Source organism: Sceloporus occidentalis, unplaced genomic scaffold (genome assembly GCF_023333645.1).
Source record: "Sceloporus occidentalis isolate IW3139 unplaced genomic scaffold, rSceOcc1.0.p SCAF_8, whole genome shotgun sequence".
NCBI classification, from domain to species: Eukaryota; Metazoa; Chordata; class Lepidosauria; order Squamata; family Phrynosomatidae; genus Sceloporus; species Sceloporus occidentalis.
The window spans coordinates 17807121-17931376 of NW_028316988.1; the positions used below are offsets into that span (position 1 = coordinate 17807121).

At 43.9% G+C, this 124256-nt stretch overlaps 4 protein-coding genes and 1 long non-coding RNA gene across 8 annotated transcripts; 3 read left to right on the forward strand and 2 right to left on the reverse strand.

Moving 5' to 3' along the window:
• Positions 1–8951: 8951 nt before the first annotated feature.
• Positions 8952–17318, forward strand: TOR4A (torsin family 4 member A). 2 transcript variants are annotated; one of them, XM_089535038.1, is made up of 2 exons: positions 8952–9124; positions 14219–17318. In XM_089535038.1, exon 2 carries the CDS (start codon positions 14257–14259, stop codon positions 15496–15498), a length of 1242 nt encoding a protein of 413 aa, XP_089391164.1. In that variant the 5' UTR covers positions 8952–9124; positions 14219–14256; the 3' UTR covers positions 15499–17318. The 2 variants fall into 2 exon arrangements, with proteins under 2 accessions (XP_089391164.1, XP_089391165.1); XM_089535039.1 differs by lacking the exon at positions 8952–9124 and adding an exon at positions 9388–9409.
• Positions 17319–33139: 15821 nt separating this feature from the next.
• On the forward strand, positions 33140–54265 carry LOC149308076 (discoidin domain-containing receptor 2-like). Its single transcript, XM_089535040.1, has 17 exons — positions 33140–33250; positions 37967–38118; positions 38754–38856; positions 39208–39436; positions 39643–39790; positions 40003–40108; positions 41241–41427; positions 42323–42569; positions 42884–42985; positions 45257–45417; positions 46571–46766; positions 47009–47253; positions 47423–47544; positions 48178–48375; positions 49113–49347; positions 49561–49710; positions 50417–54265. Exons 2-17 carry the CDS (start codon positions 38052–38054, stop codon positions 50555–50557), a joined length of 2637 nt encoding a protein of 878 aa, XP_089391166.1. The 5' UTR covers positions 33140–33250; positions 37967–38051; the 3' UTR covers positions 50558–54265.
• Positions 54266–54701: 436 nt separating this feature from the next.
• On the forward strand, positions 54702–86504 carry LOC149308077 (uncharacterized). 2 transcript variants are annotated; one of them, XR_016282119.1, is made up of 3 exons: positions 54702–54803; positions 55853–55923; positions 86369–86504. It is a non-coding gene; the product is annotated as an uncharacterized LOC149308077 (long non-coding RNA). The 2 variants fall into 2 exon arrangements; XR_016282120.1 differs by lacking the exon at positions 86369–86504 and adding an exon at positions 65130–65186 and having other exon boundaries at positions 54729–54803.
• Positions 54791–74323, reverse strand: LOC149308078 (ectonucleoside triphosphate diphosphohydrolase 8-like). The gene is made up of 10 exons (XM_089535044.1): positions 74269–74323; positions 64730–64857; positions 64266–64383; positions 63291–63441; positions 62523–62682; positions 61450–61680; positions 58989–59255; positions 57921–58031; positions 57651–57788; positions 54791–57093 (listed from the first exon to the last, which is right to left on the reverse strand). The coding sequence occupies exons 2-10, from the start codon at positions 64853–64855 to the stop codon at positions 56911–56913; spliced, it is 1485 nt and encodes a 494-aa protein (XP_089391170.1). The 5' UTR covers positions 64856–64857; positions 74269–74323; the 3' UTR covers positions 54791–56910.
• Positions 79379–117873, reverse strand: LOC149308079 (NMDA receptor synaptonuclear signaling and neuronal migration factor-like). 2 transcript variants are annotated; one of them, XM_089535042.1, is made up of 16 exons: positions 117688–117873; positions 104829–104890; positions 103588–104139; positions 102364–102439; positions 101626–101631; positions 100008–100076; positions 92297–92349; positions 91541–91630; positions 90863–90984; positions 89960–90043; positions 89585–89618; positions 89300–89370; positions 88190–88269; positions 87272–87374; positions 86655–86730; positions 79379–85519 (listed from the first exon to the last, which is right to left on the reverse strand). In XM_089535042.1, exons 1-16 carry the CDS (start codon positions 117756–117758, stop codon positions 85422–85424), a joined length of 1647 nt encoding a protein of 548 aa, XP_089391168.1. In that variant the 5' UTR covers positions 117759–117873; the 3' UTR covers positions 79379–85421. The 2 variants fall into 2 exon arrangements, with proteins under 2 accessions (XP_089391168.1, XP_089391167.1); XM_089535041.1 differs by lacking the exons at positions 100008–100076; positions 101626–101631.
• Between the last annotated feature and the right edge of the window lie 6383 nt (positions 117874–124256).

Consider the following 124256-nt stretch of genomic DNA (forward strand, 5'->3'; position numbering starts at 1 on the left):
TTTGGTGGTGCATTACCTTATGTATCTGGCAGAGACATCCTTGGGGTTTTGGAGGACAGTCAACCTCTGATACAAGTCCTATACATGATGTAGGTTGTCCTGACAGAGGGAGGTGTGTGCACTTTGTCTCAAGGAAGTTTTGGTAGGTATGCAACATACAGTCATAAGGGACCATGCATTTGGAAACCAGAGGAAGATCAGAGAACTCATGGGTGCAATCATTTTTTTTTACACAATTGTGTTACAGAAACATCCATAGTTGAGTACACATCACATTTGTGTTGATCGGGAATTTAAGCTTTACTACCTCCTCTCTATGGCTACGAAGAAACAACTGTTCCATCTCTTGTCCAGGTCATTTGCCTGCACCAGATTTCTCCTTTTCTGTACTTAGGTGGCTAGCTATTCACAAGCATGGACATATTTTTGTAGCAACAACTATTGGATGCTATTTATTCGCTGCACATGATGTTTTTATAAAGTAAAAGAGGACACATTTATTTATTTTATTCAGAAGAGCTTACAAGCTAAGATTCAGTAATGGGGAGACACTATGAATAGTGTTAAAGCACTGAGGTGTTTTTGTGCTGGAATATCAAAGTTGATGCCACCTCTTACACTTTTTTGAGAATCTCTAAAATGACAAATGCTTTGGGCATACTCGGGGTGAGCCAGTATGGTGTTATGGTTTGAGAATTGAACTACACCTATGGAGAGCAGGATTTTATTCCCCTCAGCCATAGAAATCCACTGGGTGACCTTAGGTAAGTCACCCTCTCTTAGCTCCAGAAAAGCCTCATGATAGCTTCTTAGGGCCAACCCAAGTTGAACACAAAGGCGCACAACAACTTGTCGGAGCAAGTAACCAGGTTTTTATATTTTAAGGTGGTGTTGAACCTATAACAGTCCAGGTGCTCTTGGATTTTAGCTGCCATCAGCTTCAGACAGCATGTCTAATGGTCATTGATGGTGAGTCTTGTAGTTCTGGAACATGTGGAGGGTCAAAGGTGCCCTACTCTTGTCTTAGATGCATTCTTCAAGGAGAAATATTCTTCTCTGTGGCTTCTCTATGGCTATGCCAAGCAGAGGGCTTTAGGAAGAAGGGATGCCCCTTTGCCAAATGAAGCTGTCATTTAGTGAGTCAGAGCATTATGTCTGTAGCTCAGTGCTGCCATGTTCTGGTTGGTGGTACCTTGGGGATCTTTCTTGGTTCCCATGCTACTCTTTTGACTGGAAGCTTGCATAGTAGCCTTAGCTGACATCAGAGTGCAGCTCTGTACAGCCAAACAGGTCTATGGTAATAAAAATGTTTTAAAACCCTTTCCCCCCCTGAAATATCTTGCTGTTTGTGTATTTCTGGTTTTGCTGGAAGTAGGTAGAAGATACATTTCTGTAGAGCCTGAGTCTCAACAATCAGAAATTTTTCTCGGTTACGTCTCTGCCATCTGGGTTTTCGGCAGGCATTATAATTGTGTGTTTTTTCAGCTGTAAAGGCTAGAATTTTGCCTGCCTAAAAGTCTCAGTCCTTATGTGTTATAATTTGCCATCACTGCCATGTTCTGCATGCCCATGTAAACTCTCCAGAAAAGCACTGCCATTGTTTCAGTTTTAGTAAGAGTTAATACCAAAGAGGACTGTGTGCTAGATAGATTGCACAGAGACGCGTGGGGGGCACAAGCTCATGCTTGCATATGTACACACACACACTCCTCTTCATCGCAACAACCACAGCTTCTTCCTGCTCCACCCTGAGCAAACATCTATAGTGCATCAAGTTTCCAGCTGCACACCATACTGTAGCTGTCAGCTGGGTAAGTTGGAGGGCTGTGCATGGGATCTAAATGGGGTGGAAGCATAGCAGAGTGTGAGCACAAATGAGAGAGGCTTTGAAAACTGAGCAAGGCTGGTTTTGTAGTAAGTGAAGTGGAGCCACAAAAATGCGGACAAAGCAAATCCTGAAAGGGCCATTTTGCCGCAACAGCTCTTTCGGCAGCCTCCTGGCTATCATATAACTTGCCAGAGGTGGAAACAACACGTTCTGCCTAGGAAGTGCTCCCTCTTTCCAGATTCTGTGACCTAGCACCACAGAAGGGAAGAGATGCTCCTGTATATGCTGAGAGGCACTTCTTTGGTACAGCTGGGTTCTGGCATTTTGTTAAAATGCTGGCACTAAGCCCAGTTAAGACTTGACCCTTTCCAACAGAATTGAAGCAGAAACAAGCTGGAACTCGCTGCAAGCATTCTCCCTCTTTTCCACCTTCCCATCCCCAGATGGCAGTCCCCTTTCTTCCTACAGACGTTAGCAGAAATGCATACTCATCTTTCCAGCTTCGCTTGAGGAAAGCTGACCCTCAAGATGTTAACTTCCAAGCCTGCATAATAATAATAATAATCAGGAATAATGATAGTTATAGTCCAGAAGGATGTGAAGGGCTACAAGTCCCCTAGTCTTGCTCTGGATGGTGTCTGCTTCTGCCTCTTCCACAGTGGCATCTTCTCTCTCTGCCTTTTCACAAACACCACACGCAGCAGGCAAAGTTTTTCCAGGCACAAACATTTAAGAAGCGGTAGAATAGGAGGGGGAGTGCTGACAACGTTTCATTTTTATATTTCAGCCTTTCCTGAAGGGGATGTCTATCTTCTTCTTTTCTAAGAGATGTTCCTTGTCTTCCAGCCTGTGTGCAGCAAGTTTCATCTTCTGAACTGAAAGTGGTTTGCCAGTTCCTTCTTCCTGCTTCCTCTTAGGGATGCTGTCCGGACTTGATATTCAAAATATAGTTCCTTCTTTACTGATTGCTTCACTAGAAGGCTGCTTGTGTTGGGATGAAGTCAGCATCAAACAGAGCCCTTTTCGCTGTTTCCCAGTCTTCCAGTAGCTGAAGCAACCCGGCTCTGCAATGCTAGTGTCAGGGCAGGGCTTTGGGGGAGATTTTCAAGATCTTACCCACCTTTGAGACTAACTGAAAGAAAGAAGTTGGCAGCATGAGCTTCTGTAGACTTGATGCCTACTTCATGCATCTGAAGAAGTAAGCTGAAGTCTACAAAAGCTCATGCGACTGAATATTTGTGCTGTTGTGGCTGCAAGAATAAGGGACATTTGCCTTTTTACTGCACCTTCAGCCAACTCCGGCCTAACATTGTGTGTGTTCCAGGGACTGGCTTTTCATCTACAGGAGAGAGTCGGATGAAATGAGAATCAGGCCGAGCTTTGCTTCCAAAGAAAAGAAGGGCAAGAAAGTGATATGGGCAACAACTTGCTAGATAAGGAACCATCTGATCTCTGGAGCCAGGAGGTCGAAGTGTATAATGTTTCTGGACTTGCTTCAGGTCAGATCTTTTCCCACCAGACTGAAATTCCAGGAATGCCGCAAACAGATAATCTTGACATCCGGTGGAAGGGAGGCACCGATCTCCAGTTTCCCTGAAGATAAACTTATCTGCAGAAACTCTCCTGAGTTCAGCTGAAATGAACAGACACCCAAAAAAAGCTCTTCAAAACCATCAGAGAAGAACCCTATACAGTGAGATTAGTCTCACTGTTGAAAAGAGCTGGTTCCCCATGAAGTCTGTTTAGGATTTCAGCCAAATATCATCCAAAAAATCTTACCTATGTGTTTGGAATCCATAATGTTGGCTTTATGTTTCCTTTGTTTGCTTATTTTATTCCACTAATTATATTTGGCTGTTAATATTTGACATTACGCAGTAGCTGACAAGCAGTGCTGTTTAATCTGTGTAACATGTAATAGTGAATATGTTAATATTTAGCGTTTAATATTGAAATATTAAGTTATATATTTATATTCTTTTTAAAAATGGATTCTGTATAAACATTGTTCATATTTACAATGGTATCTACCACGTTGGCATATAGTTAAGGTGCCACATTGTGGTATTTGTAGTTGCGATTGCTTTTAATATTTGTTACCTGACCTGGTAATTTCATTTCACATGCTCATATTGTTAGATTTGTATTAAAGACTTGCTGAAACGTGTTGAATTGCTCTTCTTTTTTTGTGGTGCAGGAACTTCTCCCTATTCTCTCCTTGTTATTTTTGCTTCTGGTACCAAATTTTCTGTGAAAGAAGACATGCCCAGAACATATTTTATTCTTTAAGCGAAGGTACTGGGCTAGAAAAGAAATACATTCTGGCACACTATTCCTTATGGGGCAAGAGTGGGCAACTGTGTTCTTCAAGACATTGGTCTGCATTTCTTATCAGTGTTAGTCAACCTCACAAATGTTGGAGGATTATGGGAGGTGCAGTCCAATAATACCAGAAGAAAAACAACTACAGACATCTCCATTAGGACTAGATTAGCTTTGCTGCTACAAATGTTTTCAGCTACAGCTCCCATAATTCTTTACCACTGGTTGGAGCTTTTGAAAGTTATAGTGTAAAAACATCTGGAAGAGCAAACGTTCCTTATACCTGGCTTAAATGGCTATCTCCAGTTTTGTTCCAATATCTTAGGGTATATCTACACTGTAGATACAGTATATCCAAATTAGTAATGTACTAACAGCTACTTTGCCTGTATTCCCAGTAACCTTTGCATGCCTTGCCTCTGGTAGGGTCAGAGAACTATGAAGTGCTAAACTAGACAAGCAAGTACCAAAGCCTGATCTTGGCCCAGGTTGCTGAACTGGATCTGGACTTGATATACAACAGCATACCACAGATGGGTTTACACTACCAATCCTATCATCCTCGGCCCACTGGTGTATATTAGGAGGTATACTCCCTGGCGGTTGAGGGAGATTGAGAGTGCATCTGCATTATAGAAGTCTTTAGCCTTCTCTTCTGAAGAATGCTGATGCCACATAAACCTATGGATCCCAGGATTCTATAGGATGGAACTAATGCAGTTGAAGTAGTGTCTGCATTCCTTCTACAATGCAGATGCACTCTCAGTCTCCCTCAACCGTCAGGGCTCTCACTGGAGTATACCTCCTAATATACACCAGCGAGCCGGGGATGATAGGAATGGTAGTCTAAACCCATCTGTGGTATGCTGCTGTATATCAAGTCCAGATCCAGTTCAGCAACCTGGGCCAAGATCAGGCTTTGGTACTTGCTTGTCTAGTTTAGCACTTCATAATTCTCTGACCCTACCAGAGGCAAGGCATGCAAAGGTTACAGGTAATACAGGCAAAGTAACTGTTAGTACATTACTAACTCTGGGAAAGCACCTGCTTCCCTGTTACCTGAACCAGAAACTTTCCTCCTACTTTCTCCAGATAATCTCTGTATTTATCCCTACATAGGGGTTGCATGGCTCAGAATAGGCTGGTGGTGGCCTGTTAAATGGATTCAATGGAGAACGGTGCACTCTTTATCCCTTTATAAACTTTTGCAGAAGAGGGGATTTCAGCATCTCCGGCTTTTCCCTTCATTCCAGCAGGACAAACTGCATCTTTCCAGATTCTCACTTTCGTCAATTCTTGAAGACACCAGAACCTTAGCCAGAAGAGAAGATCCATATTGAGTTATTCTCAAGAGAGTAGGTTGCCAATGTTGTTTTCTGGTAAGAGTCCTGCACTTTTCAGTTTATGTGCTCTGAGATGAAATTAGAGTGTGCACACAGTTTTCCAAGAGTTGGCCATGCCATGTCCATCACGTTCACAGAATCCACAGCTGTGGATTTCATTCTTCTTCTTCTATTATATTGCAATGTCTATATCCTTTTAAAAAAATTAGCACTGTTCTGCAACAATATATTTCCCCCTGGCTTCGATGACAGGCATGCAAAGGAAAGAATACGCCTGTTATTGTTTCCAAGGGATTTGCATGCCCCTGGCGCTAGGGTTCACTTCACTACAAGGTGGGAAAGGGGAAACAGGACTGGGTCTCTCTCTACATTACGAAGCTCAGCGACGGCAACAAGAGGCTTGATGCCATGGGGCTGCGTTCACAAAATACAAAGGACCTTGGTGGTGGTGAGTAGAGGACTTTGATTTCCGTGGGGAAAGAGGGGCTGCAAACCCCACGGCAGAAGGGATCCATTCAAAAATTGGTACTTGATTTCCCTATTTGGGCTTTGACTGGGCCATTCTTTCCGCAGACAGAAGCTGGCCTTCAAAGAGTCTGAGTTTTAAGATCATGAACTTAAAGACAGAAACATTTGATGAGGACATGGGAGAGAGCCTTCTCAGTGGCTGCTCCCAACGTATGGAAATCTCCCATGGCCGGCTTGGTTGGCTCCATCTCTACTCTCTTTCCACTGGCAGGAAAAGACCTTTTTATTTAGGTAGACCTTTGGCGTTTGGGGGGATTGAACGTTGGGCTATAATTCTGGAGACCCAGAGTTCAAATCCCCGCTTGGTCAGGGAAAGCCACTGGATGGCCTGAGGAAAGTCACAGCCTCAACGAAAGGCAATGGCGAACCTCCCTCTAAACAAATCTTGCTAAGAAAACCCCATGGTAGCTTTGCCTTAGAGTTGGCATAAGTTGGAAAGGACTTAAAGGCACACAACAACAAACTTTGGTGTCTGTCCCACTACATTATATAACTCATTGGGTGATCTTAGGGGTTGTCACACCTTCTCAACCTAGCATACATCATCTGATTCTTGGGAGGTTTTAAAATGGTACTATCCTAAACAGTTTTGGAGGAGGGTCTCAGACTGATCATTGACCCAGGTCAAGTGGCTTTCCGGTCCTTAAAGCTGAAATTAAAAGAGTGGACATGTTTGAGAGACCACAGTAATTGTATAAGAACTGATAAGAAAAACTCGCTAAGAAACAATTTCATTTATTTTGCTCCTGTCATGGGTTTCCTTTATCATGTCTCCTCTATGGTCACATTTCCTTCCTGGAAATAACTGCCACTTTTTATAGAATCCAAGAGTCGGATGAGACCCCAAAAGTCACCTAGTCCAAGCTGTTGTCATGCAGGAATACACAGTCAAAGCACTCCCAACAGATGGCCATCCAGCCTCTGTTTAAAAACCTCCAAAAAAGGAGGCTCCACCACACTCTGAGGCAGCGTCTTCCACTGTTGAACAGCTTCTGATGTCAAGTTCTTCCTAATGTTGAGGCGGAATCTCTTTGCTTACATGTTGACAACAGGGGTAAAATGAATGACAGATTTGCATGAGCAACAACCCACCAAACAGTGATACCTTTATTGGCCATCCAAAATGCATGATATACTTGTTGCAAGCTTTTGAAGCTCCACTGGCTTCTTCGTCAGGCAAGATGTTACAAACCAAACAGAAAGGGGGAAATGGAGATGTTAGTAAGATGCCTATGTTTTGTTGTTTTTGTCCTTAGTTAAGATGGTATGAGGATGGTAGATTTTGCAGGCTGGCTCTTCCTCCTTCTGGCCATGCGAGAATTGGGAGTTGAACAAAGTCCAGGAAATTTAAAGGCTATTTGCATATATCAACAGGACTCTTCTCTTGCAATCCAATCTCTCCATTCCTGTGAGGCCACAGGCCTCTTGTAGGCAGAGGACAATGGATTTTTCAGGAAGCCTCCATGTTTTTGCATGAAGTTTGCCTGTGTTAATTTCTATATATAGAAGCATTTGGAAAGAATGACTATCATTTAAACAGAAATACAATACAACCTGTTGAGTGGGGAAGAGTGTGGTCAGGCAAGCTTGCATCTGCTCCTCCGTCTGTTATCTAGGTGCAGATTGCCTCTTTTAATACTCAATGGTTCTGTGTTTTGGAAAGTGTTCAGGAAGAATCTCACTCTTCCTAGTATAGTCAGGTAAAAGCAAACTGCTGCAGCATCGCCTAGCTTGTCTGTTCTTCTTCCTCGTGAACACTTTTTGCAGTCCTAACTTCCTGACCACACTCTGATGTTCCTTGGCCACATATGTCCCTGTTTCCACTTGAGAAATGTTGGAGAATATGTACTAGCTAGGAATTGAAATCCAAAACATCTTCTTGTTAACTGTCCTTGAGTTGACCTCAACTCACATCTCCAAAAACCCCTGTCCTCCATTGCTCTGCTCAGGTCCTGTAAATTCATACTGGTGACCTTCCTAATTGAGTCTATCCACTTAGCACAGGGTCTTTTTCAATTTCTCCTTCCCTCCAACTTTTCCTAGCATTGTTGTCTTTTCTAGTGATCCCTGTCTTATTATGATGTGGCCAAAGTAAGACAGTCTCAGTTTGATCATCTTGGCTTCCAGGGAGATTTCTGGCTTGATCTGTTCATTGTTTTGGCTTTTCCATGGTATCCTCAGCACTCTTCTCCAGCACCACATCTCTAATGAATTGATTTTCTCCTTGTCCACTTTTTTCACCGTCCAGCTCTTGCATCCGTACACAGTGATGGGAAATACAAGGGATTAGACAGTTCTAATTTTAGTGCCCAGTTGTATATCTTTACTCTTTAGGGGGTTTTTTCTACCATTTTCATGGCTTTCCTTACCTTTCCTAGTCTTCTTCTGACTTCTTGACTGCAGTCACCATTCTTTTACTATTTTGTCTAGAGGACATCTAGGGGATGAAAATGTGAAAACCACTAGCCTACCCGCAATGAAACTACACATTGGGATGTTCCTGTGTTCATATAAGGCCCTTATCCTGTATGCTACCACTTGCCTCTTACTCTCCCCTTCCTTCGCCTCTCTGTGACCTGGGACTCCTCCTCATAGTGGAATGGTTGGTGACAGTGGCCTGATTCGGGGCATAACTGGAATCAGGTTTCCTGTATTTCGTTCCTAGCCAATGAAAGTGCAAACCACTGTGTGTGTGTGTATGTGTGTATGTGTGTGTGTGTGTGTATGAGCTGTGCGCCTGAAGTGCTCTTGCAACAGAAGCGGTTATGCGCAAGCCTACAAGCCAACAGCCAAACACAGCTGCAGCAGACTGCGATAGAGATAAGGCCTCATGTGGGTGTGTGAGGAGGAAGCTCCAGAGGGAGGGGACCCCACTCCCATCCTTGCCATTTTCTCTCTCTCTCTCTCTCTCTCTCTCATTCTCTCTTCCATGCGTAGAGGCAGGCCACAGCACCTTTGTACAAGTGGCTCCACTCTCAGGCCTCCCTACAACACTCAGCCCATCTAAATCCCAGCTCTTTGGCCTCCAGATGGGACTGGACCTATTCATTCAGAAGTGGGAAGACAGTTCCCTGTTGGTGAAGTTCCCAAGACCTGACGCTTGGTAAATTGTCTCTGTTTGTCTGTGATGGGGTCGGTCTGGAGTGGGTGGGTGGGTGGGTGGATGGATGGATGGGTGGAGAGTCCGGCCTGTTTACTGGACAGAGGGGTGCAGGAAGGTTGTGAATTTCGCCAGCTGACCAGAAGTGAAAGCTAGGAAGAGAAGCATAAGAGAGAGGGAGAGAGAGAGAGACTACTAGCTTGCTCTGCTGTGCCACACGGGATCAGAGTCTGATGAAAAGGTTGGCAACTCTGTGTACTGATTCCAATCCACTCTGGAACCCAGCAGGTATTTTTGGATACCTTTAGCACAGTGGTTCCCAACCTTTCTAATGCCGCAACCCTTTAATACAGTTCCTCATGTTGTGGCGACCCCCAACCATACAATTACTTTCATTGCTACATGCAAATATGTGTTTTCCAATGGTCTTAGGCGACCCCTGTGAAAGGGTTGTTCGACCCCCAAAGGGGTCCTGACCCACACAGGTTGGGAACCACTACTTTAGCAGCTGCTTGATGTGGTTGTGTGCCTTCAACTGGTTTCTGACTTATAGCAACCCTAGGGTGAACCTATCATGGGTTTCCTTAGCAGGTTTCTTCAGAGGGGGTTTGCCATTGCCATCCCCTGAGGCTGAGACAGTATGACTTGTCCAATGTCACCCAGTGGGTTTCCATGGCAGAGCAGGGATTTGAACCCTGTTCTCCAGAGTCATAGTCCAGTGCTCAGACCACTACATCTATGACTTCAAGTCAATTCCACTTTAAGGCAAATCTTGAAATTCTGAAAATAATGTCCATCTTAAGAGATGAGACAGGACACACTGTGTGTAAAATGATGGCTTCTAAATGTAAAATACACACTCCTTCCACAGAATGCATGTGTTGAAATAGATTCCTTGGCAATGCATGCTGATAGTCCATACTGGCAATGAACCGATTGACAGCTACAAGAGAGTAGCTTCCTCACTTGGTATTCTATGAACTCACTTTTCACTATGGTTGAGCAACTTGTACCCTCCAGATATTGTTGGTCTACAACAACGGTCCCCAGGCTTTCGTCTTTTCAGATGTTTCGGACTTCAGCTCTCAGAATTCCTGACTATTGGCCAAGCTGGCTGGGGCTTCTGGGAACTGAAGTCCAAAATATCTGGAGGACCCAAGTTTAGGTACCACTGGTCTACAATTTCCATCAGCCCTGGCCTTCATAGTCAACAGCAAGTGATGATGGAAGCTGCAATCCAACAGCATCCAGAAAGCAACAGGTTCTCTGCTCCTAACTTTGAGAGCTTCTAGATAGGGTTTCCAACTTTCTAAATATCCCTTTAATACAAGACAGAGAGCAGCTAAAGGTTTTCCTCTCACTTCAGGTTCTACTGCCATAAGGCTGCTATTAAAGGTGCCAAAGCAGGGTTACTGAAAGTAACTTGGCAACCCCAAATATAGAGTTTTTGTATAAGTAAAGAGAGGTGACATCCACAAGGCAGATAGAGACAGATGATCCCTGCAAACCCTGATAGCAGATTGGGAAACTAGTGGCTAAAGCCATTGGGAAATTATTTTATGATAGCATCCTTCAAGCTGGTTGTAAAGATCATTTCCTGACAAATGCTTGTGAAGAACCAGCCTTCCTTCAAGGGTGAATGGTGTGTTAAGGATGGGTCCACATTTCAGGTTTCCACAAACTGCATAATTTATGGACAGGCGATTTATTGTACAGGTCAAGTGCCCCTTATCCGAAACACTTGCAACCAAAAGTGTTTCGGATTTTGGAATTTTGGGATTATGGAATACCTTTATTTGCATATATGGATATAATGAGATATCCAGAGGATGGGACCCAAGTCTAAATACAAAATTCTTTTATGTTTCATAGACGCCTTATACACATAGCACAGAGGTAATTTTTATACCATGTTTTTTAAAATAATGTTGTGCATGAAATAAAGGTTGTGTAGTACACTGGACCATCAGAAAGCAAAGGTGTCACTATCCTAGCCACTAATGAATAAAGTTTTGGTTTTTGGAGTATTTCAGATTTCAGAATTCCATATAAGGGAAACGTACAACCTGTAATCCATAGGTGACAAAAAGTTGTGAGGAATGGCAAATACTGGAGGACAGGCAAGAGAAGATAACATTTCTGAACTGAAGGGTTCCCAAACTTTGGTCCACCAGGTGCTTTGGACATCAGCTCCCAGAATTTCTGACGGTTAACTAAGCTTCATGGGGCTTCTGGGAGTTGAAGTCCAAAAGACCTGCAGGACCAAAGTTTGGTGACCATTGGGTTAGGGCAATGCCAAGCAAATGGAATTCAGGCAAGACAGGTTTCCACGAAGAAGCCTTTTTCTTCATGTACCTTAGGCTCAGGGAGCAGACCATGCTATAGGTTTTGCTGGCCTCTTCCCTTGGGGTGGGAACTGTTTTTGGTTAGAAATGAAGCCTGACCAGTTTTGCTTGAGGCTCCCTGGCCCCCAGGATCCCAACGTTAATAAGTAGCTGAAAGTGAGCATTCCAAGCAGCTACTCATGGCCTGCAATTCCTCCTATGAGACCTGATGGTGACTAATGCTGTGTGGCTCTGTTTGCACAAACTCAGCCAATTTCCTGAATTCCTTATATAATTTAGAACTTCTTACCTTCCATCCCAAATGCACAGGGTGGCCAGAAAAGGTTATATCGTGCCTGATTTGCAAGGATTAAATCTACTCTCGAGTCCATGCGGCATAGTGGTCTCCAGACTGGCACTCTGGAGACCAGGGTTCGATTCCTTGCTCAGCCATGAAACCCACTGGGTAACCCTGGACAAGTCACAGGCTCTCAGACTCCGGAGAAGGCAATGGCAAACCTCCCCTGAACAAATCTTGCCAAGAAAACTAGTTTGCTTTAGGGATTGCCATAAATCAGAAATGACTTGAAGGCACACAACAACACAATCTGCCTTCAACCAGTCAGTTTTAGAGGACAGCCTATGGTTCTAGTAATTTGAGGGGGGGGGGGGGAAATACATATTATTATCTGAAGTCGAAGGCTTTCGTGGACGGCATCTGTAGTTTTTTGTGGGGTTTTGGGGCTATGTGGCCATGCTCTAGAAGAGTTTATTCCTGACATTTCGTCAGCGTCTGTGGCTGGCATCTTCAGAGAATGCTGGCACGGAAAAGAGTGAGGTGTGTGTGTGTGTGTGTGTGTGTACATATATATATACTGTGTGACCCTGTATATACCCCACTCTCTTCCATGCCAGCATTCTCTGAAGATGCCAGCCACAGCTGCTGGCGAAATGACAGGAATAAACTCTTCTAGAACATGGCCACATAGTCTGAAAAAACCACAAAAAACTATAAACCATATTCCTCTCTGCTCACGCCCTCAATATATGGTATTTGCCACCTCTGTGGCCTCACTATCATGGGCCAAGCAGAGATTTCTTCATTGATGTTTTGTGGTATCTGATTCATGGTTTGGCTTCATGTGGGGAGAACAAAGCCTCCTCATGGCTTCTTCAAAAGAAAAGAAGAACAGTAGGGAAAACACCCACCAAACCTTGCTATCTACAACGTATTGCAGGAAGTGCAAGGAGGAATAAATGTTAATTCCAAAGAGTCCAAACACAACGTTTGCAACCAAAGGAAGGGCTTTGCAAGATTAGATCGAAAGGCCAGTTTTTGGCAAGCATCCTGTTTCCATCAGTGGCTAACATGATAACAACCAAGTTACCCTGTTTGGAAGTATACAAGCAGAGCATGAGTGTGGGGCAAACTGTAGAGTTCCAGACTTTAGAGAGTGACCCTAATCCACGTCCCCATTAAGAGCCACAGAAATCATTGGTTAACCCTGGATCGGTCACTCTTTCTCAGCTTCACTTACTTCATACGGTTGTGGTGAACATAAATTAGGGTTGGGAAAAGCTATGAAAATAGCTCAGCCTCTTCTGAGAAAAGACAGACTAGCTCATTTTGGATAGGAATTTGCAAAGACAGACATGAGAGAGGAATATTGTTACTAACATACAGTTGCAAGACTCAGTTGTGTTTTTCTAGTAGAACTTTAACCAAAGGAACAATGGGCCTTTCTGGCATTTAATAAATCAGCAGGAGTGGTAAGTAAGGCAGTAGTCTGTTCATGCCTGATAACTGGTTTGTGTATCTCCTCTTTCCCATTTTTACTGGCAGAGTTTCCTTCTCTATTGTTTTTGTCTATAGATGTTTGAGTTTTGTCCTGCTTCTACATGCAAAAATCTCAGGATGTTTGTATTAACAGCTTTACGAATGGCCAATTTGCCACAGCACAATGGTCATTGCCAGTAATTTCTGCATTCCATTTCCTTGTATATTTTGCTTTTACTGTCTATGCCAACCATGTATACTTTATATAATATAAAACTGTATTGCAGCATAACATTCAATGCACCTGATGCATCATGCTCACTTTCAAGAGACCCCAGGAGGCTTTCTTGTTTGTGGCTGAAAACAGCATTGGTAAAATCGCACAATTAAAACTTTCCACTTTAAAAAGACATTAAAATTAATAGCCTTTAGGTGGCACTGCTGTCTAAGATGTTGTATGAAACATATCCAGGGGTAGCCTTGTTGTCCATGCAGCCAAATACTGGTTGGGTCTCCTTAATCCTGGAATACTAAAATCTAAAATATTCCAAAAATCAAACCTTTTTAATGTGTGCCTGACACAGTGGCACCTTTGCTTGCTGATGGTTTAAGGTAAGCAAACTTTGTTTCATGCACAAAATTATTAAAATGTTGTATTATACAATTACCTTCAGGCTATGCGCATGAATTAATTTTGTGTTTCAACTTGGGTCTCATCTACAAGATGTTATATGATTCTAAAATCTAATCATCATCATCTGAAATTCAAAACAATTCTGGTCCCAAGCATTTTGGATTAGGGAGACTCAGCCTGTACAACAAAATAGAAAACCCAGAAAACTGGACCCTTTATTGGGTAAACCAAAAAGCACAAAGTATACTGTGTGCAAGCTACCTGGTTGCAATCTATAGAGGGTGATAAAAGCACCCAAAGACTCTAAGCAATGTGCCGCACTGCCTTTCCTGTTTTTCTCATGCTTCTTTTCACTGTCACAGAGACAACAGCCTTGCAAGGCCTGCAAGACGAGGTTGAGATGGATGGCAGAAAGTCTGCTCTGAAAAGCCCCCAGAAGCTTTCTCTGCTCTCTTCCCCAGTGCGGGCCGTCATTCGCCTCCGGAGGACAGCCCAAATCCTTAAAAAAGGCCTCTTGCCTGGAGATCCTCAAGCGAAGCTCCTCCAGCGTCAGATCTCCCTAGGCAAAGCAAAAGTGGGCAGCGCTTCCACCTCTCTTTTGAGCCAAGCAAGCTTTGAGAGTTCACAGTATTTTACTTTCGACACCTCCGTGCAGCCGCCGTCGACAAAAGGCAGCAAAAGGAAGAAGAGGTCAAAGAACCCCAGAGTGCTGTATCCAGAAAACTCCAGAAAGTACCTCCCGACGGAGCACAAGAGCAAAGCCAAGAGATGCCTCCTCCTGTTGGTTGGCATCGTCTGCTTCCAGATCCTCAATGCCATTGAGAACTTGGATGATAATGTTCTGAAATATGACTTGGATGGGCTGGAGAAGACCATGCACCGGGAAGTCTTTGGGCAGACCTTAGCCGTGGAGAGCATTATGGGGCTGCTGAAAGACTACCTGGCGACTCACATACACAACAAGCCTTTGGTGATCTCCTTCAACGGCCCAAGTGGGGTTGGGAAGAGCCACGTGGGTTGGTTGCTTGCCAAGCACTTCCGGTCCCTCATGGGCCACAATAGTGTGCTCCACTATTTTGCTCTGCACCACTGCCCAGATGATGCTTCCGCAGCATCCTGCCAGCTAGAACTATCCAAGACGATCAGCGACATAGTAACCCAAGCGGAAATAGAAGAAAAGATCCCCTTGTTTATTCTGGATGAGGTGGAGTTCATGTCTCCAGCCTTGCTGGAGACCCTCAGTGGATTCTTCCAGACAAACCTAACCAACGAATTTCTCAATGCTGTCTATATTCTCATCAGCAACCTGGGGGGAGAGGAGATCACAAAAGTTATCCTCCAGAACGTCTCCAACAACCTGCTGAAGCCCCAGAGACAGTTGGACCAGCTGCGGACAGTTCTCCGTCCAGTTCTCAGCCAAAGGCACCCTCTTTGGACCTTGGTGGAGATTGTTCCATTCACATTATTGGAGAAGAGCCACATCCTGAGCTGTTTCTATGAGGAGATGATGAGCGAAGGCATTTATCCCGATCCGAACCGCATCGAGCGCTTAGCCAGTCAGCTCAACTATTACACCAAAGAGGAGCAGCAGTTTGCTGTCACTGGTTGCAAACAGGTTGTGGCCAAAGTTAATCTGCTTTAAGGAAAGATGGACACGCAGGATAAGGTCCCCCTTTGCTTTGTTTTGGGGGATGTGCAGGTTATATCTGCAGACTGGAAATCATGAGTTATATGTAAAAGTCGTGCCATGTAACACATTGCCTGTTTTGGGTAACAAGGACAAAGCAAAGTTACATTTCAGAAGTGATGTAACACGTGGGAACAAAATATTGGTGTAGACACTATTGATGTAACATGTAAAAGTTTCTAGCTACTTTTGCAAGTTGCATTTAGAGGGCATTTTCAGGCCACCATTGCAGGAATGTTTCAAGTTCATGCCAGTCTCTGAGCTACCGAAAAGCGTAACCATCAGTGTGCAACATGTTGCTTTTAGAAAACTGAAACAAGCAAGGGCAACAGACTCACTTTCAAATACTGTAACAAGGAAGAGGAGCAAAAATGACTTCCAAAAGATAGCTATCCAAGCTCTGGTTTTTACCAATGGTTAAATTTGTTTCCAAATAAACAGAGATAAGGGTGGTGCGGATTTAAAAAAAGATTGTTAGAACGTATATTTAGGAACAACGGAAGCTACTGGCAACTCCTCTGAGACCTCAGGTATTCACAGAAACCCTCTCTATAGGTTGCCTTCTCTCTAATTCTTTGTCCATATTGAACTATAGCAAGGCCTTCAAAATTGGGAAGGTCTGCCAGTTTCCCTTTCTCTGGGCTCATCCAGAAAGGAATGAAAAATCTCTGGAAGTACCAAGAACTTCCAATTCTTTTTTGCTTTGATTTTACCTGCCTAGTTCCAGGTTTGCATCCCAACAATATCTTGAAATATCCCAGTATTCTCACTCTCTCCTGAAATGTCATGCAACATTTCAGATTCTTACCCATTCTCACCGAACCTTCTTTATTCAGGAGTTAAAGGGTGCCTCTCCACTGTATAAATCATGCATTTTAACTGCCACAGTTTGGCAAGGTAGCAGTGCCCTTTGGCAGAGCAGGTTAAAGACCTTGTAAAACTACAAATCCCCGGATTCCATAGAATGGAACTACAACACTTAAAATGGTGCCATAACTGCATTATCTCTACAGTCTGGATACATCTCCATAGTGCTTTAGTGCTTTAGCAATATTACAGTAGTTAAACCTTAGGGTCATTTTGTTTTTCTGCAAACGTTCCTCTTTTCCTTGACTGAGCTTTACTGAATCTGGGACCTGGGAGTAACAGCTGAGTTTACTGGCAATGGCTGTCTTGGCTATTTCTGGGGTAATACAAACAAGACATCCAAGCAGAAATAGATTTCATTTTGGAAAATACTGGGTTAATTTAAACAGGAATGAAAAGTTCTCGGTAATGCTACGAGTTCTCAGGAAACACTTTGGGACGAAGGAAAGGTCATGTGGGTCTTTAAAATAAAACCAGTTTGTACAGGAATAAAACCTGGACCTTTTTTTGTTTCTCACCTAAAGGGGCTTGCTAGCAATTTTGCAATGCTCAAGTACTTTATTTTCTGAGCGTGAAAATATTTGCCAGTTTAGATAGTGCTTCAAAAACAAACGGAAGGTAATGCTTCCTCCATTTGCATTGGCCAAATTCAACAGCCACAGTGTGGAAAAGACCTTGTTGTTCCTGTCTACAATGCAAGATGAAAAGGTACTTATTAAAAACAATAACTATCAAGCCTAGTTCGCCATTACAAGGATAAATATACAGAGATTTTAGGCAGGACTTTCCAGAAATAAGCATTCAGCTGAAGACTGACCAGTCTATCCATTTCAGCCCTCTCCCACATTTATGTTTCCAATAAAAACCTCACTTGTTCCACCCTAAATAGCAAGCCGTATGTGAAGGTTGACACGTTCTTAAAATGCTCTGGAGCAAAAATACTAATATTGCCCACTGCTTATTGTCCCAGTAAGAAAAGATCGCTTTTGTATACAAAGGGAGTCAGAATTCTTTTATCTTCTCAAAGGGTGGGAATCAGTTTCAAACATGGGATTCAGTTTCAAAGATGTTGTGTGTGTGTATTTTGGGGAGAGGACATTCCAGCGGTTGGTAGGATGAGATGGTGGGACCATCCTTCTCCATCACAGTTTAGCAGAAATCTTTTACGGACGATAACTAAGCCTTAGGAAAGAGGCAGAAGCCCCATACAGACTGCCCAAATAGAGCTGCTTTGGGTCACTTTGGAGGTATGCTGTTTCAATGATGCATGTGTCCTAAGAGTCCGGAAGCTGCACCAAAGCTACACTCCAGTCATTAGCACTGAATCGTGACATTGGTGCGGCTTCCGGACTCTTAGGACGCATGCATCATTTAAACAGCATACCTCCAAAGTGACCCAAAGCAGCTTTATTTTGGCCTGTCTGTATGGGGCCAGAGTTATGCAAAAGCTTAGAAGTCGGCTAAAAATGGTCTGATGGGTAAGAGAGTGTGACTATCTGAGGAGCCACAAAGGCTAGATTTGTTCTCAAGGAGGTAACTTCTCCACTCCTAAATACTACAGCAATGTCTTTCTGCACCAAAGTGGGATCCCTTACCAGGGCTTGCAGTACTCATGAACTTTGTAACTGGGATCCCAGTAATACTATACTTTAGAAATATCAACTTGGTGAACTTTGAGGGTCAATCCTGTCCACCTGTCTCCATAACAAACGGAGTCTACAAAAGCTTATGCTACAACTTCTTTCACCCAATTTGTCTCAAAGGTGCTGCAAGATCCCTTTACATACTGATATTCCAGACTTACATAGCTATGTAAGTCTATCAGGTGTTACATAGCTGCTATCCAGAGTTGTAGCACATTACTACACCAGGATGTTCTAGTACTGTAGTAGCACAATTTCTTGAATGTGATTACAATGGTAGCAATAACACTGTGAAAACACTTATTCTGAGCACACTGACAGTCCTTTCTACTTCTCTCCCTGCACCGCAAAAACAGCGGACATATTCCCCGTTGCTTCGTCAGAAAGCAGCCTCAGACTTTGCCCTAGAGCGATGCAATTCAAAAATAGCCTTCCCTTACATTCACCTTCTTATGTAATAATCCTAGGACCGAGGCAGGTGGGTTGATAAAGCAGGTGTGGTGACTCATATCTTCATTTCATTTTTTGGTCGGTGTCTTGCGACCTTTTCTGCACAGCCAGCACTCATGTGTTAATAACCTCTCCCTAAAAATAGCAAGCCATAATCATCAGTATTTCTTCTTCTTTTTTTAAATGTGTGTGTCTTCTTTTTTAACCAAACACACAAGGTATTTGCCTGGTCAGGCATATCCTCCAGGAGGCTATCCGTCTTTCGAAATTAACAACAATAATTACCAAACAAATGAGTCACGGCTGCTAGGAGAGACAAGGGGAGCTGATTCACCAGTATGTTTTGCAAAGGAGTCGGGTTTTGAGGTTGTTATTTCTTGTGTTTATTTGAATGTGCCATTAGCTAGCCTTGCAAAGCGATGTTCTAGAAGAGACGTTCAGATGCAGGGAAAGAAATGATGTTGGGGACATCATAAGAACCAGCTATTTGGACAAAGGATTCAGAGGCCGCATTCCCACTTACAAATAAATCGCTTTGCGATCTGAATCGACAGATTGGTTTGACAGCAGAGCGTGGTTCACACTACATTTGCCCCGATCACATTTTCTTGCTGCAAAATAAAATAAAGTAACCCACTTATGGTTCACGTTGACAAATGAATCAATTCAAAATGGACCTGCTCCAGCCGGCCAAAGGGCAAATTTAAATCCGATCCGATCTGCATCTGGTTCACACTTGCATGGAATCGATTTATCCAAAAAGACGCTGAAAAAATCAGTGTCAAAAAGACATGGGTTAAATGGGTCTAGCACATCCCCCCCCTCCGAATCACTTTGGTTCAAGTGCGAACCATGGTCATTTAAACTGGTACAAACCAATCTGCGAACTGGTTTAAAAGGTAGTGGGAATGAGTCCAGAGAGAAAAGGAAGCTGGGCTGGAACAGCATCTTAAATTTTAAAATCGGACTTAAGCTTTTAAAAATAGGTCAGTGTCAATAGATTTACAGCACAGTAGACAGAAGGTAGGTCATTGCCATCCTCTGAGGCTGAGAGAATGTGACTTGCCCACTCAGTGGGTTTTTATGTTCGAGCAGGGAATCAAACCCTGGTCTCCAAAGTCGCAGTACAATGTTCAAACCACTCCACCACTTCTGCTCTAGTCCTCATCATGTTCCCAGAATTTGGCAACGGCTGAGCCAATGTGGTCAATAGTTAAAGATTTCCAACCTCCGTGGGCACCTGTGTTTGCCTCTTGCTGGCATTGCTAAGTATTCAAGGCTATCAGAGAAGATCTGTCCTACTCCTCCCAGTGAGTTGGTGCAAGAGGATGCGAAGAAGACACCTGTCGGTATCAATGGCAGAGAGGGAATCACCCAATATATCCCCCGCTTGTATTGAAAAGAGGAGCTGGCATCACAAGAAAGGGAAAGAAGAGAATCAAAGCAGGGTGGGGTAGACATGGCAGAGCCTAATGGCTTGAAGGTGTTCGGTTAAATTTAATTTCCCCAAGACCTCACTGCAGATTTACATGAGATGCTGGCGCTCCTCAAAATGCCTTGGGCTTCCACATGTCACACAGTTATACCATATATTCTCAACTATGAGTCGATTCATGTTTAAGTTGAGAGGAGCCAAAGTTATGGATAAGTCAAGAGTAAAACCCAACTCCTTGAACCTTTCCTCCAATATTTTGTTCTCTGTACCTCTTATTCTTGTTCTCTGAACCTGCTCTATACTTGCCTATAAGTCAACCTCATGTACAAGTAGAGGGCAGGTTTGGGGCCAAAAGTATGGGTTTTGATATGACTTGTGGATAAGTTGAGGGTAAAATGTTGAGACATGTAACCAAGGATCTAAAGCAAACTTTGGTCCTCCAGATGTTTTGGATGTCAGCTCCCAGAATTCCTGACTGTTGGCCAAGCTGTCTGGGGTTTCTGGGACTTGAAGTCCAAAACACCCAGAGGACCAAAGTTTGGGAATCACCGATCTAAAGAATAAAGGAAAGGGACACAGTGCCAAAGACCTTACAAAATCCCAGCAGTGGCACCAAATGTTGTTGACATACTCTGTGGTCAGCAGCCAGCAACATCTGGGCCCTCCGCATCTCTTCACCTGCGCTTTGCTCATGAGCCAAAAGAGAGTTATTTCACTTCTTTATTCCAAAACTGCAAGCCCATCCCCAGCCCAAAGGCTTATGCCAACACCTTGCCAAAAAAGCATGGCAAAACGTGCAAACAAAATACCCAGCAAAATTGAGTCCCCATTAAATATTCTAATGAATAGATCACTTCTAGCAGATAATGCCTACTGAAAAAAAATTACTAATAGAATATTATTTGAGAGCCAGCATGGTCTGAGCGTTGGGCAAGAACTAGGTTCAAATCCCTGCTCAGCCGTGAAAACTCACTGTGGGTGACCTTGGGCAAGTCACATTCTCTCAGTCTCAGAGGAAGCAAAAGGGACACTCCCCTTTGAACAAATCTTGCCAAGAAAACCCCGTGATAGATTCACCTTAGGGTCTCCATAATCAGCCGGAAATGACTTGAAGGCAACCACTCAACAACAACAGCAACAACAAAATGTTTTGGAAAATGGCAGAATAAGAACAGTCAAAGCAGCATGCCAAAGCCCAGGTGTGTTTTTGCAAAATATCCCAGAACTTCTGGGATGGGAGGAAAACAGATGTTCCTTGGAACAACTAGCGCATGGAGGTGCCAGATGTTACTTTAGCAAGGGCCCCCTCAGCCCTGGAGCTGTTTTTTAAATTTAAAAAGTAGTAAAGAAGGCAGCACCTTAGTCTCTGAGGAATATATTCTGCAGAATGAGTGCAACCATCCAAATGTCCTGCCTCTAGGTGGCATGAACCTCATGTCTGAAGGTAGCAATACTTGGGCCTTGATGGGCAGGCAGACTCATATTGGACCTTACCACACGGGGGCTTCTTGAGTGTCAATTCTTGAGCGTCAATGTCTGCCATGATGACAATGGCACTATGGAATTATTCCATAGAGGCACAGCATTGTTTGTTGTCTGCGCCTTCAAGCCATTTCTGACTTGTGACTCTGTCACAGGGTTTTCTGGGGCTAAGAGACTCTCCCGACGTCACTGGACATTCTCCATTTTGAAAATAGATATACCATCTCCCCATGGAAAAGACCCTCAGAACTGTGAAGTCAAAGGCTTTCCTGGCCGGCATCCATAGTTTTTGGTGGGTTTTGGGGGCTATGTGGCCATGTTCTAGAAGAGTTTATTCCTGACGTTTCACCAGCATCTGTGGCTGGCATCTTCTCTGAAGATTTCTGCATGCAAAGCAGGTGCTCTCCCAGAATCGCTGATCTACAGGTCAGTCCTGAAAAGCAAAGATGCTGCGTAGGCGGGTCAGATTCTGTAGTCATCAGAACAGCTTTGGGGGAGAAGTATTGCCCTGGGTTTTCCCTAACACCCCTCCCATCCTAAAGGCTTTAGAAAGAAAAGGGTTGCCCAGCCAACGGCATCACAAAGCGCACAAATATTGACACGTAGCATATAGGTGTTGATGGAAGAGTTTGATCCATTGTTCTTGGGGACATTCTTCGTAAGGCTGGGTTGTAAAGCCAAGTTTTCAGGACCACAGAAATGCTGCAGAGTGTAGGACTGGCTTCAGGAGACCTTCAACTTTCAGGTTTTGAAAAGAAAGATTCTAGACCTTTTAGCAACAAACGTATATCCAAAACCAACAGATAATAAATCTGCTCCATCTTCCACAACACCTTGGTGTTCAAGGCAATGAATCGTGGCCTTCCTTGCATCTAGCTGGACGTTAAGTGAGAGATTTGCTCAACTAAGCAGAACTTTGGGGAATTCAATTCAAACCATCCTGGTTCATGCCTAGCAATTTATCATTTCTACTCCAGATTTCAAACCAATCCAGAGGAGAAGGCAAAGATTTGCAAGCAAAACATCCCATTGAAGGACATATGTTCACACTATGGTTTGGGATAGCAATATCCAGAGACAGAAAAGGAATTGGTGGGATTCACATTTCTGTACAGTCATATCTATTTCACACCTGCAAAGTTTAAGGACAGAAAGGAGCACATTTTGCCATCAAAATAAATACATGCATAGTAGAGACCAGCCAGCCAGCCAACCAACTAACCAACCAAAACCCTTAGCAAATACGATGTTTAAAATGTGCATGACTAAAAATGCATATATTTGGAGAATATGCAGAAATACATATTAGCAGCCGAATATGGATGCACAGGAAGAAAAGAAATCCAAGACAGAACCAGTACAGAATGAAATACACAGTGACAAAACACAATGAAAGACACATGTGACCAAATGAGAAAAAGACCGGCGGATTTGCACATGTCTAGCAATATCCCTGTCCATACATGCATGATGTTAGTGGTATGGAAAGAGATCCTGTAGAAATGCATCTGAGGAAGCAGACTCAATGAAAGCTCATGCTACCATCTTCTTTCTTTCAGTTAGTCTCAAAGGTGCTACACAATTCTTTACATACTGATTTTACAGACTAACATGGCTGTATCTTTGAATGATGTTAGTGAGTAAGGCCACAACTAAGTGATTAGAGTACATGCAACGCTTCGCATATAGAAGGTTTGGGGTTCAATGTTTTGGATCCTTAGATAGGGATGCGGTAGCCAAGGATAGATAGACCAATGGTCTGTTTGGTATAGGTTAGCGTTCTATGTCCCTATGTACCATTTTGAGATACCTGCAGGGAGCCTAGACAATCTTTCACAGCTATGGGCCAGTACATGCCAACGTTTGGCAACTTTCTTGCGCGTTTTAGAGCCCTCATGCTGAGCTGGAGTGTTTCACACCAAGTTGAAAGTGGGAGCCTTCTGGCCTGACTAGCCGTTCCCAGTTGTGGGTGTGGACAGGTGAATGATTTGGGGTAGAGTCACCTGTGAGTCAGAGCTGCCCCTCCCTGGGCCAACTCCATTAGGCAAATAAAGTATTTATAGCCCAGGAAGGGTTAGAAAAAGAAGAATCAGATAAGGAAACTTCTGAGAGGCTAAAAAAAAATCACAGCAAGAACCAAGCTCCTCTTGGAGCCTCTACATCTGATGCCTCAGCAAGCCACAAGCAGAGTCTGCGGATAGAGATCCATCACTTTTAATATCCCTTTTTGAATCTGAGAGCTAGTGTTATCAAATTCATTCATCGGTTCTTGAAGGCATTCCAAGGTGGCCATCTCACCCAGTCAAGAGATGTCCATCGCTATTGGTACGCCTGTCTCTGGAGAATCTTTGCTGAACAGTAGTCTGGAGAGTAATCTGGGACTGCCTTTGGAAAGGCCTCCAGGCTATCCATCTCGGAGAGGCAGAAAGCCAAGCAGAATCCTATATCCGCCCCTGGGGAGAAAGCGTTACCCCCGTAAGGAGACTGACCCTGCCAAAAGATGGCTTTTCCTTTTCATCACCATTGTTCTTCTGCAAATCCTGATGGAGCAGCCAGAAGAAAAGCAAGAGGTCTTCCATGGATGCCAGGAGCATGGTGCTTCTTCAGGAACCTGGCACCACAGGGCTCTGTCCAATTTCTCAGACGACAAAACAGCAGCAGATATGATTCCAGACTTCGCTGCGGATCTTGAGAAAGAGCCCATCTTGCAAGACAGAGCAGTGATGCACCATCGAACGTGCCAAATGGTTCGTAACCTCCAAAGGGGAAGAGGACCCTAGACCATCCATGGTCCACAGAACTGTTTCTCCTCCTGGAAGGAATAGAGCGAGGTGCCAACATTCAAAGACATCTAAGTTAAGCTCTGCAGGAGAAGCCCAAGAAATACTTCTTCAAGCAAAGTCTGACAAAGCTGGGATGGATTTTGTTCGAAAATGAAACAAAACATCTCAGTGCAGAAGGAAGAATGCAGGGATAAACTGAAACTGCCTAGCCCTTGGATGGAAAAGGACAGAATATACATTTGCTCAGTAATGCAGTTAGGTAATTTTAACTCTGGGTTAATAGCTTTTAAAAAGTAATGTGTGTTACTTACTTCTCATTCTCCTGAACGGGACTTTGGATGTCTGCCTCAAAGCCATCCCCTGATGTTACCACTTATTTATTTCTGTGCATAAGTGCATTGGCATCATAAACTACCAAGTGTCTCTATTTTCAGGAACACCTGTGTAAGGATGTAAACCATTGTCTTTTTTGACTCATTGGAAGATTTGTTGTGAATTGCTAGCTTGTGTCATTCATTCTCCATAGTTTAGTTCCCTTGGTAGGGATGTTCAAGAAGGTAAATCTCTGACTTGAGGATGGATACATCTGTCTCCAGTGTACATATATGTATGCGCCTGAATGCTAATGTGCCAAATATACAATCCATGCTGCTGACATATGTTTTTTTGAACTGTAAGTATAATACAAGACAGATCCCTTTCCTATTCCAATTGAGCTTTAACAACAAATACCACTGGGTTTGGAATTTAAACAAGGAGGGCAGATATGATATAGCAAATTGTCTTATACAAAGACAGACCATAGGTCTAAATAACCCATTATTGTCTGTACAGGTTTTCAGCCACAGGGTTCTTCTTCAGCCCTGCTTGGAGATGTCAGAGGAATGAACCTCTTTTATATCGTATGCAGAGCATGTGTTTTACCACTGGACACAGTCTTTTCCTAAAGAAAAAAATATGAAGTTTCCAGAACATGTGTTTCTAAATAAAAGGATTAATTTAAATAGCAACATGTCTTATAAAAATTGAGGTCACTGGTCCTTCTAGGTCAGCAATAGCTACACTGAATATTGGCAGCTCTCTAAGCTTCAGACAGGAGTCTACATGGAAATGTTGGGTAAGATCCTAAACCTATAATCTTCTGCATGCAAAGCATGTGCTTTACCACTGTTTTCCTATGGCCGATAAAACATGTAGTACATGCCTTTAACATTTTGGATAATAAGATGGCAGGAGGCTCAGTCCTTGACAGAAGGATGAAAGTTACTACTGTTAAGTATGTCACAATTGTTGTTAGAAGTGCCTTTGCAGTCTGGATGAATTAATTTCCTACTTCTTGTCTCAGTGTATGTCTTGCTGTTGTTTTTTTATATTTTCTTGTAGATTTCTGTGTTTTTGGATTTTTGTTGTTGTTAAATTTTGCACTGATGTTCATTTTTAATTCTGATTTTGTAAGCTATCTCAGATTTTTTTTAAAATATGAAAACGCCAGAATAAAAGTATTCTAGTAAAAGAAAATGATCTTTGTTATTGTATCAGTGGTGGGTAGAGTTCACACTTGCAGGACCTATGCTGCTTTTCATTAGAACGCCTAGATCAAAGACAGGGGAAGGTGTGATGCTCCAGTTGTTGCTGGACTGCAATTCCCATTAGTCTTAGCCAGCGCAGTTAATGGTGACGTTGGGAAATGCAGTCCAATAACATCTGGAGAGCAACAGTTTTCTGATATCTGCTACATACTGACAAGCTGAAGCATGGTGTAAAAGAATAAGAGATGAGAAAATTAAGAGCATCAAAACAGGAACACGCTTGTGTCTACAAATGTGTGCTTTTACTCATGCTCCCATTTGAGAGACAGGATTGGTGTCACAGGCAAAACTAGGTTGGAGCTTGTGCGATGTGCGAAATGGCCTAAACAGGGTCAGCTCAGGTGAGACTTGCGCAGTTCAAAGTGTCTCCTTTTGATTGCCACCGTCTCATCTTTGCCAAAATAATAATCACCTGCTTGGCTTTTAGATCAGCAGAAGGTGTGCTAGTGACTGCCTGTAGGAGGAGGTGGCGACGACAAGACTACAACAAAACGCGTAACGTTAGACAGACACCTGAGCAATCATTCTTGGAAAGAGAATCAGGATGTCATAAGCATGCCCTCCCTTTTATCTGTGCGGCTTCGGAAAGGTGTGCCACAACTGCCCCTAAATGCCAGTCAATCACGGCTTGTGCAATGCCTCGTAAAGTCCTGTCGCGCCAGGGTGAGAGAGTTTGCCCGCGCGCATACGGATAAGAGCTCGTCGGCACGCACAGCCACCACCTCCAGGTGTTTCCTCTTTAGCAAGAGTTATTTCTGCCTTCCAATTAGGCTTGTAAGGATCCTAATTTGGGGCCTACAGACAATGTTTTCTCCCCTTTAATACCCCTAAAAGACCGCAGGCTTCCTGACTGAGGGATGTCACTTGTTTTTCTTGCCTACTCATCGCAGCACATGCTTGTGGAGGAACTGCATGGAAGGAAAGAAGATACCATTAGAGTTTCCTCCCCGACTCCCCCTTCACATCCCCTTTTCTTATACTTTCAGCTGCCTTTGGGCCTTTGAGATTTAACAAGTCCTGACCCAGGAGGGAGAAACCATACACGCATATAGCAGTCAACCTTGTCTCATAGTTTCACTGCCAACCTTGGAGCTTCAAAAGCTTGCAACATGTATAATGTGCATTACGGTTGGTCCCATAAAGGTATGACTGGTTTGTGGATTTTGGATGGCATTGTACATGGCTATTGTACTTTGACTTGTACTTTGCAATATGGCCAATGTGGCTATACCCCTGGATATTGTTTCATTTATTAACTGATGTTAAAGTGATAGAATTCAAAGATACAGCCATGTTAGTCTGTAGAATCAGTACATAGAGAGATCTTGTAGCACCTTTGAGACTAACTGAAAGAAAGAAATTGGCAGCATGAGCTTTTGTAGACAGTAATCCCATGCTCGAACTAGAGATGCATTTCGTACTAACACAAATGTGAATTGACTGTGAATTCGCAGCGGGAAAGGATTTATAAATTCAATATTTTTCCTAATTCAGATATTCTTGGGATGTCTCACAATTGCGTTTGGATTGCCTTCCGTTTGCGTGCGACATCGTTTGAAAAATCCTTTGAGAAATTACATGAAATGCCTTGGATGAACCAACCCGGATTAACCTTTGGTTAACCTTCCAATTTTTCTCATGTGATAAAGTCCTAAAACAGACTGCCGGTCAGAAATCTAAACTGTCTTTGGGTCCATTCACACTACAGAATCATAGCATTTTTGATTTCATTTCTACTGCCGTGGTTCCATCCTGGGATTTGCTATTTAAGGAGGAGCATTTAGACTTCCCAAAGTGCTACAGGATCTCACCAAACTACAAATCCCAGGATTCCAGAAAATGAAATAAAGGCAATTAAAGTGGAATGACAGTGCTATAACTGCAGAGTGAGAATAGGCTCTACTTGTTCCTAAGAGCTTTTGAAATTAGACCAAGAACTGCACAATTAAGCCACAGGTTGCTCAGCCCTGATTTAGAGATAAAGGATGATCTCTAGGTTGCAATTTGGCTATTTTAAGGATTTCTGTGCTGTCGCTGTTCTGTTTCAACATGCAAGCTGTTTGCTTGGTGGTGTATCCCATAAAAATCTCCTTTCTTGTATTCTCTTTTTCTGGCTGGCCTTGCTCCTGCGACGAATGCTGGCATGACTGTCTGAAACAGCAGATGTTAAGAAGGCAGAGAAGAGTAAAGAGCAGGAAACCCACTACCAGAAGCAAAATTCAGTCGCCAGTCTGGTCAGCATCTTGTCTTTTGCCACAGGTAGCAAAATGTACCAGGTCAGCCATTTGGTGGTGTTTCTAATGCTGCTGGACACCAACTCCAGTAAACTCTAATTGAGGGCCCAAACAGACAGGCCAAAATAAAGCTGCTTTGGGTCACTTTGGATGTATGCTGTTTAAATGATGCATGAGTCCTAAGAGGTTGGAAGCCATGCCAAAGCCATGCTCCAGTCCTAAGGACTGAAGCACAGCTTTGGTGCAACTTCTGGCCTCTTAAGAAGCATGTGTCATTTAAAGAGCATACCTCCAAAGAGACCTGAAGCAGTTTTATTTTGGCCTGTCTGTTGGGGCCCATAGTTAATGAATTCAATGACATAGCCCTGTTAGTCTGGATCCATGTGCAAAGGGATAGCGCAAGCACTTTTGAGACCAAAAGAAAAAGTGTGATATGTTCTAAATATAAAGGGCCTGATTCCAGTTTCTTAGTGTTATAATCTGCACCGAAAGCTCCTGCGTCAACACGTTCCACAACACAACTTTCCCCATGCTCCGTGATTCTGGGTTTCCTTTGGAGCCCAGGGGACTCAGTAGTTGAGGGGTGTGAGGTTTCATGCTGTGTACAGGCTGTTCCCAGCAAAGCTGAGGCTCTTTGGCGCTTTGTTAATCCCATTGCCTAGGGAAGACACCCCACCCTGCACCATTGCCTTCCCAGAACCTATCTCTGAAAAGCAAGGGGGGAAAGCTGAGATAGTGAGTCTCTTAGCGATCCGTCTCTCCCTACAAAAACTTCTCTTCTATCTGAGATTTTGCACCGTGATTAATCATATCCGCAGATAAAATGCACTGACTGTAAACTAATATTGTAATATTCTTCCTTCCTTCCTTTTCCCTCTCCCTTATTTTCCTTCCTTCCTAACTGCTTACCTTCCCGCTTTCCGTCCCGCTGCTGCCATTTTAGCAATATATTGCTTTTTCAATTATTTCTATTGCAACAACAACAACAAAAAAGAATTGATTCTGATCTGGCGTTCCCACTTATTAGGCACGCTTCAGAATCGATTCTTCTCCCCCCAAAAAACCCCACTTCCAAAGCAGTGTCAGGAAATCCCAGGTTATTTGTGGTTTTGCCCTGCTTCTTTCCTTCTGGAATTGATCCAATGAGGATTGGAAGTGGTTTCAAATGGGAACCAAGGTTGTGTGCCCCGAATCCCGCTTCGGAGCAAACTGTAGTGGGAATGTCCCTAAGGTGAACCTATCTGCATGGGGTTTTCTTGGTAAGATTTGTCCAGAGGAGGTTTGTGTTTGGCTTCTTCTGAAGCTGAGAGAGTGTGACTTGCCCAAAGTTTCCCAGAGGGTTTCCATGGCTGAGAGCACAGCCCTTTAGATATTTAAAGGGCACATCTCTCTTCACTAGGCTGAATGTGCGCAGCTTCCTCAACCTTTCCTCACATCGTTTGCTCTTCTTTCCTTGTTGTCTGCGTCCATGCGCGCATCTCAAGTTGGTCACCCTCCTCCTCGCTATCTTGCTTACATAAGAACTGGCTCATTAGGCCTCACCGCTGGCTGGCTTGTACATATTTTCTCCCCCAAAAGTTCAGTTGATGTAATCATGCTGTCTCCAAGGCTTTTTGGATATGTCTCATGTAGCCACACTCCCAAAGCAACACAGTCGGGCTTTGTATTGCTTGCTAGTCCATAGCTGATTGTGGTCTAATCTGCACAGCAGAATTCAATGCAGTTCAGCACCCTTTTAATTGCCACGGCTCAATCCTAGGAAATTCTGGGGCTGGTAGTTTTGTGAGATATGGAGCCTTCTCTGCCAGAGAACTCTGGTGCCACAACAAACAACAAATCCCAGGAGTCCATAGCATTGAGCCATGACAGTTTAATGCAGCGTCAATCTGCATTATTAATACAGTGCAGATTAAGCTCGTGCAAGGCTTGCTTTTCGTATTCAGTCTTTCAAACCTGTTACCAAAAGTAGCCCTTAAGATGTTGTCAGATTATTTTCTTTCCTGATCCAAACAAGGTGTCATGTTTTATAGGAGAACCATGCCACCTGGAGGCTTCTGGAAGTGCAATTTTTCATTTCATTGATGTCAGGAACAAACTCTTCTAGAACATGGCCACATAACCCGAAAACCCCACAAAAAACTATTGCTGTTGTTCTTGTTGTTGCTGCTGCTGCTGTTATTCCTTTATTCATTGATATCTCACCTTTCTCCTAACCATGGGACTCAAATACAGCAAACAACCTATTTAAAAAGCAATACAGGTTTTTAAAACCCTACGAAACTTCAATAAAAGTCCAAACATAAAAGCTGTTTTGAAAGCAATTAAACAATTTATAAAGTTAAAACCTGAAAAAAAAAAACTTAAAAATGAATTAAAAGACAGCACAAACCCACCTCTCCCCATAGACATAAAACATGAGAGCACAACTTCTCCCTATTCCAGTCTTACGCATAGGCGTTTATCAAATGGTTTTTTTCCAGCTCAGATCCAGGGTGACTGCGAATCGAGCGATGCGAATTCACGTTATAACGTTAATGTATTTTCACACCTGGTTCCTTTCAATGGGAGCTCCTTCGGTGGGGCTTCCGGACTGAATCCTTACTGGCTCCTCATTTTGGAGAGTTCGCTAAATAAGTTAGGTGACAGGATTCACACTGAGGCTCGCTTCGAATTCACTGCAAATTGGTCTGGTGTGAAATGACACTTTGCTTGTGCTCTGGAACACCACTGCAACCCCCCTGCCGGGTTGCAAATTTCCCATGATGCCGTGCTGTAATTTTGCCCCATTTGCTTCCGGTGCTCCCCCCTGAATGAATGCATTCACGTTTTAACGTGGACAGGAGAGGAGGGGGGAGATGGGGGGGAGAGAGGGAAAAGAGGGGGCAAAGAGAGAGAGTGGGGTTAGTAAAGTTTCTAAAGGACTCTTTGGGGGTGGGGGGCAGGACCTCCTCCAAAGTGGGGCCAAGGTGGAGGCAGGATTTACGTCCAAGTCGAACTGTAGTTTCTACACTGATTATTTTGCAGTGAAAGAAATTTATTATTATTAATAATAATAATAAATTATTTCACTGCAAAATAATAATAACAATAATAACAATAACAACAATAAGTTATTAGTTTGCTGAGGCACCAGAAGTCTCTGCCAGAGAAGGCTCAACGTCTCAGGACACTACAGTTCCCAGAATTCCATAGCACTGAGCCAGGTCAGTTAAAGTGAAGTCAAACCGGATTATTTCCTAGTGCAGATGCAGAGGCTAGCATTCACATGAAACTGGAAAGTGATGCAAGGTAGATTTCAATCCAGATGATAGATGTGCAGGGAAAGAAACAGCAGGCTGGAGGGAGAGATGGAACTCCCAGAATTCCATAGCCTCGAGCCAAGGACCCCACAACAAACTCCAGCTCCAACAACAACAACAACAACAATAATTTATTTTTCAAATAATAATAATAAGTTGTGAGAGCCAGCATGGCATAGTTGTTTTAGTTGGACTGCAACTCTGGAGACCAGGGTTCGTTTCCTTGTTTGGTATTTAGGTGCTCTTTTATACACCGGGGCCACAACCCAATTATCAGGTGAAGACATCTTTTGCGAGTCAAATCCTCCCAACTTCCGATGCAAGAGGCATGCAAATATGGGAAGGGTCCTGTTGGATCAGGCCAAAGCCCCTCTATAACCTTTCTAGCCCACCAGATGCCCCAATCAATAGACATGAACGCAACATTGTGGTCCTTCTTCTCTCCTTCTTCAGCTGCTCTGCTCTTAGGAGTTTATCACACGGGGGAAATCCCATGCAAAAATGGATTTTGATATTTTATATTAGGGACACCATTTTACTTTGCCATCGTATTTAATGGGACTTGAGCATCCACAGATTTTGGTATCCCCAAGGGGTCCAGGAACCAAGCTTCAGCATATACAAGGAGCCCACTGTATATATTTACCAAAGCTAGGAAAAGTTTACTATCCCATGCTGGCCAGGGGATTCTGGGAGGTGTAATCCACCAAATGCATCTGAGGAAGTAGACTAAAATCTACGAAGCTCATGCTGCCAATGTCTTTCTTTCAGTTAGTCTCAAAGGTGCTACAAGATCTGTCTACCTCCTGATTCTACAGACTAACACTGCTATATCTTTGAATTCCAAAAAGATCACTTTCCCAAGCTGAGCATTTTACCTGGGATCAAGTCCCATCGAACTCAGAAGCGGGGAAAACTTCTGAGTAAGCATGTTTCTGCGATTTCATCGTCTGTTTTCTAGCCGCCCTGGGGAAGGCGCTGACGCCTTTGCAACGACAACTCTGGCAACTCATGCAAACAAAATGTTAACAAAGAATGCATGAAAGCAAAAGATGGGGGGGTGATGGGAAAACGGGAATGGCTTTTCCAGGAACTGGTATCAGACAATTGGGATTAAATCAGGACAGTCGGGAATGTTTGTAAGCAATGCATTTCGTTTTCCATGCCTGGGCGCAAACCGCCAAGGAACATTATAACAGGGCCTCCCTGCTCTGAATGATTTAGAGACCCACTTTTTGTACAGATCAGCCCCTCCGAAAGCCACAACTTTGTGCAAAAGGGCAAAAGTTCGATCCGGATGAAACCTGGGAAGGGCTATCGTGCTTGGTGCCATGTCGCTTATGGCCCTGGCGTGCCGTTTTGAAACTTTGTAGGGAAGTGGGGGCTGATCTGAATAATTTTTTCCCTTTCTCCCCCACCCTCCCAGTTTTCTTTGTGTTGTGGTTTCCCTCTTTTGCATGCAATGCTTGGCCTGTTTCCAGGCCAAGTTTGGCTCAAGCCAGCGCCTGTGGAAGCAACTTCTGGACTGGAGTGAGGGCTGGAGCAAAAGAGGGAGGGAAAGAGGCCGAAGGAGACAGCAGCTTTTTGGACACACATGCACACTCTCTCTCGCACACATATGCACACACATCTGCTCTGTTTCATGGCCTCCTTCAAGGGGTTGCTATAGGAACTGTAGTGACAAAGGCAAGGCAGTCTCCAGGGCCTGGATGTGGAAGGACGGAGCAGGAATAGGAGGAGTTTTGCAACAGCAACAAGTTTGAGCGGATCTTCTGCTGCTGGAAAAGTTGCTTGTGAGGGGAAGGGATGTGAGGAAGTGGAGCACAGCTGGATCCATGGCGGTAGGAAGCCTGGGATCGCAATGGCGGCAGAAGTTGTGCTGGTGATGGCGATGGGAATGGGAATGGAAATGCAGGGCCAGGCAGGTAGGTAGGGGCCTTTCCTCCCTCCTTTGCTTCTTTCCTTCCTTCTTTCCAGATGTTTCTCAACTTCTTGGAACTTTTGTTCTTTTTTGCCGCTCTCTTCTGTGCCGTCCTTTTCTTTTGTTTTGCTCAAGATCCACAGTTGGCAACTTTCCTTCTTGCTCAGGCCTGACCTGCCTTGACCACTCAGCGCTTTGCTGATAGGCATCCATCCCCCAAAAAGGGGACTGACTCGGGTGCCCTGGTGGCATGGAGAGTTTGGATTCCAGAAGTGTCAAGGGATGCTTCTCCCTTCCCTTTTGACCTGGAAGAAGGAAAGGAAATGGATTCTTTCCCAGATCAGTGCGAGAAAGTATGTTATTTTTCTGGAAATAACTTGCAACTTGTGTTGCAAGTCGCTTTGTTGTGTTGCAAGTGGTTTGCAAGTGTTGTGCCTCCCTTGATCAGAGTGGGAGATGACCCATGTTCTCAATTGGGTGACTCTATGCATAAAGGCAATGCAAGCCCAGCTGTCAAAGAGCAGCCCTCTCTTTTAAGGGCTCTGCAGTTCCTAGTTAAATGTAATGATAAAGAACCATAAGAAAGGAGAGGGCCCTTGATGTTGCCTGTCCACACTTAGCAGCACATGGGCCACAGATGGAACGAAAGCACATGGCTCTCTCGGTCACAGTGCTCCCCATTATATGAAAGAAGTTGCATTTCTTAGCATGTGAACCTTTAATGCAAAATTGTATTCTTGCTTTGACTATGTGTTTCCTATTTTTTTTAGGGGGAGGTATTATTATTATTATTATTATCATCATCATTATTATTAATCCCCTTTTGGGGGACTCAAAGCAGCTTATAATTTAAAAGAACAGTACAATTAAAAACATACAAAAGTGACCATTAAGATAGAATTAAACCATTACTTAAAAGCACCGTATAATTCATAACATACAAAATTGATCATTAAAATAGAATTGAACTATTACTTATTGTTTTGGGGTAATGCTTAAGTTGGTATTGTTGTGTGCATTCAAGTCGTTTCTGACTTATGGAATCGCCATGGAATCATCAGGGAAACAGCCCTTTTCTTATTAACGGATTAATCTGTTAATAATAAGAAAAGGGCTTCTCCGCTGATGATTCCATGGCGATAACTCTTCTGGTTCACTTTGGAAGCGCTAGGCATGATCACACTGGTGATGCTTCTGCCCCATTTTGATGACGTTTGGGCGACGGAAGCACGACGTTTGGAGCTCTGTGTGATAAACCCCTATGACTCTGGAGATCGGTGTTTGATTTCTCACTCAGGCATAAAAACCCATTGGGGGACATACTCTCAGCCCCAAAAGATGGCGATGGCAACCTCCCTCTGAAGAAACTTGCCAAGAAAACTCTGTGATAGGTTCGCCTTAGGGTTGCCACATGTCAAAAATGACTTGGAGGCACACGGCAACAAAACACTTAAGTAGCACACTTATTTAAGCATGGGATTTTCCAGTGAATGAGTTTTTGCTGTTCATTGCCTGGTTATTGCCTGGTTGTTCACAGGATAATGGCTCTTGTGTTCATCCCATTTTAATCTAAATTGCGCAATTTTGATGAGTTAATCACCCAATTCCCCCCCTCCCAGTGTGATAAATTCCTTAGTCAAGGAATCCTCAGAGTTGGTTTTGCCAGTTCCTTCTTCTGAAATATAGCCTACAGCACCACTTTGGTGGTGTCCTATTAAAGTACCAACTAGGGCTGATCCTGCTTAGCCTCCAAAATCAGACTTCAAAGATATAGCCGTGTTAGTCTGTGGAATCAGTATGTAGAAAGATATTGTAGTACTTTTGAGACTAACTAAAGAAAGAAGTTGGCAGCATGAGCTATTGTAGGCTGAGTCCGAAGCCAAACTGGTCTTGCCACTTCATTTCTATACACAAATGCTAGTTCCCAATATCTTTGTTCATTAACTACCATAGTTAAAACTGGACTTGTTATTTCATTTCCATACACAAAGGATTTTGAATTTGAATTGACATTCACATATACCGATGGATATGTCTATCCCTAGTTTCCACTCCACCAAATGCATCTGAGGAAGTCAACTTAAGTGTACTGTACAAAAACTCATGCTGCCAACTTCTTTCTTTCAGTTAGTCTCAAAGGTGCTACAAGATCTCTCTTGTATAAAACCAGACTGTTAGCTTAATTTACTTCAAGATATGGTATGCTATAAACTTGGAAGCTAAGCAGGGTTAAGCCTGGGTTAGTACTTGGACTGTCAAGGAACACCAGGTGCTGGAGGAAGACAAGGGCAAGCTACCTCTGAGTATTCCTTGCCTAAGAAAACCCTATGAAATTCATGGGGTCACTATAAGTCAGCAGGTGTCTTGAGGACATGTACACACTCACATGTTAAAGCCAGTTGCCCTCCTTGTCATTTTGCTGTGTAGAGTTCTGGATTGTTGTTGTTGTGTGCCTTAAAGTCGTTTCTGACTTAAGGCGACCCTAAGGAGAACCTATCAGTGGGTTTTCTTGGCAAGATTCTACAGCGGGGGTTCGCCATTGCCATCCTCTGAGGCTGAGAGAGCGTGACTTGCCCAAGGTCACCCAGCGAGTTTAAGTAGTCAAAGTAGGATTTGAACCCATATAGCAGTGATGGTGAACCTTTTACAGACCGAGTGCCGAAACTGCAACCCAGACCCCACTTATTTATTGCAAAGTTCCACATCCCTCTGGCTTTCTAGTAAGAAACTCTGGCAAACTCTATGCCAGGGTGACAGCATGTGTGCCCACAGAGTGCCACCTCTGGCATGCGTGCCATAGGTTCGCCATCACTGCATTATAGAGTCAGCTTAGAGTTGCCATAAGTCAGAAATGACTTGTAGGCACACAACGACAACAATAAGATAGTCTAGTGTGAGCCACTCTGACATAGTGGTTTGAATGCTGGATTACAACTCTGGAGAACAGGTTTCAAATCTCTGCTTGGTGACCTAAGGCAAGTCACACTATCTCAGCCTCAGAGGAAGGCAGTGGCAAATCTCCTCTGAATAAATTCTGCCAAGAAAACCCCATGGTAGGTTTGCCTTAGGATTGCCATAAGGCAGAAACGACTTGAAGGCACACAATACCCACAAACATATTCCATTGCACCTGGAGGCAACATTTTAAGGGATGCAGGTCAGGCTACATGGCACTGAACGGCTTGAAGGTACGCAACACACACAGCTGCAGCCTCCCCTAGTTTGAGCGTTTTTCTTCATTAGTAATATTTCCTATCTTGATCACAGTCTGATAGTGCTTGGCCACATGTGTCCCGCTTTTCATCGGAGACTTGTTGGGGGATATGCGAAAGAGTCGTAACCATCTTTGAGGATTCGAATGGGGGCTGGTGTGGATCTAGTCAGCCAACAAAGAGATAGGAGCAGAAGGCGGACAGATGCTGGAAGGCCCCGGCCTGTTTCCTCTTGCCTTTTGAAACAACTCTCTACAGCGGGTTTGACTTGAAGGAGGGGGTGGAAAGCTGTTGAGAATGGCAGGACTTGGAAAAAATGATTTTTAGACTACAAGTCCTAGCATGGCAAGCTCTTGTGTGTCTGACCATGGTTTGACTGTGCAAAAGGGTGAATGTGGAGCATTGTGCATATAGTTGTAGCATGGCATTGGGAGAGCAATGGTGCATGCATATGTCTGAGAAACCAAAGTGGAGGAACACAAGGAGAGATGAAGAAAGGCAAGGGAAAAGTTGTACAGTCCGGCACTGGATGGGTGCTTTCTTTTTTCCAACCAAGGTTCAAGGCAGCTGTTCTGTCTCCCCTCCTTCCCAGTCCGCCCCCTTCTTTCAGCATGGATGGCTTGCAATGTTTCTGTTCCTCCAATGGCTGTAACACGGATTTTTAATGTACACTCTGCCAGCTGTTAGCAATTACAAAATGGATACGCCCCGGGCCCCCGGCCGGGAGAATCTTAACACTTTCATGCTTTTCCATCCAAATACTTGTAAGGGATTGGGATGCTTTTGGTTTCCAAGCACTTCAACCCAGTAAACTCTGGATGTATTATATTATGTGAATTCAGCTTACCAATAGCTGGCAGATGCAACAGTAAAATAGAACCTCCATATCCTTCAGCAGCTTAGCCCTGGAAGCTCAGTACTGCAAAGAGAGATTTCATGCAGGAAATTGTACCGACTAGTTACAAGTTGGAGTCTTCCCTTCTGTATCTTACAAAGGCAGTCATTCCGGCTAAAGTCTCAATATATGAGAGAGATATTTTAAACTCAAGGTCACCCAATGAGTCTCCATGGCCAAGCAGAGACTCGAACTCTGGCCTCCAGAGTCATAATCCAATGCTGAAACCATCATACTGGCTCAGAAACAGCCCAGTCTCGAAGGGAGGGAGTTTCATATCAAGAAGCTGGCAGCATGAAGGCCCTGTCTTACATTCCTATTTTCTATAAACACTTTGTTTCCACTATTGAATAGATATTTTTTTTAAAAGGCCAATTATAATAAGCAGCTCAATGACCAGCTGACCATCCCAAATGTTTCCCCCTAACAATTGGTGTTTTCTACATTTTGTCAAAGCAAAAGGCATGGAAACATAGTTAGGAAATCTATTGCCAAGCCAACGTCACCATCATCTTTGCTACTGAAAATGTCCAAGCGCTTCGGCCCAGTGAATTTTGAATATACTATACTATGTGATATATGTATGTAATATACTCTCTCTTCTTTTCTTCAGAAGTGTGAATGGCACTGACTGATCACCGGGAAACACCGCCCGGCTAACCCACGGGCTGTGGGACACTCCTCCTGCGTCACCAAGGATGCTCTGTTTGCCACTTCTCTTGCTGGCTGGCCTCTCCGGTTGTTCCAGCTCCGAAGTCAACCCTGGTAGGAAGCAACTAATGTTAAACTGCGAGCCATTTTCATCACCGCGTCTCAAAAATTCCCAGGGGTTTCTCTTGGTACTTACCTTTCCCAGCGGTCATCAGCACCCCAATTCTAAATGCCACATTTTCACACAAAATACCTAGCTTTGATATAGGTTGTAACAGTCCCGTTAAGTGATAAAATGATTTGTCTCAAGCTTAAGACTTTCATAAGGCAAATGTATAATCAATAAGACAAGACTCTGGCTGCTGACACACTGCAGAATTAATGCAGTTTGACACCACTTCAGTGGTCATGACTCCATCCTATGGAATCCTGGGATCTGTAGGTTGTTGTGCCACCAGAGCTCTCTGACAGAGAAGGCTAAATAGCTCACAAAATGACAAATCCCAGGATTCCCTAGCAATGAGCCACAGCAGTTAACGCCGTGTCAAACTGCATTAATTCTGCAGTGTGCATGGAGCCCTGGTCTCAAAGTTTACATCAGTGCATCTCTACATACAAATAGCCAAAGAGAACAAAGAACTATCTCTATACCTAGTTGCAAGGGCCTTTCACTGCGTTTCTTTAACCAAATCAGATGAACAGATCTTTTCTTGACACTGATGTGACTGCTGCACCTTCCCCTCCTTTAGCAATATGCCGATACCCTTTGGGAATGCATGAAGGGACAATCCGAGATGAAGATATCACAGCTTCCAGCCAGTGGTATGATTCGACTGGGCCTCAATATGCACGGTGAGCAACACTAACTTTTGGGTCTTAGAGTCAATATGAGGAATGGGATAGGTCATCAAATTTGGTTACATTCCGCTTGTCATTTATCTGCAGCAACAGGTAAGAAAATGCAACATCTTTCACCCTGCCTTTGTCCGTCAGCGTCTAGACTTAAAACTCAACTTGCCAGCTTGTCACCATACCTACACGTTTTACATTTCTATGGCTATATGGTCTGTTTATAAAAGTCCTTCCTGGGCATACTGTTATCAGTCTTATAAGCTTTGTAGAGTTCTTCTTTCATGGATTTTGCATGTCTCAAGAGTATTCCTTCAATCTGTCTCTCTCTTTCACTCTCATGGACATGTTCAGGTTACTGAGGGAGGAGGGTGACGGAGCCTGGTGTCCAGCTGGTCTCCTACAGCCTGAAGATGTGCAGTTTCTCCAGATAGACCTGCACAAACTTTATTTCATCACACTGGTGGGGACACAAGGGCGGCATGCCCGGGCCACTGGGAAGGAGTTTGCCCGCGCCTATCGGATAGACTACAGCCGCAATGGGGAGCGTTGGCTCTCTTGGAAGGATCGACAAAACAGGCAGGTGGGTGAGATGCAGTCTGAACATTTCTGAAGCAAAGATACCGAAACTTTTTACTTTGTATAAAGTAGCTTCTTTGTCGGAAGCTTGGTTAACAGGCTTCACCCTTTGATCTCCATATGGCACTGTTCTCCAAAAAGCATTATTTTCTAAAGTTCTGGTTTTTTGTATCTTGGCTGAAAAATTCTGCAACTTTTGTGCCCTTCCAGGTTATTCAGGGCAACATTGACACTTACGATGTTGTCTTGAAAGATCTTCGCCCACCTATCATTGCCCGCTATATCCGAGTGATCCCAGTGACAGAGCAGCCCATGACTGTCTGCATGCGAGTGGAACTATATGGCTGTATTTGGTCTGGTAAGCAGTTACGCTTCTGAAACCAATGGTAAAACTCAACCAGGAACAAGGATCTTTACTCTGTATACAGGTAGAGACTCCCTTATCCAGAATTAAATAAGGGATTTTAGGACATTTGGAGGTCTGGATTGAAATGGGAAAAAGAACTTACTCCTTTAGATGGGGAAGATGAAGAGATGGGGACCCTAATGCTGATATATCTCCTTTCCCAGATGGTTTGGAATCCTATAGCATGCCAGAAGGGGAGGTGATGGCAGCTCCTGGCAATCCCATTGTTTATCTGAATGATTCAACCTATGATGGTTTCCTCGAACGTAGGTAAGAAGAGATGTCCCATCTCCATTCCATTCCTCTTCTTATTCTAATACAAGGATGTCAGTATGCAAAGGGATCTGGTTGCACCTTTGCAACTAACTGTGCAAAAGACGTTGTAGCATAAGCATTTGGAAACTTGGTCTGTTTCCTCAGATATATGGATCATTGTTCTAGACGTTTATGTCTCCAAATTCTAAAACATGGATTATAATCTGCTCTGCTCTAAAAATATCCGTCCATTGTGCTTTATTTTTATTTATTTATTTTTGATGAGGCATCTAATAAAATAAATGTCTCTTAAGTGTTAAAGACTAAAATTTATAGCCAAGTAAAATGCAACCAAATCACAATAAAACATCTCATGTCACTTCATATATACACACTCACCCTTCATTCCACTCCTCCGACCAGGGAATACGTTGGATGATGAACGAGTGAAATGAATGGATTGCATAAATGGAGGGAGGCCAATGCATGGAATTCGATGCATGCTGAGCAGATGTTAATTAGCTATTGCAGTGATGTGTGGTCTGAACCGACAGGGGAGGAAAAGGCTTCCAGCAAAAAGCTATGAGCAAAAGAAGCTGAATACTATGTTGTGTAAATGTAATGCAAATTTAGAAATATTTGCATAGATTAGTTTGCAAATTTAGTCTCTTTTTGTTATTCATGGGGAGAGGAAATGAGTCATGCAGGGCACTGCTGTCCCACACCCAGCTGCTGGAAATCATGGGGTCAAACTGGACATGACTTTAATTGCATAAATGCAATTAACTTATATCCAGTTTTTTGGTTTATGTAAATAGCAACCAAGGCAAGAAGGTGGGGAAGCTGGGCACTGTAGGAGTGGGATCCAAAGGAGAGTTGAATTGGGGTGACAGAGGCTGCTGCCACGCTGCATAAATAAAGCAGTTTGACACCGCTTTACTATCCATGGAACAATATTATGGAATTCTGGGATTTGTAGTTTGGCAGAACACCAGAGTTCTCTGACAGGGAAGACTAAAACAGCACACCAAACTACAAATCCTAGAATTCCATAGCATTGAGTCGTGGCAGTTAAAGTGGTGTCGAGCTGCTTTATTTCTGCTTTGTAGATACACCTGGAGTGTAACCACAAATGCTCTCTTGTTAGGCTTCTACATGGCGGCTTGGGTCAGTTGACCGATGGGATCCTGGGCCTGGATGATTTCACCAAGAGCCACCAGTACCGAGTGTGGCCAGGCTACGACTATGTGGGCTGGAGGAATAACAGTTTGCGGAATGGCGCTGTTGGGCTGGAATTTCAATTTGACCGGCAGAGGAACTTCACCTTCATGAAGGTAGGGCTTTTTGGTGGCCATTCTGATGCTCAGCAACCATTTTGTATGCATTCTTTCCATCACTGCATATGGATGAATAGCAGTTTTTGGAATGGGGCAATGGAATGGAAGTGTAGGATACTACACTGGGCAATAAAAATGAAATACACAAATATAGGATGGGTGACTCCTGGCTTGACAGCACTACATGTAAAAAGGATCTAGGCGTCTTAGTGGACCACAGTCTGACCAAGAGTCAGCAATGTGATGTGGTAGCTAAGAAAGCCAATGCAATTCTAGTCTGCATCAATAGGAATATAATGTTTAGATCGAGGGAAGTAACAGTACCACTCCATTCTACCTTGGTCAAACCTCACCTGGAATAAGGTGCTCACTTCTGGGCACCACAATTTAAGAAGGATCTGGACAAGCTGGACTGTGTCCAGAGGTGAGTAACCAAAATGGTGAAAACTCTAGAAACTACCATGCCCTATGAGGAATGGTTTAGGGAGCTGGGGTTTTTTAGCCTGGGGAAGGTTAAGAGGAGATACGATAGCCCTGTTAAAATTTTTGAAGGGATGTCATATTGAGGATGGAGCAAGCTTGCGACTCAAGAGACTAAGGCATGAAGCAAGGGATTCTAGCATTGGGAAAAGAGATTCCATCTAAACATTAGGAAGAACTTCCTGACAATGAGAGCTGTTTGACCATGGAAGACATTGCCTTGCACTGTGATGGAGTCTCCTTCTTTGTAGATGTTTAAACAGAGGCTGTATGGCCATCTCTCACAGGGAGTGCTTTAATTCATGCATAGCAGATTGTGGTTGGACTGGATGACCCTTGGGGTCTCTTTCAACCTCTTGGATTCTGTGACCCCTGACATTTCCTTCTTTCAACCGCCCTCTCCAAACTCCAGGTCCACTGCAATAACATGTTTTCCAAAGGCGTAAAAATCTTTGAGAGGGTGGAATGCTTCTTCAAACCTCAGCTGTTTGCAGAATGGGAGCCTGAATCTGTAGGAGCGGATACTGTCCTGGATGACAAGAACCCCAGTGCGCGGTTTGTTACCGTCCCCCTCAACCATCGGGTTGGCAAAGCCATCCTGTGCCAATTCTACTTTGCTGACACCTGGATGTTGATCAGTGAAGTCTCCTTCCAGTCAGGTAAATGTCTCCCACATACTCCTCCTCTGCAGAAAAAATGTACAGAATTAGTATTATGCAGTATATTATTATTTTTATTCTTGATATTGTTGGTTCTTGGTTTCATAGCCTGCTGCGTTTTGCTGACTGGAGGTTTGGAACATCAGTGATTTGGAGGGTGCATCCACACTGTAGAAATAATGCAGTTTGGCACCACTTTAAGGGTTATAGTGCCATCCTATGGAGTGCTGGAATTTATAGTTTTGCAAGGTCTTTAGCCTTTTCAGCCCAGTACTACGCTGACACAGTTTTTTCTGGTCATGTCTTTTCTACAGTGGACATGGATGTCTTTGACCCCATTGTGGTCACTCTGGCCTCAAGCACAACCTCAGCGATCTTCCCATCAGAAGAAATGAATGTTACAAATGGGACCTGGGGTAAGACTGTGTGATGGTACAGCAGTTTTGGACCTGAGGCTAAAGGTCCAGGGCCCCAAAATAGAGAGGGGTCCCCCCATATCAGTGGCAAGTGATGGAGGCAGCAGCAAAGAAACTCAGCTTCAGCATATTGACTGAATTGCATTGCGTTGTATTGCATTGCACTGCATTGTGTTGAAGCCCATTAGGATTGACGTTTCTCATCATGGCAACCTTTGTTTATTTTAGTAAAAACTTTATACAGGCTGAGTCTGTCTTATCTGAAATGCTTGGGACCATAGGTGTTTTTATTCTGGGTTATTTATTTTCGAATACTTGTATTTGCATATATGTATATAATGAAATATCTTGGGGATGGGATCCAAGTCTAAAGAGAACATTCATTTTTGTTTCGTATCTACCTTATCCACATAGCCTGAAGGCAATTTTATAGAACGTTGCAAATAATGTTGTGCACGACACAATGTTTGTGTACACTGAACCATCAGAAAGCAAAAGGGCCACTGTCTCAGCCATCTATGAGGAAAAGATGGCACATACATGGTTGCAGATGATTATTTTGGTATGATAAAATGGTACTTACTCCCAAGTCAGTCCTTAGAAGCAAACTCCCTTTTATTCCTGTATTTGTGATGATGCTACAGTTCCCGTGAGTTTAAAACGCAAAAAAATAATTTAAAAAAATGCACATACTTGGGATATTTTGTATTCTATCAGGGTTGCCAAGTTGTTGTTTCCCCCCCGTTTGTTTAGTGTATCAGGAATGTGTACTATAAGCACTTGTAAATGAAAGGGAGTGGAATGGCAGGGAGAGAAGAGGAAAAAATAGCTGTATATTTCAGAACTAAATTAGGGTGCATCTGCACTGTAGAAATAATGCACTTTGGCACCACTTAACGTGCTGTAGATCCATTCTATGGGATTTAAATCCTGGGATTTACAAGGTCTTTAGCCTTCTCTGCCAAAGCATGTGGACAAAACTACAAACTCCAGGATTATGTATGATGGAGCTGTGGCAGTTAAAGTGGTCTGAAACTGCATTATTTCTACCGTGTAGATGCACCCATAGTTGTGCCATTTTCAGGGTAAGAGAATCAACTCCAGACGCTTTTCAGTGGGTTCAGCAACATCCAGAACTGGTATGTTGGCAAGAAGCTGGAGCATTTAGGAATTAAGTTTTGATAGCGATAAGAAGGGAAATGTTTTCTCTTCCGCTGCTGCTATCTCTGATTCTCTCCTCCCCTGTTCAAGTGGAGTAAAACAAAAGGAAAATGAAGACCCAAGAATGGGCCCCTGCAAGAGGCGGCCAGTAAGGTGGAGCAAGGCTGGGGAAACTCTCAGTGCAATTGCATCAGGTCCACACATTTTTGGGTCTCATGACTGGGAGTGCGGTGGGGTGGAGAGTGGAGATACAGGCTATGACTTTAGGCAGCAAGCATGCAATTTCTGTCTCATGCTATGCCTGGTCCAAATGCATCTAAGGAAGTAGACTTAAGTCTACGAAAGCTCATTCTTCCAACTTCTTTCTTGCAGTTAGTCTCAAAGGTGCTGCAAGATCTCTCTACATATTATGCCTGGTGTTCGTGCTGCTGCTGTTGCTCCTGCCTCAAGTAATAACAGATACTTACCCAGGGTGAATCTGCTCTCTAGAAATAATGCAATTTGACACCAATTTAAGCACAGTATCTCCCATCTGATGGAATCCAGGGACTGGTAGTTTTACAAAGATTCTTGTCTTCTCTGCTAAAGAGTGCTGGCACCTCATCCAGGGTGACCAGGTGTCCTAACCTCAAAGGTGGACAAGTCATCGCAAAATCTGGAACATTCGGGAAGAATGGAAGACATTCCAAAGCAAAAGCTAAACACACTCTTAGAAATGTGAATTCATGATTCTTGGTCATGCTCAAAGCGGAAGACATTTTGAAATTACTCCTGGACAGAAGGTTCAGATGTAGGGCATGTCCTGGGAAAGGAGGACATCTGGTCACCCTGGCTTCACCAAACTACCAGTCCCGGGATTCTGTAGGATGGAGCCATGGTAGTTAAAATGGTGTCAAATTGCATTATTTCTACTCTGTAGATGCAGGGCCTTCCACAGGCTGTTGGATTGCAGCTCTCATCATCCCTCACCTTGACTGTGTGGACTAGGGCTGAAGGGAACTGCAGTCTGGGACACCCAGTGGACTACATGTGCCACATCACTGCCTTAGAAGGACCACTGGTGGAGTCGGTAGACTCCATCACTGACTGACCACCTACCTCTCTTTGCAGAGACCACTACAAGATCTGACACAAGTCCCTGGATTAAAGCCAAATCAGAAGATCCCAGCACCTCCACTCTGGTGGGCTGCCTTGTGGCCATCATCCTAGTGCTCCTCATCATCATTGCCATCATCCTGTGGAGGCAGTATGCCCAGAAACGGCTGGAGACGGTATGGTGCGTCCTGCAGCAGGCTGGCTAGGAAAATTGGGGAATATTTCCTAGTGGTCCAAACTCCATCCTTGGTTCTCCACAAAGGAAAGGGTCCTCTCCTAGTCATGGGCAGCTTAGGTATTTCCCAGGCATGGCAGAGCTTGGAAAGGTTTTGGTTTTGATGAGAGGACTACCGTTCAGCTGTTAGCCATGCTGACAGTGGGACCCAGAGGTGTTGTTCAAATTTTATTTACAGTTGGCCCACCATATCCACGGATTCAACCAACCACAGGTTGAAAATATTCAAAAATATATTAATTCCAAAAAGCAAACTTTGATTTGGCATTTTATATAAGGGACACCATTCTTCTATCCTATTGCATTTAATGGGACTTGAGCATCCACAGATTTTGGTACCCACAGGTCGTTCTAGAACCAAACCCCAGAGGACCCATTGCATGGATGTATGGATGTATTTATTTATATATATGTGGCATTTTCATGCTGCCTTTCTACTCGATGTGGGACCCAAGGAGTGGACTTTGGTCTGATAGGGAAGGGGGATTGCTTTCAAAAACAAAAAGCAGGCCTCAGGCCCTAGAGTTGGACTTAATCTTCTTGGGGTCCTACTTTGGACACTTGAAGTTCTCCAGGTGGTCATTCCCCTCTTTCCCCTTAACGCTGCCATTTGGTTGTTTCCCAGGTTGTTTCCCCCATTCTGAATGATTGAAATACCTCTCCTAAGGATTAGTTACTGGGAGTAAAAGTTTTAAACTCAGATATGTTGGTTTTTAGACTCTACCTTTTACCTTTCTGCCCACTTTCCACTGGAAAGCAACATTTCTTCTATAGAGTGAGACCTAGGAAATGTATGGCCTTCCAGATGCTATTGGACTGCATCCTCCATCATCCTGCACCATTGGTGAGCGCTGATGGTGTTGCAGTCACACCGCCCTTCAAATCCTGAGATTTCATCAGGTGTTGGCTGTACAATTTTGCAGTCATAAGAGCGAAAGCCTTTTTCCTAATTGTTCCTTTTTAAAGGAAAGCTGGGATCCTCTGGTCGTTGAATCCCGATTGTCCCCTTGCTCTTTCCTCTTCCTGGGGTAGGCGATAGTGGTTTTGTCCTCTGTGTCGGGAACTGAACAACCTTTTCATCCCACTTCTTCAAGGCTCCTCGACGAATCCTGGAAGAGGACGCCACCGTCCGGCTCTCCTTCTACAGCTCCAGAATTGTCAGCGGTCAGACGCAGATCCACCAGACCAACCCCACCTATGAGAGGGTCTTTCCATTGGACCTGGAATATCACCAACCCATCACCCTCCTCCAGAAATTGCCAGAGCTCTCCCAAAGTGCTGAAGATTCAGGTACAATCACGTCCACAGTGCATTTTGGCCATATAGACAAGGCTGGTTTTTGTCGTGGATTCTTTCCCAGCCCTGCTGTTTAAGGGCATGTCTACACAGGCCATTTAAACCAATTTCTTCACACCCTCATGTTGCCCTGTTTTTCCAACACAGGACCAAAGCCCTGATTCAACTGCGCACTGTCTTCACGACCCCTATGCCACATTGGTAACCTTTCCTATTTCTTCTTTTTCTTCTTCCAGCTTGTAGTGGGGATTACGCTGAGCCAGACCTCACCAAGTGTACCCCTCACCAAGGATTCCAGAATAACGTTCCACATTACGCCGAGACGGATATTGTCAGCCTGCAGGGTGTGACAGGCAATAACACATATGCTGTACCAGCCATCACAGTCGACTCATTGACCAAGAAGGACATCTCTGTAGCCGAATTCCCAAGACAGCAACTGCGGCTCAAGGAGAAGCTGGGGGAAGGACAATTTGGGGAGGTAACTATACCCATTTCCCAGATATGCCCCACTGACACCCAATTTCTTGAATGAAAATGGGAGGGCGGTGTTTCTACATAAAAAAATATTAAGTGTGTCTATGAAGGAACTCTCCTTTGCTCCATGTTTGTTTGCTGCCTTTGTGGGTGTCTGGTCCTTTCTCCTGTAGGTCCACTTGTGTGAAGCAGATGGCCTCCTGGAATTCTTAGGTCGCGCTTCCCTGGAAGCATCCAGCCGGCCAGTTTTAGTCGCTGTAAAAATGCTGAGAGCCAATGTCACCAAGACAGCCAGGTGAGTCTAAGCCGTTATGTCTGCCATGAAAGAACCTGCTGGAAATTTCCCCTAGAATCCTAAATCGTATGAATCTGATACCTGACTAAGAGCATTCCTCATTTTCCCTGCACACATAGAATTGGAAGACTGATCATTTGCAAGCTGATGCCCTCCAGATGTTTTACATGCGTGCAACACAGGCTTCAAAATTGTCTAGCATGTACAGGTTGAGCATCCTTTCTCTAAAATGCTTCGGACCAGAAGTGTTCTGAATTTTGGATTTTTTGGTGGGGATTTTGGAAAAGCATATTATGATATTTCATAACGAGGCTGGAGAGAGACTGAGGTCGATCTAGAGGCTGCGGTTCCCTGACTATCCACAAGAAGCGCCATTGTATTAGGAATGTTCTTTATTATTAGCCACGTCTTGATAAAAGCGAAGTCTATGGGGATTCATGTGACTTCCCCATTGGTTGCCTATTCCCGAGGGGCGTGGCCTCCCTCTTTGCACATGGAGCATAATCATTTCAAAGGTGAATGGCTGATTATTATTCTAATTCAAGTGATCAACTGATCACTGAAATCACTCTGACTAATGTTCTTTTATCTAGTGACAGGCCACCTCTACTGACCTCTCTTTATCCTCCCAAGGAATGACTTTCTCAAGGAGATCAAGATCATGTCCCGCCTGAAGGATCCAAACATCATCCGACTGCTGGGAGTCTGCGTGCGGGATGATCCTCTGTGCATGATCACTGAGTACATGGAAAATGGGGATCTCCACCAGTTCCTGTTGCAACGGCAGAGCAGAAGCACCTTCACCCTCTCCAACAACATCCCTTGTGTCAGGTAATGGAGCAGAATGGTTGGGCATGGCCAAATGAGCTGTGGAAGCTGCTGGCTTATAGAAAAGCATGCAAGGAAAATAAGAAGAGATGTGAAGGACAGGACAAAAGGACCACTGTGGCCAGTATCCTTTTCCGCATAGTATTTTGTAAGTTCTTTGGCATAGTTTTCCTTTGCTTCATCCTTTACATCCTTCACTAATTGCCCCTAAGTTTTATCCTTGACTTATCCATGGGTCATATCAAAATCCATAACTTTTGTCCCAAAACCTGCACTCGGCTTATATATGAGGTCAACTTATAGTCGAGTATATACAGTAGCTATACTGGTTGTATTGAAAGGGTTTTGCTGTTCTGCTACTTATTCTGGATTTATGTGTTGCGTGAAGAAGTACTTCTTTTTGTCTGTCCTGAATCTCCACCATTTTGCTTCATTAATTATGATTTTAATGCTGGGTTTTAAGTTTGTTTTGTTTCTGTATTGGAAATGTATCTCATTTTGCATAGCAGTGGAGTGATGATATTTGATCCTTTTAGGCTGGTTGGTTTTGGTTGGTTGGTTTTGCTTTTTGTAAGTATCCATGGCATTACTTAATTTTGGTGCAAAGCAGGTACAGAGTTTGGGCACATAGTCAGAACACATCCCTCTGTTGCTCCAGACATAGTCTGCTGAAAATCTTTGGACCAAGGAGGACCCACCTTGATTTTCTTTCTGACTTTCCTCCTACTTATGTTTGCCAGCTGCCTCCACCTCCTGCTCATGGCTACTCAGATAGCCTCTGGCATGAAGTACTTAGCGTCCCTCAACTTCGTACACCGCGACTTGGCTACACGCAACTGTCTGGTTGGGAACAATTATACCATCAAGATTGCCGATTTTGGCATGAGTAGGAACCTGTACAGCGGAGATTACTACAGGATCCAGGGAAGGGCAGTGCTGCCGATTCGCTGGATGGCCTGGGAAAGCATCCTTCTGGTAAGAGAAAAGGACAGACAATACTATTCAACGCTTTGGGGAATGGGGAGGGATTTATATGTTTGATCCAAAGGTGGAAAATATCCGTATTCCAGGGCATTCATGCAAGTGGGCCTCTCCTCCTTCTGCCCATGTGGATACTGGGAGATTCAGTCCAGGAAATAAGCCTTAAATTCCATCCAGGAACTGTAGCCTCATCCTTTCTCACTGCAGGGCAAGTTCACTACAGCGAGTGACGTGTGGGCTTTTGGTGTTACGCTGTGGGAGATGTTCACACTGTGCAAGGAGCAACCCTACAGTTGGCTCTCGGATGAGCAAGTCATCGAGAACACGGGGGAGTTCTTCCGAGACCAAGGACGACAGGTATGGGAAACACATGCGCTGAGGGGCTGCTCCAGACCACCTTTACCATATTTCTCAATGGCTATTGCTGTTTAGGAAGTTTGATTCCCCTTTTCCCATCTGCATTCCTATGGATGATACTCATCCTGCCACTTCCTTTCTCTTATAAGTTATTCAGATGGTGAAAATGATCCAGGATTAATCTGGGTTGAATCTCTGCTGTTGACATGCATCTCGAATGCACCCAATTAAGGTTGCAAGGGGCTGCCAAAAATCCATTTTAACCTGGGATAATTGATACCATTTTTCCCTGAGTTTTTAAAAAAGATTCACACCATCAGCAATGTGAATAACCAATGCAAATAGACCCATTAAATACAATGGTATAGTGAAATGGTGTGCCTGATACTAAATGGCAAAATCAAACTTTGCTTTTTGGAATTTATAATTTTGGGGCGGAATATTTTCATGCCATCGATCATTAAATCCGTGGCTGAATCTGTGGATATGAAGGGCTGACTGTATTATAGTTCAATAGCCTTGAAAGAGCTGTATCCCTTAAATGCAATATGAAAAGGTTTTCCCTTGACACGAATCTCTAGTTGTAACTGACTTTTGTTGTCATCATTCTAATCTAATAATAATAATAATTGTGGTATTTCCATCCTCCATAAATTGATGGTCCAAAAGTCACTCTCTGACCTTGTTCTGCTTTCTCTTCTCCTAGGCTTATTTGTCTCAACCCCCCTTGTGTCCAAATCTCGTGTTCTCCTTGATGATGAAGTGCTGGAGCCGAGATATCAAGGATCGCCCAGCGTTTGAAGCAATTCACCTGTTTCTAGTAGAACAAATGGACGGGAGCATTTGACCCGCAAAGGAGCAGGAGGGATGCTACAGAAAGACCAGAACAACCGTGGAACAGCCTCTTGGTGCCTGTAGCTTTCACAAGTTTCTGTTTGGGGCTTCCTTGTTGCAATGGAAAATTAACCAAGTGGATTTGCACATGGAGCTGGAGTAAGACGTTGTTGCCTCTGGGAATTCCTTGGAAATGTGCCGTGATGATAACCTCTGTGACAAGCCATGGAGTTCATAGCCATCATGACAAACACAGATGATCAGACTTGGCTTTTCCATCTCTGTGCATTAGAACCAATCTTTCTGATCTCTGCTTCAAGGAGGTGTCCAAGGCTGCTGGTTCCCTTCTTCGTCTATGTTCAAAAGACCCACAAGAAATTGCCATCTCATGGATTAATTTTGCCTTCCTTCCTGGAAATACTAAGAGTCTGTGGTCCTTTTCCTTTTTCCTCTCCAACATGACACCCTCTCCTCACCCCTTTTTACAAAACCACAATGTTAGGGAAATATATAGTCTACTCAACAGGTATATCTCAGTTCTAAGGAAGGTTTGATTCTTTCCTGGAAGCCACTCTTTTGGTTCAAACCTGAAGAAAATCTCAAAAGAAACTCAGGAGGGACAGCCATTCGTGATTGGAGCTGCAAGAAACGGTGTCACCAAGCTGTGTCCTTTGGATTTGGGGCAAGCTATTGATGCTCCTATGTGTTTGCAAAAAGGGCGCATGTGTGAATTCTTCCACACTGGATTTTATGTTAATGGCTACAGGAAGATCACTAAAGACCCTCCATTTGTCTACAAAAGGGGTATATGGGTTAGGGTCCTTTGAGGGATAGTTAACACTGTTGCTATTGTCATGATGATATTCATGTCTTTGTGCTTGTGAAATTGTAGCCAAAATGGACTGATGTGCACATTACTCTGTACCCAAATCTATCCCTTTAATACGAAGCCAAATGAGAGGTAGAACTCAGGCTTGAATCCTAGCGTCACTACATTTTTACACAGTCTGCCTCCTCCTCTCCTTGTATAAGGAATACTTCCTCCATCCTTTTAATCTCTTCAATGACTGCTTCTTTTAAATTGTTTTATGTCTTATAAGTTGAAAGCTTTGAAAAACTAGAAGTTTCTCTGGACCAAATAGTGTCATGGAATTAGGTGAGGAGTGGTTCTGAATTCAGACGGAGGCAGTGCGATGTGGTAGTTTCAATGTTTGACTGGGGATGCATCTGCACTGCAGAAATAATCCAGTTTGATACCAATTTACCTGCCATGACTAAGCGCTCAATGTTTTGTAAGACATTTCACCTTCTGTGTCAGAGAGCTCTGGTGCCACAACAAACTACAATTCCCAGAATTTCAGAACAGTGAGCCATGGCTCTTAAAGTGGTGTCAAAACTGGATTATTTCCAGTGCGGATGGAGCCTAAGACTCCGGAGAACAGAGTTTGAAATCCTGTTCAGTTATAGAAACCCATTGGGTGGCCTTGGGCAAGTCACACTCTCTCAGCCTCAGAGGAAGGCAATAGCAAACTCCCCCTGAACAAATCTTTCCAAGGAAAGCATGTTATAGGGTCAAGTCACAAGCAATTTGAAGGCACACAACAACAACAGACTTCAGTACAACTTGGCTTTTATTATTAGCATTAAGAAAACACTCCCAAGTTTCTAGTCCATTAAAAGTCTAAAATGTTTTTTGAAAATCTTCGAAATGGTGGCGAGAAGGATGTCAAGTTTGTAGTCAAGAAATGAACCCTAACTGCTTCTCGTATCTCTTTTCCTCGTACCCTGGACCAGCAAGCACATAATAAGTGATCAATTATACCATATAGACATATTGTGTGAGATCCAGCATCGTACATTGGCCTGAAAGTTGGATTAAGACTTTGGAGACCAGGGATCGAATCCCTGCTTGCATGTTAAATTTCATCTCTATATTAGCCCTCATCTTCTTCCAAAACCTTTGTGGTGTTTTTCTCTTTATCTCCCTCCACTGTCTTAAGTTTTCCTACAACAAATGCTTTTTTTGGGCCACCCTAAAAGCTGTTTGTTTTCCCTCTCCATATCACCTTCTTGGCCATAGATCCTACATTAAGTCCTAACCCCAACCCAAAACCTTTGGCAACCTTGATTTTCAGCATCCTAGAACTTTCCCTTCCCTTTCTCATGTCTGAATGTTACCAGACATTCCAAGACGCAACTTCGGTGCTTTCAGAATAAACGATTCAGTGGGAAAATCCTGTGTTTAGGTGCAGAACAGAATGTGAGGCAAATGGGAGAGAACTTCTTTTACCTGTGTATAAAAATTCACTTTTACATGTATAGCCCATTGTGCTTCCCTCCATCGATTCACAACAGCCCTGTAAGATAGGCCTCTCTTCCGATTTTTTATGGAGTAGTGGTGTAGTAGTTTGAGTGCTGGAGTATGACTCTGGAGAGCAGGGTTCGAATCTTGCTCGGCCAAGGAAACCCAGTGACCCCAGGATTCGAATTCCAGCTCAGCCAAGGAAACCCACCTTGGGCAAGTCACACTCTCTCAGCCTCAGAGGATCACTTTAACTGCCATGGCTCCATTCTACAGAATCCTGCGATCTGTAGTTTGTTGTGGCACCAGAGAAGGCTGAATGTCTTACAAAACTACAACCCCCAGCATCCCCTAACATGGAGCCATAGCAGTTAAAGTTGTGTCAAACTGCCATATTTCTGCAATGAAGACCACACCATTCAAATACTCCTTGTTTGAACTGAATAGTCTGCAGTATGGCCACATACAATTTGAAGGAACTGTGCTGAAAAAGGATGCATGGCTTTTACTATGCAGCTAGCATCCATATTATCAAATGTGTGGCCACTGATCTGCTTTGCATGGATTCGCATGGCTGTGCATTTTTGGGTCAATAGGGCAACAGATGCAGGAAAGTGACAATTGTTGATGCGAATGTGTGAAAAGCCACAACAATTCACATTATAGTCCTATGTGTAGACTAGGGCCTAGTCGACGGACCACTCTAGAAGCCTGTTGCTAGGCAACGCACCTGAGGCCTACCCCTCAGGTGGGCCAGAGCCAGCCTTTCTGGAGTGTCACCCATTATAGCAACCATAATTAGAAAATTAAGCATTCCGTTCATTACACCCCTTGCGCCTTTATTTCTTTGAGAGATGCCCAGATTGGGACACTTTTATTTCCATGTTACTTGAAGTTCGAAACTGTGGATGCATTGCGCCATTGGGTCCCGGAGCACATATTTCGATTCCCTCTAAACAAAGTAGCAGTGGCTGCTTCTTCCACTTCGGGCTGCGTCCGGACTGTAGAAATAATCCGGGTTCATACCACATTAACCGCTATGGCTCCCTTCATGTGACATTTTAGCCTTCCCTGTCGGAGAGCTCTGGTGCCACAGCAAACTACAATCCCCAGGTTTCCATAGCAAGGAGCCATGGCTATTAGAAACGGTGCCAACCTGGGTTATTTCTGCAGTGCGGACGCAGCCTTGCTCCTTCTCTCTCGTTTCCAAACTGGCTCGGTTTTTATGTCACTCTTTCCAGCTGTTGCAGCTGTGTATATATTGTATTTAGAACAGCATCCAGATGTGTACATACTATAATATATGAATTTAACCAGCAGTCCCATCCAGAGTCTTTGCGGACGGGCGTTACGTCTTCTCGGTTTTGTTCAGTTTTGTATTTGTATTTTGTTTTGTTTTTTACACATTGGACAAATGACCAATAAATTCTGTTGGTTTTCCTTTTTTTCCTTGTCTTTCTCGTTCTGCAACTTCAACGAAACCAAATCCTCGCAATGCTCAAAATGGAGCGTTTAAAAGCAAAATACGCTGACTTTCGAGTAAGTCAGACTTTCACATTTTGTAGATATGATTAATATTTCCTCTTTGGAGATAAGAAACCAAAAAGAAGATAAAAAGGCAGTAGACCATAGCATAAATAGTATATACATACAGTATATAGTATAAATAATATAATAGTATAAATGGATGCCACTCCTTTCTCTCTTTCTCTATCTAGAGTGTGGTCAAGATGGCAAAGGTTATTAGTGGCGAAGAGCAGGGAAACTAGGAGAGGATGCAGCAGTTTGCTTTTGCCTCATCCTTTTAGGAAGGTTCACGGAGCACAAACTCCTTTTGTATTTCTTTTTACTCGGTTTATTACAACAGAAGTAAGCTGACAACAGAAGTTGGAAGTGGGAGGAGGAGAGAGGAACAGGGGCATTTTAAAAGCCACTGAAAAAGTGGGACAGCAGAGAAGTAAGTTGGACGGTCCCTGCTATTGCCAAACTGGAAGATATGATCCAGTGGTACAGGAACATATTTTAAAATACACACACACACACACACACACATATATATGATTCGCATGACTGGTAAACAGGAAACAGAGTTGGGAAATAAATACATAAATGCATATATAGTCAATGTTAAAAGATTTACAATAGATTTGCCAACAATCAATAGTCTATGTATAATACAAAGTCTGCAAGAGACATGGGGTCAAGGCACAGCATGTGGGGGGGGGGTTGGAGGAGGACACTTCCCATCATCCTCACAAGGCACATCATGTGGGGAGGGGGTTGGAGGAGGACACTTCCCATCATCCCCAGACCATGCAGAGGTTGGGGAAGGTCTCCCTGCAGCCTGTCTGCACCCTTGGCCCCCTCTAGCCCTTTCTGGAAATTCCCAGAATGCTTGAGCCCTCCTCCAGGGCCATGGGCATGTAGGTTAGTTGGGGGTGATGGGAATTGTAGTCCCAAACTCAGTCCCTGCACTCGTTAAGGGTGCCTCCCCTTTCCCTGTTGCTCTGGAGCGCCCTCTGGTGGTAGCAGAAAGGGCGGCTTCTCCCCTCCAGGATCCTGTTCTTCCCGCGCGCTCTCTCAGGCGCCCTCTTGTGGCTTCATAGCCAAAGAGCAGCCGGCTAAGATCTTAGCCGACTAAAGAGCCATCGCTGCAAGGCTCTCGGGCGCCCTCCTGTGGCTAGCATTGGGAAATGTGCTTGAATGCAGCCATCGGAGGGCGCCCGAGAGCCAGGAATGAGTTCCTTGGAGCCTCCAGACTCCTTTGCCATTCAGCCATGGCTCCAATAGTCTCCTCACACACACATACATAATATTGCACACACAGTTATGTATACACATATATAACATGCAGTTTCATATATATATATATATATATATATATATATACTCATCCCACACTCTTCCAGATTTCAAAAATTCAGATACTGACAACTTTTTATTAGTGGCAGATGTCTGCAAAATGAGCCACTGGTTTCCTGATGGGGCAACAATTTTGTTTTCCAGGATGGTGCATGGCAGTAATTAACACACAAAAAGAATCCTCTTCAATTGAAGGCCTGGTCAGTGATGCCGTGGTAAGTTTTGCACTGTAGGGTTTCATCATGACTGTGCTTATAGTTATGTTCATACATAGAGTCCAAAAATACAGATAATACACATTGGATCACTTTTGCCTGAGCTCTGAGAAACATTTGTGTTGCACAGGTTTGTGTTGCACGCTGCAACATAGCTAAGGATTCTTAAAGTTATACAGTGTAGATCATGATCACAATGTCACCATCCCTGTTGAGTCTTAGTGCTTTGACTTTGCAAACCCTTCACTCCACTGCGACTCTTGTTCTGTCATCTCTGGAGCACATAGTCACTCCTATAAGTTGCTTGCATGAACACCACTGACCAGCATGGCATTATCACAAGTGCACACCTACATAGGTAGATGCCTATAGCAACTAAGAAACAATGTGTAAATGATCATGTTCATGTGAGGAAAACACCCCTTTCCAGAAGGCCTCTACAGATGAGAATAATATTAATAACAACGTCTTATTACTTACATTAGCTTAATAAGAACATCTAGGGCTCAACGCGTTTCTATTCCTTACCTTCAATGCTCTTTATAACAACCCTCTAAGGTAGGTCAATAATGTTATAATCCCAATTTTTTAGATGGATAACTGAGATAAGAGAGAGACCACTTGTGGTGAAGGCAAGGTTTGAACTACGTCATCCTCCCTTTCCCCATTTTGCATCCTCCAAGGCAGAGAAAAGAGCTAGGAACAACAAATTTTCTTCTCTGTGAAGTGCAAAAGGATTGAGGACCATGGGGTAACTAACCAGTGATGCCCAACCTGTTGGGACCAAGTATTCAAAAACCCAGCCACGGTGTCTCCTGCACAAAGGAGTATCTCTGCTCTTCTTCCAGTGGCTGGTGAAATGAGAGAGGAACTGGCAAGGCTGGTGTCCATGCCCAAGAGTGGTCCTTGAGTCTTGCCATGCCCAAGAGTGGTCCTTGAGTCTTGCCATGCCCAAGAGTGGTCCTTGAGTCTTGCCATGCCTCTCTTTCACCGTAGGAAATATATCACAAGCAAGATGAGGGAAAGTGCCAAGGTGGCCACGATGAAGAAGATGCTTGCCACCCACGTCCCTTCCTCATGTCCTCTCAGCGACTGGGGAGCCTCCGATGGGATCATGTTGGTGAGGTTGAGCATGTAGCCCAGCGTCCAGCCAATGTCGGAGTTAGCAGCCTGCCAGAAAAGAAAGAACACAACGCCATGAAAGAGGGGTGGCATTTCAGTGGCACGTATCCCTCAATGACACTGGCCATGCCGCAAGCCAACTCAGGGCTGGCCCTACCATTAGGCAGAAGATTGTGGGAGTCATGAAATTGCAATTATACAATTATAGCCCTGTGATTTGACAGTGGCCTGTTACAGACAGGCCAAAATAAAGCTGCTTCGAGTCACTTTGGAGATATGGTATTTCAATGATGCATGCGTCCTAAGAGTCCAAAAGCCGCACCAAAGCTGCATTCCAGTCTTTAGAACTGGCGCATGGCTTTGGTGCGGCTTTTGGCCTCTTAGGATGCATGCATAATTGAAATACCATACCTCCAAAGTGACTCGAAGCAGCTTTATTTTGGCCTGTCTGTAACAGGCCAGTGATTCCTAGGGATTGTGAGACTCTCTCCACCAGCTCTGGTCCATAATCATTGGCAGATCCTGGACACTGTTGTCTCAAAACCTAAGATTTCCAAGGTTTTGCTTTGGCCTTAGCTAGGTATGTGCTTGAATGCTACTCTCACCTGCATCCGGAAGGCAATATTTTCCCAGGTCGTGTTGCTGAAGCCATAGCCATCCAAGAGGAGGGTGAGGATGTAGTTAGCACTGGCACAGTAATTTCTCAGGCGGTCTGTCCTTTGCTTGGGGTAACTGGCTTTCAACTGGAGGAAAGCATAGAACACAATGAAAGGGACATCAGGCCAAGCTCCAAACCTTTCAAAGCAAGGTAACAAATGGCCCAAGTGACACAAAGGGCACTGGCCTGTTGCAGATGTATGAGGCAGGGTACTTACTTCATCCCATTTTCTGGCACAGAAAGCCTGAATTGCAGCTTCTACAGTGGCTAGCGGGTGCGTCTCAGTCAAGTTCAAGAAGCTGAGGGTGTAATAATAGGCAGAAAAAGCCTGCAAAATTTAAAAGGAGGAGAGGAAAGCATTAGGAAATGAATGGGAGATGTGAGGCCAGCGTAGGCGTGGAGAGATCTTTTCAGTTTGGCTTTATAGTACATTACTTTCTGTTGAATTTGTAAGGAATGTTCAGGCCTAAGGTTTTTTAAAAACACAAGAGGAGAGTCACAGTCTTAACTTGGAGCGGCGGAAACTAAGCAGAAAAAGATAACATGTGAAACTGTCATTTGCCAAAAATATAGAACGTGGCACAACATAACATTTAATACCTAGTAACAGATGGAATACTGTACATATTGCTTTCAGCAAACATTTAGGGGGATGATTGGAAGGGATTCAAATATTGTTCTATGCATCCTGTGTTTCCGTGATACTAATTCCATATCCTCCTGGAAGTCACAGAAAGATGCTTTTGTGGCAAGTGATCTCTTACACTCCATCTTGATGTTTTATTAAGGCCGGTCAGGCAATTCCCTTCCTGCTGAGACTATTTTGTGTAACCAATTCACACAATTCAACAATGTTAAACTACAAATCCCAGGCAGCATCCATGGCAATTAAAGTGGCACCATGCTGCTACAGCTGTGTGGCATGAAAGGACCTTGTGTTTGGTGCTAATCCCTTTCTGTCATAGAGCAAATGATGGGGATCTGTCTCAACAAGATTGCATCCTAAACTAGGCCAATGAGAAATCAGAGATAGAGGTATCAGCCTTGTGGGGGAATACCATGTTTTTATGGCAGTATATATAATAATTAAATTAAATTAATTAAAAAATGAAACTCAAGGGGCTCTTTCCTCTGGCCAAAGAGTGTCTAATGCTGTCTGGGCATCCTTAGCAAATATAGAATGTTAAATTTAAGCCGGGAAATCAAATCAGAAAATGGAGAATATACATGGAGTATGGTGGAGTGGGCACCTGGCAATTTGGGATAAGTTGGCAATATACCATACCAGGAATTTCCCGTTGACCTTTGGCTGGTAGATACCGTTGAAACTGCAAGATTGGTTATGGCTGCAGTGTGAGAAGTTGAAGATCTTCTTGATGGTTTCCCGGCAAAGGGCGGCATTGCCCGTGCCCACCAAAGTCACATTCTTCCGGACCATGGGCACCCCCCATTGCTTGGCACATGGACTGTTAAAGAGGGGTGGGGTTGTGACTGAACCGTTGTAGCCTTTGGGGTAGCAGGGGTGGTTGACTTCAGCAGAGGTGCTTGAATTCTGGAGACAACATCAGAGAGTGAAACTACAGGCAGAGCTCAGAAAGCTTTGGACTAGAACTCCCAAAATCCTGCAACTAACATACCCACTGGTCATGTAAGCTGGGAAATCCTGCAAACGATAGACTCCAAAAGTGATAATACAGCAAGTATTCTGGTAGCAGCCAGAGTAGATAATAGTAGGTTAAATAGTATATATGTACAAACATTTACTTTATGGGCAGTATCTCCCATTGAAAGGGAATTAGTTTGATGAAAAAGATTACACTAGACACAAATCCAGGCTGCGGCAACAGCTGGGTGAAAGAGTGTATCCTCTGGATATAGCCAGGCAAGCGTGCAGATAATGTTCCAAGGATATACAGATTTAAAAGTTTTAGTTATTGATTGATAGAGTACATATTCTGATAGGTGTAATTAGAGATTCTTATTGCAGAAGGAAACAGAATTAATGAATTGTTACGTAGAGTTTGGCATGTTGCCTTAAGGGAAAAGTTAACATCTGTGGTTGAATCAATAAGATAAAGTAGGATGGAAAACAAAGGTTGTACAATGTGATATCTATTTATTCAGTATGTGAATGCAAACACAGCAATAACAGGACCATTAGGTCAAGTTACTCATCTTTGGTGATGAGCTGGATATATCTGTAATGAGACTGAGAACTAGAGAAGAAATAGAATTTGGAAAAAGGAGCCATGGTAACTATGATGGACTACTCTCTATAGACAAGGAATGTCATAATATGTTTGTTTTATTGTGGTTTCAATTTGTTTGGGTTGAAATGCGATGATGTTGGTCTTTTCATTCTTTGTTTGTTGGATTAGTGTAACACTAAGCAAAAAATGTTCAGAAAAATCAAAACATGAGATACCCACTTGACCTAGTACAGTGTCCCTTTGCTGGAGTTTGCTTCCAGGTCCCCCATGGATACCAAAATCCATGGATGCTCAGGTCCTATTAAATACAGTGAGGCAGTAAAATTGTGTCCTTTATATAAAATGGCAAAATATTGCACTCATGTTCCATTTATTGGGGCATCTGGTGGGTCAGAAAGGTAGACTAGAGGGGCCTTGGCCTGATCCAACAGGACCCTCTCCATATTTGTATGTCTGTTGCATTGGAAGTTGAAGAATTTGACTTGCAAAAGATGCCTTCACCTGATCATTGGGTTGTGTGTGTGCGTACAATGGACCCTTGGTATGTGCTGGGGTTTGATTCCAGGACCTCCATGGATACTAAAACCCATGGATGCTCAAGCCCCATTAAATACAGTGGTGTAGTAAAATGGTGACCCTTATATAAAAGGGCGAAAATCAAGGTTTGCTTTTTGGAATGTGGATAGTTTTACAATATTTTCAAGTTGTGGATGGTTGAATCTATGCGTAAAGACTTGGTAGATATGGCGGACTCACAGATAATTTTAATCAGGCTTATAGGTATATAGAGGTAGTTCCTTAAAGGGGATAATACAGAGGAGCACCTAAATGCAGGAAAGGCATGCACCTGCTGGATGAAGGGAAGTCAGCTGATCCTAGTTGATGATCTACAGGCCCTTGAGACTATTTTTAAACAGACATAAGTAACTTTCTTATCTGGGTGTGTTGCAAACAGTAAAGTCAAAGCAATAATTTTGCTTTGGTTTTGTAGACTGAGAGCTATTTAGAGAGTGTGCATAAATATTTGAGAGAGCAGCAGATTTGGGTTAGTTATATCAACGTAACTCGGTTGTTTTACTACTGATGCCAGAGTGGATGGCATCAGGGGGCAGCAATTTGTTGCCTGTGTCAAAATAACTTGTCTGGCTTCGAATTAGGGTTGCCAAATGAATTAAAAGGGAGGGCTCCTCTCTCTTTAATGGGTGTGTAGCAGAAGGAATTTCATCAGGTGAGGTTTGCATGCAAGAACACCTGTTAGAAGTCCCTCTTCTGCACAACCATTAAAGGGACAGGAGCCCTGTCTCTTATTTCATTTGGCACCCCTACTTTGAGTACTAGGCACCTTCTCATAAGTGAGCTTGGGGACACTTTCCTGTTCTGCTTCAGGCAACAAAAACTATTGGACTGGCTCTGACCTCCAGGGTTTCTTCCAACTCTGTAGTGCCCCATATAAAATTCCCTTCATATTTACAGAGTGAGAATACAGAGTGAGAATATGCCCCCTGCCCCTTGTGCCATTGCCCACCCATGACTTACAACAATAATCCGGATGACTTGAGTGAGGGCTTCGTTTTGACCATAGCACAGGTAGCTGTGGGTATAGATGGTGTAGTCAAACCCATACAGTCGGAACTGGATGGCTTCGGCTGGGTCAGTGATGTGGCCGGCAGGGGCAAAACTAATCTGGGTTGATGCTCCTCCAAGATCTAAAGCCCCCAAGATATTGGCTGATGTGGGATGAATCCAGTCTTGGTCCTTAGCAGAATACTGTGAAGATACAAACGGGAGATTACTAGACTGGAAAGAGACATTTTGGGATGGGGCTAGGGTTGCCAGGTTGAAAATTGGAGAGGGCTCCTGTACCTGTTACCTTCTTATAAAATCATAGAGTTGGAGGGGGCCTCAGAGGCCATCAATTTGATCTCCAAATCCATATATTTACTCCAGCTAGAGCATCCCCAGCAGGTTGTACAGCCTCTTTTTGAAGATGTCCAGAGAAGGAGATCCTACCACCTCTTTAGAAAATTGTTTCAGTTGCCAAACAGTTCCTTCCATCAAGATGTTCCTTCTAATGTTTGATCGAAATCTCCCCTCCTGTAACTTAAAACCATTAGACTTGGTCCTACTCTCTGCGGCAGCAGAAGATAAACCTGCCCTCTCCTCTCTATTTAGCAAATTCAAACAAAAATCTACCAAACAGTGATACCTTTATTGTCCGACCGAAATGCAACAAGTATATTGGGCATTTGGTTGGCCAATACAGGTATCACTGTTTGCTGGATTTTTGTTTCAGTGAGTATACAGTCGCCCCTCCTAATGCACAGATCTGAGATTCGCACCCTCGAATATACATGGAGGTGCAACCTCCATTAATTGCAATGGCGTGCGCACCTGGCACACGCACCCATGTTGCGCGCATGGCCCCCTCTGCTTCATTCAAGCCTATGGGGCTTGAATAAGCACAAACCTCTGTTTTCGAGGCGGTGGTGGTCCGGAACAGATCCCCCATGAATACGGAGGGTCAACTGTATACAGTATATTTAAATGCATTTGTATCCTGTCCATACATGACTCCAAAGCCTGCCACGGTCTGATAGAATAAACCTCACCTGGGTGAAAGAATTCAGCAGATAGTTGATGGTGATCCAGCCGTAAGCACCTTCGTCCTCTCCGGTGATGATCCGAGCCCCTTGAAAGCTCACAGGATATTGTTCGATGGCCTTGCCAACTTCTTCCAGTACCTGTTGTGATGCAGATGCATTCTGTATTCTGCAGGGCAATTTGCAAAAAAAGGCCAGTGAATTTGAAAGTGGGAGGGTTGTTGGCAATTTAGGATTCAGGGCTGTCAGCTACTCTTTTAAAATGGGTGGGCAAAGTGTGTCCCCCAAGTTCCAAGGTGTTCCCAAAGCCGCCGCCGTCACCATCCTAAATGGAGCTAAATAGACCCAAATTGTTGTTTTCCTTGGTTCTGCCTTCGCTCAACTCCCTCAAATGTCTGATCCAAAACAGGCTGAAAACAAGACTGGAAATGACATTACATCTCTTCTTGGTTTGACAGAAACAAAACTTTGATCAGCGTTCTAGGGTTGTTGTTGTTTTTCTTTAATTTTCGAATGATTGGTAGGATACTAAAAATTGCTACCTGTTCAAATATGTTATCAGCTCTGTATTCACTTTAGCCAAGATCCTGCATCACAGTCTGCATTTTGTAACTTTTCGAATCTGTGGCTACATTTGCAGAAATGCAACAGAACCCTGTGAGTGAATGTCCCAATTGCTCCAATGCGCTTTGGTACTTCTGATGCACATCTGGCACTTCTGGTTTCCACTCGTAAACCTTTTGAATATGAGAAGGGACACCCAACTTGTGTTTATACCTCAGTAGCCTCATGCCAGCGGTGGCTCCCAAATAAGCTGGGGTCTCCCGTTGCCTTTCTGGGGGTATCACAGCCATGGCTTCATTCAGGCATTCCCGAAGGGAGGCTCCTGCTTCTGGAGGGTTGCTGGCATAACTTGATATCCCCGACCCTGAAATGCAAAGCAAGTGAGGTCCAACTAGCAATAAGGGATGCTAGAATTTCATGATATCTTGCATTAACAATTAGGAAGTGTCATTATCAAGTCTGCGTTCTACCTAGGTGTGGCATTTTTCCATCCAAGTACTAACCAGAGTTGACCCTGCTTAGCATCCAGGATCAGATAAGATCTGGTGCCTCTAGGTCATTTAGGCCCTGTGTGTCTGTACCTCCAAGTCATCTGTCTACTTTTGGCAATCTCATACATTTCACAGGGTTTTCGTAGGCAAGGAATCCTCAGGGGTGGTTTTGCCAGTTCCTTCCTCTAGAATATAGCCTAGGGCACCTAGTATTTGTTGGCAGTCTTCCATTTAAGTACTAACCAGGGCTGGCACTGCTTAGCTTCCAAGACCAGACAGGATCTGGTGCCTTTGAAATAGTGTAACTGGGTAGCATGAGACAGACATGAAATAACTTTTCCAAACTATAGAAATTGCCAGGGTTCTTGGCTATGGGTAAACATGAACCACAAGTTACACCTGCTTGCAAGAACAGAGCTTGGGATCCAGGGGTTATGGGGTTCCTAACCATGACTAGCCATTCTCTCCCTTTCCAGATGCCTTTCTATTTGCCAGTAGCCAATACTCCAGACCTGTGGGGACCCATGTTTTGGAGACGGTTGGGATGGCAACTCCCAGACCTTTGCACCATCCATCATGTTGGCTGGTGCTTTTGGACACTGAAGTCCAAAAACATCTGAGTGCCCCAAGTTGGGTACCATTGCTGTAGGGCTTCCTATGTTTTAGTATTATCAGGATGAGCAAAAGAACAACTGACCATTGACATAGCAGGAGAAGGTTTGGCTGACCACTCCGGTGTTGTTCTCTTTGTCCGTTGGCCACTGGTAGACGAAGAGGGAGGTGTGGGATGAGCCGGCATCGAACACCAGTCCATACTGGTGGGGAAACATTCAGAACAAATGGGTCAGTTGCGGAGCAGCAGGTCTTATTAAAATACTGTATATACTCAACTTGATTTAAAATCCAAAATGGAAATGGAAATTAATTCGTGGTGTGTGTGTGTGTGGGGGGGGGGGGGATGGAAAGTATATCACTTTGTAATGTATTGTTGTGATTTTTGAAAACTGCTAACAAACATTAAAGGCGTTGTCTTGTCAAAACAAGCACATTTCCAAAAAGGTGATCCCTTGGGGGTCAAGTATGCTATTTACACTTTAAACACCAATAGCTTCTAACAAATGTATGGTATCCATTGCAATTGCTTTCAATACATGCTCTCACCTTGTTTCCGGGGGGTAGTGAGACATTGTGGATTCCCACCAGGCTGAGAATCAGGGCTATGAGCGAGAAGATGACCAGGACCAGCAAGGCTGCGCGGAGGAACCATTCATTCCATTTGAAGCCCATTTCTGCAAACACAAAAACGCAAGAATTCCTTGCTGTTCCCATACGAAATAGAGCTGGGGATTCTGAGAGTTGTAGCCCAAACAAGTGACTTTCCTAAATGTTCCTTGTATGACATTGCCCTATATTTAGTTTACTGTTAGAAGTCCTTCTCAGAGTGCCCCTGAGTTGAGAAACTAGCTGGCTGACAAAGGAGGGAAGGGGCCTTTTCAGTGATGGCATCTAACTGTGGAATAATCTGTCTAGCCCTTCATTATGCTTCTGTTCTATTTTGCAGATTACAGTCCACTGTTTGAAGGATTTCCCATCCAGCTCCAGCGTTTGCGTGACAGGGTTCATTGTACAATGGGAATCATGTTGCAGCAAGACCATGGCTCTGTGGCCATAGTTCTGGATCCACTTGTGCGACAGTCCCAATAGCATAGCTACAATTCTGTGATTCCTAAAAATACCAACATTTGCAATGGTTCCATTCAACATTGCATGCTCATAAATCCATTTACGATGATGAAGCTTCCCAAAAGGAAGCCAGCCCTAAGAAAGAGACGGCTGTCACGATAAAACCCTGGTTTTGTTGTGAATCCCAGTTGCTGAGTTCTGGTTCTGGTTTTCTGGATGCATGGTTTGCTGCTGGTTCTATTTCATAGCTCTTGTATATTCTTGGTTTATTGGTTGCATTCAAAAATGTTTTTACAGTAACACTATAATTTTTTTTAAAGAAAATATTTTATTGGCTTTCTGTTTTATGATCAGGAACTGCAGTATATATATATATATATTTATATCTGTGTGTATTTAATTGGAAAGGTCAGAATATAAATAAGCTAAAGACTGGAACCAGCCGCTTACACAACCTGTATTCTGTGTCCTCTTAGCATATGCTCAGCCAGACTCACACAAGATTCAGCTGTTAAAAATCCACAAATTTCTTCATAAATGCAATAGAAAGAACCTGATAAAAGGAAAAGTAGAGACGATAAAACTAACAGCGGGAATCCTGTACGGAAGTCACACGGTTCAAGTAGAAACAGCGCACTGTATGCGTGCACACTGTGCATTGTGCATGGACATGCATTGCACATTGGATTGTGTGTTCAGCTTGACATTTTGTGTTTTGGTTCAGTTCTGTAACATTTTCATTCAACACAAAAAGTCTGCATAACCCAACTGAGGTCTGACATGGCATGCAGAGACTACTTTAACGCATCCCTGATATATCCCTGGGTCTTAACTTTCCAAGCTCTGTTTTAAGCCGATGGTGGTTTTGGAGTTTGGGGGAGAGAGGAGATGCTATCAGAAAGTTTGCCTGTGCCTTTCTCCTAAGCACTCATGCAGCCTCTGGCAGCGATTCAACCCTTGCAGACACAGGGATTGCCTTTTTGGCTTGGAAAAAGGAGGATTAATGTGTTGCTCTTGGCAGCGGGGCCAAGTTTGCTGGTGTGGCTCGGCTGGACCCAAGCCTGAAGTCCGCTGTACATTGTGGCAAAATGAACGTGTGTGTTTCAAGCAGGGTGTGTCCCCTTCAAGGAAATGATTTAACTTGGGAGGCTTTTGTTTTCTGGGTTTGGTAAGGTCAAGGCGGCTGAGTCTGCTGGCTCTAGGCAAGACAGCAAGTTGGGTTAAAATGCCAGTCTGGGGATGGAGATGGAGGCCACTTGAGTCAAGTTTGCCAGCCAAACCTTTCTAAGAGTTAGCAACTGGATGCAGGGAGAAAAGTGTCCCAGTCTTCTCCATCCCATTGTATACTTTTTCCCCCAAATGGGATTCAAGGCAGCATGGGAGCCAAAGCAAGGAAGCTATCCAAGGTGCTGGAACCATTGACCCAGACTGACCCATCAAATCCTTGTGTATTGATTCATATTGGTATTGAATTTGAGTTGACAACTCCCCCCCCCCCCTAAGATGTTCCTTATCTTTTAAACACCTGTATGGCAAACCAGTAAACCAGTGGGGTATAGTGGTTTGAGGGGTTTGGGAGACCAGAGTTCAAATCCTTTTCAAAATCACTTTTGCTTTACAGGGAAAAGAAACATAATAGACCTCATGTATAAGTCGAAGCCAAGATTTGGGGCCATAGATTTTGCTATGATCCATGGGGGCATATAGCAAAGGATCTGAAGGATGAAGCAAAGCAATGTCAAAGAACTTACAGAATTCCAGCAGACATAACTCTTTGTGCTTATTCTTAAGGCTGGATGGATGAGAGAGTAGAGGGGGCCGGTGCTTCACATATTATACTCTTGCTTTTCACCATTCTTTTAAATGAGAGTTAAGATACAGTACTTTGACCCATGGATAAGTCAACTCATTTTTTTTTGGGTCAATTTTTTGGCCTGAATTTCTAGACTTAAATATGAGTATATACAGTAAGTTCAGCACAGTTTGCAAGGGAAGGTTGAAACAGCTGGCAAGTCTCCATCTCCAGTAATATGCAGTATCACTCTTAGTTTCATTTTGGGTTGTCTCATCCTAAGGCTTTCCTATACTTTGGCTCCGTCATTAATCAAAATGGAGACTGCAGCCAAGAAATCAGAAGGTGGCTAAGACCTGGAAGGGCAGCCAGGAAAGAACTAAACAAGATCTCAAAGGGTAAAGATTTATCATTGAATATCAAAGTCAGGATTGTCTGTATTGTCCTGTTACTGATTTCTGTGTATGGTTGTGAAAGTTGAACAGTGAAGAAAGCTGATAGGAAAAGAATCAAACCCTTTGTAATGTGATGATGGAGAGAAGTTCTACAGATACCCTGGACTTCTAAAAAGACAAATAAATGGGTCTGAGAGCAAAATCAAGCCTGAATTCTCATAGAGTCACCATAAATTGAAGCTGATTTGATAGGAGTTCACTGTTAGTAAATCAGGTCTCCTGACTTGAACAACAACAAAGTCTGTGTTAGTATCAAAATCCGTGTCTCTCCACCTCCATACTCGCCTGGCTCTTTATTTATGGAAGTTTTTTATCTGCGTGGGTGCATTTCATTTTATTTTTGCCCTCGCTTGGCTCCTGTAGCCGAATCCGTTAGTAAGTTTAGCATAAGGGTGCCTTAAGAAAAAAACGACGATTAAGAACATGTAATCTCCCAAGAGATCTGGTCAAACCAGAATGGCTGTTCCGGCACTCGAAACCGGATTCAGCGTTTAACTTTCTGGATGGGCAGTTCATTTGTGGAGGTGGGAAGGGAAGAGGCTGTCCTCATCCAGGACAAAAATCTAACTCAACTCCTTAACTTTGACTCTGTGGGGCATCTAGATGATTCTGAAAAGCCTATAGGCACAAAAGTGACATGCCTCCGCAGTGTGATGCCCCCAGCACTGGATGCTCGGGGATGGACTGCCTCTGAACATGGAGGTTCCATTCCTAATTTCCATTCCCCTTAGTATTCTGGATCTGTTAAAGTATTTAGCAGTGGTAAAGTTTTTACTTCTTTTCTGAGAGATAAGCAGTGCATGTGGAAGAGAAATGCTGGGATATGAGGAACACATTGGCATCATTGTTTTGGAAAATATACCCACCAGCATTTCAGAGACGAAAATCAGGACACATGTGGCCAAGCGTCATCAGAGTGTCCTCAAGAGGACGGAAGAACAGACAAGTTAAGAGATGCTGCAGCAGTTTGGAATGGAGCCTCCATGTGCAGAGGCAGTCTGTCCTCAATTGTTAGATATAAGGGGCATAAAATGGGGGAAATGTGACAATGTGATTAATTGGAACTGCCCTTGCCAAACTGGGACAGTTGGAAGCTATGAAATATGAAGCATGACCAGGTAACCCTGACTAAGCCTTAGAAATTTGGTCAACTTCCTTTTCCATCCCAGGTGACATATACTGAGCCTGAATCACCAGTCATAAGGCAAAATCTCATTGCTGCCACCAAAAGCGAAACAGCTGAAGGATAACCTTTTCCTCGCTGTTCCTGAACTGACCTCATTTGGTTTGTTTAAGAGCGCCAGGTAAAGCTATATATAGAGACTAAGATGTTTACCCACTCTCTGGGCTCTGCGTCGATGAATCAATTTATGATTGGAATGAAACCAAAGATTGATGATAGCGCTTCTTGGAAGACGGTTTCACACCCAATTCCAAGTGAAACAAACCAAAACCAATATGTGTAAGGTTTCCTTAGAATTGCATGAAAATGTTCAGGTTGCCAACCTACATGCAGCAATTAATGTTGGTCCAAAATTGTTTCATAAATGTACACGAAACAAAAGAAAACGGAGGTATCCAAAGGAATTGGTGGATCAGGCCAAAAATGTAACTGCAGACTTGGTTTGGGTTCCGTTAGATAACCCAGCAAGTCACACTCTCAGCCTTAGAGCAAAACGAGGGACAGCCTCCTCTGGGTAAAGCTTGCCAAGAAACCCCTAAGATAGTGTGACCCATAAGTTAGAATTGACTTACTAGGCTTGGTTTGTAGTTTCCCCCCTTCCTCCTTGGTTTACTTCAGCAAAATGAATTTTAATGAACGTAGGAGAGAAGAAAAGGGAGCAGGATCTTGCACTTCCCAGTTGGCTCAGGGAAAAGCAAACTGCTGCAGCCTCTCCTAGCTTGACTCTTCTTCTTCATTCATACCTTTTGCCATCTTGAGCACACACTGATGTTGAGACACATGTGTCTCATCTTCTATCCATGAAAAATGTGCCTGGGTTCAGAGGAATAGTTGGTCAAGTCCCCATTCACCCAACCACCCTCCGAGTATATGAAAATGGTTGTTTTACGTAGGCTACCCTACTTACAAGGTAGATTTTTTGGGGGAAAGTATTGGGACACAGTGTGGTTTAGTGGTGTGAGCATTGCATTATGACTTTGGAGAATGCCCCGCTCAGCCATGAAAACCCACTGGGTGACTTTGGGCAAGTCACAATCTCTCAGCTTCCGAGGAAGGCAATGGCAAACCCTCCCTGAAGAAACATGTCAAGATGACCCTGTAGTAGGTTCACTACTATGGCAAACACAGCATTGGGAGGAGTAGTTACAGAAATGTAGACAGGTGATCTCACAGCAAGATCTCACCTAAACAAACAAGCAAAAAGTGATCCAGGAATGAGCGGGTCTCCTCATCCTTCTTAAAATCTGAAGCACTGGCATGTCTAAGGTCAACAATACTTTTGCTTGAGCAAGTTTATAGCTGCTTGGCATGACAGCCTCCCCCGGAAACAAGGATTATTTTTTTACTTTTAAGCGCTGTAAATGCCTGAGGTGCTTGGTCACTTTTCTCAGCTGAGGCTCCATCGCCTTTTAATGAATCGTAAAATAATGATCAGGTTTGCTCCTGAAAAAGTTAGACTGTGAGTTGGCTCCTTGTCATTCAGCTGTGAGGAAAGGTATTCACGGGGAAAAATAATGTTTCCGGGGAGCTAAGTTAGCTTAGGGTCAGAGACAGAGACCTAGGAAATGTGTGACAGTCACAGAGCCCAGAAAAGTTACTTTTTTGGACTACCAGTTGGGTGATAAATTCGCAATAACATCAGTGAGTCTAAAGCCCAAAACCGAGGCTTTCAATTTTATCCTGTCCGCTTCTGATCTGATCTGCTAACCATTAGACTAGAGTCTGAGTGTCATGAAAAGAAGACATCATTAGTGAGTTAATTGGTTGTTACTTCTTTTTACTGCCAGAGAAGCGGAGAGGTGCTTGTGGGACTTTCAGCCTCGCGTGCCAAAATAACTTCTTTGCATACCCTGGCTTGAGTAAATGAGGAAGGATGCCATTTACTGTTCCACATCAGAAAGCAGCATATCGTGGCTGTTCCTGCCTGGGCACCATCAAGAAAGTAGAAAGGCGGCTGTACACCTTTGGCTGTACATGTCCAACTGTCCTGATTTTGCACATACAGTCCCAACAAGTCCCCTACCACCCCACATTTTTAGTTGCTTTTAAAAGGTCTCTGTCCTCCTCTCGCTTTCCCTCTTTGTCTTCAGCTGATTTCCATTGCTGCCAAGTAGTTTACATGCAAGTAACTCATTGGCAGGAAGAGGAACGGGAACCATGCCCTTCCCTGTAGTTTCAGGCAGAAGAAAATGGCTGCAGCCTCTCCTAGTTTGTCTGTTCTTCCTCATTTAAGAGCTTTCCCCATCTTGACCACACTGTAATGGTGTTTGCCAGATGCATCTTGGTTTCCATCTTTCAAAAGTTGGAGGGCATGAACTCATTAGAGCCAGTGTGGCATAATAGTTTGAGTGTTGGACTATGACTCTGGAGACCAGGGTTCGATTCCCAGCTCGGCCATGAAACCCACTGGGTGGCTTTAGGCAAGTCACACACTCTCAGCCTCAGGGGAAGGCAATGGTAACTCCCCTCTGAACAAATCTTGCCAACCAAAACCCATGGTTGGTTTGCTTGAGGGTCTCCTTAAGTCAGAAACGACTTGACGGCACACAAAAACAAATGAGCTCATTGGAGGAAAAGTGGGATATACACAAAAACCATGCAAGAGCTGCAGCCGGTGTCCCTGAAATCTCTTTAGCCTCCCCATCAGTGATGGAATGAGTCTGTACTGTGATTTTCTCAGATACAATTTGTAGTCACTAAGGTACATCGGATACATTCTGGCCCTTGGAAAGCATTTTTCTGATGGATATCTGAGCGAGGTACAACTTGCTGTATGGGATTCCATTAGAGAGTGGGTGGGTTGCATGTGGAGGGGAGAGGCTTTTGATCATGACCCTTTCAGAACATGGGATTGTGCTTGAGGATCTCCGTTTGAGAGCTTGGGTGCATCTACACTGTAGAAATGATGTGGTTTGACACTACTATAAGTGCTAGGGCACCTTCCTACCAAATCCTAGGATTTGTTGTTTTGTGAGCCACCATAGTACTCTGGCAGAGAAGGTGAAATGCCTTGTAAAACTAGAAATCTCAGGATCCCATTGGATGGTGCTCCAGCACTTACAAAGTGCACTATTTCTGCACTTGAGGCCAGTTCCCTGTTGCAAAAAGGCTTCTCCCAAAATTGACCATAAAGCACCAAAACCTGGCAGGATTGCTCCCTGTACCAACCTAGCAGGCATCTGGGGACACTGAAGGTGGGACTTGATATTTGGGAGGCATGCAGTTTGGATGGTGTAGCCTCATAATCCCTGGAAGTTGCCCACCTTTGGTTTAGGATTAGGATTGGACTTCAAATTAGGAGGGGCCTATAAATGTTTTTTTGGAAGTCACCCAATTTGTTAAAACAATGCACATTTTAAAGGCAATGCTTTATTGGAGCTCTTAAACCTGACGCAGTTTAGGATCTCAGTCTGCTTTGGTTCGGTTCCGGGGAGAGAGAAATCCCATATCCTTGAGTTCCCTGATTTAAGGATTAGATATCTGTGTAAATACAGTGACTCAACTTGGCAAGCTGACAGTACTGTAAACATTAAATGGAGGTTTACTTTTCTGTGCGTGGTAATTCAGCCGAACGTCATGTTGTGTTTAATGGGGCTTATCCTTTAAAAGTCTGATCAGAACTACAGTCTGAGGCATTTTTTTACAAAACCCAGCGTCTTCCTAAATGTCTCAATTTGATATCAGGACATTCTGATTTAAATTCTGATTCATTTGGGCTACAGGGAGGAAAGGGAAGGAGCAGGTAGAGCCTTGCCCTTTCCAGAAGGCTCAGGCAAAAGCAAACTGCTGCACTAAGCTGCACTTGTGTGTTCTTCATCTTGAAAAACTTTTGCCGTATTGAACACACTCTTGGTCATACATGTCCTGGCTTACATCTGTGAAATATGGGAGAGTATACTGTGGGTGTATTGTGTACTAACAGTAATAATAATTATACTAAGGACAATAATACTTAAGTATTATCTTGCAGTGGAACATTAAGAGCATTTCACATACTTTCTGTTCTTTCTAATTCTCACCTACCACATTCCTGTGAGGCAGGACTAAAGTATATGGGATTTGATGTCCTATGGCTACTTGAAAAGATGGTCATCACCACAAGGTGTTTTAAGTAGATAGGTTTGACAAAGGACCATAGCAGTCGCTGTTGTTGTGTGCCTTCAAGTCATTTGCTACTTATTGTGACCCTAAGGCCAACCTATTACTGGGTTTTCTTGACAACATTTGTACAGAGGAGGTTTTGCCGTTGCAAAGGGTGAAAGAGAATGAGAAGCCAAGATGAGGGCCATTACTTAGTGGGGATTCAAACCCTGATCTCCACACTCAAACCACTGCACCACACTGGCTCACCCCCATAGCAATAGTGGTATGCTATTTTTCCAGTTCAAATCTGTCTTATACATACACATACACAACACATTCACATACACGCCTGCATGCATGCCTCATTAAAGGTACCACTTATCTCACAGAGGAAAACATTCTGTTGCCATAAAGGTCAACTAGATAAGATCCTCAATGATATATCTTTATATACCACTAGATTCCAAGCCCCAAATCAACCATGCCATTGTATTTCCAATTTCTATATATGGATGTAAAAGCTGGATGGTAAAGCAAACTGAGAGGAAGAAAATCAGTGCATTTGCAATGTTGCGTTGGAAGAGAGTTCTGCAGTTACCACAGACTGCCCGAAATGCAAGTAAAGAGGTCTTGGAGCAACTCCCCCTAGAAGCCAAGATGACAAAAATGAGGCGGTCACACTTTGGACATATCATGGGGTGACGATTGGAAAAGATGACAATGCTCAGCAAAATGGAAAGGCACTTTGGAAAGGGAAAAGAGGAAGGTGGTATTATTACAGGTGAATTGATGCAGACAAGGAAGCCATGGCCCTGACTTTGGAAGACCTGAGTTGATGACTGAGGCTCTTGGAGGTGTCTCATTCATAGGGTCACCATAACTTGAGGTTTGAGTATTCCTTTCTAAGAAAACCCTATGAAATGTATAGGTTTACCATAGGTCAACAGGCAATTTGAAGGCACACATAAACACATTTCAAAAGATAACTTTTCTAAGTAATGCAGCTCCGTTTACTGCCATGGTTAGGAATCTGCAGATGGATCATCCCTTCCTAAATAAATATGGTCTTTGCTTAATTTGACATCCTGCTTCTCTCCGAAACCAAGCACATGTCTCTGAAAACCTCCATGAACAGAATACAAAGGTGGTAGCCTTCTCTCACCATCACTCCCCAGCATCTGGTATTCAGAGCGATACTGCCTCTGCTGATGGAGGTTCCACCATAGAGCCATCAAGGCTAGCAGCCTGCGCCGGACTTCTCCGCCACGGATTTGCCTAACCTCTTTTTTTTAATAAAAGCCATCTAACCCGGTGGCCAGGTGTATTCCCCAAGTCAGATCTGTGTCGCCTGTGGAGTCCTTCCACCTGAATCTCCCATCAACCATAGGATGAACCCAAGATCTAGTATTTAAAAAGAGAGAGAGAGAAGGAAATAGAGAAACATCTGTCTGTTTAGCTACCGCACCTTGCTCCCGAAGGCGGGTAAGGGGCATTTCCCACTTACCTTTGGGAGGCAGAAGAAAGCGAGGTGGACTTCCCTGTGCCAAGGGGCAAGATCACGGCAATGGAGAGCAAGTGCGCAAAACTGTGACAACGCGGAGCAATCCTCCCTTTGATGAGCAGTGTACAAAGGTTGTCAACTTGTAGATATTCAATCAGCCAATCACCCCCCTCCTCTGCTTTATTCCCTCCTTCTCTCTCTCTGTCGCTGGCATGAACATTTGTCCTGGCCTCCCTTTTTTCTAGCTGTGGAGGCCCTGATGGGCAACACCCCTTTGGCATATCCTGCCCACAGGTTTGTTTTTACAGGCTGGGCCTCCAGCAAGGTGACTTCCCTCCCCAAGTGCATTGAGTCGCAACAGTTTCGCACAGAAGATATCAAAGAATTTCCTTGATGCATGCCCAAGGAGGGTCAAGGAGACCGTGTTTGGCTTCTCCTGTTTCCAAGTCCTGCAGGTGAGCGAACACCTGTCAGAGCAGGACAGAAAGAGAGAGAAGGAAAGAAATAAAGAGAGAATGAGAGAGAGAGAGAGAGAGAGAGGGGTGCTGTAATTCTGGCCAAAGTCGGGAGCAGAGCTTGGAAACATTGCTTATCTGAAACGACTGTTCCTAGAATTCCCCCAGACACCATTGTGAAAGCATCATCTAGATAGATAGATAGATAGATAGATAGATAGATAGATAGATAGATAACTGAATGCAAGAGAAATGTTCTGAATGCAACATGCTTTCCTGAACTGAGATACCGCACTGTCAGTTTGGTATGGCAGTATGGTCCATGGAATGGCTTTGATGCACCTGGGCATGGCTACAACCACACAATTGTCTATACTGGAGGGGTCGCACAAAAGGAAAAATTGCAGCTGGTTCACACAACCCCAACACCCTGCTTTGGAAGGAGACACAAGCTCAGACTTTGGTGGATTTCAGGTGGAAGGGGGCTTCTGAGAGGAGAGCTTCTAGCAAGACTATTTCATTCTGCTGTATTCTTGGGAGAGCGGCCACCAAAGACAAGAGCAAGCAAAGATTACTTTTAGTCTCCATATGTAGAGTATGTCCACCGAGGGTACTGACCAAAGGTGCCCATTATTTTTCAAATTTGGAATACTTGAGAAGACATGCCCCCGCAAGATTCGAGAATCTGATGATCTGACGGGAAGGACACCACCTCCTTTTACTCACTTAATTTATCTCCAGACTAGTCCAAGGTGTCCTCATTTATCACTCATTTGCTGATGGAGGCAGAATTCTCATCTTGCCCTTCAGGCCACAGACGAACCATTCATTAGTCTCTTAATTAACCATAAATCACAAGGCAAAGGGATCCTGTAGCACCTTGGAGGCAAACTGAAAGAGAGAGGCTGGTAGCCTGAGCTTTCATAGACTTTGAGTCTACTTCCTCACAAATCATAAATCACAAGGCATCTAAGATGACAAAAGACTTTCTCTTTTAGGACGCAAACACGTTGTAGAGACTGGCTCATGAAGAGATACAAGGGGGCTAGTTGTCATTGTCGATGTCGTAATCATCATCATCATCATGATTGGCCTAAATTCTGTTGCTAGTCCTACCTAGACTCATTGAATTGATGGGATTTACCTATTTCTTGACTTACCATTCAATATTCATTGAATGGGTTTACTCCAGTTAGGACTAACCAACAGTATTCCTGATACTATTATCATCGTCATCATCATTGACCTGAATTCTCTTGCTAGTCCTACCTAGACTCATTGAATCAATGGGATTTATCAATGTGTTGACTTACCATTCGATGCTCCTATCCAGCATCCACATTTCAAAATGAGTTCATTTTCTTTCTATCAGCTTTCTTCTCCATCCAAGTATTATACCCGTATATCTTTGCACTTTAGGATCTTGTCTAGTTCTTCCAGAGCTGCTCTTCCCAGTCCTAGTCTTCTCATTTCTTGACTTTAATTTCCATTCTGGTCAATGATTGATCCAAGGTATGGATAGTCCTTAACCATTTCAATTTCCTCATTGTCTGTATTACATTTGTTTATATATCCTGCCTTTTCCCAATCTGAGAGACTCAACGTGGCTTACGGTAGCTAAAGCAAATGAAGCTGAAAACATTTGCATCCTACTGTAGTTAAAAATGGAATGAAACGATCAATAAAATTAAATGCAATTAAAAGCGCAGCCATTAAAACCAAGAACAGTAAATCTAAACAACCCCAGCAAATGAAATATCCTTTCCCTCCCAAAACAGAAAAGGTCTTTACCTTTGGTAAAATGTCACACAAGGTGGCAAGGGGAAGGTATCTTGGTATAGGTTAAAAGGATATAGTGAAGACAAGCTGGGATCAATTTCCCATTTCAATGCCTTACAATTATGCAGCTAAAACAAATGGGACTCATTTAAAGCTACTTATGGACCACTATGTTACTTTATCATAACATATGGCCCTCCAGTATTGTTGCGATTACAAGGCCCAGCATCCCCTAGCTGGTGTAGCCACTGCTGAGAAATGCTGGAAGCTGTACTGTTATTGAACATCTGCATCATGGAAGCACACAGACACACACACTTTGCAATCTCTGCAGCCACTCGAGCTTATTATCGAAGATGGACCCCAAAAGTATCAGGCAAGTTAGACCACAGAAACCCATTGAGTAACCTTGAACAAGTCACACTGCCACTGCATTGTGGTATCTGTAATGCAATGCCACTGCGTCATGCTGTCCCCAGTGCAGTGGCACCGAGTTGTGGCATCGTTAGTGCAGTGGCACTGCGTTGTGATGCCCATAGTTCAATGCTGGTGTTTTGAGGTCTGCAATGCATTGCCACTGAGTTGAGGCGTCTGTAGTGCAGTGCCATAGCATTGTGGTGCCCTTATTGCTGTGCCACTGCATAGGGGCATCCTTAGTGTAGTGCCACAGTGTTTTGATATCTGTAGTGCAGTCCCAGTGCATCATGGAATTCATAGCACAGTGCCACTGCATTTTGGGGTGCTTACTGTAGTGCCACTGCAATGTGGTTTTGCAGTACAGTGCCACTGAATTGTGGTGTCCTTAGTGCAGTGTCACTGCATTGAGGGTTTGAAGTGCAGTACCACTGCATTGTGTGATCTGTAGCAAAGCGCCACTGCGTTGTGGTGTCCTTAGTGATCTGTGACAGGCTGCGTGTGTGGGTTATTCTGGTCTCCAGTGCCTTGAACCTACTGGTGGGAGGAAGGGTATAAATATAACAAACTAAAATTGAATCCCTTTGTCTCTCCTGAACTGCACTTCAGCTTGTGTGTCAGAGCAAAAACCTGTCGTCTTACCGTTTTATGCCAGCGCTGATGGTACCGTTTCTGATTCTGATTCTTGCACTGCCTGTTATGGTGATCAACCCACAAACACTCATCCGTTTGGCCCTCAAGTGGGACAATGGCAATTGTGGGTATCACAGTCATACACAAAAGGCATTTCTTGTTTGGGAGTATTTCAGACATGACTGGGAAACAATACATTTAAAACCCTCTTTAGTAAGGTGATCTTAACGCGAAACCATACCTGTGACACGTAGCCCCTTTCAGCGGCATTCTGGGACACTTTTTGAAACCTGGCACCGGTTCCTTCTGATCGCTTCGCTGAATATTCATAAAAGCCTTGAAAGATGTGTGATAAGAGGGTGGGGAAGGAAACCACACATGGCCCCCTCCCGGATGCTTCCTATTCATGTCAAGTTTTTCAGAAACAGGCTTCCTCTTCACACCTGTCCTCTTACAAGATGCACATGTTGTGTCTTTGTTTCTTTGTGAGTGAAACACCACAAAGCCACATGAGGAGGTAGGGTGACACACCAGCCTCAGGCAGCTGATCTGCGGTGTCATGAAAGGGCAGTGTAGTGTATTGGTCAGAGGCCTACATTGCATTGGCATAAGTCTCCACATACGGAGCTATGCAGTTGTTATACTGCACCTTGTTGAATGGCAATGCATCACAACTAAACCAAGGCAACAAGCATGGAGCAAAATACCCAACCCAATGTGGATGTGCCCCCATGCCCAGTGGTCATCTTTGCACATCAGTCATCCATGTGCAATGTTGATGAAGCTGGTATTCACCTTTGGAATATAAGGATTACAATGGGAATCAGGGGAAAGGAGGGATTGAGTTGGAAATGTTACTGAAAAGAAGAAGAACGCTTCTGACATCCTCAAGGTTTCGTTTTATTAAATCACATCTTAAAACCGAGAAACTTCCACCTCTGTGGGGAAATGATCCTTGAATACAGAGGACTGAGACAGGAGAGGAGCAGCCCGGTTTGACACACCAGAAAGAAGAAGGCTGCCTGCTTGGTGAAGAACCAAAATGGACAGTCTTATTTAAGGACACTAAAGGGAGGAGGTTCCACCAAACCATCCCGTTGGATCACCCCAAGGTCCACCAAATCCTGCCTTCTCTTCCCTGCCAGATGCCACTGGGCACTCAAAAGGCGGTCATAGAAGTAAAAACAGAACAAGGCAAGGCTTCACATCCACATATCTCATCCCATGCCCTTGAGGTCAGTGGCCACTATGGAAGGAAGTGAACATACATACAGTTGGAGCGCTGCCATTTTCAGCTATTTCCACTGCAGAAGTGGTTGGCCACCATTCGGCTTGTTCTCCTCTGCAGCTGTGTAAAATACAAGAATACCAAGCAAATCTCCAACTGCATGCAGAGTCTGTATCTATGTTTGTATATCCTTTGTATCATGGGCTTAATGGAAGCCCCCCGAGTTCTCCAGACTGCCAAAGCTGGATCAAGAGGTTCATCCTTGACGTCTCCTACCCGACAGTTGTGGATGCAAAAATGCAGATTGTGTTTCACCTATCTACATGTATGTCTTTTTTTTTTAATCCTGCCCTACATCTAAAAAATCTCAGAGCAGCAGCAGCTAAGCCCCCCAACCCATTTTATGCTCACAAAATATTTTATTCTCTGAGAGGTAGGATAGGCGGAGAGGATGGTGACTGCCCCAAGGTCACCCGATAGGTTTCATGGCTGAATGAGAATTGATTCTGGGACTCCCTGGTCATTATCCAGCACTCTTGAAAACTATACAACCCTAAATCTCTTCCACAGGACTTCCCTCGACATGGAAGATCCCCCCCCCCCCCCCCCCCCAATAAGCATCCAGATGCATCCAAAACAGAGCGTCACTATCCACTGATACAAAACAAACCACTACATTCAATCGGACATTTCTCATCGTAACTCCATCCACATCAACACTTTGGATTAATTCAACGGCACAATTATCCAGATACATGGTTCACAAAGAAGCCATTTCCTTAACCGAGCGTCTGCTTGTGACATTTGTGGCTCACCAACATCTTTGACTCCCAGGCTTCATTCTTTTTTTACAGCTTGGAAGAGAGTTGTGAACACTTATATTTACTCATTCATCTCCTTTTGCACCTCAAGGCGGCACAACAAGCCAGCCACAGACTACAAATCTCTGGGAACTGGACTAACCCGAGTTTATGTGAGAAACGTTGTGGCTTCACCATCAGTGGGAAGAGGTCATGGATGCTGAGAATCAAATAAGGAAAAATCCCCCACAAAATCACCTTGCTAGGAGGGACAAATGATCAGAAAAGAGTATTTGTCATTAGTGACCCCTTGTGTTATTGCTGTATACGAGAATGGGCAAACCCCAATATGACACCAAAAGAAGCTACAGTCCAGCTTTCTGGCCAGCAACAAACAACATCCCATGATTATCTACTATAAACTCTATAGAGTGTTTTGTCCACCATTCACTACTCAGAACATCTTGTGTGGCAAGTCACTTCTGACTTATGGCTACTCTATCATGGCAAGATTTGTTCAGCACAGGTTTGCCATTGCCTTCCTCTGTGGTTAAGAGACTGTGTCTTACCCAAGGGATTTTCCATGGCCAAGTGAGGATTTGAATGCTGGTCTGCTGGAGTCCTAGTCCAACACTCAAGCCAATGCGCCACTGCTCAGAATATTTTATGTATCTTGTTAGGGACAGAACAAAGTGCAGACATCCCTAGCTTTAGTATCCTGCATGGATTTTGTGGTGTGAAATTTCAATGTCGTTCTGTTTCCTTTCAGCAAGCTGAAGCTTAAAGACTGAAGTATAGTATCCAAATAAGATTTATGTATTATTAACTGGGTTGTCCATTTGCTATTTCTGGTTGACTCCCAGGTTTAGAGCTTCAAACTCTGGCAGAATGCTAGAAAAACGTGTTAACCAATGGTGTGAAAAAAGAGAAGGCCACAGCTCCGTGACAAAACACACTCTTTACATGTTGAAGGTCCTATATCCAATCCTTCACATTTATGGGATCCAAGACAAAGGACCCGGAGAGCTGTCAACATTTGGAACAGATCACACTGGACTGGATGGCCCAGTTGTCTATTATGGTATGAAGGTGCTCTTAAGAATGTGTATAATTTATCAGTAGCAAAGGACCAGGAATCTGGGGTACACCTCCAATATTGATCCATCACCCCCTGGATAAAGTTAGATATCACTTGGTCATTTGAAAAGCAGCTCTGCAAAATAAAGGACTTTAGTACTGCCTTGCAGGGAGTATTCTGGCACAGTGCGGCTGTGAATGTAGTCACTGTGGATTCAGCAAAGTCTGCCGAAGAGAATAACAGGAGGCATTCACATGAGCCCAGGAACCCCAAAAATACTGGCCTGGGGTGGTGAAAGCAACAAGATGCTCAGCACAGGAGACAAAAGTGAGTCTCACTAGAGGAAGATAGTGCCATATGCGCCAAGTATCCTGCTTTTAAAGACTCCCTTTGTGTGATCTCTCACAATTCTGTATCCCTCCCCTTCCAAAGGAAACCCATCTTTGCCAGACCTTGGCAAGAGTTTGAAAGAGGCAGATGAAGACCTGATTTTGTTGTTGCTTTTTTATTGGGCTTAAAACAAAATCTGCCACAGGATGCTTTAGTATCTTTTGTTCATTGTTCTGTGTGCACCATGCCACTGCTGAGGCTTTTTAAGAAATATGCACTTTTATGAATCAAAAATAATATGAATAAATGAAGGTCTATGGCAGGGGCAGGAGAGCGGGAAGTTGCACCTCTGCAAAAGGAACAGAGGAGAACCCACTGTAAACCTGGGAGCACTTGTTTGGAACTGTTCATATTGTTGGGACTTTTCGCATCATCAGTCAATAGAATTATTAAAAATCAGTTCTGGCCTGCAAGTCAAGATACCTCCATTTTCCACTGCATAAAATGATGTCCTCTCACCTCCTGTCACCATTTTGAGAGGGACTGCAGAGAAAAATGGTGCTATTTGGAGGTATCACAGAGTGGCGTTTGTAGCTGAAGGGTTCCTCTGTCCATTGGAGTAAAACACCAACTGCTATGATTCCAGCGTGAAATGGCAGAAAAACTGGGTAATGAAAAAAGAAGTGGTATACATATAGCAGGGTGATATATAAATATGAATATGGAATTCAGCTTTGAATTACTAGGCAATTTAGGAAAGATGCATTGACCATTATAAAAGTATCTGAAAAGAGAGTCCCATCAGAAAAGCTGGGAGTCTCCAGAAGATAAACGTTACAAGAAAAGCTTGAAGAAAGTAGGCAAGCCTTGATAAACAGAAGGTTAAGATGGAGCACATAAGAGAATGCTGGAAAGAAAGAGGAGGGGGAATAACTGTCCACAATGTCCACTGAGGAGGACAAGATCGGATGGCTTTGAACTACAGGGAGGTAGATCTGGTTGGAACATAAGGAAACGTTTTCTGACTGCCAAAATGGCAGTGGTTTATGAACAGAATAAAGTAGCCACGAAGGAATATGGGATCTTCTTCGCCTCTGGCAGTTCCCAACAACAATGTTGGCTTTACGGAGACCTTTCCGCTGGCATAACTCTACAACAGACACAAAATAATCAAAGGATTATTTTTGGCACAACATTTCTGTTAACTAAGATAATCTAGGGATGTGTGGTGTGAGACAGACAGAACTGCCGTAAGATATTGTGATGGTTGGTAAAAGATATGGCTTTAAAGGAGGGGTGAGGATAAGCCTATCAGTTACCATTAGCCACAGTGGCCAGGAAGGACACCTCCATATTCAGGGGCAGCCTACCACAGAGACAGAATAAAATTGCTTTCTACGTCACACGCCCTGATTATCAATGGTCACTGTTGGACTCGGTAGGCTTTCAGTCTGACCCACCATCTCCATTTCTAACATCAAACCACATCACACATGCTTATCTTGCCACAAATGTATGGCATGGACAGCCATCACACCCTGTGATTGCATGGCACCACACAGCCTAGCAGTGTACTCCAACTGGACTATGAGCATGTAAACTTTCTTGCCATGGAGACCATCTTGAAATTTTTTGCAAAGGATTGTTCATGAAGTTTCACTGAACAACAATGCCCTGTCTGAGTACAGATGGATAAATGTGCCAGGTTCCATCTTTGCCCACGTTGCTCCTTGAATCTGTTTCTGTTAAATCTATGAAGAAATGAAGGTAACATTCACAAAAGAAGGAAATTAAATTCTCAACCATCTGCACCGACCAAATGCAATACCTTCAGCTGTTCCCAGTATGTTTCCAATCTGGCATGTCTGGCTGCTACGTAGCTGTTTTTAAAATGAGGACCCAGTTTTAAGACAAACAGACAATGATGGTAAGAGTAAGAGGGAAAAATGGCAAGAGACAAAGAGAAGTGGCAATTCTAATTCTTCCAATGTGGAAGAAAATGCAAGGATGTAGATAGATATCCAACGCCTCTCTTTGGATCGGCAAATATGTTGGCTTCACTTTCTCCAGCATTCATCTGTTATCCTCCTGATGAATTGATGAAGAAATGAGCAACATACGGAAAGCCGAAATGAATATTATCACCTATCTCAAGAAATTGTCTGGTGCCCTCTAATGGCACAGTTTAGACAGTAGAACGCACCACATTTTTAAAAGACAGTAGTCATGTACAATCCTTGCTTCAGCTGTGTTGCAAAAAGCAAACACAAACCCAGCAGCAAACAAACAGCAACCAGCAAACCATCCCCAGAGCAGTATCCATTCTACCAAATAATCCACCTTACTCTGGTCTCAGCTTGCAATTTTCAAGCATTTTGCTTCTTCATATTTAAATGTTTTAGGCAGTGAAGAAAAATCACACATTTGCTCCAAGTGGAACTATTTAGGGGATTGTTGCCAAAAGGTTTTGTTGGAACGGTGTCTGGGTTTTTCCCTTCCCCTCGCATTGCTAAATGTATTGATCAAAGACAGTTCCAGAATCTGAAGGTCTATTAGATGAAAAATCTCTGTTTTAAAGGAAGGGCCCAATCTTGAACATTCTTGGGAGACCTAGCTTGTTCTCCAACTCATTTTCTAGGATCAATTTGTATAGCACAAACATAGGCAAGGACAGCTAGGGCCCTGTTAATCTACCTAAGTGGGGATCATCAGTGGTAAGGATGGATGATGGAGATCAACACAACCATCACATAGGGCTTGGGTTATATAGGTGTGTTATAGTGCGGATATCACTTCACTACAAGATTTATAATATATGCTTGTTCTCACTTCACAATCTTTTTCAGAACCAAGTAAAAAAAATGGGAGTGGGAAACAAGCTGGTCTTTCCTCTTTGGAAAAACAAAACCTCTCTTACACAGCTTAGCTTTCCTCAGCTATCTGTGTCACCCAAATAGGTTGGAGACCCTTTACACGTAGTTATTTTAGAGTATTTCTTACAAGTACAAACTAGATTATTGGAAATATGGCCACTCAATGGCAACAGATGAACCCAGTCATAGAATCATAGAGTTAGAAGAGACCACAAGGGCCATCCAGTCCGACCCCATTCTGCCATGCAGGAAATCTAAATCAAAGCATCCTGGAGATAGCTTTTGCCTATTAACCAACAGCAAATTCTCAACTTTATGCCAAGCTCCACCCCACAAGAAATGTGGGGGGAACAGTACTCCAGTATTTAAAAACTGCACTAAAGCATTCTCTCTGAAATTGACCTGACATCCTCTGTTCTAGATATTAAAATCAGTCTTTTTGGTGGGAGGGAGAAGCCCCAGCAAGTATAAGTGCAGAAGGGAGAAAGAGAGTTAGTCTTTCGAACATGGCTATTCGTTTCTAGTTAGTTTGTAACAATATAAGATCACGGAAATGGGTCAAGATCTCACGGAAATGGCCACGTCAACCGTATTTCGGAACTAAAGGTGGTTGGCAGAGCTGTAGTTTTGCCAAGCTACAAATAAGGAGACTGCTCCTAAGTCGAACAAACAAAGGTCACTCTTCAGGGAGCCTACAGTGAGTGTCTCTCCATGGCTCTTCTGGAAGCTGAACCAGAACACGCTGCAGACATGCAGGTCTGCAAAGCAGCATGTGAAAACCCATTCTGCTGGTGTTTACATATATATATATATGTATGTCTACAGAAGATATATTACTATTTCAAATATATTTTCAAGCAGACCAAAAATAGTTCATCTATCAGTTACTGGTGTGTGTTTACAGCAACAGCTAATTAAATATTCCTTCTATTCATATAAAAATTGCACTTATATATATATATGTATGTATGTGTGTGTGTGTATGTTTTTCTACCCTATTAAAACAAACACACTTTGAAAATCTGAATTTTGCCTAATTCACACCAAAGGCTTCGGAAACCTCACATCTCAAAAGCACACAGGGTCGAGGGTAGCGTTCTTTGCCTCCAAAAAGAGAGGCGGCATCTGTGCATCCCAACAAGGAAGGTCTTGCAAACAGATGAGGCTCCTCCCTTATCCAGCAGCACAAGGAGGGAGGAAAAAAAGAAGAATGACCAGTCAATGTTTTTATAGTTAAGAAAACCTGAGCATGGAATGTCTTTTGTAAAGGACCTGAAGTGGCGTTTGGCCCTTCTGTGACCTAAATCAGCTCAGTCCGGTGCGGATCTGCCATCCGGTCCTGTTCCACAGTGTTCCCACCATCAGACGTACATGCCACTCTGTGCCACATCCGAAATAGCAGGCTGCTCCCTCCAAGCCTCTCGCCATCCTGCCCAGGCTCCTGTTTAGCTCTGCTGTGCCATCCTCGGGCTCCAAACGCCTTTTCACCCATGAAAAAGGTCTCTCTCGGCACACACCGCTCAGCCACTTGGGACACCAAGAAAACCAAACCGCTGTCGGATGCCCTCATAAGATGTCGTCGTAATCCAGCAGCTTGGAGTGCTGCCGAGTCTTCCAGAGGCGGTAAAGGCGGAAGTCAAAATAGGTTTCAATCATTTGCTTTCCTGGAAGCAGAAGGCAGATATGGCTGAGTCAATTTCACATAACCAAAATAAGGGCACTTCAAATCTACAACGCCAACTTGTCTGAAAAGTCTTGGGCACAAACGTCTCCTGCCCATGTCCAACTGCAACTAGGACTTGAAGTGCTAACTGAAATAAAAACTAACTTCCCCGCTTCATTTGCCTTGCCTCTCTTTCCCTTTCATTTGTCAAGGATCTGTCCTCATATAAATGGTAGCAACACAAATCAAAACACACTGATATAAGTAAATATAGTAGGCCCTTGGTCTCTGCTTGGGCTTGGTTCCAGCACCCTTTGTGGATACAAGAATCAGTGGATGTTCAACTCCCATTATATACATTGGCATAGTAAAATGATGTCCCTTAGATAAAATGGTAAAATCAAGGTTTGTTTTTTGGACATTTTGGGGGGGGGGGGGGTATTTTAAAGCTGTGGATCATGGAATCCATGGATTTGGAGGGCTGACTGTAATAGTAAAACAATAGCAACAATAGCAGTATTACTAGTGCTAATTAAGTATAGCCTTTAAATCAACCTGTTAGTCTACTAATCAGTTATCAGTGAAAACACTTTTAAATTGAATCTATCGGTAACATATATATATTTTAATGACAATGGTTAGCATTCCACTTAGGCAAATGGCCTTGTGGTGCTCTGTTCTTCAGGAGATTTTAGCACCGTGATTCCCAGCCTAAATTCAGAGGATCAGAGAAACACAACTCTCTAACAGGCTGGGAAAATATTATGAAGAATGTAAACTTCCTTACTAATATTAATCCTAGAGAGTTCTCAACCCCATGGATCTCTTTATTTTTTCCCCCTTTGCACAGGGGCAAGTGACCCAAACTGGGCCATGAAGCCAAAGAGACCTTCGTGTTTCTAAACACACTATGGATAAACCAGAGATCGAGTGACTTTTGCTGCTGAAAACAGGTAAGGCGTAAACTACATGGCTCCAAACAGGCAGTACACAAAGGCCAGAAACGGTTCAATACCTGTTGGGTGGGCAGTTATGTCCTCCGCCCCCAATCAGTCTCTATTGCAGGCAACACTGGTGTGCCTGTGTTGGTGTGTGAAATGCAAACTGACCCTCACACCAGTTGTCTAAGCATTTACCTTGAGCAGAGAGTTCGAGAGGCGATTCAAAAGTTACGCTGCAGGGGCTCATTAGGTTCTTCAGGTTTTGGAACAGCTGGAAAACAAAGAAGCACCAGGGTCTCTGATGTGGAGCAACAGAGGAAGAGGAATTGCAGGGTTCATTGTTGCTGGTGCCACACACCAAACCTGGCAGCACACCAGATATCGATGCATCCCCAGGTAGGTTGAGGACAGAATGAGGGAAACTGAAGACTTCATGTGGACTTCAAAGTACTTTCTCACAATTTGGCAAAGGTTTCAGACAATTTTCATCCCAAAACTATACTCAACTTCCCTCCACTGCTCCTTCCCTGCACTCAAAAATACCCTCCTGTCCTCCCAACATTTCCATTTTTGGACATAACCATAATGGTGACCAAAAGGGATAGTGTGTCCTTTCTGATCACCATTTTGGCCAGCAAAGGGCTGAAAATATCTGTTCCTCCATCTCCTGTTCTTGGCACAGAGGAGAATGAGAAATATCATCCACACGAAATAAAGGGAATAAGTGTGGAGGAAGGAACAGGGCTATCGGGAACATCAGTCTGTCCAAGGGCCAAGAGACTTCGCTCCCATTTGCCCACCAGAGGTTGTACCTTCTCTCCATTGTGGTTCCCCAAGACGTAGCACCCCATGATGTGAATAACGTTTGGCTCTGGATTCAGTTTGCTCATCAGGTGGCCCAGCCGCTTCCAGAAACTGCAAAAGAAGGTGGAGGAACACTATATTGGATTTGCCCGTTTGGTAAATATGGATTCAAGTATTAATGACCTGAGCAATCTACATGTTTTTCTTCCTTTCTGCCTCTTTGTTTTTAATTCACTGTTGTTTTCCTTTCATATTTTTGAACTGAACTGCTGTCTTACACTGGCTATGTGTAGCTAGAAATAAGAGGTGGACATCATGTGGCCCACAACATGTGGCCCTGGTCCCTATTTTAGTTCCCCAAAACTCCCAAATTCCTCCCTCATTTTAAAAAAAGGTTCCACATGATTTGGGGGCAATTGCATCCTAAACAATGCAAAAAGTCCCCCAGTGCAGGAAAACATGGTATAATACTCCGCAAGCAGCCAAGAACCCCATGCTACCCCTAGATATCTCCATTGTTCTTTATAGTCCCTCTCAAAATGGCAAGAGAAAGTTGCCATTTTGGGCTTGCTGTGGGAGTTGACCTGCAGGAGGGACCCAGGGAGGGAAACTGGCCCCTGGCCCCACAAAGTTGTTGTTGTAAACAGTTATACACAAACCAACAATGAAAATGGACAACCCCGATCTCATGCTTTATCTCTGCTGCATTGCAGAAAAATCTCCCACTGTTTTTTCCCCAGCTGCAAGGTTGAGGAGGTGGGAAAGGCAAACAGCCCCCTTCAAGTGAAAGCCAAAATTCTCAAAACAGACAAAGTTGGCACTGAATTCCACACATGCAGAAAACACACACAACTATGATTTCCCACTGAGAAGCATGCCAGTTTGACAGCCTCCCCAAACAAGGAGACCAGAAGCATTTAACTCACTAGATCATGTCTTCCTCTTTCTCCACTTTTGCAAAAGTGGCAACTTTATTCTTCAAAAGGTACAAGTGTCCAGGCCCACCCTGCAGGAGATAAAAAGCCAGCGTTTGCAACAGACAGTCTGGTGCTTCTCTTGGAGAGGAAGCTACTACTGCTTTGTTATCTGGTATGTGGTTAATAGTATTATTTGGGGGGGGGGGGTTAAATGATGTTTAAAGTCACTGCCTGGATCTAAAGGGAGGTTTCTTTTTGTGTTGTTTATGGAGTTTAAATTGTATTTTCTGGACGTCATGACTCCTTGGATGCATCCACACTGCAGAAATACAGTTTCATCTCACTTTATCTGCCATGGCTCAATGCTAAGGAATCTTGGAAACTGTAGCTTTGTGAGACATTTAGGCTTCTCTATCAGAGAGCTCCAGTGCTGCCACAAACTACACACTCCAGAATTCGACAGCATTAAGCCATGACAGTTAAAGTGGTGTAAAAATTGGATTATTTCTGCACTGTGGATGCCGCCTTTGTCTCCCAGATCTCACATGGCCAAAAGGGAAGAATGGGCTCTGCTTACATGAATACCTCTCAGTACTATCTTAACTGAGAAGAACAGGAACAACATCCTGGCAAAATGTAGACCTGTGATTCCAACATCATCATTTTTTCTCCTGATTTATCCTGGTTTTTAACACCTTTGCCTGGGGAAGAAACCAGTGGAACCTTGAAAATTTGCATCATGTATTTTGTGCATTTTGATTGGCCCAATGACGATATTGCTGTTTAGTGGATTTTGGATGTTATTGTACTTTGCTGTATGTCCAACATAGCTACCCCTGGATATATTTTCTCAGCCTCCTTCCTATGCTCTCTACAGCACTCCAAAGGATGGATACAGGGCACCAAAGTGTTAGTGTTTGCCAAGGAGATATAGTCCAGGCCTGTGCTAAGCAGCTAGGTCACTCTCATAAATAAAGGAAGGAGAGAGGGAGGACATTATGAGAACTATTCATCACTATCTATTGCTCCCTTAGGAAGGCCATCTTCTTCAAGGTCAGGAGTTCTATGAAGCCAAGAGGAAGCAATGAACAATTGCCATTTGAAGGGACTATCACTTACCTGACAAAAAATCAACATCTTCCAGATTTTGCAGCCCTTGCGATAGATGTTCAGTTTCTTCTCGATTTCTTCTGCAGAAGAAAGGGAAAGAAAGAAGAGGGGAAAGATGTATAAACCATGCACAGAGGGGAAAGAAAGCATTTCTGAGCATGGCGAGGAGAAGTCATAGCGTGCTTAAGACTGATGTTCATATTGCTATGCTTTGTGCCCATTGGAAGAAAGTTAGGATATGAATGCAATAAATCCCTTAAGAGTGCCAAGGGCCTATTCATTCCAAATACATACCTAGAATGTCATCAAAGGTGGCGTGCTCATGATCCTAAAAGAAAAAGGGGAAGGATGGGTAAATATTCTCGATTTTATTTGTCAGTGTGGCTCAGGAGCTCAAGGATTTAGGCTGCAAACAGTCATTTGTAATGGAGCAGGCAGCAGTATGAAATAGCCCCTATTGCCAAAAAGATTAAGAGTAGGGAAATATTGGCTTTCCAGATGTTTTGGCCTATATCACACATCATAATTTATGTTTATTTGTGTGCCACTTTCCCCCAAAATTGAGACTCAAAGTGGCTCACAATTTAAAAGAACAATATAATTAAAGAGTCCCTCTCCTTGGAAGTTTGGGAATGATTTTCACAGAGGTGTGTCTTGCAAGAAACTTACATAGAGAATGGGGATGATGGATGGGTCGTCCCGGCGGATGATTGTGGGGACGTACTCCGCTTTGGGCACCTTTGAGGAAATGAGCTAGAAAGAGATGAACAGAGAAAAAAGAAGTGGGGGGAATTAAAACAGGCACAAGAGATGCATCAGTTGTTACCTGAAACACTTTGGTGCTGGTGGGCTCCTCATTGGGGCATCTGGTTAGCTAATAGGGAACAAATTGTTGGACTAGGCAGGCCTTCATTCTGATCCAAGGCCTGCTTAGTCCAATATTTCCTTCTTATATTAGCTAATCAAATGCAATGAGGAGCCCACCAGCAAGATGCGAGCACCAAAGCCCACTCCCCCTGTTGCTTGTCAGCAACAGGTATTCAGAGACCTGCCATCATTTAACTGGCATGAAACCATCACGACTAATAGCCACTGGTATCATGTAGCCCCCGGAATTCTGCAACAGCCTGAATGCCTATTGGAATTGACTAGCCTGGTGTGGTTGTCAGGTCCGGCAGTTCAGAAATTTAAGCTTCAGTAGTTAAAACTCGGCAAATCTTTATTTCAGTAACTATCGATCCACACCACAGACATTCTTTATCAGAACTAAGCAGCAAGCACTAGCAATGCCTAAGTAAACCACACATAATTTCAAACTATTGGCAAGCTAATTGCTCAAAAACATCTTTGGTCCTCTCATTTCCCATACAGCCTCCTATTTGTTCCTTCAGCTAGTTTCTTCCCATGTAATGTCAAGCCAAGCCTGCCTGCCTCCCCTTCTTTGTTATCATACCACCTGTGGATGTGATAACTTTCCTTCCTTATTGCAGGTCTCATCACAATACCTTCACATGACAACTCCCATTACCCTGACTTTGCACTAAAGTCATGGCAGGCATGACAATGGCTCACCATGATCTTGGGTGGGATGAAGTCTTCTCCGCTGCAGGCTGCAGCTTCGAGTTCTTTCTCTGCCTCCCAGTTCAAGTCCACACCCTTCTCCTCCACGCAGCAGGAATCCTGCACCTCATGGCCTGCAGGATGCAAAGAAACAAAAAGTACTGAGAGGGTATGCATGTCCCTGTGTGTGTGCAAGACATTTCCAAGCGCCCGAGTTAAGAAGGGGCCCACATGCTTATTGGCCTCTTTCCTAGTTGTGACTTGGGCAGTGATTAGGATGCCCTATGGAAGATGGTCAAGGATGAAGCCCTAAAGGATGCTTGTCATCAAACCAAAAGGGGTACCAAGCATCTGGTGCCAGGAACTGCCTTTGTGCAGGACATCGGAAACCCTGGTTGGATACCCTCCATGGGAATAGAAGCCACCTCTAACTCTTTCCAGATCAAACCTGAATACACAACCAAAGCGCCAACTCAACCTTAGCTGTTCTTACCTATCCCATACCACCCATGCCTGACCACAGACTATCTCTTTGGGCCTGGAATTCGACTCTATATCCCAGCTATATTAAGTGTCCAGGGAGAGACTCAAACTCCTGACCCTGTCACTTCTAGGAATACGAGTCCGTGCCAAAACAATTTGTTTGGACCTGGGGTCGGGTGGGGAAACCAAGTACACAAAGGAACGTACTTTCTCGGGAATCATTGAGGTTTTCGGGCTTAATGGGAGTGGGGTCGCTCCAGGACCGGCTGAAGCTCCTCTCTCGCCGCTCGGCAAAGGCTAAAAAAATTAAATAATAATAGTAATAAGGGAATCGTTACAACAGTTTTTATGACCAGAAAAAAAACCCAAAACCCACATGCATCCCTAGCTCTTTAGCGCTACAGACTGAGAAAGGGGGAACGGGAAAGAAAGGCAGATAATGTTTCTTTATATGGTTTGGTCCAGATGAGGAAGCCAAGCAAGAAGCAACTAAGAAAGGTTCCCCCCCCCCCCCCCAGCAAGCGCCTTCCAGATGTTTGGACCACAATTCCCATCATCCTTAGACTAGAATCTTTATTACGGTCATAGACTGGCCCAGATAAAAAGGGGATACAGAATAAAAGATAAAAACACAGGTTAAAATTAGTATTTAAAATATCCTTTCGGATTACACAGCTCCAGTATAGCAAGACAAAATTGGTCCTAGTCCACTGCGGAGGTCATTGCTTGGCAAATTTTAACTGCAGGGTTGATGTCTGAAAACAACAGAGAAGTGTTGCATTGACTGGTGTGTCCTTGGCATTCTTATCCCACAGTCCATCTAGCTGGGGTTGATGGGAGCTGCAGTCCAAGTATCTGGAGGGACCCTGGCTAGGAAAAAGTGAATCTAGAGGACACTGGACTTCGAGAGACAACGCAGCATAATGCAATGCACCCACCATTGTCCCCAGTTCCCTCACTCACTCTGTGCCTTCATGCGTCGGCTCCCCACCATGCGTAGATGCTTCCTGAAATTTCTGAAAGAAGCAACAAGGGAAAGAAAAAAAAAGACTTGTCAAGTATGGGGAGCCAAGACTTAGGAAGAAAACTAAACCTCTGGACAGGCCAGTCTTGTCAAATGGCAAGTACAGTGGGCCCTTGGTATCCGCTAGGGTTTGGCTCCAGGATCTTCCGTGGATCCCAAAATCCATGGATGCGCAAGTCCCATTAAATGCAACGGCATAGTAAAATGGCGCCCCTTCTATAAAATGGTAAAATCAAGGTTTGATATATATATATTAATATAATTTCAAGCCATGGATGGTTGTATCCATGGATTTGAAGGGCCAACTGTACAACAAACAGCGCATGGAGACAGTTTGGAAGAAAGAAAAGGAACAAGGCCGGTCCTACCATTAGGCAAAGGGAGGCAATTGCCTCCACTGTCAAAATAGGATGTCAGGAGAAGGCAGCAAATTGTTAGTTCTTTTATTTGTTTGCACTGAATTTTTACAGCCAAGTCTACGAAAGCTTGTGCTACAACTTCGTTTGAACAGTCAGTCTCAACGGTGCTACAAGATCCCTTTGAAGAAGTAGACCAAGTCTACCAAAGCTCCTGCTACAGCTTCTTTGGCACCATTAGTCTCAAAAGTGCTACAAGATCCATTTATTTACTGCCAGAAAAGAAGAAGGAGGTACTTATGGGATTTTATGCCTCGACTATCCAAATTATATGGCTGGCTTTGGATAATAAATATCTCAACTTGGGTAAAAAGGGATGGTGGTGGAGGATGAGTGTCATTTACTGCTCCATTTCAGGCAGCAATGTATTTTAGGCTGGCCTTGGAAAAGAGTCAAAATATCGAGGACTTCTCTCCTCAATTCGGCATAAACACCTGGAGCCCAACTTATGATCTAGATCAAGTATCACCCTAAAACATAACGGAGGTTCAAAGTGACAACTGAGTAAAGAATGGCCCCTTTGATATGTTAAGATGCAGCGGTTCCCAAACTTTGGTCCTCCAGGTGTTTGGGACTTCAACTCCCAGAAGCCCCAGCTAAGCTGTCAAGAATTCTGGGAGCTGAAGTCCAAAACATCTGAAGGACCAAAGTTTGGGAATCACTGTGTTAGAGGCAAGGGGCATCATCACAGCTCCAGCTCGCTTGGGTCTTGCAGTCCTGCCATTTTGGCTATGGCTGCATCTGCACTGCAGAAATAATCCAAGTTGGCACCAGTTTTGCTGCCATGGCTCAATGCTATGGAATCCTAGGAACTGTAGTTTGTTGTGGCACCAGAGCTCTCTAACAGAGGATGCTAAATGCGTCACAAAAATTAAGTTTCCAGAACTGCATAGCATTAAGTCATGGCAGTTGAAGTGGGGTCAAACTGGATTATTTCTGCAGTGCAGAGGCAGCTCATGATCTCTCTGTTAATATTGTAATGCAAATTATCACCACTAGATGGCGACAATGCTACATTACATCTGTCACTTGGAATATTCCCTCTAATTATCTGTTAAATCAAGCTGGGTCAATTCTGGACCTATTCACTGAAACAGTGATTTATTTAGTTCCATGATTCCTTTGGGGGAGATAGTTCACCGCTATACACAACGCAACTGCTGAGGTTGCAATCTGAAGGGGAAGATGAGGAAGAGAAACTGCTGAGTCCTTTCTCCCTGTTGTATTTTTTTTCCTGCCGAATACAATCTTTGCACAACTGTTTAGTTGGAGACTAGAGTTTGATTCCCTGCTTGGTCTTGGCAACCCACTGGATGGGCAAGTCACACTCTCTCAGCCTCAGGGGAAGGCAATGGCAAAACCCTTTTGTACAAATCTTGCCAAGAAAACCCCATGAGAGGGCAGCCATAAGTCGGAAACAACTTGAAGGCACACAACAACAACAACAGCAACAATTTTTCAAGATCCAAAATTGCTAGAATGGAGGGTGGTAGTGCAAATTTGCAAGCAGTGCAAATCTGCAAGCAACCTTCTTTCCATCTGTTTCACCAAAAAGTGCTCTCCTAACTGAAATTTGTCTGGATTCCTCTTTGTCTCCCTACCAAAAACAGAAGACACTTATTTCAATGGGCTTTTACTCTTTGGAGGCTGTAATAAACCATGCGCAAAAAGATCTTTGTCATTGCTGTGTGCCCTCAAGCCATGTCTAACTAATGGCAACCTTATGGAGACACTATCAAGGGTTTTTCTGGGGCTGAGAGTATGTGGCTCGACCAAGGCGACTCAGTAGGTTTCCATGGCCGGGTATCAAATCAAACCCTGATCTCCAGAGTCATAACCCAATGCTCAAAGCACTAGCAAGATGATCTTTAAGACTAACTGAGAGAAAGATGTCCATAGCATAAGCTTTCAGAGGCTAGGTCCACTTCATCAAATGCATGGATCAAAGATGCTAGACCTTTGTATACTGATCCAAAGCAACACACCTACATCTCTGAATACGATAAACCATAGTTTATCATAGCAGGAACAAACTTTGTGAGCCATGGGTTCACACACATTGTTCCCTCTTCTCTTGAACAGGTTCAGCCACGGAATAGTTTGGATGTTCTTCCTTCCGTTTTCTGATTATTTGCACTTATCATATTGTCTGTACACAACAAACTTGTCATCATGGACACAAGAGAAGACAAGACAGCAAACAAGAGCCTATGCTTCTTCCCATCACAATAAACTATGGTTCATGGACAGCTTAACATAGCCAATGAATAACACTTAATTCAACTGCCACCAGTTTTACTAGCATTGCTGCATGTGTACTTTTAAACAAAGCGACAAAATCATGCTGTTTTACATGTGCACACATTCATCTAGTATCCACGCATCTAAAGAATCCCATTACTTATATATTATAACCATTTTAAACAATAATAAAATATCATGTGTATAATTTTGCTGTTAACCATCTTAAGTGCATATATAGCATATAGATAAAGAGCAAAATGCATATAGATAAATAGGGCCAGCCTTGCATTAACTGGAAAAGCCACTGGTTTCGGTGGGGAAATTTATAAGTATCACCAAAGGGGAGGTCAACTGTAAATGTTGTCGCATATAACCCACAAACAGATAGGCTTCTATTCAGAATTTCACCCAACAAGCACACCTTTTTTACTTCAAACCAAACAATTGCTATGACGACACTTGCTTTAAATACCATATATATATATATCTGAAAAAGAGGACATGTCCAGGAATATAAGGACATATGGTAGCCCTCTTAGACTGCATCACAAACCTGTGGGCTGAAAAGTATATATTTAAAACAACTCCGAAGTCCAAAATAAGAAACACCCACTAGATCAGGGATGAGAATTATGTGTCCCTGGATTGCAACTCCCAGCAGCCTTAGCTAGAATAGAAAGAGGTGGAAAGTGTAGTCTACCAAGATCTGGAGAGCCACATCAATCCCTACACTTGGCTCCGTCATTTCATATACAGTATTTGGCTTAACCCTTGCCTATAACCCTCATGTTCGGAGGCAATAAGCCTCACTGCCACATGCTACCTTTGGTCTGATTCAGCAAAGCACTTATTATAACTAATAGAGACCCCCTCCTAAAGCATAAATACAAGCTGGGTCTCCTTTATCCGAAATGCTTGGAACCAGAAATATTTTGGATCTCCCCCAGATTTTGGAATACCTGTATTTGAGTATGTGTTGTTGGGTGCCTTCAAGTCTATTCCGACTTACGGTGTGCAAGTCATCCACAGAATGGGAAAAAGAGATTTAGTTGAAATTAAGGCTGTATCTACACTGCAGGATGAAAGCAGTTTTGGCACCACTTTAACTGCCATGGCTCCATGCTACGGTATTCTAGGATTTATAGTTTTGTGAGCTATTTAGCCTTCTCTGTCTGAGACGTCTGGCACCACAACGAACTACAAATCCCAGGATCCCACAGCATTGAGCCATGGCAGTTAAAGCAATGTCCAAACTGCATTATTTCTGCAGTGAGGATGCAGTCTAATTCAGGTAAACCTCTGAATTTCTTTGGCAGCATCTGCACTGGAGAATAAATCCAGGCTGACCCCACTTTAACTACCATGGTTCCATGCTATGGAATTCTGGGAGCTATAGTTTTGTGAGACATTGCACTTTCTCTGTCAGAGAGCTCTGGTGCCTCAACAAACTACAATTCCCAGAATTTCACAGCATTGAGCCATGACAGTAAAAGTGGGGTCAACCTGGATTAATTCTGCAGTGCAGATGCAACCTTTAGGTTATATTCTCCTAAACCACTCTCTCTCTCTTACTTTCTCTCATTCTCTCTTTCTTTTGGTAAGTATTCCCAGTTTACAGTTTTAGGCTTTTCCGGAAAAGACAAATTGATATTTTAATATTTAATATTTTAACGTCTCACACTTGGCCGCCAAGGCATAAGATTTTACTCTAGGAAAAACATACCCCTCGGGGATGAATTGCAAAAGAGGGGGAAGGAAGTGTTTATATTCAGGTCAGCACAGTCTCTGTGCCGCTTTCCCCCCATTTTTGTGCTGAACGGTACAGTTTTGTTTCCCTTTTTTTCTGCTGACGAACTGCATTCCGGCTCTACCTTAAAAGACGATGCGGAGGAAATGGGATGGGAATTTGAGGAAAGAGATGGTGTTAACATTAATCTCACTGGGAAAGGATTCTCCATTAGGAAAGGGGAGAAAATTCACTGGGGTCGATGGGTTTCTTTGCAACGGGGCAAGGACTGTGAGGGATAGGCGATGATCAGTGCGAGAATCCGACAACCCAAGTACAAACCACAAGTTTCCGCCACGGAAAGAACGTTGCGTGCGTGAGAGAGAGAAAAAGAGAGAATCAGCCCGTTCTTGCAAGAGTACACAATGCTCAACCGCTGTCACACATCCACACAAGACTCAGTTACCATGGAGATGCTCACAACCCCTTGCTGAGCCCAGCATGAGGCGCACAACACTCAATTAGGTGGAACCGGGGGGATCTGATTTGGGCCAACACAACCACGAGGCAATAATCGGTACCACCAGACAAAAAAAGAAGGAGCACAACTTGGGTTGCCAGGATGAAAACTGGAAAGGGCTCCTGTACATTAAAGGTTCCAGTAAATCAAAATTAAACATCCTTTTCTGAGTCCTGACTTTACGTACAGGTTGCATCTTCCTTATCCAAAATGCTCAGCACCAGAAGTGTTTTGATTTTGGAATACTTATATTTGCACATCCAGTGGGTGCTTGGTATCCACTGAGGTTTAGTTCCAGGGCACAGTGCAGACGCCAAAATCTGCGGATGTTCAAGTTCCATTAAATACAATGGATGGTAAAATGGTGTCCCTAATATAAATCACAAGTTTGCTTTTTGGAAACAGAAATGCTAGTAGAAAAACCAAGAATGGTTCTAGATTGGGTCTTTTGAACTCACCTCTCAAAACATCCCCAAGAACAAAGAACAAAAAATGGTATTCTTGCCCCACATCGGAATGGTTTCCGTTCCCGGCACAGGATCCTATCCTCCTCTGGACTACCAGCATGAAGTGCTTCCAAATTCTCCGGGAAGGAAAAATAGCTACAACCACACTCAAGTTTCTCAGTCGAGCCTCAATCCGCTGCAGCAAAAGCTCCATACTTTATGACCGAAGCAGCCAAAAAGGACTCCTTGCCCTGCCCTAAAGGCTGCATCGGCCCCAATGCCAAAGTCTGCTGGCAAAAGAAAGCGCTTCTCCTTCGCAGCCAAGGAGATGGAAGAGGCCAACCTTGCACCAGAAGTGTCCATCCCAAGCTTGCTTCTCCTACCAAATATGCAATGAAGGTTTAGGATGGGGAAAAAGAGGGAGAGCTTATAGCACTGCAGCACCAGTTTTTGCCAAGACAAGGCAGTGGCGGTTGCCAAGCCAGCCTGGGAACTGGCAGGGGCATCAAACTGGCAGGATGGGCTCTGTGGTCAACCACTCTCAAGGTCTGTTCCCTTGACAAGCTGCGCAAGGAAAGCGGAAAGCTGAGCCCCAAGTAGCAGCAGCAAGCGCTCAGCTTTGCTCTCCCCAACTGGAATGACAAAGCAGGGATGGCCAAAGTGTACCACATCCATCGGCACTGAGCCATCCAACTTTTCTCAAGAGGGCGAATGGCCATCCCAAGGAACTCTGCACCATCACACAGCCTTCTTAATGGGACACATGTCACAAAGCTTTACCGTTCGGGGATGAATTAAGGGTGCCACCTCTCTTTTTCTGAGAGGCTTTCCCTCTTTATCCATGCTGGGAACAGCCGTAGCTATGAAGCATAACCGGTGAAGATGGGGAAGAATTTTGCCTCTGTTTGCTTTTGAAGAGTTAGCCAAAATTTCCCTATTTGGACCACAGGAACGTGAAGTTTAAAATTTTTAAATTCAGGAGGAAGTGAAACTGACTAGATGGTCCCATCCCTTGCCTTCCACTACTTCTCTTATGCCAAAGGAGTGGATTTTGTTTTAAAATGGCTCGATTAACATTCCTTGAGGCTGCAAAGGGATCTTGGAGCACCTTTGAGACTAACTTGGTGAAAGAAGTTGTAGCATGAACTTTTGTAGACTTGGTCAACTTCCTCAGCTGCATCTGAGAAAATAGACCCAAGTCCATGAAAGCTCCTGCTACAACTTCTTTTGCACAGTTTAGTCTTATACTGTAAGATCCCTTGGCAGGCTGATATTCACGCAGCTGTCTCTGAATTCATTAATGTGATCACGGGCCAAATAAAACTGGGTATAGATAACTTTGCCACAGTAGTCCATGTACTGGTAACTTCTTGATTAGACTACTCTAATGCGCTATACATGGGGCTGCCCTTGAGGAAGACTTAGAAGCTTTAACTAGTGCAAAATGCAGCGGCTTGACTTCAGAATGGAATATTATATGGATAACATGTAATTCCAGTCTTAAAAAGAACTGCACTGGCTGCCAATACATTTCTGGTCTAAACTCAAGGAGCCTGGGATGGTATCTACAGCCCTAAATGGCTTGGGGCCTTGATATTTGAGGGAGTGACTCTCCCCATATGTGCATATCTGAGGATTAAGATCTACCAGATTGGGGTTATGGTTAGGGTTCAAACCCTGGTCTCCAGAGTCATAGCCCAGCACTTAAACCACTACACCACACTGGCTCTGGTAGGGCAGGATACAAATATATTTAATGAATAAATAAAGCTATTTTGAAGTTCGATTTAGCCTGCAGGCTGTGGTCATCTGCAGTCTAAAGGACTGATGCATTCCCTCAAATGCTTCAAGGAGAAGCCTATGTTATTATATTTACAGCTAGTTTTTTAAATTGCCTCTCTAGGGGAGCCACCCTGGGTACCACTTTGGGAGAAAGGCAACACACACCATCATCCTCTTGGGCATCTCTGTTTGTTCCATCCAAGAAGGTCAAAACATCACAGATGAGTCTTACATGTTGGAATCTCATCAGACATTAGCAAATGTTTGGCCTCCAGGTCTTGCCAAGTCAGCTTGGAGTGACTGTGTCCCATTAAGGATCAAGGAACTGCCTGACTTTGTTCCTTGGAATCATTTTGATGCAACAATTCCCAGCATGGAGGCTTCTAGCATATGCACCAACTCCCAGCCATCATTTTTTCTGGGGGGAAAGAAGCCGCACCAATGCCCCTTTGCTGGTGGGCCCATGCATCGACAAGGCAAGGATTGAACCCGTGCGAGGAAAAGATGCCCTCGTACCTCTGGATCAGAGTTGCAGAATCATTCTCGCGCTTCCGTCTCTTCCTCTCCGCGTAGCCCCTGAATGCCCTGGGAAACCAGTTTGAAGGCATTAAAACCAAACTAGAATAGCTTCAAAACTGGGAAATGACATGAAGGGAAAGGAGAAAGGGACTGAGAGAAGAAAGAGAGCCCTCAAAGCTCCCAAACATGAATTAAGGGGGCAAATCACTTGAGAAGAGGCAGAGACGCAAGCCACAACATGAACCACAAAACAAGGTGAGGTGAAACAGCAAACAGGCATGTTGACCATATGTGACACGCTGGTTTGCAGGAGGAGCGGACACAAATAGACCAGGAGATGCCACAGCTGAAGAGTTTGTGGAAAGGAGATCGCATCATATATTGGAAGACCAAAGCTGTCACCTCTCCCATTCAAATACGCAATGTCCTCCCCGACCATCTCAACAGCAGCCAAAGATGGGGAAAGCACAGAAATAACAATGGGATAGACACAGATTTTGACTAAACATTAAGAGAAACCTCCTAATGGCCAGAGATCTCAAACAGCTCCACCACAAGTTCTTGGGCGATGGTGGCTTTTTATTCTCTGGAGGCCATTTGAGCAGAAGCTGGGCAGACAACTTTCTGGGATACTATGGTTATACTTTATGCTGTCAAATCCTGTGCTGAGCTTGGGGTTAGATTTAGATCAACTGTTCTCAATAGTTGGTGCTCTGGGTGTTTTGGATGCCAAGATTCCTCACCATCAGCCACATTGGCAGGAGATTCTGGATGTAGAAATCCTAAAACTCCTGGAAAAACCAAGGTTTGAGGAGGAGTGGACTATACAGTCTGCCAGCTCCCTTTTCCCAACAGAATGGTATTATGCCTACCGGAGGGCAAAAGAAAAAGAAGCAGCAAACTTCAAGATGCTGCTTTTTAAAAGAGAGAACTTAAAAGAAATAGCAAATGCAGTGGTTCCCAAATGTAGCTGCTCCAGTTGTTTCAGATTTCAGCTCCCAGCATTCCTGACTTGTTAGCCAAGCTGGGAGTTGTAGTCCAAACTCCTATTAGGACCAAAGTTTGGGACACACCAATGTGTTTCAGTGGAAACCTTTTGCGGGAACACAAAAATACAATTCACTGGGTGCTTGCAGTTCCAACATCCCATTTCTCATCATGCCTCACAATCCCTTTAGTTCTTCTTACCTAGATTACCAATAAGCTAGAAGCAGAAAAGCAACAAAGACCAAGAATCTTGCCATCCTGGTCTCTTGGAAGCAGGGCGCAGTTGAAAAAGATAAAGCATAAAGGAACATTAGAGAAAACAGAAGCGTTTCCTTGCTAGTTGGGTTTAATCTTCAGGCATTCACCTGTCAAAGTGTGTTACCAAACAAGCCCAGGAAGTATACCAAATAGTGGAGAGAGAAATGGAACCGCAGGACCTAGAAACTATAGTCTCTCTGCAAAGGGGAGAACTTGGGCAGAAGGAGAAACCAGTGCCCTAGATCCTTTTTTGTATTATCCGTCAGTGGCCAAAGAAAGCAAGGGAAATGCTGGTTTTACCTAAAGATGTCAACAAACAAGGAAGGGTATATTTCACGTTGTGGAAATGGGTGGTCGAGGCTATACTTACGAGATGCTGATGGTCCCAAGAAGAAGCAAGGAGGAAAGAGGAGAGAAAGAGAAAAGACACATTAGAAAAAGAGAGATTCTTCCTTATCATTCTGCTCTCCTCATGCTTTGGTACTAAAATCCTCGGATGCTAATGGCTTTAGGGAGATTCTCCAGGGGGGGGGAAATCTATGGTATGTGTGTGCCACAAAAAAAAAAAAAGGTATGGCAACTTTTAAAGCTGCCTTTTAAAGGACTTTGCTTAAAAACCGGGTTGCAAAAGACAGGTTGAGTCCCCCGTATCCAAAATGTTTGGGACCAGAAATGTTTGGGATTTTGGAGTTCTTTGGATTTTGGAATACTTGCATGATATACGTAATGATAACTCTTGGAGATGGGACCGAAATGCATTTATGTTTCGTAGACACCTTCGTAGACATAGTCTGGAGGTAATTTTATACACAATATTTTTAATCACTTTGTGCATGAAACAAAGTTTGTGCACACTGAATCCCATTAGTAAAGGTGTTACTGTCTCAGCCAATTCCATGGACATGTTTGAATTTTAGAGTATTTTGGATTTCCAGGCAAGGGATACTCAACCGATATATAAACAGGAATAAATTGCAGAGCAAAGCAAACAAAGAACTGTGATGAAGTTATAAAATAACTGCTTTGTAGCTCATAAAAAGAATGAAAAGGTAATAGAAATCTTATTTGCAACTCTAACAAGTCTTAGTACTATTAGCATTTCACTTACGCTTGCATAGTTGTTGTAGCGGTTTGGAAAGTAAAGAGGTTCTCTTTGGGAAACCAGGTCCTGATAGGAACTTCATCTGGAAGAAGAAGGAAGGAACTAAATCACAGCTTTGAATGTCTAAAGGACTATACCACAAAAATTCAGTCCTAAAGTGCTTGTACACTGTATAAATAATGCAGTTTGATACTACTTTAATTGATACTACTCTATCCTTTGGAATCCTGGGAGTTGTTGAACCAAACCCCAGTGGATACCAAGGGCCCACTGCATTAACCAGGGATGCTGCTGCTTAGCTTCCAAGATCAGAGGGGATCGTGTGCCTTTAAGGTATTTAGCCCATTAAATACAGCATTTGTTGTTGTTGTCTGCCTTCTATGTCATCTTTGACTTATGGCAACCCTATGGCAAATATATCATGAAGTTTTCTTGATAGGTTTTGTTCAGAAATGGTTTGCTATTGCCTCCCCCAAGGCTGAGAGCCTGTGACTTGCCCAAGATGACCCAGTGGGTTGCATGGCTGAGCTGGGAATCGAACCCTGGTCTCCAGAGTTGTAGTCCAACACTCAAACCACTACTCCAGAATGGCTCCAAATACAGCATAGCAAATAGACTATATAACATTGCTCATTTCAAGTCTGAACTAAAGACTTTTCTGTTCTCTGAAGCATGTCAGATTGCAGTTTCATATTCTCTAATGATCCAGACTAATGTTTATTATCTATCTATAGTTTCATAGTTTTATGGTTGCACTGTAATGGAATAAATTGTTTATTTACTGTATGATGTTTTATATCTTATGACTTTTGGATTGTATGCCTGGGGCAGGTTTTATGTAGTTTTGAAACTCTTGTAAAGTGCCATGCAAAACTTACAGTGCTATATATATAAATAAATAATACTACAGTGGAGCCTTACCTTACGCAGGGGATCCATTCCGGACCCACTGCATAAGGCGAAAAATGCATATGCTTGAGTCCCATTGAATATAATGGGGCTCGTGCTTGACGCACGGGAGAGAGCGCATGCCATCCATCATTTTGCCGTGTGGCTTCAGCATAAGCTGAAAGCCGCGTATAGTGCATGCGCACATGGTGCGGGCGCACTGTACTACTAATAATAATCATTACAGTGAGTTCATCTGGTTGCCCACTATTGGAGGCAGAAAACTAGGCAGGATAGTCCTCTGATCCAGCCAACATTGTAGCTCCCACATTCAGCACTTACCTGAGACACGATCGATGCTATACATCCTCTCCAGCTTTTTCCGGCGCCAACCTGTCTCTCCCGCTTGGTGATGGTGGTGATGATGATGATGGTGATGATGATGCTCCAGATCAAAGCTGGGCTGAGAAGGTGTGGCCAACTGGACGCAGCCAGGACATTCCTTGGAAACTTGGCGGCTGCTGGCCCAGCTCCCTTTGCAATGCCTGTTGATGTTCTGGGAACTGCCCCCGTTCTGTAGTGGCTGGCCCTGGGAGCAATGTTCTTCCTCCTCTTCTTCTACATCCTCCTCCTCTTCCTCCTCTTGCCCAGCTCCTTTGATGACCACCAACTCCATGCTCTCACTTTGGTGCTGGGAAAGCATGGGCCTCTCCCCGGAGATGGTGTAGACGCGCGGCTTGGGGCCCTCGCTCATCATCTTCTCACCATGCTCTTCCGAAAAGCTCCGCTCAAACTTGCCGTCGGAAATGAGCGACAGCCGGCGCTTGTTCTGGGTCGCTTGGTGCATTTCGGGAGAGTCTTCCTGCCCGATGTAGGATTCCGCCAGCAAATGATCTGAAACAAAGACAAGCCACATTTAGGGACCTAAACGCACCTCTGTGTTGTGGACATGATCAGGAAAGGAGAGGGAGGGATTGTAGCCAGACATTAGAAATCTTGGCCAAGATTTTGCATCAGAAGCTACGATGTGCAACTTTATTCTTTTACATACAACCTGTTTTAATAGTATAAAAAATTAATTCTGTTTTAATGTCACATTTTTCTGTTTTTAACTGTACTATTTTTAATCTTGTCTCAGTTTTGTGAAAAACAGTGGTCCCTCCGTATCCATGGCTTGAAAATATTTTTTAAAAGTATAAATTGTAAACAGCAAATGTTGATTTTGTGACTTTGTATAAGGGACACCATTTTACTACACCACTGTATTTAATGGGATTTGAGCATCCATAGATTCTGGCATCCCTGGAAGGTCCTGGAACCAAACCCCACCGGATACAAATTGTATTTATTTATTGCATTGATATGCCATTGTATTTATCTATTTTATTTATTGCATAGATATGCCACCTTTCTCCAGTATGGAACTCAAGGAGCAGCCCATACCATAAAACGAAATTAGCTAAAAACATAGTGGTAAAATTAAAACACATATCTGCACATGGGCCAGCATTTATTTAAACTGAAACCACAAACACACCCATGTTGAAAGAAACCCATCATGGCATTTTCAGAATTCCTCTTACCTGAACCATTTTTGCCCTCTGGATGGTTTTGGGAAAGATAATCTCCAAAGGCCCTTGCCGCTCTTCAGGCCAGCAGACGAAAGCCCAGAATGAGAGAGAAAGAGAGAGAAGAGAAGGGGAATTAGCTACCACACTAAGAAAATCCAGTTCGTAAATCCACTTACCATTTCTATTCATCCCAAAGAACTGAAGGAAAAGGAGACAGAGAGAGAGGGAAGGAGAGGAAATGTATGGCATCCATTTTACTACATTTCCGTTTCTTCCAAAGCATCCCCCACAGATACATATGCACAAAAACAACAGCTTAAAACTGCTATGAGCATTACACTTTGTTGTTGTCATTGTGCGCCTTCAAGTCATTTCTGACTTTTGGTGATCCTAAGGTGAACCTATCATGGGGTTTTCTTGGCAAGGTTCAGAGGAGGTTTGCCACTGGCTTTCCCTGAGACTGAGAGAGTGTGACTTGCCCAGTGGGTTTCATGGCCAAACTGGGAATTGAACCCTGGTCTCCAGAGTCACAGCCCAATGCTCAAACCACTATGGCACACCAGAGTGGAATATGTACAGGTAGATCTCAGGTCTCATCTGCACTGCAGAAATAATGCAGATTTGACACTGCTTTAACTGCCAAGGCTCAATGGGATCCTGGGATTTGTACATCTTTATTCAAAATGCAACACAGTTATGTAAAATCTTACAAAAAATATCTATAAAAGAAAGCCTTTCATTCATGCCATATCCTGTTTTATCATTCCTATCTATTATTTTAATCTTCAAAACCACATTCACATCATCTTTCTTTCTTTCTCCTACAGCATCTGTAATTCCTACAGCTGAGTCCTGGGATCTGTAGTTTGTTGTGGCATCAGAGCTCTCTGTCAGAGAAGGCTAAATATCTCACAAAGCTACAAACACCATAATCCCATAGCAATGTGCCATGGCAGTTAAAGCAGTGTCAAACTGCATTGCTTCTGCAGTGCATAAGTCAATGTGTAGTTTGAGCATGTCTCAGCAGTTGAACATATTTCAAGCAATTTTTCAGTTTCAAAACTAACAATGTGCATGTGTGAACTAAACAACCAGGACAGGCACACCCTGCATAAGAAAACAAAAATCATTTTAACCTTCCCGAGACCACCTGAAGGCTTCGGCTAAAATGCATCCATTTTCCATTTTTGCTTTCTCCTTTTTCTTCTGCATTTTTCTTTTTAATATCGACATTGAATTTATTAAGCTGTCTATATGAGGAAGAAAAAATTCCCCCCAGGTTGTGACGCTCGGCATCCAGCCAAGCCAACGGCTGTGACAATGTTCTAGCCGTATGCTCTCTGTCTTTTAGCCATGCCCTCTTGCCTTCCTTTTAGCTCCCTACAGAAAGTATTTGGAAGGCACACTGCCAACAGTGCTGTCAATCCCAGTGGTAGCCCAAGAACCTGGCATTTGACACATCCAAGCCCCTTCATCGCTAGCCCAGGCTCACCAAGAAAAGCTTCTCTCTGTGGGTACACAGAGGGAGCATGTCCTCTGGAAAGACAGCCCTTCTGAAATATTAGCATTCCACAACCCAGTGAAAAAATGACATCTCCAACAGATGTTGGATGGGCCTCTTTCAGGAATGCTTTCACTGTGTATTCCTGCATGGCAAGGTATTGGACTGGTTCCCAACCATTGGTCCTCATTTGTTTTGGACCCCAGCTCCCCAGAAGTCCTAGTCAACTTGGCCAGGAATAATGGAAGCTGAAGTCTAAATCATCTAGAGGACCCCAAGGTTGGGCACTATTGATGGTCCTTGTGGTCCCTTCCAGCTCTAAGAGTCTATGATTATTAATTCCTACTTTGCAGCTCCCTCTTGTGTATATGTCTAGTTGCAACATTGAGAAAAGACTTAACTGCTACTTCAATCTGTTTCTGCACACCAAGAGGAAGGGAGGACATCTTGGAAAAAATGTGGAGTTGGAGGCAACCATTCTACTGCTGCCTGTGTGCAGATTGTTTAACACAGAGGCACATTCAAAGTGTGTCATCCCCCAAAGCCAGCCATTTAAACTGAAAATGCAGAAGCAGGAAAATGCATGCCAAGGACAGAAAAGGAGACCATCTCTCGACTCTTAAAAAAAATTAGGCATTTTAGAAAACCCCATCAGAATACTTTTGTTGGGACTGACTTCAGGAATGGCGCAGCTTGACAGAGCCATTAATCTGCCGTGGAAGACCTGCTCTGCAGCACATGGCATGTGGTTCAAGCTTCCCGAAGAGGACCGCAACACAGAAGCGCCGTCTGCAGCAACACAGGAGTCACCGCACAACGTAAGACCCAACAAGCTTTGTGTTACGGCACCCAAGGGAAATGACAGATAGCACACTAGAAGCCAAGCAAGGAGATGGGATGGGAGCAGGTGCTCCAACGGTATCTGGTTTGTAACTGGCAAACGTCCATGACCTGATGCCATGAATGGGGATGGGTAGGGCATCTTGCAACCACATCAGCACAGTGCCTCTGCAGGAAAGCCAAAAACCAAACCTGGGAGCAGCTAAGACCTTGTAGCCATCCTAGCAGCAGAGCAAGGGGGTGTATTTTGGGCATGTGCTGTAACCTTCCCACATCTGCAAAATTTTTACGACCCGCCTGCTAGCAAGAACACAGCGGCACAGGTCTCTGAATGGCACAGCAGAGAAGCTTCCTTTCAGCCAAGGAACAAGAAAGGACTCCATCGTGTCCTCCTGTTCGCAGAAAAAGCAGGACCATGCAGTCACCATACAGGTTGAATTGGCACACTAAAACATTCACAGCCCAGGGCAAGATGCAACACTACAGGATGCCAGGCTGGACCATTTACAAATGCACAACTGGATGGAAAGGACAAAATAAAATGTTTTTTTACTTAGCTTTACTAGGAGGGAGTGCTGAAAAGTTCTCACATCCACCAAGAAAGGAATGACCTAGAGTTATGAAACTTATATGGAATCATAAAATCCTAGAGTCGGAAGAGACCCCAAGGGTCATCCAATCCAACCCCCTTCTGCCACGCAGGAAAACACAATCCAAGCACTGACAGGCAGCCATCCAACCTCTGCTTAACAACCTCCAAAGGAGAAAACTCCACCACACTCCAAGACAGCATATTCTATTGTTGAACAGCTCTTACTATCAGGAAGTTTTTCCTAATGTTTGGGTGGAATCACTTTTCCTGTAGCTTGAATCCATTGCTCTGAGTCCTATTCTCTAGAGCAGCAGAAAACACGCTTGCTCCATCCTTAATATGATATCCCTTCAAATATTTAAACAGGGCTATCATATCACCTCTTAACCTCCTCTTCTGTAGGCTAAACATACCCAGCTCCCTAAGTCTTTCCACATAGGGCATAGCTTCCAGACCTTTCACCATTCTGATCTACTCTGGATGCGCTCCTGATCCTCAATACCCCACTTCAATTGTGGTGTCCAGAATTGAACATAGTATTCCAGGTGAGGCCTGACCAAAGCAGAATAGAGTGGTACTATTACACGTTATTCCTTATATTCACCCCAAAGTTTGATCCACTTAAAGCATCATTTCTCAAGTTTCTTTAACCCTTCCACAAAAGATTCTGATGTCTGGTCACTGAAATACTGCTCCGTTGCTGCTATCACCTCTGAGTCATTCAAACATGTCCTTCTTTTGAAGGTCTGGAAACCAGAAACAGTCAGGCAAAGCAAGACCAGTGGATGGTCTATGCACTCAATCTACAAATTCTTCAAAACCTCTGTCTTGCCAGCCCTGTGAACGGCTGCATTGACCTGCAAAAGGTGAACCTCTTTCTGAAACTTTCTTTGCAATGTACAGTGGGCCCTTGGTATCCACTGGAGTTTTATTCTCTATTGATGCCAAAATCTGTGGATGCTAAAGTCCTAGTAAATACATAATAAAATGGTGTCCCTTATACAAAATGGCAAAATCATGGTTTAGATAGATGGATGGATGGATGGATGGATGGATGGATGGATGGATAGAATCTTTTCAAGCTGTGAATGATTGAATCAGTGGAAAAAGAATCTGAATACGGACGGTCAACTGTCCATTGTTTATTGAAGGTGTGTTACTGCAACCTGACACTGGACATCTGCCTTTCTTCAGCCCTCCTTCAACTTTCTTCCACTGCTGACACTTGAAAGTATTCCAGCTAGACAGAGGACAAGGAGGAAAAGAGGACTGATGGAGGGTATAAAAGGATGTTTTTTTAAAGAGCTTCTTTGCCAGAGGATTTGATAAGTGAGGTATGTCTTTGCAGCCCTTGGATTCATTCCCATCACCCCAGCCTTCCCTGCCAAAGATGAGTCATGATGGGAGTTGTAGTCCAAAAACATTTAGAGGTTTCCCTGCCTAGATTGCACCCAACTCCACGCAATCTACACAACTCATTAATGCCACTAAAATACATTTTAAAACACTCATTTTTTAAAGCTAAGTGAGTCACAGCCAAGCTGTAGGAACACCCAGCGCGACATCCGAACTGATTTGTGTGCCACAGCCCACAGTCACCCCGAAACTTAAAGCAGAAAGAGATGGTTGGAACGTCCTGCCTCTTATTTGCCAATGGGATGCCATTAAATTAAGAAATCAACGGTGCTGGAATGACATAAAACGCTACGCTTGAGACCAAGATTATCTCCAGTCAATCCTAGGATTCATATTTTTATCAGCTTTCGAAAACACTGTGGGAGTTATTTTTTCATAAAACCCACACACCTCCAGAGGGTCCCTGGCTGGCAAGGAAGACTCTGGATGACTCACCAGGTATTTGAAAATGGAAGCTTTTGCACGCTGCCTTCATGCAATTGTGGAAACGGCCTTGCAGTACAAAGGATGCTTGCACACATTACGTATCAAACATGGATACACACACACACACTCTTGCATAGGCAACAAACCTGTGTTGCTGCACGTTTATAATGCTGGCTTGGTGGGCATCTGGATCAGTAAGGCAGAGAACCCACTCCAGGTTTTAGATAGTTTTCATTACCTTTCTAAGGAACCGGGCCTATCTGGGGAAGACACCTTGGATAACCTCGTTGTGTGCCTTCAAGTCATTTCCCACTTATGGTGAACCAAAGGCAAACTTAGCATGGCGTTTTCCTGGCAAGATTTATTCAGAGTGGGTTTGCTGTTTCTTTCCCCTGAGGCTGAGAGAGTGCAACTTGTCCACGGAGATCCACTGGGTTTTCTTGGCCAAGCAAGGATTCGAAACCTGGTCTCCAAAGTCACAGTCTAACACTGAAACCACTACACCAGGCTGGCTCTCTGGAGTACCTTGCATAACCTATAAAGCCCTGTGTGGTTTAGGTCTAGCTTATTTGAAGTCCTGTATCTCCCTTTATGACTCCATTCAAGTTCAATGGAGGGACCTTTCTCTCTATCTCACTGCCTTCCCAGGTTCATTTGGTAAGAACAAGGGAGAAAGGGGTGTAGCCAGACTGCAGAAAGAAAGCAGTTTGATACAGCTTTAACTGCCAAGACTCCATCCCACTGAATCCTAGGATTTGTGCTTTGGTAAGGTATTCAAGCATGGTCTGAGAGAGACCTCTGACATCTCACCAAACTACAGATCCCAGGATTCTGTAGGATACAGTCATGGCAGTTAAAGTGATATCAAACTGCTTTCATTCTGCAGTCTGGCTACACCCAGGGTCTTCTTGGCGGCTTATATAAAATGGAAAATCAAGGTTTGCTATTTGGAATTTATACATTTTTTTGAATATTTTCAAGCCATGAACACTTGAATCCATGGATAAAAAAACCTGTGGATAAGGAGGGCTGACTGTACATATTTAATATTTTCAAGCCAAGGATAGTTGAATCCGTGGATACAGAGGGCCGACTATAAATATATTATTTAGGTTTTTGTATCTTTGAATCTGTATTTGTTTCAAAATAGGTCATTTTAAATATGCAATTCCGGGGAGAATAGGTGGGATGTAAATGAAAAAAATAAACAAACTCCCTCGAAGTTTGAATTAAAACTTACAGTGGATTCACTGCATCACGGACATGGGAATCAGCACATCTACCTCCTTCTTGCTTTTCTTTCTGCCACCTCCTACACTCTCTCTTTTCCCTTCCCTTCGCTGCTCCATTTGCCAAGTGAGTTGCCAAGAGAGGGACAGATTGCTCTTATCCCAAGTGTGAGATGATCACTCCCAGAGGGCTTTTGAAACCAAGCCAAGAGCCACAAGCTCTCCGATTTGGTCTTTTATGTCCCAAATATTCCAAAATTCTCACTCCCCGAAATCCAAACTCCAAGCATTTTGGATAAGGGAGACTCAACCTTTTGAAACACAGAAGCTGGAAAGGTTCCTGACTTTTATAGAATGAATAAACAAATGTCAAAGGACACAAAACTGATAAATTATCCGATTTCTCCTTGAAACACGCATTTGTTCATTGTGGTGCTTTGTGTGCTTCCAACTCCACAACTGAATGGGATGGGGAGACGTGACTGAAATGACCCAAACACCTTTGCTTCTCCCATCAATACAATGAATTCAAACCTCATGACTCCTTGCAAAGACATGCATGCATGCATGCTGCCAAGTCAGAGCTGCAGCCTGCAAATCCAAATGCAACTCCCGACAATCCGAGGCGGCAGGAAATTAATTCCAAAAGGACCATCTCAGTGGGACAAACAACATGAAACTTCATCGCAAAGGGAAGGGGCTGCGTTTACAGAGATAAAAGTCCCTCCAAATTGGTGTCGGCAGTTTCGTTGTTTACGAGGATCTAGGCCAAGATGAAAGCTGAGCTGAACTTTAATTAACCATCTTGGGAAACACTGAGCCAGGTCAGCTGGGACTGAAATTAAGAGCAACGTGAAGCCAGTTAACTGTGGTTAACTCAGCATCTCTAGATCTGGGTCGTTTTCCCTCTGGTTCTGGGGACATTTTCCCAGCAAGGAAGAAATAATTCACGGCAAGGGCATCAATAGGGGAGTGCGGGGAGTTTGGACCGCATTAGACCCTAGGAATAGTGACCCCACCAGTCCATTGAGTATCCTAGGGGGGTGGTGATGGTGGGGAAGCCCTTAATGCTGAGAGTAGGCAAGGGATCCTAACCTCTCCGGCGGACAGAGGCTTGGTTTCAAAGGTCCTCTGGAAGCGATCAGCTTGAGGCAAATGAGGGCCAGAGGGCCTTTGAAACCAAGCCATGCGCTACAAGCTCTCTACTCCGATTTGGATGTTAATTTCCCACTGTGATCAACAGGATTGCCTCTCAGGGAAAATGCCCACAAGGTCGCAGTTATTGTCCCTCCCGAAAGGAAATGAAATCTATGTGCTAAAACGATTTCTACGGTGAAATGTTTTATTCTCTGTTGTTGTGTGACGGCATGTCATTTCCAACTTATGGCGACCCTAAGGCAAAGCCATCATGGGGTTTTCTTGGCAAGATTGCTTCAGAGGAGGTTTGCCATTGCCTTCCCCAAGTCACACACTCTCAGCCTCAAGGGAAGGCAATGGCAAACCTCCTCTGAATTAATCTTGCCAAGAAAACCCAAAGCCATCCAGTGGGTTTCATGGCCGAGCGGGGAATCAAACCATGGTCTCCAGAGTTGTAGTCCAACACTCAAACCACTATGCCATGCTAACTCTTTTTAAACTCTATTCTTAAATTAATTTTTTTCTTTAAGAACATTACATCTTACCAATTTTTCATTGTAACTGCATCAAACTATGTACTGCAAATATATTTAGGCTGTATGTATTATTCTTGCTATAAAGACCTTGTCAGCTTTCTTATAATAAAGACCGAGGGGCAGCCTGAGATATTTTGCTACCTGAAGCAGGACTTCAAGCCTCTGAGGAGTCAGGTTGCAATTTGACCCCTTAGAAACTCAAAGTCTTGCTTCAGGCAGCAAAATATAGCAGGCTTTTATCCTGGGTCTTTATTACAAGAAAGCTGACAAGAAGAAAATGAACTCATTTAGAAAGACAAATTAATGGGGTTTAGAGCAAATCAAGCCCGAACTCTCATTAAAAGCGGAGGGGACTATTTGACGGCAAATAACAAAGAGGAAAGAGATAACCCTCCGGGTTTTTCTAGGTTGCAATGCCCATCGGCCCTAGCCAGCACAGCCAAGGGTGAAGGATGATGGGAGCTGCAGTCCAACATCATCAAGAGGGGCACATAGTAAAAACACTCATCAGCCCCAACATACTGTCAAACAGCTCTTACCATTAGAAAGTTCTTTCATGTGGTTTGAACCCACTGCTCCATGTCCTAGTCTCTGGAGCAGCAGCAAACATGCTTGCTCCATCCTCAACATGACATCCCTTCAAAGATTTAAACATGGCTATCATGCCACCCCTTAAACCTCTCTCCTCCAGGCTAAACATACACAATTCCTTAAGCCACTCCTCATAGGATTTGGTAGTTTTCAGACCTTTCGCCATTTTGGTTGCCCTCCTCTGGACACACTCCAGTTTCTTATCATCTTTCTTAATTGTGGTGCCCAGAACTAAACACATTATTCCAGGTGTGATCTGACCGAAGCAGAATAGAGTGGCACTATTACTTCTCTTGATCTAGACACTACACTCCTATTGAAACAGCTTAATATCATATTGGCTCTTTTAGCTGCTGCATCATATATCTTAAAGTAAAGAAATAATTGCCATCCATTTGTCAGCAAGGAAGCTCTGCAGTATCCTACAGATGAAACCATTTCATATAACCAGCAAAAGCCATGGATCCATGTCTTCCTCTTGCTTTAAATCAGAGACACTGGCCTCAAAGTCACAACTGTGGGGGCCCTGCCATCACTCCCCGTACATTTTTTACACTGCTCAGTCAATGCCAAACAACTGCCATGATCAAAACCAAGCTTCAGTGTACATTTCCCTATACTTAGAAACAAGCTATAATAACTAAATCTGTCAGATTTGGCAAAGTTTGCAACTCACTGAATGCTGAGAACTCCAGTTTCCATTAAAAACAAAGCATCTAGTCCTCACTGTTCCTTTGGCTTGCCAAAGGAATAGGCGGCACATGTTGAAATCTCTGAAGCTTGGATGAAGTGAGAGAATAGCACACCTAGAAAAGGAGACATTCAGATAATGCAGCATCTGCAAGTCAGATCCATTCAGCTCCTCCTTTTGCTAATTTAGAATGATTTCTACAGCTTGGTACAGAGAAGGACAAAGCACTCTGCACTATTTCCCCTTGGTCTCAATGTTCCGAGATTTCAGCAAATGCTTTGGCAAGCCTACCTTCAGAACAAGGAGGGCTAAAAACCCCATTAACAAAGGAAACCCATTATTGTCGTTGTTCATTTTACTCATACCCTGACTTCCCCCTTCTCCAAGACTGGAGCTCAAGTCAGCTTCAGAATTAAAATGATAACCATATAGTTAGAAAAAGCCAATGTCGAAATACTATTAAACTGCTAACAACAGTAAAGCAATTTAAAACAAACATTTACGAAGGATAAAAAGCAGTTAAATAGAATCCAATCTAAAATAATTCAAGAGAACCAGTGTGGTGTAATGGTTTGCGCATTGGACTATAGAGAGCAGAGTACAAATATTGCTGGGTAAACTTAGGCAAGACACACTCTCTCAGCCTCAGATGATGGCAATGGCAAACCCCCTCTGAAGAAACTTGCCAAGATAACCCTGTGATAGGGTCACCTTAGGGTCACCATACGTTGGAAACAACTCGAAGGCACACAACCACAACTAAAATACAGCGCCCTCTTTAAAAACCCTTCCCTTAAAAACTTTCAGTTCCAAAAGCCTGTCAGAACAAAAGCATCTTCACTTGCTGACAAAAGGACAAGGAAGGGGTCATGCTGGCTTCCTAAGGGAGTGAGTTCCAGACCCTGGGGTCAATCGTTGAGAAGTCCCTATCTCATGTCCATACCAACCATACTTGTGAAAACGGTCGGACTCAGGTCCCACCAAAGTTCTCAATGCTCTGAGAATGCCATACTATGCTCCAAATCCTATGTTAAATGTAAACTGGAGTCTCAAGTCATTGGTATCATGCTGTCATGTAAAGAACCCTGCACTTTTTTGTGTTTGCAAGAGAGAGGAGATATTTTTGTTTGGGATCAACATCATGATTGGACCAGATATCCAAAAAAGAATGAAGATGAGCAGGGATTCAAGAGTTGCCTCTTTCACTGCTCTGTAGCAGCAAGGTTCCTATGGGAATGCAACCCACCCGCCCCCAAGCCACAAATCTAAACAGTGCACTTGAAATCTCTTGCGCTCAAGACTTCTTGCGCTTGCAAAAGATTTTCCGTTCTCCATACAAAAACCGGCTTCTGGTCCTTCCTTGCGCCTTTCTCTTCCCCAAAATGCAGCAACCGACAAAGGAACCACTCTGAAATTCCCTTGCACAAGAGAGCCGTTTGTTTTCTTCAATGGCTTCCGTTTTCCAATAAAGTCAACCCTGACATTTTCAGTCTCCCCTGCAGTTCTTGCAGGTCTCTTCACTTTTGTGTCATCCAGAAACTGAGTCCACTAATCCTTGTTCACCTGTTCGTCCGGAGCGAGGGAACGGGGGATGATGCCAGGCACGTACAAAGCACCAAATGCAGCGGAGAGTCAAGGCGCTTCAAGCACCAGCTGGCCCAATTCAGGACCTCTTTTTCTGGGTCAACAAGGTGTGAGCGCTGCTTGCAGGTAGATGGCCTCAAGACTGGCACGGCAGGTCATTATCAATTTAGCATGCTGGCATGTAGGTGTTTTTTTTAAACCAAACAGTAAAGACTGAATACAGTGAATAACAATAGTGGCAGGAACTAAAGCAGTTAACAATGCAGCTACCATGAAGATCGTAAGAACATCGCAAAGGAAAATTATTAAATTGTTTAAAGCATAAATTTATATACCAAGAAAAAGGGGAGGTATGTAAGACCCTATTAAGAATTAAAGAATATATAAATCTGGACACTTCTGACTGTATTGACTATACAAACCCCAGTGTGGTCACACATTGGGGTTTGATCCAGTACACAAGAGTCCATTGGTGTCTGATCTTTTGGGGGTCTGATAAGGACTGAGATGCTCACCCCCCCAGCATAAATGTAAGGGGAGGGTCCATGCTTGTGGCCAAATTGGCTTCAGAACTGCACAAATGCCCCTCACTAAGTGCAGATCGGACTGCCTTTACAGAACTGGAAACTGACCACAGCAGCCAGCGATGGTGGGCTTCCTTGGGACTTTGCCACAAACCGGTTTATGACTCCCCTCCCATCCCTGCCCAAACCTTAGGCAGCTGTCCAAACATTTCCCCCCTCATGTCAGCTGCTATTTTGGCCCAACCAGACTAAAAATACAGAAGGGAACTGACAGGAGGGAAGAAGGAGGCAGAGTCCCACACCTTGAGGAGATGATGACCCGCTTGTGGAGCCGCAAAGTCTGGGTGGTGGTCTTCTCTCACACTGCTGGAGAAAATGCCAGGCAGAGGGGAGAAGAAACTTGGGGCTGGGGATGACGTTTTGCCCTTAAGCGAGATGGCTTGGCCCCCTCCTCTGAGTTGAAGGACACCAAAACCTGGCCATCTATGGAGAAGGCACCCAGGGCTGAGATGCCTTCCCCCTTTTGCCCCATGTCCAGGAACAGTGTGATGTAGTGGTTTGAGTGTTCCTTTATGACTCTGGAGACCAGGCTTACAATCCCAGCTCAGCCATGGAAATCCACTGGATTTGACCTTGGGTGAGTCCCACTCTCTCAGCCGCAGAGGATGGCCATAGCCAACCCTTGAGTCCTTGTACTGGGAGGAAGGCTGGATATGAATAATATCAAGAAGAATAAAAAGAAGAAGAAAGCTGTCAAGAAAGCCCCATGATAGGGGTTCACCTTAGGGTTGCCATAAGTTGACTTGAAGTCACGCAACAACAAATGTAATGGGATAGCTTGGAGATGAAAACTAAGCCTCCCCTCAAAATTTGCTTACGTTTCCTAGACACAAAGGCCCAGAAGGTGTGTCTAGGTGTCATTAAATCATAGAGCCATAGAGTTGGAAGAGACCCCAGGGGCCATCCAGTCCAGCCCCATTCTGCCATGCAGGAACTCACAATCAAAGCATCCCTGAGAGATGGCCATCCAGCCTGTTTAAAGACCTCCAAAGGAGGAGACTCCACACTTCCAAGGCAGCATCTTCCACAGTCCATCACCTCTTACAGTCAGGAAGTTCCTCCTAAGGTTGCTCTGGAATCTCTTTTCCTGTAGTTTGCTCCCTCCTCGCTATGACATCCCTTCAAAGCCTTGAAACAGGGCTGTCACATCACCTCTGAACCGTCTCTTCTCCAGACTCAACATTCCCAGCTCCCTAAGCCTTTCCTTTTCGGAACCCCCAAACCAGGGACTGCCAAAGCTGCCTTCAAAGTGGCACCAGCCTTTTACGCACGGCAAAGCCTTCCTTCCCTTCCCCAGGTGGGCATCTCTCTTGGGCTGCCCACGTTCCCCAAGCCTTCCTGGCCCCCTTCCAGCCCCCATCGAAGGGAGTGATCGGGGGAAAGGGGGAGAAAGTGGCCCCCAACCCTCCACGCCTCCTGGGCTCCTTTGCGCCTTTACGCACCGCTTTTTACGCACAGCTTTGGCACCTTCCGAGGCGGCTCTCTCTGCCTCCCCGAAGCCACCCAGCCCCCCCTCAAAGCCAAGGGGACCAGATGCCCCCCCTGCCAAGGGGGCACCGGGAAATGGAGGACAATGGAGGACGTGCCCCAAAGGAAAGCTCCTCCGGACACCACCCAGAAAAACCACGCTCCTCTTTGGAGTCCCCTTCTGGAGAGACTGAGAGGCTCCTTGGGCATCTAGAGAGCCCCCGGGGGACCCATGGAGGACGTGTCCTGGCAAAGGAGGACGCCTCCTGCTGCTTACCGGACTTTGGCCGCCACCGAGGCCACGGCTTCGTGGCGGAGGGAGCGGCGTTTGGAGACGGCGGTGCCCATGGTCCCTCGGGAAGGCGGAGGGCCTTCATCGCCAGCGCCAGACAGCCCCAAGGCCCACGCCGCCCATGCCCCTGGCGGCTCCGGCTGCTGGGAGCCCTGCTCCTCCTCCTCCTCCTCCTCCGGCTCCAGGAGAAGAGAGCCCAGCCACACCAGTGCCTCTGCTGCCCAGAGAGAGAGAGAGAGAGAGGAGGCAGGCAGAGGAGGAGGAGGAGCCCCAGCCCAGGAAAGGGCCGCCCCTCTGCGCCCAGCCTTGGCTCCTCTGACTGCAGGCCCCCAGAGAGAAGGAGGAGAAGGAGGAAGGGAGGAAGGAAGAAGAGAAGGAGAAAGAAGGAAGGAAGAAGATTAAAGGAGAAGGAGAAAGGGATGAGGAAGGTGGGAGAGGAAGGAGCAAGAAAAAGAGGAGGAGGAGAAAGAAAGGAGGAAAAGAAAGGAAGGCAAAGAAGAAGAAAACACAACAACTCCTCTTTGAAATGTGAGGCTGAAGAGGATGCTGTGAGTGAGCAAAAAAACCCCAGCCAAATAAAGGAGGAATTTGTATCATTCATCCACCACATCCATGGATGTTTTACCCACAGATTCAACCATCTATGGCTTGAAAATGTTCCAAACACACACACATTTTAAACAGCAAACCTTCCATTTTGCCATTTGCTATCTACAGTGGGCCCTTGGTAGCCACTGGGGCTGGGTTCCAAGACCACCCTTGGATACCAAAATCCATGCCTCCCAGTGTTTGTGGCATTCATAGCCATGTGTGTGCCTCAGTGTATCTGTGTCACACACACACACACACACAAGCAAAATTCAATCACAGTCGATGCCCAGACAGGTAAACAGTGGGTTAGGTGGGTGAAGAGGCAATCTTTAGCCAAACATATGCCTCAATGTGACCCTTTAATAATCTGTACTGATGTTCAAATGCAAGAGAGGCCAACCTAAATCACAGCTGATTTGGATTTCGGAGACTCACAAACCTGTGGCGGATGTCCATGGTAAATAGAAGTGCAGGTGTTCATGGCATCGGGCCGCATAACCTGGGCCCAAGGCAGGCTTTACCAAAAAGAAAAGAGAGAAGTCAATCCAGGTTTTAAAATTTCTATACCTATATATAAATATATACAGTAGGTGGATTCCCAAAGTGCAGAGGGAAAAAATGAGGACTGAGCCTGTTAGGTAGACACAGAATGATGGTTGGGGTTAGTTAGAGCTGGTCAATGTTACTCTTTTGGATTACTGTATGTATTGGATTGCATAAAATGAAGCCTATACTTGGCCCACCAGCCAAGGACTGGGGCCATTCATCCTTGTGCCATGTTCCCTTCTGCAGCAAATTACCAGTAATTCAGAGTTAATTGTAGCTTCAGGGCAAGCACCAACTGTGTCAAAAGGGTAACCGTAAGCAAGAAAGAGTGGGACGTTCCGCGTCAGGCGTGACGGAGACAGCGGCTCGGCTGGCTGCTACTCACATTGTAAATGGGTCTGGCCAGAACCACAAACCCCCCTGAGAGCCTGGAAGGCAGCTCCATTATGAGTCTGCAACAGTGTACCAGTGGCTTTGCTTCAGCTATTGCGCTTCAGTCTCCCTCCATTACAGAATTTTGTATCATTGGCCGCATAAGCCCAAGGGGACAAGACATTTGATTACTTTACAATGTTCCTTCCTTACTCTGTTTCTTGGCTGCCTGGTGTATTTGGGAAGCAAAGCCAGGGAATTGCACACAAAACCCAAGAGAAATACAGGCATAGTGCAGTTAATACTGCCTCTGATGACAAAGCTCTTTTTTTACAAAGTCTTTTTACACCCGCTAGAGCCTCCATTTCTCCCCTTTTCTTCCTCTGTCTAGTAGAAGGTTTTTTAGCAGCATCAGCATTGGGAGGAGGATGAAGAAGGGCTGGAGAAACACAGACTTGTGGTGGCAGATTTCAGTGATATGTTTATGGCAAACGATGCAATAAAACTTGAGCTGAGGATGAAGCTGGGATCCTGCTCTAGCTGATCCTACTGTTACTGTGTGTGTGCCTGCCTCCAGAATGCTTACCTAGCAATGCAAGGAACAGTAAAACAGAGAGAAAAGTGGGGCACAGGCAAGTCTGCTTAATAGTGTACATGCACCCCTCCAGCACTGGCTGAACCTCAGTAAGGCAGTCACATCATGCTCTCTCAGATGGTGCAACACATGTACCAACCCATGGATTCACTCCCTGTAGTGGCACAGAGGTTCTCATAGCCCATAGTAAAAGCATGTGACTTAGAAAACCATTACCCTCCCTCTTCTGCCACTTACTTGGGCTTCATCTTCCCCCAACCAGATGTTCTTTGGAGCCTTCCTATCTTCCGACAGAGAGGTGGCACAATCAACCCATCCATCAGGGCCTGAGACTGTAGCCTTGCTCACTAAACCCACTCATTAGCAGACTTCCAAATTGGCCTAATTGGGAAACATTACGCCAATCAGGGGAGACGTGCCTCTGTTTATATGTTGCAATGATGGAAATTTTGGAGAAGGGGGAGAGGGAGTAGAGATAGATGGGTGGACCAAAAACATGTCATAGTCCTGGAGTGGACAAAATGCATAAATCAGTTCTGATCTGCATCTGGTTCACACTTGCGCGGAATTGATTTATCCAAAAAGGCGCTGAAAAAATCAGCATCAAAAAGACACAGATTAAGTGGGTCTAGTCTAGCGCATGGCCCCCCTCTCCAAATTGCTTCAGCGATTCGGTTCAAGTGCGAACCAGGGTCATTTAAATTGGTTCAAACTGATTTGGGATCCAGTTTAAAAGGTAGTGGGAATGAGGCCCTGAACATCCAGATATCTCTCCCTTCACAACTGGCAGGAAAGTAGAGACAATTTGGCCGTAGACCAAGTCAGTCTCCTGCCCAAAGCACCTGTATTTCTTTTCATTTAGTCTCAGCCTTCTGTGCAATTTCCATGCTTAGCCTCCGCTCTCCAGGGGAGAATAGCCAGTAAAACAATTAATAGTAGTTTATCTCACAGCTCCAGAGATTAGAGGCAGGAGGCGGATAGGGCAGAGACGGATAGCAGGAGAGAAGAGGATGATATGCAAACATTTGGGAGCTAATAAAAGAACAAATGAGCAGTTATACCTTATTCAGAAGGCTTGCTGTAGAGATTAACTCCACCAGGGGAAACGGCTTTAAACCTTCTTGATCTGTAAGAAGACAGTGGGCCACTTAAAGTTTAACTGTCCTAGGAGCTAAATGGAACCTCCATGTTCCAAAGCCGTATACCTTTGCCATCCAGCAGCTTGCATTCAGTCCTAATGCATACAAACAGTAAGACAAAAACAGGTGTGTGTGTGTTTCACATGCCTTCAAGTCATTTTATTTTACTTATTTTGACTCTGTAGATCTATAATTTTATAATTAAAACAGCCTCCAACATTGTCTATTGACCATAAGTAAATATTGATTATTGATTGATTGATTGATTGAGGGGGTTGCTTGGCAAGATTTATTCAGAAGAGGTTTGCCATGGCCTTCCTCTTAGTCTGAGGGAGTGTGACTTGCCCAAAGGAATAGTCTATGTTAATGTGTTTCTATGGCTAAGCAAGGATTCGAACCTTCATCCCCAGAGTCCTAGTCCCAACACTCAAACCACTAGACTACGCTGGCTTGCCAAACATAGGTGTTGTTTCTAAGGATATATTGCTTGGGATTTGCAAGGGGGAGGGGATATTGTACCCCACTTCTTTAACTCAAGAAATGGCTAAGAGTTCAGGTTTAGCCCATCCTTTTTATTCAGGCTGAAGGAAAAGCAAGGAGGACACGGTCTCCAGCAAAGCAGACTTTAATTACCTGCAACATTAAGAACCCGCCCAATGAAATTAGGAAAAGATAATGGCCACTAAACTCCCATGTTGTCTTGATGGATCTCCTCGAGAATACATTAAGACAAGAGGGTACAGAAACCACTAAAAGTTTAATGACTGCAGCAAAAAATTATTAATTGTATACCGTGAGAAGGAACAAAAGGCACTGAGGATCAGAATGTGATTACAGAAGAAGACAAACAGGGAAGAGCGTATGTTAAGTTAATGTGTTTGCTTATTAGAAACAACCGAAGCGGATTGCTGGGTAAGTTAAATTCATCATTTTAGCAAGAAACAGAGATAAACAATGACTGTTAGCACTATAAGACTGCAAAGTGCACATAAGTACACTGGCAATGCATGATGAAATTGCAGCAGCAAATGGGGTTGCAGAATAGGACTGCCAGCAGCCAAGGATGGGCAACCAAAGTTTTCTGCGTATCTCTTTTGTCTCCTTCGCTACTCCAATTAGTAGATACAGAACACATTTGCAAAGGGGACCTGCAATAAGATGTTGCAGCATGAGGTGCATTCACCATTTTATGCTCTCTGAGCATGTTCAACATGCCCTCCGATTCGGCAAGGATGGTTCCACTATTTCAGCTGCTTTTCAAATGTCCCAGTTCCTTTGTCCACCTCCCAATTTATTCATCCTCAGCTCGCTTCAATAGCTGCAAACTCAGCAGGGAGAAAGGCAAAGGAGGAATCATGTCCTTCCCAGTAGACACAAGCAAAGGCAAACTGCTGCGGCCTCTCCTAGCTTGTTTGTTCTTCCACATTATTGCCTTTTTTTGCCATTTTAACCACACTCTGGTATTGTTTGGCCACACGTGTCCTGCAGGTTTTCATCTGGGAATCATTGGAGGATATGCTTTCCATCTCTGCCTCGCAAAGAACTCAACAATAGTGGAGAGGCTGAGTTTCAGATAACTACAGCCAATGCTAATTTCCAGAAATAAGTACCTCTCTGAAGCTCAGGTCCTTTCAAATTCAATACAACGGTATTAGCAATGTTGACTTCGAGGCTATTCAGCTGAGAGGCTCTCAGGAAAAAAAGTGCATTAGCTTGTGAAGTGCTTTGACCACCACCCTCTTAAGAGCACAAGAAAGCAAATGAAGTCTCCAGCTAGCTCTCAACTGATGAGAATATCCTTTCTTGAGGGGAGGAAGAACCCTGCTGTACAAAGAGTGACGTGAAACTCAAAAGCTAATCCAAAGCTAGGGTTGCATGCACTGGCAGGTTCATCTTTGAAAGCATGTCAGGCGTGGAGGTCTTTTGGGGTCTCCAATTGTTGTCCAGAGATTAGAGACGGGAGAGAAGGAGAAGAACATGCAGGAGAGAAAAGGACATGGAAACCTTTGGAAGACCATAAAGGCACAAATGAGCAAAGTTACATGTTTATAGTTTTGTTGTGTAGGTGTGTTTTAGACATATAGTGGGCCCTTGGTATCCGCTGAGGTTTGGTTCCAGGACATACCGTGGATAGCAAAACCTGCAGATGCTCAAGTCCCATTAAACACAGTGGATAGCAAAATGATGTCCCTTATATAAAACTGCAAAAAGAAAAATTTGCTTTTTGGAATTTCTACCTTTTTTGGAATATTTTTAAGCCGTAGATGCTTTAATCCAGTGTTTAAAAATCCATGGATATGGAGGCTGAATATACAGATAAAATGTCGTGTAGTAGTTCTGATAGAAATAGTCAAAGATTTCCAATACCTTGGATCCATCCTTGACCAAAACAGAGATTGCATTCAAGAAATCAGATGAAGATTAAAACTGGGAAGGGCAGCTATGAAAGAACTAGACAGGATCCTTAAGAGATAAAACGGGACACTGAAGTAAGGATAGTCCAAGCCATTGTATTTCCCGTCGCCATGTATGAATGTGAGGGTTGGACAGTGAAGGAAGCAGATAGAAAGAAAATAAATTCATTTAAGATGCAGTGCTGGAGAAGAGTGCTGAGGACACCATGGTCAGCCAAAAAGTCAAACAAATACCTTATTCAGAAGGGCCAAGAGTGGGAAATCTGAACCAAATGCTTTCCCAGCTTGAATATACACCAGCCTGACTTGAGGAAAGTTTGTTTGTGGTTTTTTTTTTCTATCTTCAAATCCGGGAGATGAGTAAAACCAATCCATATTCTGAAAGATAATGCAAAGCAATGCAAGTGTCATCCATCTGTTTCATTGAAAAATGTCACATTTGAATTCCATCCCCATGAATCCATTGCCTACACATTGATCATCCCTTTGAGTCCCACATTTGTCTGCGAGAAACACAACACCACACAATGTTCCCTGCCTGACAGCGGAGTGATTTCAGGATGAGACGTCCGGTTTTTATCAAGCTGTGCCCGAGAACCGCTTACTCTTTAATCCTGCTCATCGGCGTGAAGAGGAGACTCTGTGCGGTAATAAAGAAAAACAAAAGCATCAGCGTCAACACAGCAGCTATTTACGCTTGGAAAGAGAAGTCAATATTGCTCACAACATGCCATATCAAGGCTGGCCTGTCAAGACCAATGAAGACTCCCTCTTTTGCTGTCTTGAAGAACTATTTAGCATACAATGGTTAACAAGTGAGATTTGTCATTCTCCTAATGCAAATTTACCTTTCCCAGAATCTCAGGAGGGAGATAATCATAAACTAGCCTTAGTGTC

Coding starts and splice junctions, on each gene's coding strand:
- LOC149308078 (XM_089535044.1), bottom strand. CDS start 64,855: ATGGGCTTCAAATGGAATGAATGGTTCCTCCGCGCAGCCTTGCTGGTC. Junction 58,032..58,988: donor AGGTCAACGGGAAATTCCTG/GTATGGTATATT, acceptor TAAATTTTGCAG/GCTTTTTCTGCCTATTATTA. Junction 57,789..57,920: donor GTGCCAGAAAATGGGATGAA/GTAAGTACCCTG, acceptor GCTTTCCTCCAG/TTGAAAGCCAGTTACCCCAA.
- LOC149308079 (XM_089535042.1), bottom strand. CDS start 117,758: ATGGGCACCGCCGTCTCCAAACGCCGCTCCCTCCGCCACGAAGCCGTG. Junction 102,440..103,587: donor TAGCATCGATCGTGTCTCAG/GTAAGTGCTGAA, acceptor TTCTTCTTCCAG/ATGAAGTTCCTATCAGGACC. Junction 86,731..87,271: donor GGAACCACAATGGAGAGAAG/GTACAACCTCTG, acceptor TTTGTTTTCCAG/CTGTTCCAAAACCTGAAGAA.
- TOR4A (XM_089535038.1), top strand. CDS start 14,257: ATGGATGGCAGAAAGTCTGCTCTGAAAAGCCCCCAGAAGCTTTCTCTG.
- LOC149308076 (XM_089535040.1), top strand. CDS start 38,052: ATGCTCTGTTTGCCACTTCTCTTGCTGGCTGGCCTCTCCGGTTGTTCC. Junction 39,791..40,002: donor ATATGGCTGTATTTGGTCTG/GTAAGCAGTTAC, acceptor CTCCTTTCCCAG/ATGGTTTGGAATCCTATAGC. Junction 49,348..49,560: donor CCTGGGAAAGCATCCTTCTG/GTAAGAGAAAAG, acceptor TTCTCACTGCAG/GGCAAGTTCACTACAGCGAG.